Genomic DNA, 144,179 nt, shown 5'->3' with positions numbered 1-144,179 from the left:
TTTGTTTAATTCACTGTTCTTGTATAAAATATTGTAGCTACACAGCCTAGTGTAGACGGACTCTCAATCCCAGTTGCCGTTAACATCTGATCATAAATCTCTGTGAACCTCATGTCACAGATGCAGGGGCGGCTCTAGGAATTTCGCCGCCCCAAGCACGGCGGCACGCTGCGGGGGGCGCTCTGGGGTCGCCGGTCCCACGGCTCCGGTGGACCTCCTGCAGACGTGCCTGCGGAGGGTCCTCTGGTCCCGCAGCTCCGGTGGAGCATCCACAGGCGTGCCTGCGGGAGGTCCACCGGAGCCGCCTGCCGCCCTCCCGGCAACAGGCAGAGCACCCCCCGTGGCATGCCGCCCCAAGCACGCGCTTGGCGCGCTGGGCTCTGGAGCCGGCCCTGCACAGATGCTAGTGATTTCCTGTTGGGTTCTGCCCTAGGTTGTGGCCTTCTGCATCTCCTGGCACTTTCCCTGTTTTGGGTGCCTTCTCTGCTATTCAAACAGCATTGGAGAGGTTTTGTGGGTAGAGGATCCTTTGCATTCTCATTTTCCCCACTGTCAGAAACAAACGCACACTCTTGTGAGATTGGAAGAAAACCCCATACATTTGTCAGCACACATGGACCAGGGAACCCAGAGAATGGCAAGGCTATGAGCAATTGATCAGCAGAAACATTTCACTAGCATGAGACAATGCAGCTAGCGCTCGTGACTGCAGTGGGTACCCGGGAATGCCAGATATTGAAGGTGAACTTTTGTAAGCAGAAGCTTATTTCCTCATTTTATTCACGCTCACCACTGTAACGTGCTGAGCCAATGGCTAGCTTTGCTGTATCGTTGGGCCTGTGCAAGGGAGGGGGCAGGGTTAGCAAAGAGCAGTCTGAGCCCACCAACAATTATTTTTTTTAAGGTTAACAAGATGCCTTAGGGCCTGTCCACACTGTGGGTGCTACAGTGGCACAGCTGCAGCTATGGTGCTGTTATGCGGTAGGGTAGATGCTTCCTAGATCCACAACAGGGGTTTTTCCGTTGTTGTAGGTAACGTATCTCCCTGAGCGGCAGTAGCTAGGTCGATGACAGAAAATGTCTTCCAATCTAGTTGTGTCCAGACAGTGGGTTAGGTTGGCTCATGGGAGTGGATTTTTCACACCCCCTGAGTAACAAAGCTATGTCGAGCTACATATTACGGGTAGAGCAGGGCCCAGTTTCTGGGTTGCTGCAGACAGTTTGGTGTGTCTGGAGTAACTCGGTATGGATTGATGCTACAATCCCCAGATCCCTTCTGTCTTTTGAGTGCCCTTGTAGAAAATTTGGAGAGATGCTCATGTTACTTTTTCAGCCATGTAAGAGCCATTATGTGTCTTGAGGTGCTTCGCCCTGTTAAACAATGAAGTGTTTCTCTGAGCAACTGCTGGTGGCAGAGGTTCAAGAGTTGATGAGGGGGAGGGGCAAGTTTAATTAGTGGGCTATCTTTATTAATAATGGCACCTACAGTATTTACGATGTCCATTAAAAGTCCATAATGGGGACTGAAAAGAGAGAGGTGGAGGGAGGGAAAATTTTCTCATGACATTTTATTAGCGTTTCCATCAAATTACTGTTAACGGACTTGGAATGGATGTAGCCCTTTGACAGTCTTGTAATATTCTCATTAATACTAATGAAAATCAAGCTGGAAGCCTCTGGATGTTGACAGTCTGGGCAGGGTTTGTGTGACCTGAGCTAAACCTCTCAGGGTATGTCTACACCACAGGTAAAACCCCACAGCTGGCCCATGCCAGCTGGCTTGGGCTAAGAGGCTGTTTAATTGTGGTGTAGATGGTTGGGCTGGAGCCTGGACTCAAGGACCTTGCGAAGTGTGAGGGTCCTAGAACTTGGGCTGAAGCCCAGATCTGAATGTCTACATAGCAATTAAACAGCCCCTTAGCCTGAGGCAGTCGGCACAGGCCAGCAGCGGGTGTCTAATTGCAGCGTAGTCCTGCCCTCTGTGAACTGAAGTCCCTGAGAGCTTCTGAACATTGCCTGCTGCAGTCTGATCTCCACTGGAACAGCAGAGTCTCTTGCTGACTTTCTACCCTCTCTCCCCTTTCCCTCGACATCTTACTGCTTCAAGCAGTGGTTGAGTGTGGTGCATCTGTACGGACTCGCGCTCTGAGCCGTCAGCAGGGTTTGGATCTAGGAGCTTTTGTATCCAAACACAGGCCACTTGTGCAAAAGGATTAAGAGACCAATTGGGTGAGGTAACATCTTTTATTGGACCAACTTGTGTTGGTGAGAGAGACAAGCATTTGAGCTACACAGAGGTGAGAAAAATCCACACTCCTGAGTGATGCAGTTAGACCAGCCTAACCCCCAGTGTAGACAGTGCTCTGTCAGCAGGAGAGCTTCTCCCTTCAACATAGCTACTGCGCCTCTCGCAGGTCTTCACTTAAGCGCTGCATCAGTGCAGCCACGCGCATGCAGCGTTTTCGGTGTCGACTTGTCCAGAGTGTCACAGCTAAATATAAGATGGAACAGACAGCTTAGCACATAGTTAGCACATGTTCCAGGGGGCCATTAGAGGTGAAGTGGGCCTTTAACATGTCTGGAGTCATAGGACAAAAAGGAGAGTCGGTGGGTTACAGATTGTTGTAATATACCATAAATCCTGTGTCTTTATTAAGACCATGATTTTTATAGCGTCTAGCAAAGTTATGAATTTAAGCTCTCAGGCTCATCTTGGATAGCTCAGTGGTTTGAGCATTGGCCTGCTAAACCCAGGGTTGTGAGTTCAATCCTTGAGGAAGCTACTTAGGGATCTGGGGCAAAATCAGTACTTGGTCCTGCTAGTGAAGGCAGGGGGCTGGACTCAATGACCTTTCGGGGTCCCTTCCAGTTCTGTGAGATAGGTATGTCTTCATATCTTTTGAAATTGTTGTGCAAGCTTCCTCATCCTCAAAGGACACTGGATTTATGGCATATTACAACAGTCTGTAACCCAGTAACCCTCCTTTTTATCCTAGGACTATGGGGTGTTAACGGGCCACTTCACTTTGAATGGTCCCCTAGAACATGTGCTAACTACTTATGCTAAACAATCTGTTCCATCTTGTATTTAGCTGTGCCGCTCTGAGGCCAGGTCTACATTATAGAGCTACAGTATATCAGTATAACTACATCACTTGGGGTGTGAAAAATCCACACCCCTGTGCAACGTACCTGTACTGATCTAACCCCCCTGTGTAGACAGCTTCGCCTCTTGGGGAGGTGGATTAACTACCCTGATGGGAGAAGCTGTAAAAAACCCACCACCATGAGGGCAATAGCGCCCAGTGCTGTAGCACTATCTACACTGCCACTTTACATCGCTGAAATTGCACCACTCGGGGTGTGTTTTCACACCCCTGAGTGAGGAAAGTTTTGGCGCCGTAGGTGGCAGTTTAGACAAGCCCTAATATCCTGGGACCAACATAGCTACATACAAAAGGATTAAGACCATTGGGCAATAGTGGTAGGTAGCAGGCAGGTATCCTCTATGGATCGGTGTGGGGGGGAGTGCTCATTCGTCGGTGCCATACCTCTTCTAGAATAGTAACGTGGCAACTGATACGCTAGTGTATACAATTGTCCCCATCCTCATAGAAAAGTGATCTAGTCAGACACAGCACGCGAAGTGATTCTGTGCAGAAACGTGCTGGTACACGTTGCTCACCTCTTCCTCGTCTTTATTGGCATAACGTCACTGGGACTCTGTCTGTAAAGCATGTGGGATCTGGCCCCGTGACACTGCGCTCCTCAGCGTGGTGACCGTGTCCGTACCAGGCAACGCAGAGCACGCTGTGTCTGCTCTCCACCAATTAAAAAAACTTGCCTACCCTGAAGGATTATTCATGAACTATGTGCTAAGGACTCAATTGGGTGAATGTAATAGGCAGGATTCAAAATTCAGTCACACGTTATATTAAGGATCCATTTGATAAATACTTCATAAAGGGTTAATAAATGATGAATGGATATTTTAATGAATAATCAACGATTATCGAATCCTATAGGTTGCTTGTAACCATCTACTTATGCTTATAACATCTACTAATCCATTTATTAACCCTTTAAAAACCACTTGTAAATTGAACCTTAGTACAAAGTGTGACCCCAAATTAATTCAGATAAGTGTTGCTGGGGCCGGGAGTGTGGCGTTACTGTATTGTCTCACCTCATCCTTAGCATGGACGCTCTTTGGTGATCCACTGTCCCTTTGTTCCAAACGTGTACAGCACCTTGCACAGTGAGGCCTTGATCCTCCACTGGAGCCTCGAGGGGCTACCGCAATAATTCATACACTATGCGGGAGCAAGGTGGCAGAGTTTATAAATTCAGCAGAAAGTAGGAAGCAAGTTGTCTCCCTCCTGCAGAGGAGGATTTCGGTGCAGTTTTTTCCAGGAAACCTCATCTGCTTGGAGTGTGAATTTTAGTATATGTGTTTCCAGACCCCAGTGTTGTTGCTGAAGCTCCCAGATCTAATTCAACCCCAGCCACCTTGGTGCTGGGACAGATACATAGTGTGAGTCACTTCCCCATCCCCTCCCCTTCCTTGTTAATCTCCTGACTGGGATCTGAGTGGAAATACAGGGAGGGAGTGTTGGATTTCAGGGGCCTCCCTCCTCAGCCACAAGCAGAGAATGTTTGTTTTCGTTCCCTAGCCAGGCAGTAGCTAAAACGGGTTTCCATTCGGAAACCAAGTCCCTGTGTGTGTAATAGGACCCAGCAGGACAATAGGAAAGTGTGTTCCCTTCACACAGACAGGAAATCCTCCGGCGACACCAAGTGGCGGGACCTCTTGCCACCTCTGGAGGGTGAGGAGCCCCGGTGGGCCAGCCTGTACTCCACCTTGGTCCCGAGGCCCGTCGGGGACATTAGTTGGCGGCTTCTCCACGGGGCCGTGAGCACGGGCGTGTACTTGGCGCGGTTTACCCCTATCCCAGACACCTGCCCCTTCTGCGGCGTGAGGGAGACCCTGGCGCACGTTTATGTAGAGTGCGCCAGGCTGCAGCCTCTATACCGGCTCCTCACCAATCTCCTATTGCGTTTCTGGCTGCACTTTCCCCCCCACCTCCTTCTCAATGCACTCCCTATCCGTGGCCCCACGAAGTCGCGGGACCTCCTGGTCAACCTCCTCCTCGCCCTGGCTAAAATGGCCATCTACGTGACCAGGGAGAGGCGGCTGGCCAGTGGAGACTCCTGCGACTGTGGGGCTTGTTTCCGATCCTTAGTCCGTTCACGTCTCCGGGTGGAGTTCCTCTGGGCGGCGTCCGCTGGCTCCCTTGACGCCTTCGAGGAGCAGTGGGCGCTGTCCGGGGTTCTCTGCTCGGTGTCCCCGTCAGGCTCCCTTCTTATGACCCTTTGACCGCACTCCTGTCCCTGTTCTTTTATTAGTTGTCCCCCGCAATTAGTGGGTTTCTGAGGCCCTGTGGAACCTCCCCTTAGGCTGGGGGGGGGGGATCCGTTAGCATGGGGTGGGCTTTGCCCGCCCCGTTTCCCGGAAACCCAATAGATACCATGCAGGAGGGCAGAGACAGTCAAACTCCTCAGAAAAAGTGTCTAAGGGCCGGATCCTGAGAGGTGTGCTGTGCTTAAAACAGGCCCAGCAGGTAGCGGGTTATTCATCAGGGGAGACATAGGTTGAACAAATGTCTGAGTAATTATAAGAGCACATTGCCCTTCTAAGTGTGGCACTAACAGCATCTCCCGTTTGAGTGGGGCTTACTGTCTCTCTCTTGCCTTGAGACACAGCTGTGGATCATAACTGAACTGCCAGCTGTTCAAGCTACTAGGTTTTCATGTATCTCATAAGTCAAAGACCAATCATTAGGCACAAAGTATCTAGCATGGGAGCCACAGGGTGGTTTTGCTTTCTATAATAGAGACAGGCTCTCTGTGTGGTCCTGATTTACAGAACAAGCTCAGTGCAGATCTGCTGGGATTCATCTTGTGTATTCTTGGCTCATTCTGAGCGTGTGCGTGTGTGAGAGAGTATTAAAATATTATCATCCAAAACACTACAGTCTCACTCTTGTAAGCTATATTGTAGGATTCTGTAGTCCTTTTTTTAAGATGCTGCTGGCTGGAAAATACTCCAAGGAATTAGTGGGGCCTTGTTCATGATCTGGGGTCAACATTGTTGCTGACAGGGAAACTTGCTGTTAAGTCTCTGGAGGCGCCAGGTCAGATTTTTCAAGTGCTTGGCACCCACAATTGGAGCCAGATTTTCAAAAGATCTTAGATCAGCTCTTAGGGGCAGATTTTCCCAAAGCGTTACAATGGGCACTGTTGGATGCTGAGCAGTTCTGAAAATCTGACTTCAGTTGTGGGTGAGAAACACTCGAAAATCTGCCCCCTGAGCCTGATGCATTGTTTTTGCCTGGAGAACAAGTTTGACAGGAATATAATGGACCAGGGCTGAGGAACAGACGCCAGACTCTTCATATCATGCATGCTCCAGAACATGACTAGTTCCAGAGCAAGTGTCATCACACCGAACTCACTGATACCATGCTCTGGCTTCCCTGTTGGATCATCTGGTATTGACAGTCTGTAATGTAACCACATACGTTCATTGACTGATCAAAATACTGATCCAAGAAGTAAATACTAATCAAGGTGTAGTTGATGCTAAAGCTGGACGAGCCCAAGTCCATGGGGCCAGATGCGCTGCATCCAAGGGTGCTAAAGCAGTTGGCGGATGCAATTGCAGAGCCACTGGCCATTATCTTTGAAAACTTCATGGTGATCAGGGGAGGTCCCGGATGACTGGAAAAAGGCTAATGTAGTGCCCACCTTTTAAAAAAGGGAAGGAGGAGGATCTGGGGAACTACAGGCCAGTCAGCCTTACCTCAGTCCCTGGAAAAATCATGGAGCAGGTCCTCAAGGAATCAATTCTGAAGCACTTAGAGGAGAGGAAAGTGATCAGGAACAGTCAGCATGGATTCATCAAGAACAAGTCATGCCTGACTAACCTAATTGCCTTCTATGATGAGATAACTGGCTCTGCAGATGAGGGGAAAGCAGTGGACGTGTTATTCCTTGACTTTAGCAAAGCTTTTGATACGGTCTCCCATGGTATTCTTGCCGGCAAGTTAAAGAAGTATGGGCTGGATGAATGGACTATAAGGTGGATAGAAAGCTGGCTAGATCACTGGGCTCAACAAGTGCCGGTATCAAGGGAAGTGACCAAAGGGTCGGTCCTGGGGCCAGTTTTGTTCAATATCTTCATTAATGATCTGGAGGATGGCGTGGACTGCACCCTCAGCAAGTTTGCAATGACACTAAACTGGGAGGAGTGGTTGATACGCTGGAGGGTAGGGATAGGATACAGAGGGACCTAGACAGATTAGAGGATTGGGCTAAAAGAAATCTGATGAGGTTCAACAAGGACAAGTGTAGAGTCCTTCACTTAGGACAGAAGAATCCCATGCACTGCTACAGACTAATGACTGAATGGCTGGGCAGCAGTTATGCAGAATAGGACCTAGGAGTTACAGTGGATGAGAAGCTGGATATGAGTCAACAGTGTGCCCTTGTTGCCAAGAAGGCTAACAGCATTTTGGGCTGTATAAGTAGGGTCATTGCCAGCAGATCGAGGGACGTGATCATTCCCCTCTAGATGAGGCATTGGTGAGGCCTCATCTGGAGTACTGTGTCCAGTTTTGGGCCCCCCACTAAAAAGAATGTTGAAAAATTGGAAAGAGTCCAGGGGAGGGCAACGAAAATGATTAGGGGGCTGGAGCACATGATTTATGAGGAGAGGCTGAGGGAACTGGGATTGTTTAGTCTGCAGAAGAGAAGAACGAGGGTGGGATATGATAGCAGCTTTCAACTACCTGAAAGGGGGTTCCAAAGAGGATGGATCTAGACTGTTCTCAGTCGTACCAGATGACAGAACAAGGAGCAATGGTCTCAAGTTGCAGTGGGGGAGGTTTAGGTTGGATATTAGGAAAAACTTTTTCACTAGTAGGGTGGTGAAGCACTGGGATGAGTTACCTAGAAAGGTGGTGGAATGTCCTTCCTTGGAGGTTTTAAGGCCCGGCTTGACAAAGCCCTGGCTGGGATGATTTAGTTGGGGATTGGTCCTGCTTTGAGCAGGGGGTTGGACTACAGACCTCCTGAGGTCCCTTCCAACCCTGATATTCTATGATTCTAATGCCAGTAATTAAAAACAATGGTTAAAACAGGACTCGTGTGAGTAGTTTTGAAATTCAAGTTGATCAAGCATTTTCTGCCTGGCCTGAATCACTTTATTTTATGTATTGGGTCTGAACCAAAACCTTGGCTCTGAAACCCTTTTCTTCCCTCTACTCACTAAAGTTTGACTCTGGGTCTGAACTTTACATACTGGGGACCCATGTCCAGTTATTTCATACAGTGCCTTAGCATTTCCTGTTCTGATTCAGGCTGGGACCTGAGGCCATTGGGAAAGATACAGGGGAATATTATCAGCTGTTTTGGTTCACGTGAAGTCTTTTCATTTCATGTAGGTCTGAGCTTCTAGGTTCAGTCTCTGGGGCCTGGTTTGAACTTTGAGTTCAAACCAACCAAATTTGGCCTGGATTGGCCTGGAAACTGGCCAGAATCACAGAGCTTTGTCTGCAGCAAGATGTCTAATTCTAGGGCCCTGAAGGAGATGTGGGGAAATGTCTCTTAGATGGCAGTGCCCTCTCCCTGGATCTAAAAGGGAGCAGGGGGGCTCCGGGAAGTAGCATCACAAGTGTGCAGAGCTATAGTGGTGCATCTGGATCAGGAGAAGATAAGACAGCAGTGGGAGTTCATCTCTCCACTGCAACCACTTTGGCCCCCTACACCAAAGACTATCCCAAGAGCAGGGGCCTTATACACCAGCTGCAGAGCAGACCCAACAAGAAGCTGCTAGGAAAGAGGAGACATGGTGAGGTTGTGCTTGTGCCCTGACTATTCTGCAGTAATGCCGTGGCTCTTAGAGAGCTTCCTTCTCCCCTCTGGCAGAACAGTGAGGGTACCCAGTACTGCGAAGGAAAGAACGATACATTACCACCTATCTGGGAGGTGGAATGCAGTTGGTCAGCTGTCTCTCAAAATCTGAGCAGCACTCTGCTTCTGTAGGTACTGGGAATAAGGGTTTCACTATTTCTTTGCATTACTTCTTGTCTATTATCTGTGATATGGTTTTGCAAACCTTTTACAAGGCTAGCACGCACCCTGTAGTAAACTTGTAACTAGTTTATTATCTCGTTTAGACCATTGCATTCCAAAAGTCAGCAAAGCCTTAGAGACCTCCTGCGTCAGCTATAGCTTGGTGCATAGGGTATGTTAGCTAAGCATCAGCAAAATTGTTTGTTCTTCTTTGGAATGTATCTGAACACTGAGATTATATTTTACATTTCGCCTTGGTTAAACAATGTAAAGTAAGTAAAAAGCATTTTGGAGGAGCTTAACTGAGAGTTGTATTTGTTATATAAAACATATGACATTGCCTAACATTCTAACCTTACCTTTCTCTTATCTGGCGCCATACATATTTTGTAAGACCAGAGTTGTATAGTAGCAGAATATCTAAAGATGAGAGAGTTGAATGGATTTCTTCTTCTTCTGTTGTATACAGAGAAAGGGTCATGCAAAGGTTGGAGCCCCTAACTAGTACAGTTTTAGTGTTCTAATCCACTATTCTAAAATATAATTAGGCTTGGAAGGATTCGATTTTTGTCAGTAGAATTTGACTTTAGCATCCACACACAAACTGACAAATTTTCCATCAATAATCGAAATCCGGCAAAGTAAGAAAATGCTGCTTGAGAAGGTGGAGTATGATTTAAAGATATTTACATGTGATGCTGACAATTTGTGTTTTTAATGGTTCAAGCTTTAACTTCTTGAATCTCAACATCTGCTGTCATTAAATCATTGGCTGATACCCCCTGTAATTTCCTAGGATTGGGAAAATTTAAATAAAAATTGAGGATGGAGGTGGCGGGGGAAGAAATGCTTAAAACCCCAAATTATGGGCAGCTGTGAAGATTTTTAAATTGATACAAATAAAAACTGAATTCTGCCAAGCCTAAATACAATGCACTATACTCATTTACTTCCTTATTTTGATAACATAACTTTTTTTAAAATCACACTTATAGCTACATTAACAACCCCCATGCTTTGAGTAATATATCTTGCTTGTGAGCTGAATGCCTCTAGTTCAGCTAGCAAAGCAATTTACCTTACTTGTTAACAATTCTGTCTGTGCGAATTGGTTTCCCAGTATATCTGTTTACAAGAATCAGTTGCACAAACCGTAATCAAGTTTGCTCCTTATCTGGTACAGTATTTAGCAGTGTACAATCCTGAAAGGTGCGTTTTTCTATTTTGCCTTTGGCCTGACCGCAAACACCATGGGGCCTTGGCTTAGTTCAGTCAGCCGCTCAGATCACCAGCCCCAGGAAGGAACTGAAGCAATGATCTGGGGAGATGAACACAGATCGTCCTGCCACCAGCAAGACATTATCAGCACAAAGGAGTGCAAATCGGTCCTAATACAATGGCTCGAGAGGGAAGTAGATGTAATGTACAGGAACCACCTCTCCACCAGATTGGAAGCCCTGACATCTTCAGGGATCTAGGTGAGCACTTGAATCAGGTTGAGACCCTCGAGCTAAAGAGGAACTTCTGACCTATTCAGTGCGGCCGGAGGATAAGAAATATTGAGAGAAAAGCCAGTGCAGCAGAGCTGAGTGCCGGGGAGGAAATCCTGCAGGAGAAGCTGCGATGGCAAAGATCTCTTCACTGACAGAAGCTGCTCTCTCCTTACAAAATGAATTGGTATAAATGTATAGGTCCTGTGACTCGTGGCTTCCTCAGAGGATTTTTCTCAGGTTTGCCCCTCTGGCTTCTTGCTCTTTACCTCACTTTTTGGATCTCAGACCAATAAGTCTTCATTGCTGAACTTTATATACCCAGTGCCTGGCTCCCGCATGGCACCAGTGGCCTCGGAACCGTATTTCCAGTGCCGACAGGGAGGATATTTTGGGTGCCGAGAGGTGAAGATGTGTCAGACAAGGACAGATTTGAAGAAGAGTTTGAAAATGGAACATCCTAGAGCTTTTGCTAGAAGAAGCAGAACCAGTAAAATGATTCCATTTGGGAAACAGGGTCTGGGGGGGTTGTTAGATCGTCCTTGAGTATGAAATGGCACTACATTTTTAAAGAGCCTCTTCTTCATTTCTCTTAAATTTCAAGCCTGATTAACCCATCCATGTATTCAAGACAACAAGAATTTCCCTTGGCTCGTGCTGCCTTGTGCTGAGAGCCTCCTTTGGGCAACACAAGGTCAGAATCTGCATGGGAGCCCCCCAGAGCAGCTGAGTCACTGCCAGAAAGGGGGTTTGGTGACTCAGTAGGAATAGGTGAAGCTCTTCTCTGTCCGTACCAAACCCATACGTCAGCATGGTGACAGCAGGAGCTGTTTGAGGCAGGGCTCTGGCTTTCATCCCAGTCCTTGGGGTGGGGTTTTTAAACCAAGATCCCAGCAATTCGTGGTTCCTAAAGATCCCATTGTGCTTTCTGAGACTGAAACTGTGGTGTCCTGGCTGCATTCCACCATGAATAATTCTACTTTGCCCCCCACAACTCCCCTCGAAGCATCAGTTGAATGAGGTATCCCTCACTTCCTGTGCGAAACTCTTTACACCGTGGTGCACAACTGCTCTGTCCTCCCCTAGAGCTGGGAGAAGTGATCAGTACGCCCCTTACCTACTTCCCGGGTGGGGATCTGAGAGCCCTGGCTCCCAGGGCCTGTGCTCTGACAACTAGATCGTACTTACGCCTCCGAAATCTGCCATGGTTTTTCTTGACTTTCTCCGGGAGTCAAATAGGGTTTTAAAGGATAATCTGATCTCCAGATTACATTGACCTCTAGAGTTTCCCACCCCACTTGTCTGTGTGAGGTTTTGTGGTTGAGATAGAGGGTTGGAGCCAGGACTCCTGGGTTCCATTCCTAGCTCTGCCACAGATTTACTGAGTCACTTTTCTTTCACCACCTGATAAACAAGGACAGTGCTGAGTTAGAGACCTTCTCAGGGGCCGGGTGAGAACTAGAATTCATCACTTGTTTTGTAGAGCGCACAGATCCTGGCAGAAATATTCTTTTCCAGAGCTGTGTTGCCACCTTGTGGCATAAACCCTGTGACTTTGAGCTAAGGATGATTAAACTGCACACAGATGCTCCACTCAACAGCAGCTTTTCTCCAACTGTTGCAGATCTTCTCATTGTTCTGCACCAGTCTGGGATCCGAAAATGAACATGCGTGCGCACACCCCCTAATTTAGGGAAGGAGCATGGGGTGGTGCTGAGCAGTGGACAGGGATGGAGGACTCCTGGGTGTTTTACTCCCAGCTCTTGAAATCCTGTCGCTCTACCTTCCCCCCCTAACCGGGGGATGAGTCTGAACACCCAGCCCTGTGACATCAGGCTTTACGCTCCAGGTTCTAAATTCCACATGGAGCCACGTTCCCCAGCAGCTGAGCAGGGAGCTGATCTGGTAACTACTTATTCCTAATTACACTCCTTTACATTCTCCCCCCCACACACACACACACACCGCTGTAACACATTGGGATACAAATGCAAGCCCACAGTGCCAGGGCCCGTGTAGGGCATGGCTGGCTGGGACTCTGTCTTGGAGCCAACCATTTTATGCTGGCCGAGCCGGGAACCGGGGCCTGACCACCTGGCACATTCGGAGCCGGTATTTGTACCGTCCCACGAGCTCGTGCTGTGGTCATGGCAGGCCATGCTAGGAGAGGGGTGGCTGTTCAAGACCCTCACAACCTTGCCAATAGAAGCACTCCTTGGTTAACCCAATGACCCTCCTCGCTCATGTATTTTTGTTAAACTCAGGAGTGCAGGGGCTGGATCTGCAAAGACTTAGGTGCCTCAATCCAAAATGTAGGTGCTCAAAACCCCTGCTCAGCTGCTGCGTAATGTTGTTAGTACCTAAGTTTCCCCTGGCGGGCGTACTTGAATGCTCGTTGGGGCAGCGAGAGATTGTGAGTGACTGTAGCCCAGTGGTGAAGAAACTCACCCCGGAGACGTGAGTCCTCAGGCAGAACACATGCTCGGTGAGTGTGCTAATGACGGGCAGCCCCACCCCCTTTTTGTGTGGGTGGACGTGGACTGATCTATTTTAGGCACCTAAAGTTAGGCGTTGGGATGCTGAGTCGATCTCCTACATGGGTCTTGCCCCAGAACTCCTTATCCTGTACTGATATTCTCTCTGCTCAGGGTTCTGGTCCCCGTTCTTCTGTGATGTTTGAGACCATAGGAATCGGACTTCTCTTGCTGGTTACATGTGGCTCATGTGAGGATACGGCAGCTGATGACATAGGAGTGCACATGATGGGCCGCATATCTGAGCTCCTTTCCCCGGAGGAATGTCATGAGTTCTACACTCAGATCACCGGCCCTGAGGAGAATATAGAGGAGGAGCTGGAGCGACTCTCCGAAGTGAAGAACCCAATCCTCTCCCGCCACCGGCGAGACATCGTCAGCACAGAACAGTGCAAAGATGTCCTGACCCAGTGGCTCGAGGCAGAAGGAGATGCAGTGTACTGGGACCGTCTCTCCCGAGCCCTCCGCCAGATTGGGCGCCCTGACATCTCCCAGGAGCTGGGCAAGAACTTGAACCAGGACAAGAACCTCGAGTTGAAGAGGAACGTGGAAGAATATCACAAGCGGGTGGAACATCTGACCTCCTCGCTCCTGCTGGAGGAGGATGAGAAATATGGAGAGACGAACCAGCACAGCAGAGCTCGGCGAGCTGGTGGGAAATCCCGCAGGGAGAGTGGATTGATGCAGAAAGGCTGGGATGACATCGACCTCATCATCGAAAGGAAACCACTCCCTCCGTACAACAGGAGCCTCTTTGAATGGATCAATCCGGTGGCTTCTGGCTTCATCGGAGGGTTTTTAATCTCTTTTGTCCTCATGGCTCTTGCTATTTACTCCTTCCTCTGGACCCTGAACCGAGACACCCTGGAGATGTCTCATCATAACCCAGGGCCCCGGCCTGAGCGTGCGGCTCACAACCCCTTGTTCGAGTATGACCTCAACTATGCCTTGATTTTAGATGAAGACTTAAGGGACAGTGTGGATGGGGATGCTTCCGACGACACCAGCTTTGAAGGGGAGCCGTAATTTGAACCTGAAACTTTTCCATCTACAGCCCCATGAGGCGCAGCCAATAAAATGCTCCTGTTTATGGAATCGAGCCCAGGAGTTTGGTTTGGTTTACATCTAAATGTGTGCAAGGGGGTGAGGCTGCAACGTGGCTTTAGCCGCTTCCCCCTGCTATTTTCTGAGACCTTCCAAAGACTTAAATCTTCCTGCTGGAGAGCATGAGCCAGCCACTAGCTAGCTCTGGGGGAGAGCCCAGGAGAAACTTCCCTGGGGGAGAGGGCAGGATATCACACATCTGCCCCTGCAGCATTTCTTGCACCTTCTTCTGAAGCATCTCCTAGTGGCTGCGGTGGGAGATGGACCTCCAGTCTCTGAGTCTGGTCATTCTTGTGTGTGCAGGTCCTGTACTGTGGTGTTACTGTATATTCCAGCACCTGTCACAAGATGTCACTGTGCCCTAAGGAATAGGCACCTAAACGCTCTCTAAAGGCAGCAGCCCAAGCGCTCAGGGTAGGATCAGCTTGCCAGAGCAGTGCCCCACTCTACCACCATCGCTTACCGGCCTCCTTTGCTGCCTGCAGTCCCAGAGCTCTGTCTCTTTCCAGCGCTGGCAGACCAGGAAACTCTGCCCCTCCCCTAAGCCCTGCTGCTGTGCCTCTTTCAGAGGGGAAGGAAGGCATAACTTCGCTCCACCCCAGGTCAATGCTCCAGCCCATGCAGCCTGCTGCACCTGGCCTGCCTCATGTCCTAGCCTGCCATCCCAAACCAGATCCCTGGCCCACCGCCGTCCTGCGGCCAGAAGGAGTTCACACTCCACTTCTAAAGAAGAGTGGGAAGGGGCTGATCTCCCTAACGCACCTGGTTAATGACCCAATGATTTCTCTATTTTTTCTTCTAGTCCTAACTCCGCTGAGTGAAAGCCACTCGCCCTCAGCTGTCTGATAAACCAGCCTGCAGCCAGACCTCTAGCACCATGCTGAAAGCAGGTCCCCTCTGACCCCAGGGCTTTGAGGCACTGTGCCCTGCACTTGTGTTGTCATTGACAGCAGTGAGAAGTGGGACTACAAGGTGATCATTCTGAGCCGCCAGCGTGTCACACTCACCGTGTGCTACTGGAAACAATGGCTGCACAAGGTGCAGCGCAACCAGGAATCTGGCTCCATCAGCCCCGTCCTAATTTGCTCCCAGAGCCCACTGAGCGTGAGCAGCCGAGTGTTCCCTGCACACGGGTCGCTGCGTCCATGTCTCGGTGGCTGTTCTGTAACGAAGTGGACGGAGAGCTGGAAGGGCACAAAGGCAACGTGCCTGCCCACAAGGGCCAAGGTGAGCGGGAGGAGGCGGGCTGGGAAAGCACAAAGCTCATTGGGTGGCTTTCTCACCGTGGACTGGAGTCTAGATCGGAGCTTGACAAGCGTGAGGGGCTTTTAGCACATCTGTAGCTGAGGATCTCAAAGCACTTTACAAACAAGGTATTTTCAGAAACCTTAGCCCGGGGGGAGGGGGAGAAGTAAAGGTGGCTTTGCGCCGCCCGAATCCTGTCTGGTCCAGAGTCCAGTTTGGCTCTGAGCATAAGTTCAAGCAAGCAGCCCCTGGGGGCACTAACATGCAAGCATTTTCTATAGCATCCTATGGGCCGTCCATACCCCAGAACAACTGGAGCACAGAATGCGCCAGTCCCACACGCTGCTGCGCTCCCCTACCCTGGGTGCTGTGAGGCCGGGGCACGGGGACATGAGTTTGTGTGCGCGTGTGTGTAAGGCAGATGCAGGTAGCCATATGCCCGTTGGCCAGGGTTCTGAAAATATCCAACACACCCTATTGGTGTGAAAAATACTGCAACTGTTCACAACCTTACTTATCTCCCAGCTCAAAAGGTAGCGTGGAACGGTTAGCGCCACAGTGGGGCATTGATCCAGAGGGCCAGTTTTCAGTGATGCTCTCAGAGGCAATGCTCTGGAGGGGAGGGGAAAAACCCACAAGGATTCTTACTACTGAATCACCCATACTAATTCCTACCTGTCCCTGGATTTCTTGGGTGTCTCCCAGCACAAGTGACTGTTCTTAGCATGTGGGAACGGGCATGACCCCAGCCTAAGGCTGTTCAGATGCAGAGCAATCCCCCACCACAAACTCCCCTCAGGAGGATTCACCGACAGCTCCGGATCAATACCCAGGGTTGGCTCCAGGATTTTTGCTGCCCCAAGCGTGCGGGTGAGGGAAGAGACCAAGTGGGTGAGGTAACATCTTTTATTGGCCCAACTTGTGTGGAGTTCTGATGGAACAGATTTGTCTCCCCATACAGCGCTCAGAGCCAGTATCTCCCGTACGGTCCATGCTGGAGCTCTTTTTGGATTTGGGACTGCGTCACCACCCATGCTGATCAGAGCTCCACGCTGGGCAAACAGGAAATGATATTCAAAAGTTCGCGGGGCTTTTCCTGTCTACCTGGCCAGTGCATCCGAGTTCAGCTTGCTTTCCAGAGCGGTCACAATGGTGCACTGTGGGATACCGTCCGGAGGCCAATACCGTCGATTTGCGGCCACACTAACCCTAACCCGACATGGCAATACCGATTTCAGCGCTACTCCTCTCGTCGGGGAGGAGTACAGAAAGAGCCCTTTATAGCGATATAAAGGGCCTCATTGTGTGGACGGGTGCAGGGTTAAATCGGTTTAATGCTGCTAAATTCGGTTCAAACGCGTAGTGTAGACCAGGCCCTAGTCTCTCGATGTCTCGTTTCCCTCCTGTCTGTGAAATGGACCCGCTCCTATTAGCCTCCTTCCCATAGGGGCTTCATGACTGTCTGCAAAGAGTTTGGGGATCCTCAGCCTAAACCCTCCTGGCACAAGACGCATCCTTAGTCACCAACCTCGCTGCATGCTGGCCCTTTCGGCTGGCTGCCCTGACACCCCTGACCCAACTCCCTGCCCTTTAGACTTTGGTGATTTAGTATCTGATTCAGGGCTCACTAGAGGCGTCTCTGTGTGTTTGATTCATTGCTGCTTCCCAGAATGCTGACCTCATTGTGTGTTCCCAGAACTGTAATGACTCTGGACTTTAGCACTGATTGATTTGCCTTTCGCAACTCCTGGTTAGCCAGGCACTGGGCAGAGCGATCGTTTGGAGAGTAACATCCAGTCGATACAGCTGCTTTGCCTTGGGAATATCTCTGTCCAGTAGCAAATCACTGTGCCGAGTCTCTGTTTAGACTCCAATCTGCTCAGCAGGAGGAGGAGTGGAGCTGCTCCATGCACACACACGCTTCAGGACCCCGTAGGTTTTGGAGACAGTGGGAGGCAATTAGCTGACTCTCTCTCTGCCTCTTCCCCAAAATCTAGTTTGAGACCCAGATCTGACAGCTGAGAGAGGCTGTTTCAATGGCAGCCCCAAGATTACCACGAGGAGGTGCTGCTGTGCACAGAGTAACATGTTGGATTCCCGGAAGAAGCCAGCCAGTGTAGGGGGCAAGGAGTCCTGCCTAGTTAGAGGGGTTGGGAAGCAGCTTTCCAAGGGATGCCAATTGTCACGGTGTTAGCCTGAGTCTAGTGATACTTGATGTCCTTTCTTAAAGCCCTGGCTCCGAGAGTCAAGTGACCAAATGAGAATTGGAGGGGTGGGTGGGATATGGGATGGGCCAGTAACCTGCAGGCCCAGAAACCAGAATGAAAACACAAAGCACCCTGCATTCATGACTTAAAGTCATATGGTTTTTTTGAGAGCTGACTCAGGATTTTTTGAATGCTGGGGGTTGGCAGTGCCAGTTCCCAAGCAAGTCAGTGCTGTAGGCAACTGAGAACCTTTACTGCAAGCGCCTTCCTCGGGATTCAGAACGGGGCGCGGCAGTCACTATGGCACGGTTCTTTCTGCGCCACCTTTGGAGCCTGCTTTAGCCTCACTTTACCTCTGTGGTTTGTGAGGCCATGTGATGTACTTGTCCTGCTCCACCTGCTGTGATCCTGCTACAGAGGCACCTCCCCTCCTCCCTCCCGCAGGCCTGACAGTGCCTTCAAGGGCGTTCGCTTGCTCAGCCCCTTAGGTGCAGTAACAACATAGGCAGAGTGAAAGGGGCGGGGGGGGGCACTATTTCCTCTCTGGCGATCAGGTAACCTGTGTTCTAAAAATGTGACACTACAGAAAATGCTTCTTGCAGCCCTAGCTAAAGCCAGGCTCTTCTTACGGATGCACCGAGCAGTTCCCAGCGGTGCTGACTCAGGCACTTACGCTGCATTAATGCATCTGCAGTGGAGGTTTTTCTGTGCTGTGAGGCCTCCAAATCATACTTTAAGCTGTCAACTCTACTCCGGCTATAAGGAGAAAAGCAAACCTGGAGCTGCGTGTCCTGAACGCCTGGCTGCAGCCTCTGGTAAGGCAGGCAAAAAGTGGCTCTGTTTTCTCAACCCCCTGAGCTTTCAGCGGTTAGAAGGGCAGGGTTTAACCCTTCCAGGCAGCATGCAAAAGCTGGAGCGCACACTTTACTAATTACATTGTACTGGCGCTGAGGAAGGTGGTTGTTTTTGATCCAAGAACCCCTGCATGGTTAAGATGAAGAATAACAGACCTGAAAGATACAGAAGCTGTTGCAGAGGTGCCTTAACTATTATCTGTAACAATGCAGCAGGCCCAGGCCTGGGTGTTCATATCCTGGCACCAAGCCAGCCAGGACTGGCGCTGTATCTCCTCCTGAGGCACTGGGGAATGTCCCATTTCCTGCCTGCCCACAGCTGCCGGCGGATGGCAGTCTGTAACAGGAGCACATTCCACAACGGTTGTCCTCTAGCTCGAAGGAGGAGTTGGGCGGGTGCCTGTTCGCACTGTGATGTGTATGCAGCAGCTCACTCGCAAAGGCGAGAGCAAGGGAGCACGTGGATCAGCTCTGTGTGCCTGTGCAAGTGTTCGCCGGGGCTCGACCCTCTCCGAGGCGGTGGGGAGCCACACCGCCTCAGTACAGTGCCTAGGACAAGCAGCCGCCAGCTGGCTACTTTATGGTTTAAAAAAACCAACCCTGTGCTGAGTGACAATCCAGCAACATAGGGTTAATTATCCATTGCCCTGAGCGTTATTAAAAGATGCTGGATCTGATTCTCCAATCTGCGCCAGTGGGGTACAGGTCCCTTGGCATAGGGGACTGCGTCTATTGTAGGGACGGGGGGAGCTTGACTTTCATGTTCAGGTCGGGGGGAGCGGGGGGCTGATCATCCTGGCCAGCCTCTTCCAGGGCAAGGTCTCAATGTGCCAAGACTTGTAGCTTTTGGGGTCTGGCAGAGACCTACCTCTGTGCCCCGGGCCCCATGCTCATGGTTGGCGTCAGCCAGCAAGCCACAGCCTGTGGGTTCAAGCATACGCAGGGGGACCCTAGAGTTGCAGTTCACGCTTACCATGAAGCCAGAACCAAATCCCTCCAGCGTTGTTGGGAAGCTGGTCACTGCATAGGAGACCCACCTGAACCGCGCACTGTGAGCCCTCTCCCGGGCTGGCACAGGCACCCGAGCCGGGGGCCCATTTACACTCTTCCCCCAGGGTACAGTGCTCGCTGCAGGCTCTTTTTTTTGTGTTTCCAGTCAGTGAGTCAATAACGTGCTGGCCGCACGCCCAAGGTCACAGCTGGGCCCTTGGGCTGTTTCAGCCAGGGCAGCGCAGCTCCCGAACCAGCTCACGGGGGGTGGGGCTCCCGTAACAAGGTGAAACGGCACAGCTGAATAAGCTGCCCTTGTGGGCCTGCTGCAAGTCCCAGCCAGCGCTTTCCCCGGGCAGGGGCCCTCGGTCACAGCGGGCGCCCCCGTGGGCTGTCAGCAGGACAAGCAAATCCTCCCCTGGACATCTTGTGACACCAGCGAGCTCCTAAGCACTTTGCTCTTGGCTTTCCCCCGGCCCTTCAGCTCAGTAAGGGCAATGAGCACAGGCGGGAGGGCCAGCCCGCTAATGGCGCTCTGCCAGGTCCTACCACCGGAGCATCGGCCCCTTACTGGCCTGACTCTGCAGCCCCTTGAGGCTCAGTAATCTGGGCCTTTGCCAGGCCCGCTGCGTGCCAAGCCGGCTGCTCATTACCAGGCACCCAGCTCGTCCTTTCATCATCCCGTCGCGGGCCAGCCACATACACAAGTGACACTCTGGCCCCATCGCAGGTGATGGGAATTTTGCCATTGACTTCACTAGGGGCAGGAGTTAACCCTTGCATGACCCATGCTGTTTGTCAGCTGCCCACAGCAGCTCCTGCCTGGATGCAGGGCCTAGGCTCCCTGCTCTCAACCCCTGGGTCTCTTCCCCCCCCACCCCGCACAATGCCCCACCCTGACTGTGCTCGCTGGAGCCAAGTTGTTTATATAAACTGCCGCTAGTGGTTGCCTTTCCCATGAGCTCTGCGACTGTCTCCAGCTGTTTCCAGCTTGGCCCAGCTGCGAGGCGGCTGAGCGCCGGGCCCCTCTTTCTGCACCCAGGCCATGTGCTGTATGTAAACAGGACAAAACCAGGGCCAGCCCCTTCCACCTCTCCTAGCCCCCTGTGCTCAAGCAGAGCCCCCGTTACTGGCGCTGCAGCTTAGCACTGACTAGGTGGAGCAGTGACTGGAGTCAGCTTTGCCCACGCTGAGGAGTGGTTCTGTCCAGCTGTGTTCCGGTTCTGAGCTGGAGAGCAGCAACTTTCACTCAGGTCTAGTTACTGTTTTCCAGAATTTAGTCCTCTTTCCACGGCATCTTATGGTCCGTATAACGTTGCACTGGGGAGGCCAGGGACTTTTCTGTACGGAGGGCAAGGTGCCAATGCCTGTACGCTCCCCCTTCCCCGGATTGAAATGAAATAAGCACACTGTTTTACAACAAATGGGTGCGATAACCATCAAAGGCACCTGCATTGCAGGTTGTGTGAAATTACTGGAGCTGGAAGTTTAAAAAAAAAAATCCCTCCTCACTCTGCAAGTTGTAGCAGGAATTGTGTCCTTAAGACCATTTTAAAAAAAATCATAACTAGCCCTTAAATTGTGTTAATCACCAGAAATAGCCCAGAACAAATTTCACATAAAACCACGAGAGAGTGTGAGTGAGTGAGTGTGTGAGAGAGGAGAAAGCGCTTACTGGGGCAAGACATCTTGCATCAGACCTTAAAGGGGGACAAACCAACAGTCCCATCAGTAGCGCATCTAAATCCTTGTAGGGCAAGTGGCCAACATTCATGCTTTGAAGGGGTTGGTGTAGAGGCAACTTGGAATTGTCAGAGTGAGAAACCTTCCAGCCACACACCTAGCTGGCATCATGCATCTACCACCCCACCCCGCGTGCTGCATTATTTTGCACCCTCCCTCTGGCCAAGCCCACATGCTTGACAAGCAGGTTGCAATTCTGGATGTTGCTGTTCACCACCTAATCCCCCTCCGCTGCACCAGATTGAGTGAAATACAGGGATTTCACGGGAGGGGGCTGCAACAATCGAGGCTTTTCTTCCTGAGGGGAACTGCAGTAGCTCAGTGCAGGTTTGAAGGAAAGAGTGATTTATTTTTAAAACCCCGACCCATTGACTGTCATAGTTGAAAGGATCATGCCCATGGTGCTTCATTACAAAGGAAGTTAGGCTCATTAACCCAGCTCAAAGAAGGGGAAACAGAGGCATAGAAGGGGGACGTGACAGACCCAAGGTCCCACAGCAGGAGAGCCAGGCACAGAATCTATCACAGCTGCATCTGACTGCCAGATCTGTCTCGTGGGCCACAGTGCCTGGGTGCTTAAGTAAAGTCCACGGAGCCAGTTTGCATCTGATCCTGCAAGGTGCTCAGTGCCTCCTGCACAGTTTGACTTCAGTGCAAGCGGCGGGGAAACAGGACATTTTGGCAGCTCAGGTAATGGCAGGGGTAGAGCATACTCTCTTTGGCATGGGCCTACAAGCACCGCCTCCTGCAGCCCAGTTTAAGGGACATTCAAGCTTTTCCCGCAGGCGTGTGTGCAGAGGGTCCGTTGGTCCTGCGGCTTTGGTGGACCTCCCGCAGGCACGGGACCAGCGGACCGCCTGTGGGAGGTGCACCGGAGCTGTGGGACAGGCACGCCTGTGGGAGGTCCACCGGAGCCGCCTGCCGCCCTCCCGGCGACCGGCAGAGCGCCCCCCGCGGCATGCCGGGGCCTGGAGCTGCCCTTGTGCAGGGCCATGCCAGCCACTGCTGAAGGGTGACAGAGTGACATGTCATGCAAGAGAAGAGGTTAAAACAAGATGGACATACCTTTTTATTGCAAATTCCAAAGTAAAAAGATGTACAGTACAAAGGAAATCAAAATTCAGACTCTCAGACGTCCAGCGCATGGTGTTGTTACATTCTTTCACCACCCCATCCCCAAAACACCAATTATTTCCGCCTCCTTTCTTCATGTGAAACAGAACAGGGAACAAAATCTAGGGGGGGGGCCGAAAGGGGAAGGCTAATACAGCATGGGGGGGGGGGAATTAACACAGTATCCAGAACAAGTTACGTAAGCAAAGTAAAAGAAAGAAAATCTTTGCCCTGATCGTTGTTGAGAAGCCGGGTTCACTAGAGCAGTGCAGTTTAAAAATGACTCATTTAGCAGCATTTATGGTACCATCTCATTTCCCCCTTAGTCCATGATTCTACTGTGCACATCTAAATAGCACTTGCAGCTGTGAATCTCAAAGCACTTTACAAATGTTAACTAATTGAGCCTCACAACACCCCTGTGAGGTAGGTAATTATACACCCATTTGACAGATGGGTACAACTGAGGCACAGAGAGGTTAAGTGATTTGTCCAAGGTCACACAACATGTCAGCGGTAGAGCTGGAAATAGAACCCAGGAGTCCTGATTCCCAGTCTCCTGCTCTAGCCACTGGACACCACTCCTCACCTCACCTATGCAGAATACACCCGCCATACACACGCGCACACACACACACACACACCTCTCTATAAAATCACAACATGCAACAAACTTGCAAAGGGCAAATTTGGAAGATTTTTCTCCTCCTTTAACTTTTTTGGCAATTTGTTTAGATTCTTTTTTGAAAGTGGCTGGCAATTCCCGGTGCAGTACAGCACAGCCAGGTCTTGTGCAAGCTTCCCACCAAGTTCATGTAGTGCCTCGCAGTCCTGGCTTGCAGTACCCACAGCTAGTCCAGTACCAGACTTTCTTGACCAGAGACTGACCAGTGTTAGGGGATCAGAGTTCTGGGTTGGGTTGGTTCGGTTATTGTTCTTTGCAGTTTGGGTGGGGGGAACCTCTTCCAGGGAGAAGTATTTTAAACCAACACCTACATGATTTGACTTGCAACTATTTTGACTCAAAACCTGGCCTCCAGCGAGCCATAACTAGCACACGAAGCTAACGCACTACCTTGCCCTTCAATTGGAAAGAAAGAAGTGTACAAAGGGAAGCTGAACAAAGAGGCAGCAGTGTGTGAGTACCACTGTGCTCCACTGCATGGATTCAGCAATGGCCAGCTGCCTCAAAGGTTCCCCTATGGCTTACCCTTAATGGAGTTTCTCAAGTGACAGGAGCATCTGGGTTCTCTCCCTTCTGCTGCTGCTGCAGCGACCCTGCATCACCCCTGCTGTCCTGGTTGGGGATGTCAGGTATGCTGGCGGATGCTTGGGAATTTCACGTATTCTATACAATTTGGGCTTCTGTCTTTGGATTGGATTGAGAGTGCTGCAGACTAAAGTTCCCTGCACGTCGCCAGAGCAAGCGTTCCCTACACCCAGGAGCAAGAGGGGACTGCAGCCTTCAATCTTTGGCTTCTGTTGAGCCTACTAGTGAATGGGGGCCAGTTTTGATGGTGTTTTTTGTGATGCATTCACTAAGATATTAACCAAAAGCCACCACTTGGCCTCACAAAGGCCACCAACCTGCTCAGCTGCTATCAACATGCTGCAGTCACTGTGCCCAATCACAGCAGTAACCTCTGATGAAAATGCCAAGGGGGCTGCGGATTGGCACTAAGAGCGACCAGTCTGCTAGATACCAGCAAAGAGCCACTAAAGGCCACAAATCTCTCTCGGTGAATAATAAAAACAGGAACAAAACCACTTCCACTAGCTTCCCCTGCACCACAAGTTAGGTCTTACTTGTGCCACTTTTATACACTTTGAAAAAAATAAGAACCCAGCAAGAATGGGGGTGAGGAGGGGGAAACCAGTGAACTAACTGGACACTAAGACACCCTTACCTTGTTCTTTTGGATTATAGTAATGTAATTTTCAATCATGTTTGGGTTAGAGCAGGATGAGCCACCATGCAATCTCTAATATGCTGATCTTCAGTATTGGTCTGTCACAGCTTTAGCATTTGTTGCAACAGAAAACTCAATACTACAAAAGTTTGGGTGTGATCTCTACGACATCAGCTCGTGGTTTTAGTTTTTTTCTTATTCCTCCACATTAGCATTTGGGTTTTAAGTGAAAATAGAGCAGAAACGTGAGTAAAGCAGCTTGAACTGATCTTTCTTCCCCCCCTCCCCAGCCCTTTTAAGAACAGGGTAATAAATGAACCAAAACAACAGGGAGGATTTTACACATGCTGAGGGGAAGGGAGGGGGAACCACTTGTTACAGCCAAATTCTTTTGGCATTTTAATCCAAATTAAATAGCAGCCTATTGTTTTATTCCCACAACCCTGACTCTGGAATAAAAAATTCCTCACCAAGGACTTTACTACAACCCTACCCCCCCCAATCACTCCCCCCCCACACACACACTGTATCTGCATTTCTATGCAACGATATGGTGTATGAAGCTACCCTGACCGCTTTATTTCAGACCAAAGCTTCCTTTGCAGCCTCAGCCTCACTGTGTGAAGGTTCCCAAAGATGCAGAACAATTCTCTCAGCACCCTGTGAACTGTGGCTGAGGGATATTTGCTACGAAAAAAAGGAAATTTTAAATTGAGCAGGAGGATAGACTCTGCTGTCCCTGAACAGTTGGAGAAATTGTTCATTTTATTTTTCAGCAAGACTGATGGCCTTTGTATTCAATAGAGACTGATAAATAGTTTAACTGTTAAAAATAGAGAGAGAGAGATCACAGGGAAGTCTTACTTAAACTGACTCCAGTAACTCAATGAAGTTGCCAGCATGAGCAGTAAATGTACCACCCTTTACCTACAGATTGATATCCCAACTTAAGAACAATTATGTAATTTAGCCAAATCTTGCATAGAAATGGTCAGAGAACTTATTGCACATTGGAATGACAAAAAATATTTTTGTCATTGTAAAGATAATTTGCACTAAAGCTTTTCTTTTTATCTATTTTGGGGTGTAGGGTTGTTTTTTAGGGGGGTAGGGAATGTACATTGGCTGACAACATCTAAAAATCTAAGGAAAATATTTTAAAAATTAAAAATAAACATGGACAATGGCATAAGCCAGACGCCGTTCTATTTAATTTTTGTATTTACAAAAAGGCATGCCGATAAAATAAACTGATATATTACAGTATTTATAATATTTTCTTAAAAAGTTCAACCACACTTTTCAGCTTTTTTTGTGCTGTTTACAATGTAGCCTGTACATATGTATGTAGTTTTCATCTTTATTATACACCATAGCCTAGTAGTAAGTGGGGTAAATCTAACAGGGTTGAAATGGTCCTTTGTTGTGTTCACCAGTACAGAAGAACTCCTCCACTGACATCATAATGGCTAGACTATGCATTTATACAGCCCAACTTGGCACAGATGTCTGTCAAATAGCATTTGCTTTTTAAGTGACACTTGTCATCTGAGATTATACAAACTAAACTGCCTTCCTGTCATCTAAAAAGTTCTGCTGTCTTATTTTTGCCCTTTTAAAGATACATTTTATTTGGTCTACATTCAGTCATCCTGTTTCTCTTTATTCTATATTACAAATTCAATGCAGTAATGTCATAACCCCCCCTTTCAAAATGTAACATGGCAGCAACTCTTTAACCAGTACACAAGCTGCAGCTGGAAAACTGTCATCTTTCAGTGCATTGCTGCCTTTTCCCATTGGCAAGAGCTATTCCCCAAGGCTTCTTAGAAGAAAATATCACCTAGAGTGGTGACTGACAGCTGGCTTATTGACTGAGGAGGACACTGAAACAGAATATTAAAGGGTCTCATATCCTCACGAAGAAACACAAAAGTTTGAGCTTTCCTGGTGACATTCCCACTGAACGATTTACCACTCAGTGATCAGACTAGTTGAGAGGTAGCTCTAGTGTCTACCCAAATCTGCAGGACCTTTTAGTTACTACAGTACGACAACGTATGAAACAGAAAGAAGGTGAAGGCACATGACATCAGACACCTCATCTTCAGCACTGTGCCCCATGTCACATTGCTATTTTATTGTCAACTCTAATGTGTTCCATTTTGTTTAAAAACCTTGTGGCTACAGAAGCAAGGAAAACCATGGAGCATCAAAGTGCAAGCTGCAAAAAGTAGTAATGATGGAAGAACATAAAGATGACTTCAGAGTTTCACAAATCCACCTGGGTCTCAGCCCCCGCTGCCACCCCAAGAAAGCAACAACTCTGAGGAACATGGGACACAATTAAACTCTGTGAGTTACATGTCCCCTTGCTTTATCCAAGTTCCCAAAATTGCACCTGCAGAGACAATGTGCTATTTCCTACATAGCATTGCTCTCGCTACACGAAAAGTGTCTGCTGCAGTATGGCGGCTGAATAATAATTATTACAGGATACAAATGACCTTGTTGACTGGTATTTAAGCCCTAGATTTTGGTTTTGCAGTGCCATTCTTGAATATTAGATATTCTCCCCTCAGATGGGATCCAGAGCAATATTTAGGTTTTTCTTTCTGTATGATTATTTGTTTAAATGTGCAAAAGATGGCTGTATGGAAACGACAGGTTGTTAAACATACATACACACACACACACACACGCAGACACACAGATTTCATCTGCTTGTTTCATTTTTTTCCTACTGGAGGGTGTATGAAAGAGATTGTTACAAATTGGTAAATATTGGTGAAGGGCATGATTATATTTAAGGTTAACCTCCAAATATAGTGTGTGGTAGTCAGTGGAGTGCCTCGAACTTATGGCTTAACCAACTGTTGTGGAAGAATATTGAGTGTCTTGTGGTTTAATGATTCTTCATGCATGATTCCTGGTCACAGCATGCCATCATGCAAATCATTTCTATGCATTGAACAAGCACAATTTTTTTTTTAAATCAGCCTGAGCAAGTTTCCAGGCTGAAGATACCTGATTACCCCATCTCCCAAACCAAGTAAAGCCCATGTAGAAAGTAGTATGTAAGATAATAAATACCAAATAAACTATGACACTCAAACGGCATGGGCTAAATGGGTGGGTTTTTGTTTCTTTTTTTTGGTCAGTTTTTATTTTGCCTTTTTTTTTCCTTTTTCTTTTTTTTTTCTTTTTTTTGCTGCTTAACTAAATGCAGGAATGCAAATTAGTTTTGCATGAACAAACAAACCCTTTAGCATTGTGACTTCTGGGTTTTCTTTTGATAATCAACAAAATGAGAAAATAATCAATTTTTGGCTGCTTTGGGAGATATATTTATCCAAGCAGCGGGTTTTGTTTTTTAGTGTGTGTGTGTTTTTTATTTTGCTTGTTTGTCCCAAGTTGCATTGATTGATGTGGAACATGCAGTAGCCACCTGCCCAAACAATAGAAAATCCTTTTTTTCCTTTTTAAATGTTCATTTAGAAGGGTCCTTTAAACAGGTGGTAGGTCACTGCTTTTAGATGCAACTTTGTCACACAATAAGCAGACTATGTTTGGTATAAGATCTTCAGGTGTCTCCTTAGCTGTTCCGTATTGATATATTTTGTGAAGTTTGTAAACAATCTTTTTGCTTGCAAATTTTTTAAAATTTGTACATTTTTTGTTTGTCTCAACACTTGGATTCCTTGAAATCTTTTTGTCTTTTTGCTCGTTCTCGTCTTCCTTCCTCCACCCGCAGCTGTTTCTCCTTTTCAGGTTTAGTTACACTGTCATAGGATGGGAGGGATGCAGTGGATGGGGTGCCTTCTTTTTTCTCCCGATTTGTTCCTCCGTTTTCCAGCTTAGTAGAGGCAGACTTCCGGCAAATAAAGCCCCGTTTTGCTAAGCGAACCCTGTAAGCCCGTTGGATAACCACTGCCGAGACATCTTCCTGCTTGCGCCGGAGCGTGGTCGTGATGGGCTCATAAGACACTTTGGAAGGGTTAGATGCCACAAACCTTTCCTCCATCTGCTGCCTCAGGATGTCCAGCTCCCCACTGTCCCCCAGCACACGCTTGGTGAAGGCAAACAGGATGTCCAGACAGTGGATCCTGTCCCCGCTTACCATAGGCAAGTCCATGGCGATGAGTTCGATAGTGTTAGGCTTAGGGACACGGAGTGGGTGCTCCAAAGCATCAGCAAAGTCTGCCAGCTTGCAGTACTCAATGAACTGTGTGGCATCAGGGTCAAACTTCTCCCAGATCTCATAGAAGGTTTCAAAGTCGTCCTCGCTCAGTGGGTCAGCACTCTCCTCCGTGGCCACACTGAAGTTCTCCAGAATAATAGCGATGTACATGTTCACCACAATCAGAAAGGAGATGATGATGTAGCTGACGAAGAAAAAGATTCCCACGGAGGGGTTACCACAATCTCCCTTGAAGCTGCTCCCGGGATGCTCCTTATCTAGGTCGCAGTCCGGCGGCCGATTCAGGATAGGCAACAGCAAGCCATCCCAGCCAGCCGAGGTGGTGACCTGGAACAAACAGATCATGCTGTTGCCGAAGGTCTCAAAGTTGAACATGTCGTCTATGCCAGCCTCGTGCTTCACGTAGGCGAAGTTCGACATGCCAAAGATGGAGAAAATAAACATGACCAGGAACAGCAAGAGGCCGATGTTGAACAAGGCAGGCAAGGACATCATTAAGGCAAAAAGCAGGGTGCGGATCCCCTTGGCCCCTTTGATCAGACGCAGGATGCGGCCAATACGGGCCAGTCGGATGACTCGGAAGAGAGTGGGCGACACAAAATACTTCTCAATGAGATCAGCCAGGAACATCCCTAAAGAAGAGGGCAGAGGGAAGATGTTATAACCCAACTTAAACGCCTGCAGTCTCCATTGTTTACCAGAACTAGGCAAGGGAACACTGGCAGTGCTAGCACAGAAAAGTTTGCTCAAACTTCCACAAGAGACCTCTCGTTCTACATGCCTCAATTTTGGGGGGGGCCACATTTAGGCAGCTAGGACCTGAAACTGGCACCTCTTCTTGGGATTTTAAGGTTCAAGGGCATGAAGGCATTTGGACTTGTGTCTCCTTGGTTGTTCATCCCCTGGATCTGAAGGGGCAATGATTATTAATCGCACTAAATGAGAGATCTGGGGAAGAGGAACTATGTAGAGCCCACATTGTATTTGCCTAAGGGACCACATTCTATTGCAAGGTTAATTTAAAAAACTAAGGCCCAGCGCCTCAAAGGTATTTAGGCTCCTAACTTTCATAGAAATCAATGGAACTGGGCCCAAGAGTCAGAGACAAAACTGGCTCCAATTTGGGGCTGAAGGACAATCTCTATGCTTTGAGTCAGTTTAGTCCAAAGATATGGGGACTTTTTCAGTAGGGTGAACACCATCTTTCAAGTGACTCTGGAGTAATTTATGCATTTGCCATAAAAGAAACACAAATCTGAAAACAAAAAGTGAATTCCAGGAGCCCAGTTTCAGCCATTAATTCCAACCCAAACTGGAATCCAGAAGCTGTAAATCCCTCATTGATTGAGGACTAAAAACAAATACTTTGTCTAGAGGCACTAGAGCATGCCAGTCTCAGAGTGGTTTATAAGCATTAATTAATTAAGCCTCGTAATACCCCTGCGAAGCAGGTTATATTCCTGGTTTATAGTGGGAAAGTGTTTTACCCAGTTCTATGCAGTGAGCGAGTGGCACAGCCAGGAGTCTTGACTCCCAACCTTTTGCTTGAACTACTAGATCAGGCTCTCCTCCCAGAGCTGGAAATAAAACTCAGGAGTCCTGACTCCAGTGTCTTCCTCTAACTACTGGGCCACATTCCATTTCACACCATCCTGCAGACACCTACTTCTAGCGAAGACAGCTTTATCCAACGTGCACATCAGGGAGCACCCCACAAGCTTCCACTAGCTACTCCACTTACCCACAACGGACAGAATCACGACCACGAAGTCAAAAATGTTCCATCCAATGGTGAAATAATAGTGTCGCAAGGCAAATATCTTCAGCACGCACTCACAGGTGAAGAGGATGACAAACACCAGGTTGATCCACCAGAGGATGTCGGACATGTGGCTACTCTGTGTGTCTGTTTCCACCATCATGGTCACCATGTTGAAGCAGATGAGCATCATGATGACTATATCGAATGCTTGCTGAGTGACAAAGTCAAAGACAACTCCTTGGATGCTGTTCTGCATTACAGGAGAGGAGCCACGGATGGGAGCAGGGGGGGGGGGGGGGACACAGAGAAAAGGTTTAGCAAGGATTGCTAACAAACAAATCTATTAGTTAGATAAAGGGACACAATTTGCCATGGATCTACCAAGCCTAGTATCCCTCTTTTGGGAGGCTCTACTCACTATTCCAGTGTCTACCGGAGGGAAGGACCAGAACAGGTAATCATCAAGTGATCCATCCCCCCATCCCCCGTCGCCAATTCCCAGCTTCTGGCAAACAGAGGCTCGGGACACCATCCCTGCCCATCCTGGCTAATAGCCATTGATGGACCTATCCTCTATAAATTTATTTAGTTCTTTTTTGAACACTGTTATAGTCTTGGCCTTCACAACATCCTCTGGCAAGGAGTTCCACAGGTTGACTGTGTGTTGTGTGAAAAAAAATACTTCCTTTTGTTTGTTTTAAACCTGCTGCCTATTAATTTCATTTGGTGACCCCTAGTTCTTGTGTTATGAGGAGTAAATAACACTTCCTTATTGACTTTCTCCACACCAGTCATGATTTTATAGACCTCTGTCAGATCCCCCTTAGTCATCTTTTTTCCAAGCTGAAAAGTCCCAGTCTTATTAATCTCTCCTCATATGGCAGCCATTCCATACCCCTAATCATTTTTGTTGCCCTTTTCTGAACCTTTTCCAATTCCAGTATATCTTTTTTGAGATGAGGTGACCACATCTGCACGCAGTATTCAAGGTGTGGGAGTACCATGGATTTATATAGAGGCAATATGATATTTTCTGTCTCATTATCTATCCCTTTCTTAATGACTCCCAACATTCTCTTTGCTTTTTTGACTACTGCTGCACATTGAGTGGATGATTTCAGGGAACTATCCACAATGACTCCAAGGTCTCTTTCTTGAGTAGTAACAGCTAATTTAGATCCCATCATTTTATATGTAGAGTTGGGATTATGTTTCCCAATGTGCATTACTTCGAATTTATCAACATGAAATTTCATCTGCCATTTTGTTGCCCAGTCACCCAGTTTTGAGAGATCCTTTTGTAGCTCTTCACAGACTGCCTGGGACTTAACTATCTTGAGCGGTTTTGTATCATCTGTAAATTTTGCCACCTCACCTGTTTACCCCTTTTACCAGATCATTTATTAATATGTTGAATAGGACTGGGGTCCCAGTACAGACCCCCAGGGGACACCACTATTTACCTCTCTCCATTTGGAAAACTGACTATTTATTCCTACCTTTTCCTATCTTTTAGCCAGTTACCAATCCATGAGAGGACCTTCCCTCTTACCCCATGACTGCTTACTTTGCTTATGAGCCTTTGGCGAGGGACCTTGTCAAAGGCTTTCTGAAAATCTAAGTACACTATGTCCACTGGATCCCCCTGGTCCACATGCTTGTTGACCCCCCCAAAGAATTCTAGAAGATTGGTGAGGCATGATTTCCCTTTACAAAAAACATGTTGACTCTTCCCCAACAAATTATGTTCATCTATGTGTCTGACAATTTTGTTCTTTACTATAGTTTCAACCATTTTGCCCAGTACAAATTAATTGTAATGAAATGTAATTACCAGTGCTACAGGCTGCCAAAATCTTAGCAGCAGCATATCCAGGCTCTTTGCTGAGAGCCTTGAAGGCTAGTGCTATTATCCCCATTTAGAGACGGGGAGCAGAGGCACCGGGAGACTAACGTGACCTGCCCAAGACCCCACAGGAAGTCCGTGGTAAAACAAGTAACTGAACTCAGGTCTCCTGAATGTTAGGCTAGCATTGTAACCATTGGGCCATCCGTCCTCTCAGATGCTAAACTCTCAGGACTGGCTCTAGCTGGCAAATCAAGACAGACACATAATGGTTTTCTCGGATTATTACACCTGCAGTATAACAAGGCAGTGTGGAGTCTGGAGTGAATCTTCAAAGCAATGGCGACTGGTGTGGGGGGGCTGAGCACTGTTGAAATCGGCCCCCCCGTTATTGTTCCTTTGGCTCCCGTTAAATCACACACTTACCAGAGGCCGGGGAATAGGTTTCTGAGGTTTCTTTGAGCCCAGTTTTTTCATGGCATTGTAGTATTTCTTTTGCTCTTCTGTCATGAAGATATCCTGACCTCCAAAGTAAAAGGGGAGAAGCAAAAAGAAAGCTGGTTATAATCAGTCCATGCACATTAAGGGAAGGGGATCACAGTACAGGCTCAGCTACCAGGCTACATGCTGTGGGGCAAACTGGTGGTAACTATTTTAGATAGAAATAATTTGCATCAGAGCCCAAAATTTTTGAAGTTATTCTGCAAATTACTCTGGCTTGCAGATCATCTGCTAACACAGTTTGGCAGCTGCTTTACCTGTGGAACTCCCTCACTTCAGGCTTGGAGTAAAAGAAGAAAGAGGCAGAGAGAGTGGCCGAGAAAGGGGGAAAGACTTCTGGCATATCCCACTTCCATTCTCTTATGCAATTTCATAGACTCATAGAAATATGGGCTGGAAGGGACCTCAAGACGTCATTATCGTCCATCTCCCACAATGAGGCAGGATTGAGTACATCTAGACCATCCCTGACAGGTATTTGTCTAACCTGTTCTTAAAAACCTCAAAGGACAGGAATTCCACAAGCTCCCTAAGTAGCCTGTTCCAGTGTTTATCCTATAATAAATTTTTCCTAATCTCCCTGCAAACTGAGCTGATTACTTCTTGTTCTATCCTCAGTAGATATGGAGAACAATTGATGACTGTCCTCTTTGTAACAACCTTTTACATATTTGAACATTATGATCCCAGTCAGCTTTCTCTGGACTAAGCATGCCCAATTCTTTCAACCTTTCCTCATAGGTCAGGTTTTCTAACGTCATTTTTGTCACTCTCCTCTAGACTCTCTCAAGTTAGTTCACATCTTTCTTCAAGTGTGGTGCCCAAAACTGGGCACAGTTCTCTAGACCAACCCTCCCCGGTGTTGAATAAACCACACTGTTGACTCAGTCAGTTTGTGATCAATCCACTATAACTATGATTTAGCTGGGGATTGGTCCTGCTTTGAGCAGGGGGTTGGACTAGATACCTCCTGAGGTCCCTTCCAACCCTGATAGTCTGTGATTCTAAGATAACCCCCCACATCCTTTTCTGCAGGACTGTTGCGTAGCCAGTTAGTCTCCATTCTGTATTTGGGCATTTGAGTTTTCTCTCCTAAGTGTAGTACTTTGCACTTGGCTGGAATTGAAGGGCTGAAATAAAGACATGACTAGAAAATAGAGACATGAATGAAAATCAAGGTGTGTTTAGGGGAATCTACAACTTTTCTGAACCTCACTCAAGTTTGGGCAAAAATTAAGTTGGTTCTTGTTTTATTAGAACTTATTTGCTCAGCCCCCTTCCTTAAACAGGCGTTGGAGGCAAGTCGATAAGGGTTGTTAAAAATCACAAACAGTCTGCGATGCTAAGTTCTAAGCGATGAGGTTCAAGACCAGAATCACTGAGTGAAGTTCTATGGTGGCATTATGCAGGAGTGTCCTGACCTTAAAATCCATTAATCTGTTTGTCCTGCAAATAGCCCAGATCTGCCTCTATAACCAATAAAAAAAAAGTGGACCTATCTTTTTCTTTTGTTGATTGAAGTTATCAATGATGACACCAATAAACAAGTTCAGGGTGAAAAAGGAGCCAAAGATGATGAAGATTACAAAGTAGATGTACATGTAGATGTTGTCCTCATACTTGGGTTGCTCTTCTTGCTGAATGCGGGGATGGGGAGAGAAACAGACATTGCAAAGACAGTATAAAGTATTGGTAAAAAGAATTGTTGTCTCAGTTCAAGTGTCTGTGTTAGACTAGGAAGGTGGCATGTGGCTCTTCTGGAACTTTTCTACCTTTCTTTTTTTTTGGTTAATTTTGTGCTGGTGAAATTTGCCTGACTGGCAGCATGTCAGCTCACCGACAGAGCTCCAGTACAAGCTTCCCCATCAGCACAGCGCAGGGGAGCTCTGACGAAGACAGAAGTTTGGTCTCCACCTACATTCAGACCTTTACCCTTCTGGCTGCAATGAGCTGCCAGCTTGGATGGTGGTTTTTATGATGTGATAAGCAGGAACTGGACCCAGTCCCACCCAAAATCTTTTCACATAGGGGGCACCAAATAGCCATCAGATAGGATGAATTTATGATCACAACCAATCTGGGCCAGATTTGAGCTGGTTACCTAGAGGAGAAAGCATCTGTAAATCTTTTACCAATCCTGAGCTATCTCCTTCCCAACACAGGTTCTATAATTAAGCCCTGGAGCCCTCTCTTGCAGATTTCTAACTAGGGCTTTGGAGCAACCAAGAAAATGCCATCAGAGAACCCACCCCTGGTTATACACTGAAGCCAGTGCCTACTGAGACAGGACTTGGTGGAAGGGTTAGTCACAGCTCTGACTCAGTTATGTATTTCACTATGGAGCCTCAGTATCTTTCTTGATTTAAGGAGCTTCCAGTGACCTGGGAGATAACACCGGCCTAAATCCCACTTCAGTGCAACTGGAGAACATTTTGATGGTAATACACGAACTTCTTAAATGAACCTGATTACCAACCTTCGAATCATTAATAAAGTGAAAAAGCCTGATTTTTGGAAGTGTGACACACTCACAGCTCCCATCAACTTCAACTGGAGTTTTGGGTGCACAGCACTTCTGTAAAATCAGGCCCATAAAATATATAGTGATTTGCAAATCAGAGAGGAACCATAAAAGCAGGGCAGGAACACACACTGTAAAGGTTAAAATCTTGCATTTAAAAATAGTAAGAACCTCAGATGAGAACACAGTGAAAACAAAAACTGTTTAAATACTCCCCCCCATCCTCCAATTCATGCTGTTTGCCTTTTTGTCTTTCACTCAAGAATGAAACAGTAAAATCAGAGTAGTCATTTTCTCCTGTTTCTTTTTATAGTGAGTTTTATTTTCTGGTTCTGAGGACAGCACATTTGGAGTTCCATCACTGACTGAAAAAAAGTTTTTTAAATTCCAAATTCCATTTTACTTGACACTAAGAAATAATAAAAAAAATAAAATATTGGTGTTTACTCTACCCTGGCAGCATGCAGATACATCCTTTAATGGATAATGTTACCGAAATATTGGGTCCGTTTAGCTGAGAGCCAATAACAGCCTGACAGGGATAAGGAAAGATTGCTTTATTTTGCAGAAAAAAGGAGAGTTCTGGTACTTATGTACAAAGAACTTTGGTGCACACAAATTTTACAAACATTTTATATATTTTTAGACAAAGACCATGCCGTGTTAACACTTTATTGGTGGTTGCTAGACCCCGTTATTTGGTTAGTGCAAACCGGCTTGGAGCTAGGTTTTTTTTGCTTTAAAGCAGCAAGAGAAAGATAGTTTAAAAGTTTAGGTTACTGTGTGCGTGAGGCTTTTGCCTTTTTTTACTGGCTGTTTGCTAGTTATTAAGGGGGGGCCACCAGTAATTTTTACAGTTCCCCCTTTGGGCCTGGCAAGCCCACATTGTCAGACTCCTTACGCAATTTGCGGTTTAGTTGGAGGGACAGGAACTGAGTTTCTTAGGACAGCAGAGCTTTTGGTTACAGCATTACACAGACATTTATACTTTTGTATTAGATAAGAAGCAACAGCTGCATTTTGTTTATATATAGGTTATGATGATATTTTTTTATTTTTGAGAGATGCTAGTTTATTTATATATTATTTATATAAGGTTAAAACAACTTTTTATATAGGTTTTTTTTGCTTGTTTTATATAATTTTTGTTTTTACAAATTTTGCGTTATTAGGGTTATAGCTAGCCTAACTTTGGCTAACAGAGACTGTTATGCATTAAGATCCTCTACACATTTTTGTTAGGTTTTTTTTGTACTTTTAGTACAACAAATATTTTTAAACCTCTATTTGCTGTAACTGCAGGAAATGCAACCTAATGATCACTACAGCAAATAAATGAAAACAACAAACACAACTTAAGAATAAGAAGTGGAATTTTGGAAGAGGGGTGGTGGGGAACGTGCTTTACCTTTCTGGAATCTACCGCTGCATACATGATATCCATCCAGCCCTTGAAAGTAGCCTAGTGAAGAAAACCACACATTCTTTTAGAGGGAAGTAATTTGAAATGAGCCTGGATAGATTAGATGTGTGGTACAGAACTGCATGAGGAGAGGTCTCACTTAATCTCTTGCTTTCCTTTTATAATGCACTATTTAATTACACCTGTTGCAGATCTGTGATTTTTATGGGTAATTTATTTAAATCTGTCTTTTTCTCATGAAGTGGAGAGCTTCATATACATTTTTAAAGACATTTTATTGTTGCCTCATTAAACCCAGGGTTTGGTGGGGTCTTAAAAATTGCATAATTAAAAAGTTGTGTTTTTTTTAAATAGACTGGATAGAGCTCTCTGGGAATACAGGGTTAGAGGCACTCCAGGCAGGGCCAAATGCGCAACTTATGTCAAAATGAGGCTCAATGGCCTGATCCAATGCACATTCAAGTCAACGGGAGTGTCGAATTGGGGCATAAAAGGGAAAAACCCAGAGATGGAGATGGCCTGTTAAAAGACCTAACATCTACTGAGGGCTGGGAGGTGGGGAAGGCAAAACTTACAATTTGGAGAAGAGCCAGGTATCCTGCCCCAACATTGTCAAAGTTAATTTTCACATTCTTCCATCGGATCTCAGTGGAGTTGGGTGGCATCAGTGCTTCACAATCAGTCCTGTTGTTAACTATCTCTATTTCGAAGCGCTCCTCGGATGTCTCGTTAAAGCAGTAATGGTATTTCCCAGCAAACAGGTTAACCCCCATAATGCTGAAAATCAGCCAGAAGATAAGGCAGACCAACAACACATTCATAATGGAAGGGATAGCGCCAACCAGGGCGTTGACAACCACCTGTGTTGGAAGGGGCGGGAGAAAGTTTTAGTATAAAACAGAAAACAGTAGGCAGCAAGCATCAATACAGCTGTTTTTCGGGGGGAATAGGAGACGAGGCCACTGACAGGTCCGTGGCTTTTAGTCTAGACTAGAGTTTGCAGTGAATTTATTCCAAGTGGCTAAAGGTTCTGTTTAGAAGCCCACTGGATACTGGGCTAGATGGACCATTGGTCTGACCCAGTATGGCTGTTCTTATGTTCATCTGTTGAGATCCTGTTTATTTTTAAAACAGGGCGAGTTCTTTTTGGATCGGCTGACTTTGGCTTTGGTTTTTTTGTGGGTGTGTGCATGTGTACAAGAATTACTTGTAAATAATTTTTATTGCCAAAGGGGAAAAAAATGATGTTACTGAGTGAGGCTGGGCTCAAACTCGTCACAATAACCAATAGACTCTTACCTGACTAATTGCTCAAAGCCAGGTCCAAAGATATCATTGCTCATGGATTTGGAGGAATTTATCAGCCAGTGGCCCTTGTGGCCATTCCCCACTTTAAAACAAGGCTGTGGTGACTTACAGGCCCACTTCCTGCTCCCAGTGAGGTCAGTGGGGAATTCTGAGCCATTGACTTCAATGAGAGCAGGATCGCGCCCTAAAATTGATCTCTTAAGACTAAGCCATGAGTTAGTGTAAACATAAAGATAATATTTGTGACTAAGCAAGGCGACCATGTTGTCTCAGGCAAATAGCTGAGCATGCAGGTTTGCAGGCTCAAGAAGAAAGAAAAGCCATATTCCCTTCTCCAATCGGCAGCAAATAAGACAGGAAGTGGTGTGCTGTTTGGTCACAGCTCGTCTCTTTAACCATTTCCTAATTTGAGTCTTTCAGGAATTTGGAGCAGTGTTTCCCCAAGCCCTCTCCTGATAGACACATGGCAGAATTTAAGCTCTCATAATTTTAATGCAGCCAGGCCAGTGGGGTATTAAATCTTTTATTACAATTCTCCTATTTTAGGTTCCTTTAGTAAATTAAAATTTTAAACTGTTTCATCTCTTCTGTCTAGTGTCAAAAGAGGAACACTAATCAAAGTTCTATGGAAACACACTGGTTTCAGGCATTCTGTAATTCAGGGTATAAACAATAAATATATGATAATTAATAACAATGTGGACTCCTCATAGCACTTTTCAGGCAGGTCTCAAGGTACTTTACAAAGAGTCAGGAAGGCAATTGGGATGGGAGTTGCAGTGACTCTTTGCTGCCTAAGGCATTTTCATTATCATTGAAATGGTGATGGTTGCCTAAGCACAGAACTGGCAATAAGATCTTCTGTTCCTGACTCTGCCACCAACTGGCTGCCTTGACCCTGGTGCAAGTCATTTAGCCCTTCTGGGCCTCAGTTTCCCCACCCAAAATAGAGGTGTCAGAGCCAGGTACAGAACCCAAGTTTCAGCTCTTCCTTAAACCACTAGATCACAGTTGTTCCTCAAAACAAGTCACTGTTAATGAAAACGCCCTAGGTAGTAAATAGTCACTATGCCAGCCCTTAGTCCTCCCCTACAAAAAAGATAAATTAAGCCAGTGATTCACCCTCCTGGGATGCTCTTACTATCACTTAGGGGAATTCAGATATTGAATGATCCCAGTCCCTTCTACCAATTACTTCATGCAAAATGCCAAAGCGTCTCAGCAGTCACAAATGGTGGAACGCTAACCTCCCTGGTGAGACATGTCTAAATCAGACTCTCAAACTGGTCACTTTCTACTTCATTATTTCATGTTTAAAGGCTTTATGTAACAAAATAATTAGTAGTGATTTGGTCGAGTTTCACGCTGACTCAAGTGATTCCATCTGTAACCCAATAGGATTTCCCTATAAATGCTCACTGAAAATTATACTGGTTCTAAAAAAAGAGGGACTGAAACCAGAATCTTGGAGCTGCATCCCAGAAATTTAGACCCAACTCCAAACTTCCTGGCTTGGCCCCATCTCTAGCCCTGAATAACTTAATACAAAATCTAGAGATTATTATGCTGAATTTAAATAATTGACCAGGATGCTATTTTAGCTTTTAGATGTCCCATCAACTTGGCAATGTGGCAGCTAAAGGGTTAAATACACATGTACTTCTACTGAATGAAGTTTTCCCTGCAATGATTAACAGGGGTTGAGACTAATCAGTTTTACACCAGCATAAATCCACTGACTTACATGGGTATGAGATCAGCATCAGGCCCTTTAAATATATGCTAAATACACAATACCTTTCCTTCCAATTACCTACTCCCCTTTCTTCCACTCCATTCTTAAGTGCATACACCATAGTGATCACCTACCATTTTTTAAAACTATTCAGATATTAGCATGCTGATATACCCCCGACTAGTTGTAGAGTAAGTATGCTGACTGGACAAATGCTCTCTCTTCCTGTAATCATTTACCTGAATAAATGGAATCAACTTACACTGTTTAAATTGATCATTATAACCATAACCGACTTTCAAAAAATCTGAGAGAGGGAACATGGCTTTTGTGTGCAGACTGTGCATTGGCAATTGACAAAAGTGCATGCATGTTTCACAGCATTACTGTCATACTTCCTGAATAATTTAAGAGCAGAGCAAGCTCTTTAAAATGCAGATTACTATGGAGTAGAGAAAAGCAAAGAACTACTTGTAATGTTTCCTTTGCAAAGGCATTTCAAATTTCTGTCCTTGGGGTTGGAGGGGTTGTTTTGGTACGCTTATCTCAAAGTCAGAATAAAAAAGAATGGAGAAGGTTACAAAGTAGCACAGTTACAGTTAACCCCTTTGTATCAATTTTGCTGAAGTGAAACAGTTTCCCAATTTTAAGTGCCGGTGAATCTCTTGATTCTACACCAGATACAATTCAAAATCTCCAGGGGGGTGGGAGGATCATTCTCTCCAGCATAATTTACATTTTTTTTAAATGCCATTTATTATCTATGGACTTCATACTAGTTCTTTTTTCTCTCTGATTGTACTAGTCTCTGTGACCATGTTATATAAACCACTTTTTAGCATTAAACTTTAACAACAAAAGAACACGTGTCCTAATGACAAAAAAAATTAACATTGTATTGATGTTGCAGTAGGGGGCAAATTGGTTCTATCTGGATGAAATTCATCTTAGTGCAGAAGGACCCTTCATACCACACAAACTCCACATTTGTCCATTGTGGGAGAAGTGTACACAAAAGCGTGGGGTCCTGGGGACCCGTGGGCTGGAGAAGCAGCTGTGGAGGGGGAGCTCTAGACACCTAACTTTGCCGGACTCCATATGAACAAGGCCTGATCACTCTGGCTTTGCGCCACTGGAACAAATTTCACCCTTTGTGATTGTGCTATGTAGTTTGTAAGCCGCTGTTTAGCATTAAACTAAAAGCCCTAGTGGCAAGGGGGAAAAAACCCTCCACCAAAGCAGATTATTATAGCCCCAGAGAGGAATCAACCCTGTTTGTATTTAGCATATAGGTCACACAAGCCATCTTCGCTCAACCTGGATTTTAAGTCTTAATCATACAATCACACTTTTTTACAAGAATCTCAGCCAGGAATTGAAGTTAAAGGCTATCCTTCTAGAAATACTAAGTCTGTAGCTTTGCGGATATTGATATTTAATTCACACCTTTATTATGACCCAAATGATGTTAACAGTATCAAGTTGTAGACCAAGCTAAGGTGACATTCTGGCCCCACTGAAGTCAATGGGAGTTTTGTCATTAATGTCAATGGGGCCAGGATTTTAGGGTGGAAAGGTTACTCATTTTTCCAATAGTGTCAGTTCAGGTGAATGTCCCATGAGCATCTAAAGGTTAAGATAAAAACACACATGGTCAATACCTGAAATCTGTTTTAGCAGATAAAGGCCATTTCCAGTAATGATACTTCATATTAATACCGTGCACTTGTATAATGCCTTACATCTAAGGATCTCAAAGCACTTTACAAACAGTAATTAAACTTCTCAACACCCTGGTGAAGTATTATTAACCTCTCTGTGCCCTGTACAAAGGGGCTAAGTGACTTGCCCAAGGTCACTCACAAATCAGAGGCAGAATCACAGCTCCCTATATCTAGTTCTAGCAACAAGACACTGCTGCCTCTTCACGCACTTAGGGTAAAATGTGCTCCTGTACCGAATGCAAGCACACAGCTTATGTCCACTAAGCCCTCACATTTGAGAAGAAATGAGATATAAGTAGCCATGGGGTGAATTTAACCATTGAGTTTGCTGTATGTGCCAACACCCATGAACTGCATGAAACAACTATAATTTTTTTGGCATTGGGAAAAGGGACTCTTCAGAATTCCGCTTCAGCTATTTAAATTACTTTAAATCAACACAGATTTTGTTCCACTATAACAAAACTGCAACTGTGGTTCTGAGGGCGGATGAGCAGGACTGGCATTTCAGGGGCTGTATTGTGACTGTGCTATTGAAGAAATTTGCTGAAAGATTTTTACAGGATCAGCCTCGTCAGGATCATTTCTGCACAGTTAAGGCCTCACTATCACTTTCTACACAACTCTGATATGGCCATGTTGTGTAGCTGACTTGAGGTTAGTGTATGTAGCCAACAGCGACTGTACAATCACTACCCTCAGTACAGACGATTGCTTCCACTGGATTCTCTTTATAGATATTGTAGTTTATGTCATGCCCTAGAGATCTATTTGGTAATTCCTTTAACAGATCATTATCTGCCTTAGGCTATTAGTTTGCTCTAAATTACACCAGTGTAAATCCAGAGTAATTCCACTGACACCAACGGAGTTACTCCAGAGTTACTCCTGAAGTAAATTTAGAGATTAGTATGATCTCCCAGCTGTTTTATTCTATTTTTAATATGATATCTTTAACTTTAAGGGTGCATTTTCTTGCTCTTTAGTGCAATAGACCTAAATTAATATTGTTCACAACAGCAACAATGAAAATCCATTGGTCCAACATACCCTTTACCTACAGAAAGGTATGTTTTGTTGGATTTTTTTGCTTTTTTGTACCTCATTATTTCAATACGAAAGGAGGGGGGAAAGCACCAAAATATAAAATCAGTGGCAAAGTAACAAGACACTGCAATCATTTCAAATGGAATCCCCATGACATTGGTACCATCTAACAATTTCAGGAAAGCTTGTTAAGTTCAATGCTTTGCTTGTGCTTTGTTGCTAATATCACAGTGACAGGACCGGGTACCATAAAAGCATGGTAACAGGGAGGGAGTGGAAAGGAAAGCTTCACTATCAGACAAGGCTTCCAGTCACCGCCAGACTGGATTGAGAACAACAAGGTGCAACAAGAGGAATTAAACCAAAAGCTTTTTTGAAACAGCTGAGCTCTCCCTCATTTCCTTCCTGCAGGGATGAAAGGCCTGAGTTATCCAAGAAGGAGAAGCAGCTTTTTACTGACTTGAATACATTAGATTTTTTTATAAACCCTTTAAATTCTCCTTTGATTAAATCCCACCAGCTCCACTGTGGCCAACACCTTGGGGGAGAGAGAGGGAAGATATTTGAGGTGGTTCGAATTCTGCTTCTTTGCACCTGGTGATTCTCCCTAGATAAAAAAAAGTTACAGCTGAGAAGCCCCCTCGGATGCTAGAGGTATAAGCCAGGCCAAATGAGAACAGCCAAGTGTTGAACATGTTCTACGAATGGCATGTGGTTTGGGCCAATAATTCATGTAATGAGGCAGCTAAATGCATCTCCCTTCTTTAAAAGGGGAGTGTGCAGCAGAGGGCAGGGTAAGGGGACATATACAGGGGTGTGTGATCAAGTTAGCAGCTGCATCATGATTCTGTCTGGAATTATCTTTCCACCAGTTTGATCAGTTCTAGCATGCTTAAAAAAACCCGCTCCACAGGCATGCAGAAGGATCAGCTGCTAATGGCATCTTACCCTCATCCCCTCAAATCGGGACAACGCTCTTAAAGGCCTCAAAGCTCTTAGTGTCCTAAGGGACTTTATGGCACCTAGTTCCGAGTAGCCCAGGGCATTAGCTACAAGGCTGACTAAAGAGACCTACACAGAAAACAAAAAGAAAAAGAAAAAAAAAGAAAAAAGGTTCCAAACTGTTAGAATGAATCCCCTAGCACTGATTGCCCAGCCCAGACTGCAGGTCTGGGTCCCCCAAAGATAAATACCGAAGACATGACACCAGCTGCCTACTTCACTTGACTGAAACGACCTGAAAGGAAATAATGCGGTTGAGAGAGGCATAAGAAAAAAACGAAGGGGAAAAAATAAGTGAGAGAGAGGCAGAGACACATAGACGGAAACAGGGTCTGTTGGAAGGAGGAGCCCAAACGGATGACAAGAACCTTACCCTCGCCCTTTTATTGTCTGCAGGGTCCAAGCAGCTCCCATTAAATTAAGCCAGACAAAATTTAAAGGTACCTATGAGAAAGAATACAGATAAATACACACACTGCACAAACTGCCCTGCTTAGCTTATTCAAATAGCAGTCACCTCACTCATTCCTGGTGTTCTTTCTATAGCAGTGACCGTTGAAAAACAGAATAAGGTTTTATTACTTTATATCAAAAGACGACGAATAGTTTGGGGGATGGATTGGTATCATAAAGTATTGAACATCCTTGGCTTTAAAGCACGCAGTTTCAAATTTGTATCACTTTTAAACCTCAGACTTTTTGGTTCTAGTAACACATAGCACTTCTCTAGCACCTCCATACAAAGATTTGCAAAGGATGCAGAGCTTAATTATCACTGAGCATCACAACCTGCTTTGAGAGAGGATTCGTAGAATTACCCCCATTTTACAAATGGGGAAACTGAAGCACAGAATGACGACATGACTTGCTCAGAGTCACACAGTGGGTCTATGATAGAGCTGGGGATAGAATCTAGATGTCCTAAGTCCACTGTACTCTGCCTTAACCCCAAAGCCATCCTTTTTTTGTTAAAGATCATATCTTAGAATATAACTTAGGATCCATTACTGTGAGTTACGGAATGTCCTCAATAGGTGCTGAGGGTAACTAAGCCTCTTGCAGGACTGGGTCCTTATATTGTGAATTTAAAGGGACCTTCTGCCCATAAAGTACCATGTACACTTAGTGGCTCTACTGGCGTGATCCAATTTCCATTTAAGTCATTGGAAAGACTCCTGTTGATGACACCGGGATGTGGATAGGGTCCTGTATAATAACTATCCTTCACCATCAACACATTCATCCACCTCCCGTGAAAGCGCTTGTGATTTAAAATCAACCACTGTCACACTACAGAGACACATAAGGGCAAGTATCTAAACCAGGGGCAGGCAATCTATGGCACGCGTGCCGAAGGCGGCACATGAGCTGATTTTCAGTGGCACTCACATTGCCCGGGTCCTGGCCACCGGTCCGGGGGGCTCTTCGTTTTAATTTAATTTTAAATGAAGCTTCTTAAACATTTTAAAAACCTTATTTACTTTACATACAACAATAGTTTAGTTCTATATTATAGACTTATAGAAAGAGACCTTCTAAAAATGTTAAAATGTATAACTGGCAAGCAAAACCTTATATTAGAGTGAATAAATGAAGACTCGACACACCACTCCTGAAAGGTTCTGACCCCTGATCTAAACCATTTAAAAATGTCAGTTGATCATTATGTAGCGTGAAATAACTGAGCCCTTACACAGCGATTTTCCTTATCAATCATTAGCTAGTTAATCCTCATAACAGGACACAGTTCCTAACAGTGAATTTTTATCCTCCTTTAAAACATGGGGAAACTGAGGCATTGAGCAGTAAATGAACTTCAAGGATGGTGGCAGTTCATTCTAGAAATGGGCTCTAAGAACCAAATTCAGGACCAGATTTCTATTGCACCAATATTCAGGGATGCTTTGGTCTGGGCTATTGATTCAAGTCTCTCTGAGTACATCAACACAGTGAAAAACCACAGCAGTGAGTCTCATCAGTGTTTGGCTACACTTACAAATTTGCAGCGCTGCAGCAGGGTGTGAAAACACACCCTGCTCCAGCGCTGCAAATTGCGGCGCTGCAAAGCGCCAGTGTGGTCAAAGCCCCAGCGCTGGGAGCGTGGCTCCCAGCGCTGTCCGTTATTCCCCACAGGGAGGTGGAGTACGGACAGCGCTGGGAGAGCTTTCTCCCAGCGCTGGCGCTTTGACTACACTTAGCGCTTCAAAGCGCTGCCGCGGCAGCGCTTTGAAGTACAAGTGTAGCCAAAGCCTCAGAGCCTAGGTCAACTGACTTGGGGAGGTGGGAGGGCCTCTCGATGTAAGCCTAAAAATAGCAGGGTAGATGTTCAGGCTAGAACCTGGGCTTTGAAACCCTGGAGGGTTGAGGATCTTGGAAGCCTGGCTCCAGCCCAAGCCTAAAAATCTACACTGCTGTTTTTAGCCCTGCAGCATAAGCCCCACAAGCCGGAGTCAGTTAATCTGGGCTCTGAGACTTGCTGCTGCGGAGAGGTGGGGGTAGGAGAGGGTTGCTGTGTAGATGTAGCCTCTGTCATATTTATGACAGCTGTCTTCTCGCTTGAAAAGCAGTGGCTTGAACCAGGGACCGTCAGAACTGAAACCATGAGTATGTACATCCTGATGTGAAGAGTCAGACTGGGGGCCGTAACAGATCAGGGATAGAGGGGACATACAATACATAGTCACTGTCTATCACAGCTATCCAGAATAGTAACTGTGCCCAGTATGAGACACATTATTTTCCCCTTCCCCCACTATAGTCACATACATTTGAGCTTGAGGGTCAGGTACAGGGAGATGGACACCAGGGCTAAGGGATTTAGGAGTAAAGGAATCTCAGACTAAAACAAGAAAAGAATTTAGCAATCTCAGCCACTGACCACTTTTTTGAGAGAGAGGAGCGCATCAGGATCTTTGGTATCTCGGAAAAAGCAGGTGCAGTTCAGTGTTTCAGATACACCCCGAAATGAGAGTGGTGTGTGGACATACATTTGAACTGATCTGTGGGAGGAGCTGCCTGAGGCGTGTGTAAGCGGACATGGAGGAAAAGGCGGTTACTCACCGTAGTAACTGGTGTTCTTCGAGATGTGTTGCTCCTATCCATTCCATGTAGGTGTGCGCGCCGCGCGTGCACGGTTCTTCGGAACATTTTTACCCTAGCAACTCCGGCGGGCCGGCTGGCGCCCCCTGGATGGCGCCGCTATGGCGGCTGTTATATACCCCAGCCGGCCCGTCCGCTCCTCAGTTCCTTCTTGCCGGCTATTCCGACAGTGGGGAAGGAGGGCGGGTCTGGAATGGATAGGAGCAACACATCTCGAAGAACACCAGTTACTACGGTGAGTAACCGCCTTTTCTTCTTCGAGTGATTGCTCCTATGCATTCCATGTAGGTGATTCCCAAGCCTTACCTAGGCGGTGGGGTCGGAGTGAGACGTGGCCGAGTGTAGGACTGCGGAGCCGAAGGCTGCGTCGTCTCGAGACTGCTGCACCAACGCGTAGTGGGAAGCGAAGGTGTGGACTGAAGACCAGGTGGCCGCTCTACAGATGTCCTGGATGGGAACATGGGCCAGGAAGGCGGCCGACGAGGCGTGCACCCTGGTCAAGTGTGCAGTGAGTCGGCACGGGGGGACGCGAGCAAGCTCGTAGCACGTTCGTATGCAGGCCGTCACCCAGGATGAAATCCGCTGTGAGGAAACCAGCTCGCCTTTCATGCGGTCTGCGATCGCTACAAACAGTTGGGTCGAACGCCGGAAGGGCTTCGTCCGGTCAATGTAGAAAGCGAGGGCCCTGCGGACATCCAGGGTGTGGAGCTGCTGCTCACGAGGTGAGGCGTGTGGCTTCGGGAAGAAGACCGGGAGGAAGATCTCCTGGTTGAGGTGGAAGGCCGACACCACCTTGGGGAGGAAGGCCGGGTGTGGTCGAAGCTGCACTTTGTCCCCGTGGAAGACGGTATACGGGGGACCCGCCGTCAGGGCGCGGAGTTCCGAGACTCGTCTGGCGGATGTGATTGCCACGAGAAAAGCCGTCTTCCAGGTGAGATGGAGCAGAGAGCACGTGGCTAAGGGCTCGAAGGGTGGGCCCATCATCTGGGCGAGAACCAGGTTCAGATCCCAAGTCGGAGCAGGAGGACGCACCTGAGGGTAGAGACGGTCTAACCCTTTAAGGAAGCGGGCTACCATTGGGTTGGAGAAGACGGAGCGGCCTCCTATAGCGGGACGAAAGGCTGACAGAGCTGCCAGGTGCACCCTGAGGGACGAGATCGCGAGACCTTGACCTTTCAGGTACCAGAGGTAATCGAGGACGATCTGGATGGGGGCCGAGAACGGGTTAAGACCTCGCCGGTCGCACCAGAGCGCAAAGCGTTTCCACTTCGCGAGGTAGGTAGAGCGCGTCAAAGGCTTCCTGCTTTCCAGCAGAACTTGTTGCACCGCCGCCGAACAACCCCTCTCTGCGTCGGTCAACCACTCAGGAACCAAGCTGTAAGATGCAGCGACTGCAGGTTCGGGTGACAAAGCCTGCCGAGGTCCTGAGTGATGAGGTCCGGCCATAACGGAAGGGGAATGGGGTCCCGAACCGACAGCTCGAGTAGCATGGTGTACCAGTGCTGTCTCGGCCAGGCCGGAGCGACGAGTATTACGCGGGCCCTGTCCCTCCGGAGCTTGAGTAGCACTCGGTGGACGAGCGGAAACGGAGGGAACGCGTAAAGGAGGGACTCCGTCCATGGCAGGAGAAACGCGTCCGAGAGGGAGCCTGGAGCTTGACCCTGGAAGGAGCAGAACCTGTGGCACTTCCTGTTGGCCCAGGAGGCGAAGAGGTCTACCTGGGGAAATCCCCACCTCTGGAAGATTGCGTAAGCCACATCTGGGCGAAGGGACCACTCATGGGAAGCGAAGGACCTGTTCAGACGGTCGGCCAACGTGTTCTGCACTCCTGGCAGAAAAAACGCTTCGAGGCGAATCGAGTGGGTCACGCAAAGGTCCCAGAGGAGCATCGCCTCCTTGCAAAGCGGGGAGGATCGAGCTCCGCCCTGCTTGTTGACATAGAACATGGCTGTGGTGTTGTCCGTGTACACCGCTACACAGCGGTCCTGAAGGTGGGTCCGAAAGGCGAGACACGCCAGACGGATCGCTCTCAGCTCCCGGACGTTGATATGGAGGGAGAGCTCCTGGGCTGACCAGAGACCCTGGGTGTGCAGGTCTCCTATGTGAGCCCCCCATCCAAGCGCCGACGCGTCTGTGGTCAGGGTGATCGATGGTCGAGGAGGGCGGAACGGAACCCCTGCGCAGACTGTCTCCCGATCCAGCCACCAGGTGAGCATCTGGAGAGTGGGTCTCGGCACCGTCACCACCATATCCATGGGGTCGCGATGAGGGCGGTACACCGATGCCAGCCACATTTGGAACGGGCGAAGTCGCAGCCTTGCGTGCGCGGTCACAAACGTACACGCTGCCATGTGACCTAGGAGACGCAGGCAGGACCGCACCGTTGTTGACGGAAAGGCATGCAATGTCCGTATAAGGGAGGCCAACGTCTCGTGCCGGGTATGAGGGAGGCAGGCTCTGGCCAGATTGGAGTCGAGGACTGCCCCTATGAATTCCAGCCTTTGCGCCGGAACTAAGTGGGATTTTTCGGCGTTGATAAGTAGGCCGAGAGACCGGAACAGATGCAGTATCTCGGACACCTGAGCCGCCACCAGCTCTTGGGTGCGGCCACGAATGAGCCAGTCGTCGAGATATGGGTACACATGAATTCGACGACGACGGAGGGCTGCGGCCACGACCGCCATGCATTTGGTGAATACCCTCGGTGCGGTGGAGAGGCCGAAGGGTAACACCGCAAACTGGTAGTGGGCCTCGTTGACCATGAAGCGCAGGTAGCGTCTGTGGGGGGTGGTAAATTGCCACATGAAAGTAAGCATCCTTCATGTCGAGGGCGGCAAACCAGTCTCCCGGATCCAAGGAAGGGATAATGGTCCCCAAGGTTACCATCCGAAACTTGAGCTTGCAGAGGTACTTGTTGAGCTCCCGGAGGTCTAAGATGGGACGAAGACCTCCTTTCGCCTTGGGGATGAGAAAGTATCTGGAGTAGAATCCCCTGCCCCGCCTGCAGGGAGGCACCTCCTCGATGGCACCCACGCTCAACAGAGACTGGACCTCCTGTAAGAGGACTTGCTCGTGAGAGGGGTCCCTGAAGAGGGACGGGGAAGGTGGGTGGGAGGGAGGGGGCGAAATAAACTGTAGGCGGTAGCCGTGCTGGACGGTGTTGAGCACCCAGCTGTCCGATGTTACAGAATGCCACGCCTGGAGGAAGCGGGAAAGGCGACTTGAAAACAAAAGGGATGGATCCTGGGGGGAGAGTGGTGGGCCGTCCTCGGGCGTCCCATCAAAAGGCCAGCTTTGGACCTTGAGGAGCCTTGGACGAGCCTTGGGTCTGGTTACGACGCCCCCCTGACGGTCTGCGGCGGAAGGGGGCCCTTCGATTATTAAATGGCCGAGACCTGGCCTGCGGGACGGGCCGATAGGGTTGTTGCCGGAACGATCGCCTTTGTGTGGCCGGCGTATGCATTCCCAAAGTACGGATCGCCACTCGCCCGTCCTTTAGGGTCTGAATTCTCGTGTCAGTTTTTTCAGAGAATAGACCCTGCATCTCAAAGGGGAGGTCCTGGAGGGTGTATTGTACCTCCGGCGGCAAAGTGGAAGACTGCAGCCACGCAATGCGCCGCATGGTTACCCCGGACGCCACGGTTCTGGCCCCCGAGTCCGCTGAGTCCACCGCCGCTTTGATTAAGGTCCTGGAGGTCAGCTTGCCCTCTTCCAGGAGCGCCGAGAATTCTCGGCGGGAGTCCTGCGGGGCCAGCTCCGCGAATTTTCCCAGGCATCCCAAGATGTTAAATGTATATCGGGATAGTAGGGCCATTTGATTTGCAATGCGGCGCTGGAGGCCTCCCGCCGAATAAATCTTGCGGCCCAATAAGTCCATGCGCCGGGACTCCTTGGACTTCGGCGCAGCGGCAGGCTGTCCGTTACGTTCCCGGTCGTTCACGGACTGGACTACCAAAGAGTCCGGAGTTGGGTGTACGTAAAGATATTCGTACCCCTTGGGCGGGACAGAATATTTCCTCTCCACTCCGCGTGCCGTGGGAGGGACGGAGGAAGGCGACTGCCAGATGGCGGCATTGTTCCGCTGGATTGTGCGGATGAATGGCAGCGCTACTCTTACGGGGGTGTCTGCTCCCACGACATCCGTGATGGGGTCATCGACCTCTTGGACCTCTTCGATGGGCAGGTTGATGGCTTTTGCTACCCTCCGGAGAAGGTCCTGGTGCGCCTTCAGGTCAATAGGCGGGGGTTCCGATGGTGACGCCCCTGCCACAGCCTCGTTGGGAGAGGAGGACGAGGAGTGACCTGGCAGCACCTCTTCAGGTGCCTGCTCTGCCTCTGGGCGATCAGGTGCCAGTGTCTCATGCCCCAACGGTGTGCCGTGAGCGGCGGTCTGTGGCGTTGGAGACGGGGGTGGCCTGCTGACAGTGGCCACTGGCACCGAACGCGCCGAGCCTGGCTGCCTCGGTGGAAGGGGAGGCCCTTGCTCATGTTGGGCCCAGGGTACCCAAAATCCCCACTGCTGGGGTCCATGGTCCTGCGGAAGCGACCCCGCTCGGAAGTCTACCGCACTGCCCTCAGGGGAAGCAACTGAGGGTTCCCTCGAAGGCCAGGGAGGAGCCGTAGCGGTGCCCGGGCGGACATCCGGTGCCGGAGTAAACAGTCTCTCCGGTGCCGAAGGACGGTGCCGGTCGTCATGCAGTCCAACAGGCGAGCGGGATCTGCGTGCGGCGCGGTGCCGGGAGCTCAACCGGCGGCGCCGGGAGCTCGACCTGCGGCGCCGGGAGCCGGATCTCGAGCATGAGCGGCGGCGCCTTGAGCGGCTGCGTGAGTCTCAGTGTCGCCCGCGATGCCTGGAACCGGACCTGCTGCGGTGCCGGTGACTCGGCGACCGGGATCTGGAGCGTCGCCGGGAGTGCGACCGGTACCGCGATTGGGAGCGGTACCGGGACTGCGACCGGCGACGAGACGGGGAGCGGCGTCTCGACGTTGACCGTCTCATGGATCGGGCCTGGTGCGCTGGTGACCGTTGCCTTGAGCGAGATCGGGATCGAGACCGGATCGTGGTGCCCCGATCACTTCGGCCGGCAGGGGAAGGAGGGCGCATCATCAGCGGCTTCCCAATGGACTTGAGTGTCCGCGCCGGCGGTGCCGGTAGCTGATGGCCCGTATCAGCGGTGAGGTCGCGAACGCCTCGGGCGTGGACGGGAGCCTCAGCTCCTCCTCGGTAGGTACCGGGGAGCTGGGTGGTGCCGGACTCGACGGGCCTTGCGGCGCCGGAGTCGACGGCCCGGTGCACTTCTTGTGCACTTTCTCAGCCTGTCCCGTTTGCGTCGGAGGCGGCTGGGCTAACGGCTTCTGCTTCTGCTTCGCAGAGGCCGTCTTCGGCACCTTGTGCTTCTTCCCCGGGGAGAGGGAGCGGTGCCGGGTCTTCGGTGCCGGGTGCCGAGAGGCGTCGGCACCGGAGCGGCTCGGTGCTGCCGGTGCGCTGCTCATGGAGGCAGGCTTCGGCGCCGATGGAGCTGGCGCCGAAGGTTGGAGAGCCGACTCCATAAGGAGTTGTTTCAGACGAGAGTCTCTCTCTTTTCTCGTACGCGGCTTGAAGGCTACGCAAATCGGGCACTTATCCGATCTGTGCGACTCTCCGAGGCAGCGGAGGCAGGAGTCGTGCGGGTCACTCACCGGCATCGGCCGCTGGCAAGCCACGCAGGGCTTGAATCCCGGTGCTCCGGGCATAAGCCCGCACCGGGGCGGAAGAAGAGGGCTAACCCCTCTAATTCCCTAACTACTATACTATACAACTAACTATACAACTATAACAAGAAACTTTAACAAAATATTAACAACTATATACACTAAATCTACGGAGAACGCTAGGGCTGTGGAGGTAAGGGAGCACTCCACTGTTCCTACTAGCCGTCACGGGCGGAAAGAAGGAACTGAGGAGCGGATGGGCCGGCTGGGGTATATAACAGCCGCCATAGCGGCGCCACTCCAGGGGGCGCCAGCCGGCCCGCCGGAGTTGCTAGGGTAAAAATGTTCCGAAGAACCGTGCACGCGCGGCGCGCACACCTACATGGAATGCATAGGAGCAATCACTCGAAGAAGAAGTGGGATTGCTGACATTTGTGGGATGAAGATTCAGTCTCATTTTACTGCTCATGGGACTCCTGCTTTTGCCATCTTCAGATTTGACCATCACCAGCTGGTTCACAGCAGTGGGCAGGAGGGGACATTTTTAAGTGTTTGTCCATGTGCCGTTAGGTACTCTTATAAGAAGTGCCATGGGACTTTTACTAGCCTCACAGTGGCCTTCTTGGAAAACATTAGATCTACTCCAGAAGGTCGCAGGGCTGCACTGATGCTGGTGGGTATGAACCATGGTTGCAGCAAGTGCAGGTATTTCAGACACGAGACTGAGTCCACTGCCATAGCCTCTGCTCCCATCCTACATTAGAAAGAACTTTCTTGCAAGAGAGAACACACAGGGATTCTTCACTAAGCTCAAAGAAATGTCTTACATAGGAGCTTTAGTTTATATCAGAGAAAAGCAGAAGGGACATAGTTTTAAGCTCAAGCTCTTCTAACCCATCTCAAGCAGTGCTGCACAACAGTGTCATCCCTGGGCATGAGCTCAAGGCAGCCTGGCCTACTGACTAGAAACTTAGCTTCAGAGAAACAGATCTGTGCATAAGGAGAAATCAACTATGTCAATTCTCATGGAAGCTTATTGTGCTGAGCGAGCCGTTGATCTGCAGGTAAATGATCACAGGATGTAGCAAGCTGTGCTGTTAGGAGGGATGCCTACTGTAACCCTGCCTAGTGGGGAGGACGGAACAAGGCTAGAAATAAGAACAGGAGTACTTGTGGCACCTTAGAGACTAACAAAATTATTTGAGCATAAGCTTTCGTGGGCTAAAACCCACTTCATCGGATGCATAGAATGGAACACACAGACAGAAGATATTTATACATACAGAGAACATGAAAAGGTGGAAGTACCCAGACCAACTGTAAGAGGCCAATCAATTGAGATGAGCTATCATCAGCAGGAGAGAGAAGAAAAACACCTTTGAAGTGATAATCAAGATGACCCTTAGAAGGTGTGAGGATATTTTAACATGGGGAAATAGATTCAATTAGTGTAATAACCCAACCATTCCCAGTCTCTGTTCAAACCTAAGTTAATTGTATCTATCTAATTTGCATATTAATTCAAGTTCAGCGGTCTCTCTTTGGAGTCTGTTTTTGAAATTTTTTTTGTTGCAAAATTGCCACCTTCAAGTCTGTCACTGAGTGGTTAGAGAGGTTGAAGTGTTCTCCCACTGCTTTTTGAATGCTACGATTCCTGATGTCAGATTTGTGTCCATTTATTCTTTTGCGCAGAGACTGTCCGGTTTGGCCAATGTATATGGCAGAGGGGCATTGCTGGCACATATGCCCCTCTGCCATATACATTGGCCAAACCGGACAGTCTCTGCGCAAAAGAATAAATGGACACAAATCTGACATCAGGAATCGTAGCATTCAAAAAGCAGTGGGAGAACACTTCAACCTCTCTAACCACTCAGTGACAGACTTGAAGGTGGCAATTTTGCAACAAAAAAAATTTCAAAAACAGACTCCAAAGAGAGACCGCTGAACTTGAATTAATATGCAAATTAGATAGATACAATTAACTTAGGTTTGAACAGAGACTGGGAATGGTTGGGTCATTACACTAACTGAATCTATTTCCCCACGTTAAAATATCCTCACACCTTCTAAGGGTCATCTCGATTATCACTTCAAAGGTGTTTTTTTTCTCTCTCCTGCTGATGATAGCTCATCTCAATTGATTGGCCTCTTACAGTTGGTCTGGGTACTTCCACCTTTTCATGTTCTCTGTATGTATAAATATCTTCTGTCTGTGTGTTCCATTCTATGCATCCGATGAAGTGGGTTTTAGCCCACGAAAGCTCATGCTCAAATAAATTTGTTAGTCTCTAAGGTGCCACAAGTACTCCTGTTCTTTTTGCAGATACAGACTAACACGGCTGCTACTCTGAAGGCTAGAAATGGCTCCAAAGCAGAGCAGCTCTTGTGTGTGCTGCTCATATTTAAAAAAAAAAAAATCTACACCCCTGCTTCATCCCCAAAGACCAAGTGAGGGATTTCAGATCCAAACTTCAGGATATGGGTTGGGGTGTCTGGACCTAGGATCATCTCTAATGTAGAATGCAGAAGTAATTCAAGCATTTCAAGTACAAAACAACCAAGACTCCACTGAGCCCCTCACCCTTAGATTAATGCCCTGGTCTCTACTGTGAATAAGACAAGAAATAGTGAAACTTACAAAAGGATATTTCAACCTTCAATGGCATTTTTCAGTATTATATACTCAATTCACTGGAAACTTCAACAGGTTGTTTAGTGGGCATTGGTACATGCCAAAAGTAATCCTGCTGGACTGAAAAGCAGAAGCCTTAATTATTATTACCCAGAAAAAGACTCTTTCTTCACATGTATACCCAGCAAGCTTTAGGAATCAGATGAGAAGGGTTATTTATCAATGCTACCAAACCTGAAAAATAACATTCAAAAATATTGTTATGATGTAAACGCTTATTCCCTCTTAGTTATTGTTCCCATCACGAGATTCAACTCAAACCCCACTTCTGCCATTTTAGAGGCTTTAAAAGGATCTGGTCTGGCAGAGATGGGATGGGATGTTTAATGAAGATTTTTTTGACCACGTTAGGGTTCAGTACCTTACTTTTTAACACCAACATATTCAAATTCACTCTTCAGATTTTTGCAGACAAAGGTGTCATTTCCCAACTACTATACCAGGTGAAGCCTGAAATCTTCAGTAAAGCACTTTGCAGTCAGAAAACTTAGCTCCCTAATATGTACACTTGCACTGCTCTTGTTCGCTACATACGGTAGAAATTACCTTACCGGTAAATTCAACATCCTCACTCTAGCAGTGATCTGATGCTTTGAAAGAAGTGAACAAATCTGTACTGCGTTTGTCAGTTGTGCAATACTGTACTTCCTGACCCCAGCTGGAATTAGCTCTCACTATGAAGCGTGAGGACAGAGTTACCTTTACAATTTTTCTCCTACCTAGCTTAACTGCAGGCCTTTTCTTATTAAAGTATATCTAAACCATTTAATCTTGCTCAACCATTTTCCTCAATCCAGTTTGGGAGGGGTTAAGGGTCTGGTCTTGGAGTTTTCATTTTAGTTTTGTGTTTCGCTATATAGTAATACAAGAGAAAGTAACAGATTCACTAGACTTTACAGATCAGAAGAGTTACTTAGGATCTGTGTTTAGAGGAGGGGCACCCAAGTGAGCAGAGAGCAAACAGGAAACTTTGAATATCCATTTTACTACAGTAAATATCAGATAATTTGATCCCACTTTTGGCTCCACGTTAGCAGGTCCCCAACACACCAGGGACAAGTCTTCCATCTACTCAGATATTTCTAGAGTTCCCATAACTACTGTACAGCACAAGTAAATCCTATTCAGAAAAAATGGTTACTGACCTTCTCGTAACTGTCGTTCTTCGAGATGTGTTGTTCACGCCCATTCCATTCAGGATGTGCGCGCGCTGCGTGCACAGTCGTCGGAAAGTTTTCCCTTAGCAGCTCCCTCGAGTCAGCTGTGGAGCCCCCTGGAGTGGCACCTTCATGGCGCTCAATATATGACTCTGCTGACCTGACCCCCCTTCAGTTCCTTCTGGCTGGCTACTCCGACAGAGGGGAAAGGAGGGTGGGTAGTGGAATGGATGTGAACAACACATCTCAAAGAACAACAGTTACGAGAAGGTGAGTAACCATTTTTTTCTTCTTCGAGTGCTTGTTCACATCGACTCCAATCAGGTGACTCCCAAGCTCTCCCCCGGAGGCGGGGTCAGTGTTAAGGAATCGCTGACTGGAGCACTGCTCTGCTGAATGCCGCATCATCTCTGGAATGCTGGATGATATGATAATGAGTGGTAAACATATGCACCGATGACCAGGTTGCCGTTCTGCAGATCTCCTGAATGAGGAGATGGGACAGGAAAGCTGCTGACGAGGCTTGTGTCCTTGTGAAGTGTGCTGTAATAGCCGAGGCTGGGACCTTAGCCAGCTCGTAGCATCTGTGGATGCAGTCTCTGATCCAGGAAGAAATGCATTGGGAAGAGACCAGGAGCACTTTCATCCAGTCTGCACCGCAAGGAACAACTGGTTCAATTTCCTGAAAGGCTTAGTGCGCTCGATGTTGATTAGGAAACTACAGACTAAAGAAGAAAACTAAAGGAAGCACTTGCAAGTCAAGTGAACGCAGTTCCAATGGCCATCATGGATGGTAAGAAGGAACTGAAGGGGGGTCGGGTTGACAGGGTTATATACTGAGCGCCATGAAGGCACCACTCCAGGGGGCTCCACAGTCGACCCGATGGGAGTTGCTAAGGGAAAACTTTCCGATGACCGTGCACATGGTGCATGCACACCCTGATTGGAACCGATGTGAACAATCACTCGAAGAAGAATTTTCCATCTCCCAGCAAGAGACTCAGAAAGGCCTTTTCTCAGCTTAATATTCTATCATTCGTCTGGGCTGATTGGTGCAGCTGGTCCTCTGGGCCCTCAGCTAGGACACTGCCTCACAGATGGATGTTTTGAATGCACACAGATACAATTTTCAGAAGCACCTGAGGAACATAGGAGCCTAAAATTCCATTTTCATAAGTGACTCTGGCACTTCGGAGCCTGAGTCATATAGGTGCTTTTGAAAATGTTACTCATCGTGTTTTAAATACTTGTGTTGTTTTCCATTCCATAAATTATCTTGCTCACATTTCCCTTCTCCTCCTCCTCATTTTATCTCTTCCGTATATTCCTTCAACCAGCTCCCTCTACGCGGGTCCCTATGCTAGTGTGTCCATGTTGAAGGTCTGCCCCTTCTATCCTCTTACATCTAGCCTACACCAAGTTGCTGTCCATATCTCCAATGTGAGGATCAGCCCTTTTCTTCTGGGTACTGGATCCTCTTTGGCAAAGAGGAATAAAGACAAACTTTATCTTGCGTGATAAGGTTTTTCTTCACTTGAATTGGAAGTACCTGGAGTTCTACAAAGCTTTGAAAAGACCCATCGGCCCAACACCCAACATCCAGAGTGTGCATGGACATCACCAGGTGGCAGCACTGAAAGATTCCACCTGCTGGACTCTCTCCCATTGGTGTCTCATACAAACTATGGAGACAGAAGATGTTGCTTCAGATGGCCTGGAACCAGGGAAAGGTATGTTCATTTGTAGCACAAATTCTTTAAACTCTACTGAACTCTTCCTATAACTTCCTCGATGTATAGGTCCTTCAGAAAGAGCAACGCTAACACAGCATGAGCCAGAGGATGGAAACCCTTCCTTTGTACATATCTGTTAAGACCTGTGGTGTAGAAATTTCTCAGTCGCATATAACAATCCCCAGTAGTTCTGCTTGTCTAGATGGTTCTGTCCTTTCTCCAGTTTTGTACATATGGGATTGCACCCACTTCCTAGTGAGATACATCATCTACTGGACCCTTTTCATGAGCACAGCATTACACCCCCATCTCCACCCCCCAGGTAAAGTTTATTTTTCCCAGCCAGAGATCAGAAGCAGAAAATACATACAGCCACAATGAGGAAATCCAGCCAGCACCAGGCATTGGTGAAGAACTTGACGAATCCGTAGGCGCACCATTTCAGCAACATCTCCAGAATGAAAATGTAGGTGAAGACCTTGTCTGCGTACTCCAGCATGGTCCGGATGGTCTTTCTCTGTTCTATGTAAATATCCTCAAAGGCCTGGGAAATAATCAAATGCCACTTGTCATGGCATAAGACTTGCCACTGAATATGCAGCAAACCTGCAGCTTATTTAAACTAGGGTAAGCTGCACCAGTGGAAGTCATTTTTTACACCAATGCAGCACATTTGCATTGGTGCAAAGTAATCCAGTGTAGACAAGCCCATGGAGCCAGATTTTCAAAGGAACTCAGCTTCCTTTTAGGCACCTAAGTGAGGGACTGTTTTTCAAAAGTGCTCAGCACCCAGTGCCTCCTATTGTGATGCTTACAGATTTTCAAAACAGCTCAGCTCTCAACATGCATCTAGTGTGCTGAGCTCGTCTGAAAATCCTTCCATTTATTTCGATGCCTAAATGGGAGCCGAGCGCTTAAAAAAAAAAAATCAGGCTCTAGTTCTGGGTGCAGAGACCTTCTAAACATTCTGGCCAAAGGTACTAAAGAGAAGTGGAGAAGTACAGGAATTCTGTTGTACTAGAATTTGCTGCTGAAATGTACTGCATTTTTTCATTCACTGTATAGCACAATCCACTAAATACCCAAGAAGCTGATTCGCATCAAAGATCTGGGAAAAAATTAGATGAGATCTTTCACTGGTAGGAGAACTTCAGCCTCTAGAAACATGGCTGCATCCCAGTTTGCACCCACACAGTGCCTCCGATCTGAAGGTCTCCAGGAGCTGTGCGAATGTTAAAGAAAGTATCGCTATCCCTACAGTGCAATGGGCAAATTAAGGCCCAGAGAGGTGAAGTGGTTTTGCCAACGGTCACTCACTGAGTTGTGGCAAAGCAAAGATTAGAACTCAAGATTTCAACTCCTAGTTTTGCATCTTACTTTAAGTTAGATTGGAAAACCTTCAGGTCAGGGACCACGTCTCGCTAGGTTTTTGTACAGCACCTACTAGCACAAAGGGGCCCATTGCAATACAAATCATTAATAATAAATCACAAGTCTATCCTTCATTCCCCAACTTGTCCAAGGAGAGATGGCTTTTCCCCACCAAAATGCCCAGAAATAGCTCTCAGTGCATTAGGAGAAGAGCCCCAATATAATGTTATTTGGCTTCACAGACTTTCGAAACTCACTTACCAGGGCTCCACTGCTCAGTAGGATCATGAAGATGATGAAAGTCTCAAACCAGTTGTGCTCCACAATCAGAAAGCAGGTCTTCCTCAAGGTCCACCAGGATTTGCCCAGCCCAGCTTCAATACTGACCTGACAGCACTTAAAGCGCTGCACACAATCTGCATGGGGGCAGCACAGAAAGGAGTGAGTGTGAGAGGATGTTTATGGGGGGTGGGAGATGGGGTATTGTAAGAACAGAAGGGTCTTTGCATAAAAGTGACTTTGCTCCTCTAGAGTCTTAAACTGGCTCAATTTCAGTGAAAAGTAAAATGTATCCATCCAATCGATCCACCCATCTTCCAGGTCCTTACACTAATTCCTGACACTGTAGGATCTGAGTATCAGAGGGGTAGCCGTGTTAGTCTGGTTCTGTAAAAGCAGCAAAGAATCCTGTGGCACCTTATAGACTAACAGACGTTTTGCAGCATGAGCTTTCGTGGGTGAATACCGAAAGAAGTGGGTATTCCGAAGAAGTGAGTATTCACCCACGAAAGCTCATGCTGCAAAACGTCTGTTAGTCTATAAGGTGCCACAGGATTCTTTGCTGCTTTTGTAGGATCTGAATGACTCGCTTTACATCAGTCAGTTTAAAATAATTATACTCAGCGAGGGAGCCGCACTTAACCAGAAAGCAACAGAGAAAGAACTCACTGATAAAATCACCTCAAAGCATTTAAAATACCTTTACTATGGGAATTATTCTAACAAAGCAGTGGCCATGTATGACTTCATGATGGCTCTGTCAAACATTGTGGCCATCAGTATCTTCACAGCAGCAGCAATAAAACCCAAATTCTCTTCCTTCAAAATCCCTGGTGCCAGCCACTTTCACTGAAGTAGAACCTTCCTTAGCTCTTAACAATCTAGACCGTGGCAACAACAGCTGGTCTCCAAAGGCCTAAATCCTGCAAATCCTTAGTGTGACTAAAATTTACTCATGCCCGCAGAACTGGGGATCTTTAAGAATCCATAGCTGTGATCCAGCCCCAGACCTAAACCCTAGGCTAAGCCTACACTAGATATAGGTCACAACACTAACTCAGAGGCCCATATCTACATCTGTGCTTAACTCACCTTCTGTGAAGCATGCATCTGGGTCCAGATATTCTTCTGGTGCCTCCACAGGGACTTCCTCTTCTTCTGGCTTTATATCGATAGTGCTGCCCTCAGAAGAGCTGGTATCATCCAGTTTCTTTAAAACAAAAAGAACCCGCAACAACCACCTCAGTCAGGTAAACCCAAAGATGAAATTTCATGGCAACTCTACATGGGACGTAGCTCCTTAGCAGAGGAAACTAACCATTTGCTCACCAAATCTGTCTCAAGAAAATCTATTTCCTGGCGGTTGCCAGGATGGTCTGGGACACCAACTGTGAATTAGGCATTCTGATTAGGATATTTAGTCATCAGTTTTCAAGTTAAAAATCTTGAGGATTGTAGTGCAGATAGGGAATCAAATCTGAACATTTGCCACTTTTTGTGGGGGTGGGAATCACATTTCAGACCCATCTTTACCCCTTAAAATGCAATATTATAGTGACTGAATGGCAGTGCATTAACACATGACAATTATTACAACGATAAACATTTAGGCCATGTGTGATATCTTCCATGTTAGGACCACAAACCACTTTACAGAAGGTAGTTATTGAATCCTTAACCACCATCTATTGTGAACTGATGATATTCTCCCAATTTAATAACAGGGAAACTGAGGTAGAGAAACACTGTTCCTTGCCTAAGATCACAGGGCAATCTATGACCCTGGCAAGAATATAACCCAGATGCCTTGACACCGAGTCCTATGCATCAGCCAGAAAGTGATCTGTCTCCGGTAGCCAAATTTTTCCTTCTTCATTTAATTCACTGCAGGTGACACACCCAATGTTAAACTGACACTGCACTTGATCTTAGCTGCAAGGCCAAGAGAAACACAACACTGATGGGACAATAAAAACATGTTGATAATGGCTGGGTGTTTGACTCTAAGTGCTATCCCTATTCTATAGAGGAGGAGAGTGCAATACAGAGATTAGACTTTAAACTCCTTAAGGCAGGGACTGTCTTCTACTCTGCCCAACTTAATAGAACTTCTATAGACCCCTGTACTATAATGAATAATGAATTATGCCCCCCTTGCCCAAGATTGCACCGGAACAATCTGTGGAAGAGCTGTCTGTCAGCATCTACTTGTTGCCTCACATCTTATACTTGGGGTTGTAAATTCCTTGGGGCAGGGACTGTCTTTTTGTTTTGTGTTTCTATGGGGATTAGCACATTGGGGTCCTGATCTATGACTGGAGCTCCTAGGCATTATCACAGTACAAATTAACAACAAAAGCAGGGAACAGAATTCAGACTCCCCAGCTGCTAAATCCTGTGCCTCAGCCATGAGACCAGCCTTCCTTCCCTTGCAATGCTTCTCTCTCAGCAGAAGTTACCTGTAGCTGTGAAATGGACATGTGGTTAATGCAAATATTGAGCATCCATCCTACCTCCTTGCTACCATTGGGATCTGTATCGCTGCTGAAGTCTTCTGTGTTGAGGTTTTCGAAGTCTGACTCACCCACGGCAATGGGTACCCGAACCGTGAGATTGGGGTTATTGATAAAGGACATGTGGTCTTCATCTATGATGTATTTCTCCACACTGCTCCCAATGCCACTGGTGGTGCCATTACCATTCTTTTGATAATCAATGTCCCTGTTGATATCAGCCCCTGTGTGGTTAGCGATGCAGTTCACCTTCTTTTCATACAACTCGTCCAAGGGTTTGACCTCATCGGCCTCTCTCTGCTTGAAATGCGCTTGCATGAACTCATGTGCTTTCGCCTTGATCCAGGCAATTCCCTTCTTGATGCGAATGACTGCTATTTGCAGGTTGTTCATCTCCCCGTCATCGTCTGTCGCTGCTAAGTTATCTGCACTGAAAGAGCTCAGCAGCAAGGCCAAGAACAGGTTCAACACCTGAAGGAGAAGAGCTCACGTTTGGCAGAGCTTTGACATTATGCCGACACGCTATGGCAAAGCTGCATATGAGCATTTAGCCACCTGAGCCACTGACGCTAATGAGAGCTAAACCGAAAACCAATGCTGGTACCCGATAAATCTGTTGACAAATCCAGAACTTAAAACACCAAGGCCCCAATCCTGCAATAGCTCCGTGCATGGGAGCCCTCGGCAGCACGCACCCCCTTGGAATCAGTGACGCTCGGTGCATGTGCAGGGTAGCCCCGCACGCAGCTCACTGCAGGACTGCCGTTCAAGGTATAAAAGTTAGGGATGGGCCCTGAGCTGCCAAGTTCCAAGAGATTTAGATCTAGCATTGTGGTTCGGTCCCATCTCAAACTCAAAAGGAGGGTATTAAAACTAAGCACTTGATCAGTCACTGCCTTGGCCTAAGTCTCTGCCCGTGTCTGTTTCCAGCCCCTAGAACAAAGCAAAGAAGAGGACTTTCTCTGTCAAGACCCTTTGCTGGCACAAGTCCTTGCAGGGGAAGTCCACGAGGAGTCTCTTGCTGGCATGATGAGTGTTTCCACTGGTCTGTCCTTGGTCTTTCCTCCCGCCCCCATCAACTTTTCCATAGAATTTAAGGCAAGAAGGGATCATCATGGCCATCTAGTCTGACCTCCTGCATAACAGGCCATGCAATTTCACCCCCCGATCTTCATCCAGCCTACATTTTATGACTGAGCTACAGCACAGTTTTTAGAAAGAAAATTCTTAATCTTGATTTAGAGACTTTAAAAAGACTTTGGGGCCCTCCCCTTGCTTTCCCTTCCTTCCCCTCTATCATTTAGTTTTAGCAGGAAAACTGGGTTTTCTTCTTGTCAAATTCCTTTAGCTCATCACACCATGTGTGGGTCAGTCTCCTCTGACTGATAATTTTGTGCCACTGGCTTTTATAACAGAGCAGCTGGATGCTTTTGTGGTGGGCACCTAATGAGGTCTTGATCCTGCAAAGCATTTAAGCATGGAGCTGTCTTATCAAATTCAATAGGATTATTCACATGCTTAAAATTAAGCAAATGCTTAAATGCTTTGCTGGATTGGAACATAAATGGGTTAAAGTAGTAAAATAATACTCTGAGGTCACAGTGCCATCACCAACAATTTAAATATTCACAGAGATTTCAGGATGAACTGACATTTGAGGGCTAATTTATCCTTTTACCTACCTACTTCATAGGGAGTTTAGGAAGTAATTCTGGATACAACCTCATATATTAAACATAGGGCTGTGGTGCAAAATTGTTCAAAAAATTATTTGAAATCTTGTTTTGGGTGATTTTAAAATGGGGTTGAGATCAGGAGGAGTGGGGAGTTGTCTGAAATTTTGTGAAACCGTTTTCACTCTAATATGTGAAAATTCACATTTTTGAATGATTGATGTGAAAACTGATTTTTATCCAAAATTTAAAGTTTTTCTTCTTCCATAAAGCAGGGCCATTTTCACCACAAGTTCTCAAAGCACTTTATAAACATTTAATTAAACCTCACAGCAGCCCTATGAGGCAGACATGTATTTACTATGCCAGTTTTACAAATGGGTAAATGAGGACCAAATTCTCCTCCCACTTACACGGGTTTAAATCCAGACTAATCTGGAGTTACAGCAAGGTAAATGAGAGCAGACTTTGGGGGCAGAGAGGTTAAGGTCCATATTTTCAAAGTGGGCATTAAGGCCCCAGTCATGCAAACGCTTAACCTTGCAGGATCAGGGCTTAACTTTGGGTGCCCAACTTTAGGAACCTACTGCCAGATTTTCAGAAGCTCTAAGCACCCCCAAGTCAACGAGAGCTGCAGCTGCTCAAGACGTCTGAACGTGAGCCACAAGGGTCTCTAAAGCTGGGCATCCAGAATTAGAGGCCTAAATGATTCGTACCCAAGGCCACACAAAGTCCATGGTCGAGCCTGGAATAGAACACGAGTCCCCAGTGGCAGTCCTGTGGTCTCATCACTGCCTCCCCACCCACAAAGCAATCAATAAGACAATAAGCAAATCATTTACTGACCACCAAATTCCCGATGACCATGACCATCATGAAGACAATCAAGCACATGGCCTGTCCTGCCACTTCCATACAATCCCACATAGTCTCAATCCACTCCCCACACAGCACGCGGAAGACAATAAGGAAGGAGTGGAAGAAGTCGTGCATGTGCCAGCGGGGCAGCTCACACTCCACGTTGATCTTGCAGACGCACTCCTTGTAGCTCTTGCCAAAGAGCTGCATGCCCACCACAGCAAAGATGAACACGATGATGGCCAGCACTAAGGTCAGGTTTCCCAAGGCACCCACTGAGTTACCAATGATTTTTATCAGCATGTTCAGAGTGGGCCAGGACTTCGCCAGCTTGAAGACCCTCAGCTACATAAGGAAACCAAAAACAAAGATACAAACAACACTTAATTCATCTGCTTCTAAAACAAAAAGACAAATCCACAGAGAAATCATTATGGTGACGAGTCCTAGATTCTAAGGGATGTGGACCTCAGATCTCTACCACTGAAGTCAATGGGAGTGGACAATGCTCAGCAGCTCTCTGAATTTGGCCTTGTGTGTTTTATATTCAATTCCCCTCACACTCCCAAATTAATTTCATGTTTGAAAAGAAAAAAAAATCAAGTTTCCTTCTTGCTTAGCAAACTCTTGAGTGATGGATGAAATGAACCACATGAAATCAGGTGCCCAAAGGTTAAGATCTTTTTATAAATGCCTTTCAGTCTTCCCTCTGGACAAGAAGGGCCTGATATCCCAGAGTGCTCAGCACTCATAACAGGGGCCAGATTTCCAAAGAGCTCATCTTCCAATTAGGCCTCTGAATAATTGGCCAAACTTTCAAAAGCTGAACTTAAGTGTCACAATGGAAGCTGCTAAGCACTGAATTTTTTTGGAAAATCTGGCCCCATTTGGACATGCTGGACTACAGCCCTTTCAAACATTTGGCCCTACTACTGGGGCTCAGTTTTCCAACGTTCTGAGCATCCCTAACTCTAGATTAAACTTCTGGAGGCTACTGGTGCTCAACACTTCTGACAATCAGGCCCTAACATGCCAATTATCTCACTTTGCTACAGCATAACACCCCCAGCCAGGACAGCCTTTTGGGAGTTTATTTTTAGTCCTCTGGACAACTGAAGACTGCCTCTGAACAAAGTACATGGCCCAGGCTAGAATGGACTTTTTATTTTGTTTGAATGCCAAGCTAAGAACCTTGCACTCAAGTGGACCCTTCAAAAGCTACCCTTCCCCAGCCAACATGCAGCTGAGCTACCTCGTTCTCACACAATACAAGAGCTGGGTGGGTTCAGTACCCTTCCATTCGCAGTCATTTATGCAGAATGATGTGAATGGATTGGGCGGGGGGGTGGGGGGGAAGCAGAAGTCTAAGGCTATGTCTACACAATGCAGCTTTTAATGACACAGCCGTGCCGCTGTTTGTTGTCTCTCCTGCCAACAAAGTGCTGTTCACACCGGTGCTTGTCATCGACAAAACTTTTGTCTTTCGGGGTGTATATATGTGTGTGTTTTTAACACCTCTGAACGATTGCCAGTGTAGACATAGCCTAGGAAACCTGCATCAAAAGACAAGGAAGATGCAGCAAAGGACAATTCACAATTACCAGCCACCACTCCACTGCCCACTAACTGGGGATCTCCCATTGCTTTGACAGGAGGACCATGCACAGACAGCTTACAGAATTGGGCCCTGAAACAGCACTGTTACAATATAAGAGCCCAGTCTCATTCCCAGTGAAGCCAATTAGCAACATTCCCATGGATTTAACTGCACGCAGGATGAGGTCCTAATTCAGGAGAGCTGTATATAACCCTTATGGCCAGAGCTTGTGAGATGACAACTTTCACGGACTTCAGTGGGACCTGCAGGTGCTCAGCACCTTGCACCTTTTTCAGTTTCTTATACCACAAGCTCTTCAGGGCAGAATCTGCTTCACTCTTTATGGATGAATAGCACTGAGTGCATTTACAGACTTCCAGCAACAAACAATAACAAGGGTTCCAGAGTTCAGTTTAAACTTGGAAACAAAGATTGGTAGAATGACACCCATTGTAACTTCAGAAACAAATATTGCAGGGGAGGGAAACACATCCCACACAGTGTTGTTCCAGAAAGACCTTTTACCCATTTTGATATTGGTTCATTTAGCAAGTGAAAAAAGTTCTTAACTTTCTGTTATAGCAAACAGTGCAATGAACCAGCACTAAGAATTTGGTTGATTTGACATTTTAAAGAAACTTTACATCTGGATTTTAGTCAGAGGAAAAAACAAGTTTTAAAGTTCTTGTTTTGGAGTGGAGCAGAATTTACTCATGAAAATTCACTAATCCGTTTTAAAAATGGAAGTTACTTATTGTACCTGGAGGTTCTTCGAGGTGTGGTCCCTACCTGTATTCCATGCATGAGTACGCTTGTGCACCACGCGTCTGACTCTGGAAATTCTAACCAGCAGTGTCCATTGCCCTGCACACACACAGTAGGTCTCCTAGTGCTCCTGACCAAGGGTTTAAGAGGCAGGGTGGGCAAACACCTGTCCAGATCCTCGTTACTGCAAATTCAACAGGATCCAAAGCAGAGGAGGATAATGGAGACCAGACATCTCAAACAACCTCCAGTTACAGTAAGTAACCTCCATTTCTTCTTCAAGTACTGGCCCCTATGTGTTTTCAACATGTGGGTGATTGACAAGCAGCGCTCAGACTGGGAGGCAGATGGGGGGGGGGGGAAAAAGAGGCGAGTGCCAGAAAACCAGCAGCAAAGATGCTTGCAGAACCATAGATCCCACTGCTGCATCCACAGAAGAGGCCTGCACTATTGCGTAATGTCTGGCGAATGTGTGGCTGGAGCTCCAGGTGGCTGCCCTACATATGTCTTGTATTGGGCCCTTCCTGCAGGGATGCTGTAGAGATCTGTGCTCTTGTGGAGTTACCCATGGCACTGCCAGGAGGAGGGATGTGTGCTAACCTGTAGCACTTGATGCACCCTGAAACCCACTTAGAGATTCTCTGAGAGGCTAGAGCTTGACCTCGCAATCTTTCTGCTATGGCAATAAAAAAATCTTGGTGACTTTCTGATAGGTTTGGTTCTTTGCAGGTAGAATGCCAGGGCACGTCAGACATCGGGGTAGTGAAGTCTCTTCTCTTCGGCAGAAGCGTGGGGGGTTGGGAGAAAGACAGGTAACTGAATACTTTGGTTGACATGGATTTCAGAAACAACCTTGGGGAGAAATTTAGGATGTAGGCGAAGGGATACCTTTTCCTTGTGAAAAACTGTATAAGGAGGGTCTACCATGATGGCTTCCAGCTCACTGACCCTCCTGGATGAAGTAATAGCCACTAAAAATGAAATTTTCATGGACAGGTGAGGCATCGAACATGTCACCAAAGGTTCAAAAGGTGGCCTGGTGGGTGTCGACAGGATGAGATTGAGGTCCAACTGAGATGTAGTTTTTCTAGGCATAGTCCCTGACCATGGGGAGTGAGAGCCCCAGCCAGGGAAAACAAGCTATGATACCTAACTCTACCAACAGGCTAAGAAGTATAAAAACTATTTACAAATCTATTTACTGGTTCTATAAAAAGCTGGGGAAATCTGAGGACACAGGATTCCAGCTCAGGCCCAGGAGTGGTAAGAAGGAATTGGAGAAGCGTTGGCCCACACTGTGTCCTACATCCTTGGTCAGGAGCAAGGAGACGACCTATTGTGCATGTGCAGGCCAATGGACACTGCTGGTTAGAATTTCCAGACTGGGGCGTAAGGTGCGCATGTGTATCCATGTGTGGAATACACACAGGGAGCCAGGGGCGGCTCTAGGAATTTGGCCGCCCCAAGCACGGCAGCATGCCGCAGAGGGCGCGCTGCCGGTCGCCGGTCCCATGGCTCCGAGGGACCTCTTGCAGATGTGCCTGCAGAGGGTCCGCTGGTCCCACGGCTCCGGCGGACCCTCCGCAATCATGCCTGTGGGAGGTCCACCGGAGCCGCGGGACCGGGGGACCCTCCGCAATCATGCCTGCGGGAGGTCCACCGGAGCCGCGGGACCAGCAGACCCTCCGCAGTCATGCCTGCGGGAGGTCCACCGGAGCCATGGGACCAGCAGACCCTCCGCAGTCATGCCTGCGGGAGGTCCACCGGAGCCGCGGGACCAGCAGACCCTCCGCAGTCATGCCTGCGGGAGGTCCACCGGAACCACGGGACCAGCAGACCCTCCGCAGTCATGCCTGCGGGAGGTCCACTGGTCCCACGGCTCCGGTGGACCTTCCGCAGGCATGACTGCGGAAGGTCCGCCGGAGCCGCCTGCCGCCCTCCCAGCAAAATGCCGCCCCAAGCGCACGCTTGGCGCGCTGGGGTCTGGAGCTGGCCCTGCAGGGAGCAGCACTCAAAGAAAAAAAAATGTTTTAAAGAGAAACAACCATAGTATCTCCACCAAACAAAACCAATGAATATTTTTAACCAGAATAACTTATGTAAAAGATTTTCCATTAGCTGCAAGACAAGAAACTTCAAAAAGAAATGGGAGAAATATGGAGTACCAATCGGAAAGACCGCAGCACTGAAAGCCCTTCCACGTCCGCTAGACCCAGTTCCATTAAACTGAGGGAGACAATAAATCCGTCAAAAATGTTCCAACCTTCTTGGAAATAATAGTAGGGGTCCATAGCTACAAGCTTCAGGAACATTTCTGCTGTGAAAATTCCAGTGAAAACCTGGAGTGAAAAGGAGACAAAAAGAGAGCACGCACACACGCGCCCACACACAGATACACAAACACACACACACAAAGATTCTCCTTAGTTTGGTTTCAGACAGTCAATCTACATCTCAAAGATAGATTAACAGTGAACTAAGAATGGGGACCCTGTAATGCTCCTTGTACCAATTCAAATGCACTGCCATAGGCTAGTGTACAATGAGTTATTCCCTCCACTGGTGTAGCTGCGCTGGTGCAACCCTTACTGGCTTCCCTGGTAATCAGTCTCATATCAAGACCTTACAGACAGATTTTCAGAAGTGATCGAAACTTCAGGGTCTCCGGCTATGGTCCAGCCTGGTTCCACACCAATGAAGTCAGTATGAGCTTTGCCATCACTTTCAGTGGTCACAGGATCATGCCCTGAGGCAGGCCCAGCCAGATCCTGGTAATGGCCAGGTCGACAGCATAGCTCCGCTGATTTCAGTTATGTTCATCAGGCCCCATAAGTGTGTGAGCTGCAGATGCTCAGCAGACTGCAGTCAGAACAGCAGGTGCACAGAACCCCTGAAAGTCACCTTTGAAAATATCAGCCTCGCAAGTATTTGAGTCTAAGCCGGAGAGATGCCAAGCGCCCACAAACCCTACTGATCTTCGCATGAGCTGCAGAAGGAACTCTGCAACTCCTCCGGATCTGTCCCCTTTTAGAGCAATGAATCACTTAGTACAGTGCAGGAAAAAGTCATAAGACCACTGTGCAAAACCTGAGTAAAGGGTCTTTTGGGCAGGACACTGTGCTCTTCAGAGGGAGGAGAACAGACACCCACCATGCTCCCTGGTTGCTACAGCAGCCTTAAGGCTATGGAGGCCTCTGCAGAGCATGAGCTCCCCACCAGTTTTGGGCATTGGTCAGTTGATCCGCAGAGGAGCCACTGAGCTTCCTTTCTCTTCTTCCTGTCCTCAACCCTCATCCCCTGCACTGACCAGAAAGACTGCTCATTGCACTGCCCATGAGCAGCTGAATCGCTCCATTTGGGGCCCTTTGTGCCCACTGGAGAATGGCAGAGAATTAGTCATTAGCCCTTTGCTCTGACCTTTGACCTACAGCATTACTGGATCCTCCCTGCCTCTCCATCTCCTCCTGAAGCAACCCCCTTCTTACCTTACTGGTATGGGCCCTGCCTGGGAAGTCACTTAACCTGGAAGCCATTTCACCCACCATGTTGGCAGTCCACACTACAGCTGTGACCCTGCTAATGTTTGCTGCCCAGAAGAAACATTTCCCTCATGGAATTCTGGTAGTAAGGCAGTAACTTAAGGTAGTAATTATTCATGGAAAGTCATGGCCCTTCTCTGCTAATTGCAGATACATTGCAGTTTAAGCCATTCCTTGGGCAAGATGGCTAATTATTAGTCAGCAACATGACTGCTCACAACACTGCTGTAGGGAGAGGGGAACTAACAGGAGACAGGGGAAGATGACATTCTGGAGTAAATAAGAGATTTCAGATAGCATCTAACAGCACCATCTCCCAACACCACAAACAAGAAATCTCCGCTCTTCGTGAAACCACACACAAGTGCACGGGGTTAAAAAAACCGGTGGTGTGCTCTGGTCTAATAATAAAAATATCTAACTCTCATGTAGCGCTTTTCATCAGTAGATCTCAAAACACTTTGCAAAGAGGGCAGCATCATTATTCCCATTTTACAGATGGGGAAACCGAGGTACAGAGAACTAACTTTCCCACGGTCACACAGCATGCCAGTGGCAGAGCTGGGAATAGGACCCAGGTCTCCTGAGTCCCAGGCCAGTGCTCTCTCCTCTAAGAGGCACACGGCCTCCTCCTGATGAGTTGAAGTGTGATCATCATGGCAAAGAGACACCTTACCACTCCCCTCCTGGACCTCATGCCTGCTGAGAGGCAGAGATCCTTTGGCAGCAGCACTCTCAGTGATGTAGGGTCAAGTCCCCTGCACTCCCTCTCCATCTCATCTAGTGCTTTGTAGGCCCTATTCTACATCCACTGAAGCCAGTGTGAAATGAAGCCATTGACCTGAGTGAGCACTGGATCAGTCCCCCATCTGCATCTGCACTATAGAGGATCTTGCCACTTATTTCAGGCAGTGCCCAGATATCTGGGAAAACACACAGACCTTCTAAAAGGATATGCAAGGATCTGTGCACAGAAGGGTGACAGGACACTATTGACAGCTAGTTCATTTACCCTTACTGTCATTTATTATTTGAATTATTGTAAAAGTGAATCTGCTTGTCACTGTTAACACAAGGCCTCAGAGTTTAACAAACCCTCTGTACCCCCTACAACATGTTTTTCCAAAACACTCTTACCAGATTTCCTACAGTCAGAACATCTTGAAACTCAGGGGTCATGGGATGGTGTTCCATGGCCATGAACAAAGTGTTCAGCACAATACAGATGGTAATGGCCAGGTCGACAAAGGGATCCATGACAATCATGTTCACTATCTCCTTCAGCTTGATCCAGTGTGGGTGACACTCCCAGATCAGGAAGGTGTTGGCAAATTTGTACCAACATGGGGGACACTTCCTCTGGGACTCTTCCAACTCTGCAGTTACAAAACAAAACAGCAAAGAGTCAGGTCTTGTCCTCCTAGATCTGTCTTAATCTGTTAACATGGCTCCGGTATCATGTCACTGCTCCCCTTGGCTGTGTTGAATCCACCTTGTGTCTTTGCTTATACTTTGTTTTAAGCTCTTTGGTGCAGAGAGTCTCTTTGCTGTATGTTTGTACTGTGCCCAATACTGTGGAGCTGAGGCATCTAGGTGATCCCATAATACAAATTAAAATAAAAAGAATGGATCCCATAACTGTTTTACCCAAGAGCCCAACCTGTGGGTTTCGGATGTGATTCAACAATCACTGCAGTTAACGGGCCTCCACCTACTGGACTTCACACATTGGGCCCTCAGACCTCACCTATATTGAAAGTTGCACCAGTTTAGCTAAAGATGCCATTTAAACCTGTGCAACGCAGTGGTGTGGACACACTTAGTTCAATTTAAAACCTAGCTTATATCAATATCGCTTAACTCAGTAAAAAATCAATTTGGGATAAACTGATACAAGCCTGGCTTAAATCAAATTAAGAGCCTCTGCATAGAGTTTTGAACCAGTTTTTAAACCAGTTTAAATTTTGGTGAAATTTTGAACACAGCTAAGGCCTAACTGAGGTGGTGCATGACACAATGCGGCAAAAGGATTTAATCAGTCAGCAGCTGATTAAAATGAATGTTGTCCATTTCCAGAAAGCCAACATGAATGCAACACCCCTGCCTTAAGTGGGTTTATTTATTTAAGATATTTTTACATTTCTCCTGGAAACTTATGTTACTTTTTGCCCATTCTTTGGCCTCCGGTTAGTCTATCCAAGCTGCACACAACTGTCCAAGGTGGTGGTTGTATTTTTGCTTGGGAAGGGAGGGGTGCTTTGGTGGATTTCTCCAACTCCAGTTCGTCTTTTGGTTGCTAAGAATATGGTTGCCTTGGTTTTCTGAAAGTTTAAAACAAAAAAAGGACCACAGCACTGGAGCTGTAGGAGTTTGTGCAGGAGGGAAGCCACACAGAAACCTTGCTCTATTTTCAAAGTATATATAATTTCATATATATTATTACAGGATCCTCTAAGAATCAGAGAACACCCCCCCACACACACACACATATCTATATGTTGCATTGTTCTAAAGGGGAATGAATACAGCTGTGCAAAATGCTCAGAGCTTTCTAGCTCACAGTTTGGGGTTTGTTACAAAGCCACAACTTGGGGCCCAGTTCACAAGACTGAGCCATGGCTCAACAGAACCTGGAGGAATCTGTGGTTCTGAGTAGAAGCCAGGCAGAATTCCAGTTCCACACATCTCCCACCCAAAACACTGAAGTTTCAGTTGAGGGGAGGTTTGAAACTTATATGAATCCAAACAAGGGGGGGGGGGGGCGGAAGAACCACAACCCCCAAATTGTCACACTGATGCAGAAACAAACACATTGCTGCATGAGTCAAACTGGATGCAGAAACAACAGGGATCAAACCCGCCATCCTTCAATCTCCTTCTAGTTACCAGCAAGAGGTCTTTTAGTTCAGGGGTCCCCAACCCCCGGTCCGCGGCCCGGTACCGGTCCGCGGCCTCTTAGAAACCGGGCCGCGAACCGACCCAGTGGAGCTTCCGCAGGCACGCCTGCGGAGGGTCCGGCAAACGAAACCGGTCCCTGGACCTAAAAAGGTTGGGGACCCCTGTTTTAGTTTCTCCAAGGCAGCCACAAGGGGGCACTAGGCACACACAAACACATAGATACACACTAAATTACATGGCATTGTGCACACCTTCTACAAGGGTATTAGTTACAACAGTCATTATACTGTTGGTTCGATCCTTTCTTCCATACGATGCATTCAGTTGATCCATTGAGACCAAGAGAGACCCGGTAGGTTTCTTTTTAATTTCCACCTCGGTAGTACCCTGCAAAATTCACATGTCTAATTAGAACAGACTTGGGATCCGTCTGAAACGTTGCATACTGTCATGTTAGATAGCTAGCACATGCACCCAAGGGAGAAAATAAGACAGGGTTTTTTTTTCCAATACTGATGTCATTCCTTATTCAAGAGCCTGATGCTTTTATCTTACGTAACACTATGGATGCTGCTTCCTCAGGCTGCAGCAATAGTTTGCACTGCTTAAAAAAAATGTGGTTACTGGAAGCTTAGTATTTCCTATATATTCTTAATGTAGCGTATTTTAATATTGAAGACCAACCAAAAGGAGAGTTTTAAAAAATTGGCAATTTCTGCATAGTCCTTTGCTCTGCAAGAAGCCCAATTTAAATCAATGGGAGGAAGGGTTGGCTTGTTGCTAATGTACTAACTGGGACACAGGAGATCTTGGGTCATCTCTCACCTCTGCCACAGACTCCCTGTCTGACTTAGCTAGTCACTTAAAAATAGTCCTTCCTTTCTACCACCTTTGTCTGCCCCATCTATTTAGACCGTAAACTCTTTGGGACAGAAACTATCTCATTATGTATTTGTGCAGCACCTGACACACTGGGTCCCTGATCTTGATTAATCTAGTCTCCTGCTCCAATCACTCAACTATATACTTTCCACACACCACCCCTTAGAGCTAGAATTGAGACCAGGCGTCCTAGCTCCTTAGTTATATAGAAATTTCGAATGCAGACAATCCTCAAAGAGACAGAGTCAGAGTCAGAGAGAAATGTGGCGGTTTACCTGGGGGCATTGTGACATTAGTTTTTCCTGTATTCATACTGTCCATCTGTTTGCTCTGGCTATTTATTTCACTCCCTTAGTTTCCATAAACAGTGGCTAGACCAGAAATTAAGACTTTTCTTCTGCATGAGCACAAGGATTTGCAGCCTTAAAAAAAAACTATAGACTCTAAGTATTAAAGAGCATTTGCACAGATTTTTCTTTGAATTTCACTGAGGTACAAAGCAGCATAAACTCCACATTTCTGCTAGTGCAAGAGAGAGCTCTGATGTTATTTTGTATATTGTTACATCTACCGAAAACCAAATAAAGAGAAGTCATTTTTTTACTTGAGCAACAAAAAAAAAGGGGGAGGGGGGAAGCATCAGTCATAAAGGGACTGGCCCGTGCTCAAATGCATTTGCAGTCATATGGCTGCATCTTGTGAACACAAGCACAACAAGTGCTCACAAGTCAGGCGACTGTGCAACAATACAGCCTCATTTGGTCCCCAAATGTGGGATTATTTCAGTACCTGTATCTGAAAATTGGGGTCATGACAAGTGGTCAGCCCTCGGCAGCGCATTGAGAACAGGAGAGACCGTCTCACATTCCAGCCCACTGAGAACAATGTGAGCTGCTGGTAATTAAGGATAGGCTACAGTGCGAGGGCCCAGTGCTCTCAACTCCTATTCAAGTCAACAGCCAAAATCTGGATTTTGTTATACAAGACAGATGTAATCATTACTAGGGCTTGGCTACACTTACAGATTTGCAGCGCTGCAGCAGGGTGTGAAAACACACCCTCTACAGTGCTGCAAATTGCGGCGCTGCAAAGCGCCAGTTTAGTCAAAGCCCCAGCGCTGCTCCGTAAAGGACTAATCTTACCCAATGGGAGCAAATCTAGGCCCAGAAATCTTTGTGTGCTACCAAGGGTTTATTGCTTTGCCCTCAATATAGGACTCCGCCATAAGTTGCTTGTGAAAAAAACACGTGTGCCTTAAACATCCGTCTGTCTCCCTTTCTTAAGGAAATGAGATACTTACTCTATGAGTGACTAAAGTATCCTGCATAACCCATGTGATTCCTCAGTGGTCATGATGGTTAATTGGTATTTGCATTGTTTAACTACAGGTATAGCCAGTTATCAAAAAGAACTGCCAAGTAACCAGTGTATCTAGTATCACATAATACAGAAGTCTCTCTTCAGGTGTCTTTCATGCATTCATCATGCTAATTATAGTTTCTAATATTTCCATGCTGTGTTAGAAAAAGAACAAAATATTCAAACTACACATTATATTAACATGCTAACTGGGGAAGAAGGTAAGAACTAAAGTTTAACATAACTAAGGAAGGTCAATAAAGTCAAGGATGAATCAAGGATTAGAGGGTATTAATTTAGGTTGCAAAAAAAATTTTAAAAACTGCTTGGAATTTACAAACACACTAGCTGAATTTTCCCCAAAAGCAATTTTTTTAGACAGCTCACAAATGATCTTGTTACCCTTTATATTTATCGAAGGCCAAACAATTCCTTCTAACTAGCACATAATAGTACAGGCTCTCTCCTGCTTTCTAGACTAATTTGTTTTGTTGACATATTTTTAAATGAATTTTTTGACTGAAGTTCATTCAACCCTTTTGTTTTAAAAGGTCACCGTCAAGAGAAAAAAATCAGATATTAAAAAAAAATACAAAGAAAAATTATTTTCCTCCATTGTGTTAAAAATTTCCCTTGTGGAAAAGTCCTGTAGAATTTGAGGGAGATTAAATCAATATGATTCAATAGATATCACCCTAAACAACTTATAGAATGTAAACACCCTGATTTGCAGCAGCGGCTCCAGGCACCAGCACTTCAAGGGCGTGCCTGGGGCGGCAAGCCGCGGGGGGCGCCCTGCTGGTCCCTGCGAGGGTGGCAGTCAGGCAGCCTTCGGTGGTTTGCCTGCAGGAGGTCTGCTGGTCCCGTGGATTCGGCGGCAAGTACGCCGAAGCCGCGTGACCGGCGGACCTCCCACAGGCAAGCTGCCGAATCCACGGGACCGGGGACCTCCTACAAGCAAGCCGCCAAAGGCCGCCTGCCTGCCGTGCTTGGGGCAGCAAAAAAGCTAGAGCCATCCCTGCTGATTTGGCAACCTAAGCCAAACTGATGTATAGCATGACTGAACAGATCCATATGCATAAATCAGATTGCAGGATTGGGGCCTGCTAATTATATTATGCTCTAGGGTTCCAGAGGCTGGTTTTTAAAATTCGATCACCAGATTTTCTTTGTTAAATGCTATAGGATTTCACACAGAAAGATGAGATGATTAATTTTTAAAATCAATTTAAAAATTTTTTAATTTCCATTGTAAATTAAGTTTACTTTCCAACCATCTAAACTGATGGTTTCATTTTCTGCATTTCATTCAACTTGGGCAGTGAAACTAGACTGGTCAGAGTCTCTGTTCTATTTATAGTCAGTTTCACCTCCTGTTTCTCATGCACTAGTGCCATGCTGGGAAAGTTTAAATCTAAAATGAAACTGTTTTCATTGAAATTATTTTCTTAATTCCATTAAAACATTTTTCTTACTAGGTTCTGTAATATATATTACAAAAAAGAACAAAACCTATATTTTGGACCTAAATTACTTGACAGTGTTCCCTTTTAAGCCTCATATTTCACCTGGATCCCCCTTCTCATAGGTCCCCCTTCCCCAAAGCTGTCACTCATGGTGCCTGATTTGGTTCTTTGTTTGAAATTGCTCTCTCACTCTCTAAGACAATCCTGCAAGATGATCCAGGCAGGGGGGTGGCTCCCAAAAGCTGCTCCACTTACCCACTGAAGTTCATGGACCTCCTTTGGAGTGTACGGACATAAGAGTTTGTTCCGCCTAGAACTGATTGCAGGATCGTGGCCTTCGAACATAAAATTCTCTGCCCTTTTTACATTTGTTTTTAAAATTTATTCCTCCATAAAGGAGTTTTCTTTTAAATTTGGTGGGATTTTAAAATTTTCTCCGCCTTTTATTTCCCTTTAAATTCCCAAATAACATTCCTTAGCTGTGGAGAAACTTTCCAGCAAATGTTGGTCTGTTTCCCCTCCCACGCCTCTTAAAAAAAATTGTTCCGAAGAATTGCCATGACAAATGGCAGGTTTATTATATTCTTAATGAAAATCTCAATTCCAAGCCTTTTTTCCACCCCCCCAGGAAGCCAGCAGGTGGATGTGGGTCAGTAGGTTACTTCAAAAAGAAAGGAAGGGAGTAACTGAAGCATGGCAGTACAGACTATATAGTCTGTGGTTAGACAAACCAATTTTCATTCCATCAGGGTGTCCATTTGGCTTGGAGGGCGGCATACAGGAAAGCAGAAAAGGGCAGACCGCCATGCCTAGACTATCTACTCATTGACTTCCTTACACTGTCATCAGTAGCTGCCTTATCTATTTTCACCTCAGGCAGAAGGCGTCCCATGGGCCTATTGGATGCTGGGCCACCAATAAGGGACACCACGCCATTACAATCCACTGTGCTGTTCCTTTTCACGTTCCGGCGGATGCTGGGAAAGATCCGTGAGGACCGGCTGCCCTGGCTGTAGCCACTGTAGCCGCTGTAGCTGCTTCTCCGTTCCCGGCCACGGAAGGGGATGAAAAGGGAATCTCTCCTGCCTTCGCTCTCCTCCACCGTGCTGTGCTCATCATCAGCAAATTCGTTCTCTGAACCTGGATCACGGAAGCGCCCTCTGAAGCTGAAGATGCTGCTCTTGCTGTTGTGCCGGGAGAGGAAAGGGGAGCCTGGGATGCTGAGAAGGGACTGGGAGGGAGAAGAGAAAGAACAGCGATGGTGTGAATGGTAGAGAGAAAAACAAAGCGATATCACAGCTTGGTATCATCCGCAAACTTTATACGTGGACTCTCTATGCCAGTATCTAAATCATTGATGAAGATATTGAACAGAACCGGACCCAGAACCGATCCCTGAGGGACCCCACTCGTTATGCCCTTCCAGCCTGACTGTGAACCACTGATAACTACTCTCTGGGAATGATTTTCCAACCAGTTATGCACCCACCTTATAGTAGCTCCATTTAGATTCCCTAGTTTGTTTATGAGAAGGTCATGCAAGACAGTATCAAAAGCCTTACTAAAGTCAAGATATACCACATCTATCACTTCTCCCCTATCCACAAGGCTTGTTACCCTATCAAAGAAAGCTATCAGGGTTGGTTTGACACAATTTGTTCTTGACAAATCCATGCTGTCTGTTACTTATGACCTCATTATCTTCTAGGTGTTTGCAAATTGATGGTTTACTTATGTGCTCCATTGTCTTTCCGGGTACAAAAGTTAAGCTGACTGGTCTGTAATTCCTAGGTTGTCCTTATTTCCCTTTTTATAGATGGGCACTAGATTTGCCCTTTTCCAGTCTCCCATCTTCCATGACTTTTCAAAGATAATCGCTAATGATGGGGTCTTGACCCTGATCCAGGCCAACAGGTGCTGTTGTAATACAGATACAAATTCACAGCTAGATCCTTGGCAGCAGGCTCAGCAGAGAGGCCAAGGAATGAACAGGCCATGGAGACTCCTGCACTCCCCTAAAGGGGAGTGCTGAAACCAAGGCTGAACCATATAGGGGTGGCAGGGTGGGAGCGAGCATCCCCAGCTGATGCCTTTGTGCTGGACTCTAGGGGAAGACTTCACTCCTTTTGGCCCTCAGTCCAGCACATTTAATATACAAAGAAAAATTTAGGAAAAGTGATAGAACTCAAGCACGTCAGGTAAATTTTTCAAAAGCACCTAAGTGACCTAGGAGCCTTAGTTCCATTTTCAAAAGTGACCTGGCACTTATCCGCAAACATCTAATTGAAAGTCACCTGTGTATCTGTCCTGACTTTGGAGTTACTCCTGATTTCCACTGGGCTTACAGGGACACTCAGGACTTGCTGTGTAATCAGGTACTACAGGATTGGGCCCTAAGTTTCCTCCTGATCCAGCATCAATTAAAAGGACTGGAAAGATTCCCTTGGATTGCAAAGGGCACCGGCTGAGGCCCCAGGACAGAAAAGTATGACAGAAAATGTGACTCTTAATAATGGAAAGGAATGTTACCTGGTTCATGATGGAAAATTTCCTTCCCAGCCTGTTGTCTGGCAGCCTAAAAGCCTTTCTCCTCATTCCATCCTCCGATTCAGACTTGAACACCTTCTCGTTGTCACCTTTCTCCTCTCCTTCCAACAGCTCCTTTTGCTTCCGTTTCTTCCTCCTGTTCCGCCGCTCCTTGTCACTCTTAGAACTGAGTTTGGAAATCTCAGAAGAGCTCTGAGACACCCTCCCCCTGCCATCATCCTCCACAGCATCTTCTGAGACTGTCCCTGCTGAAGTGACCATGGCAGCAGCCTGAGGGGAAGGGACAAAATTAATTTGTTCCTTATTTAGTGGGCAGGGAAAGGGAGTGGGTAAGACAGAAAAATGACAGACATCCCTCACAGGCAGAGACAGTGGGGTGGAATGGTTACAGCATGGGGGCTGAGCCAGGAATCATCATCTCTCTTTCCTGCTCTGGGAAGTTGTGTGTTCTAATGCTTAGTGCACAGGATCAGGACACCTGACTCCTAAATTCTGCTTCCTCCTCAAAATGGGGATTTTGTGCAAATGGTTAGAGCACAGGACTGGGATCCAGAACTTGTGGGTTCTGCTGCAGACTCCTCTTGGTTCAAGTAACTTCACCTCTTTGTCCCTCAGTTTAGTCCTCTCTCTGATGGGTAAAAATAATACTTATCTGTCTTGCATGGGTATAGCAAGGCTTAGCTAGAACCGAGAGCTGATCTGACATTCTCTGGTGAAAGATGCTTTAACCAGTGTAATGCAAATAACAGAATGAATCTGTGGCTTTCTAAGAACTTCACAGTTACCACTGTGCTATACACCTGGACTGTCACAGAGGTAGCAGAGACAGAACCCAGGTCTTCTTGCTACAAAAAGCAGGTCCCTGCCAGTTTAGCTAAAGGAGAAACTCCATAAAAAAATGTTAGCAATATGTTGGGCATAGGAACACAGGATGAGCAACTCTAATTCCATCCAACAGAGCGCAGTGAGGCCCAGACACACCACTCTGTTCGTTACGGTATTTTCATAATTATATGACTCTGGTTTGTAATTAATGGTCCAGAAAAAAATTATAACAACCTAAAAAAAGTATTAATCAAAACTGTAACCTGCGCGTCTTCCTGCTGCCTTTTCAGCTGTTCCAACATGGCCTTGAATTCTGCTTCCTTTTGCTCCGCTTCCTCCAGTGTGGCCTGGTTCTGCTCTTCATAAGCCATGGCTACCACAGCCAAGATCAGATTGACCAGATAGAATGACCCCACAAAGATAACCAGGACAAAGAATATCATGTAAGTTTTTCCTGCTGCTCGCAATGTCTGAAAAAGAGACAGCAATTTCCCTATCACTTTGATTCAGAAGAGACTGTCTACAATACAGATCTGAGCAGCCAATCACAGTTCTCCTGATGGAGGATTCTAAAGAAAAATACATCGGTACCACACATATAAAGTGTTATCTAATTTCTTGGCAGGATCCATTCCAAAGAATTAGGATACACAGCACACCCAACAAACTCTGGGCCCCAAGCAGTGAAATGACTTCTCCTTCCTTTAAGAACAAGCCTGATGCTATGTCAGGCAGGAATAAAGGTTGTAAATCTGACCAAAGCATGGACGTTTTAAGGGATTCAGAAATACAGTATGAAACTCAATGCCAAGCACAGAGATTCTTTTGAAACAATGCTGGTTCAGCATGATGCCAACCTGATAGAGAAGTCTGAATTGTTCTTAGACAACATGGATACACTTTGCCCTTCAAAGCACCTGGATGCCCTGTGTTATGCTACAAGAGTATCAGCAAAGCTGAGGTGCGCAGCATATGCACAACATACAGTATGACAATTTTGCAGCATTCACCACAGAATCTTAGAAGATTTAGCAAAACAGAAAAGTCTCCAGGCTGAAAACAGTCAAGAATGCTATATGCACTCTCCCTGGTGCCATTCTTCCCCTCCTTCAAAACACAATTCCTCCAAAGTCACACAGGCATACACTTGTGGGTGGCTCCCTCAGACCCTTAAAAAACTCCCCATCCTCCCACAAATGTGTATGAAATTAGAGGCAATAAAACATTGGAAGCAAAAGAGAAGCAATGCATCTACTTACTAACTGATACAAGTTTTCCCAAAAATCCTGAGTCATAAGGCGAAATAAGGCTAGGAAAGCCCAGCTGAAAGTGTCAAAGCTTGTGTAGCCATAGTTTGGATTCCTTCCTGCTTTCATGCATGTGTAACCCTCTGGACATTTGCTGCAGAAAAGATGAAAGCAGTTTCAGGGTATCAATACTGTAAGAGCCATAAGGACAGATTAACAGGAGGCTTGTTGCCAAAGGCTGTGATGACTTTCACAGCAGCAAAGTGCAACATTTTATCTGGGCTTTATTTTCATGTGGACAAAGTGGTTGGCAAAAACCAGGGCAGTTGACAACCCTGGAGACAGAAGCCCTTATCCACAGAATGCAGCAGTACGAGGTTATTCATATTGCCTGACCAAACCTGAGCTGGACGGGCTAGCTACAGGGGTAAGAGCCTACAGTACTACAATCTTCATACCCACTGGTGGCCTGAACAAAAGCCCCCTTGAGCCAATGGGCATTTTTTCATATTCTTCAGTGGGCTTTGGATCAGCCCTCAATCCTTCACCGTGCTGCAGGCCAGCCAGTGCCAACTGTGGTGATGGTAGGTGATGTGACATGGACCTACCATTGGTATCTAGATTGAGAACCACCAACTTATTGACCAGCGAACAGCCATCAGAAAGTGAGAACAGTTACTACTGACCAAGACTGGATTGGAACCAGCAACCTAGAAGTGAAAAGCTCTAGATCTCATTCCCAGCCATCCTGAGCCTTTCAGGCTCCTGAATAATCTAAGTGACTTGAGGTTGAAATTCAGGGACCCCATAAATTCATTTTCTTGTTCTCTTGCTTTTATGCTAATCAAGTTTTCTACTGTGACCCAAATTAACCAGCAACTGTAAGTTTTTGACTAAACAGAATTCATGTACAAATGCTATTGGAAATACTATTATCTGTATTTACATACATGCATGCATTACATAGATTTTAAATCAGTTACACTTCAGGTAATTAAATGTGAATACTAAAGTTTTCAAAGAGCTATGGGCAGCTGGGCACCCAGGACTGGATTTGAAGTATCCAAAGGCCAGATTTTTAGAAGTAGTTAGGTGCCCAAAGCCCTAAATGATTTAGGAGGACAATTCTCATTGAGAAACAACAAGAACAGTGCTTCTAATTTCCCAACTCTCCTTTGAAAATCCCATCCTAGTACGGCTACGATCCATTTGCTAGTGAGCTGGGAGAATGTAGCCTGCAACATTTCATACACATCAGTTGCTTAATTTTAAGTGATGCAAAATGAACCACAAATAATGAGTGTCTTTTTAAAACAGATGTTATATTTTTATTTACATATGACCCCGCAGTCCAGCAAGTCTACACAAATACCCTGTGTCAGGCATGATACATGCAGAGTACAGAGACCGATACTAATGGGGTGCATTCAATGAAAGGAGATCAGGCTACATAGAACCACCTCTAAGCCTTTGCCACCACTAAGCTCTATGAAAGCCATTGGAGATGAAAGACATTCTTTACTTTTAATGAAGTCCAACACTTACCCTGCATCTGAGCTGTTACCACAGAGCAAAGGATCAAGGGCCCCAGGGATTGTGTAAAAGTTTGCTGAAAAAAAAAAAGTTAAAAAACATATGTATGCACACAGCACACTTAATGGACTCAGCATATTACAAAACTATAGAAGTCTTAACAGAGCAGTCATCTAGATTCTTCCTGGAAGTTAATACAGCTGTTTGAGTGCAAATACAAATGAATCGCTGGCACACTGGAGCAAGTTAATTCAAGAGAGTCAGTAGGCAAGGAAGGAGCTGCAAAGAGCTGGATCTTGATTCCCCACTACCTTGTACTTTGTGTTGTCACTTACACCTGTGTAAACCCTACTAGCATGGTAGCATGTTCACCTGCTTTGCACAAGTACAAAAGGAGTTACTAGTCACTTCAATTGGAAATATGGCGAATAAGAACCAAGTGAAACCAAATAAGGAGCTCGAGAGTCAAGTCAATGCTTTCATCTGCAGAGCTGACAGCATTCACAGACATTTCCTAGCTGTTCCCTTTCACAATCTTTACAGCTTATTTTATTCTGGGACAAGGTTTTGCTCTTGTTAATGTTTGGGGAATAGACTGTTCTTTGAACTAGCACCTGTATCTACATGGCATTTGGGCACAACCACGATTATTTAGGATTCATTATCCCCATCAGGGCCGGCTTTAGGAAGTGCGGGGCCCAATTCAAATATTTCCATTTTATAAAAGTCAACCAGTCAGGATGAAGAACAGATATCAGGTAATAAAGGTAGCCGGTTGCACACCATGAATAGAGAATAATCAAATGCCTCATAGGCTGCAATTAATTTGCATGAACTGTTAGAATTATTGCAAATAAGTAAGTAGGAAAGGAAAGGAAAACAGGCCTAGTTTTCCAACTAAACTATTAGTTACAAATGGTTCAACATGCTCTGTAGGTATCTTTGCACATATCCTTTCCAAATGCATGGACTTTTTCTAAATCAATGCTGACTGACACACAAAGATAAGACTTTGGAGACAGAAGGCCAGGATGCAAGAATGGCAGTTGGAAGAGGATGCTGGACATAGATACAATGGGAAAGTGGGGGTCAGGTCAAGGCTTAATATAAAGAACGCATGTACATCTCAGTGGAGGTTTGAGAGAAGCTTATTGTGCCCCACGCCATGATGCTGGGAGCCTCCCTGCTATAGAAACAGGATTTAAGAATCAAATACATGAGCCACTTTCTCAATCCCTAAAGCCCTCTCTCCAGAGTTGTATGCAATCTTGGCTGACCACTCATGATCGACACTTGATAAGACACAGCAAGAGAGAAGGAATCCCTGAGGCAAGGAAGTAGCTTTTACAAACTCTACATTTAAAACTAAACAGACTGGGCTGTAAAAAGCTTTGTTTGTGAGCTTGGAGGCACAGAACTCACTCTGGGTTGGACAAACAGGTTGCAAACCTGGGCTTAGTATCAAGTGAGCCCTGAACCATGGGCCACAGTGTAGGGTTTGTCCTTGAAATCAGGTGATGATGTGATAATTGGGGCTTAGTAGGCCTACTCCACTTGTAAGCCTAACTGTGGGAAAGGAGATAAAAGTTTATCAGGTGTGACAATCTATAACGATAAATATTGATGGGAAAAAGTGCAAAAGGTAGAGACAGACTGAATTAGTCTAAACAAAAAGGCCAGCTGATATAATTCAAGGACTGTGTTAAGATCATGCCCATAAACTAGAAAAGTGAGGGACTGGAAATCAATGAACCAAAGGTGGATTGTCAGAAATTAGACCTAATCTATAGACAAAATAATGAGAGGATGGGTTATTCTTCTCATCATTCCCTTTTTGGGTCCTCAAAAGACAAGACTTTTGCAGGGCAAGGAGGCAAAAGTGAACACAATTGCTGACTAAAAGAAGTGAGCTTCACCATCATGGCTGCCACCTGCAACATTTCCTGGAACCCCCAGCTTCACTGGGACACCATTGGGTCTTTGACATCCTGATCCTCAAAGATGTACTGAAATTTAATGATGTGTTTGCCATGGTACTAAGCAGACTGAGGTCTCTGTATACCAGTAGTCCCCAACCTTTTCGTCTGGCAGGCGCCAGACAAAGGACCGCGGCGGCAGTCGAGCATCCGCCGAAATGCCACCGAATTTCTGCGGCATTTCGGCGGTGACGCCTCTTGATGACATCGCTTGTCGGCGGCAAGTGGCGTCATCGAGAGGCATCGCCGTCGAAATGCTGCAGAAATTCGGCAGCATTTTGGTGGATGCTTGACCGCCGGCAAGGACGCAGGCGCATTTAGATGCCCCGGCGGTGCCATGGCGCCCGTGGGCACCGTGTTGGGGACCCCTGCTGTATACCAATAAAACTACTTAACACTGGACCATGGCAGGGCCATGTTAACACCTTTAAATCTTTGGAACTATTTATTCCATTGAAATTAATACAACAGTGAAATTTGGTGATTTCAACTAATTTTTTCTTTGGAGTTTTTGGTTCCACTTTTTCTGGAAAAGAACCAACACTATGGAACGCTAACACAACCATCCTCTGATGTAGTTAAAACATGGTTGGTGCTCACAGCACACTCCAGGGTCAAGGACAACACACTCTCCAGTGCCATCTACACTCTAGGCAGAATTGTGTTTTAGCTACTTTGAGGAGGTGGAAAAGACCACCATTCTGGGGATTTTGAATCTCAAAGCAAAAGTCACATTGATCTAAACAAAAAAAAATTAGATTGAGCACAAATCTACAGAGCTTTGCACAGGCCTCTCCAGATCTGCAACCTTATAATAAGGACAGGTTTATACTGGCCAGTCCAGTGGACAATGGTTATTTTAGGAACAGCACTCACCATGTTGAAATGAACAAAGCCATGATTTTCCAAAGTGAATCTGGATACCCAATTTGAGACACTTTAAAGAGACCCAATTTCCAAAAAGTGCTGAGAAACCAGGGCCTTTAAGGTGCCTGAAGCTGGGCACCCAAAATCTCAAGTCATTTTGAAAATCTTGGCCAACAACATTTAGTCATGTAAAAAGGAAACAGACTTTAGAGAGCATTACTGTAGAAATACCTACAGACATTGTTGGTGTATTCTTGCCAGTCAAACCCCCTGGTGCCATTCTCTAGGAAGCTCTCATTGAGGTTAATTGGCCATATTACACACTTGTTCCTCAAATTGCCCATAAACAGCTGCAGGCCGATTAAAGCAAAGACACTGAGGCAAAACACTGTCAAAATCATTACGTCTGACAGTTTCTTCACAGACTGAATTAGGGCACCCACAATGGTCTTCAAGCCTGCAGAGAGAAAATAGGGCTAGAAATCACTTTCATATAATCATCACACAGACAATACATTGCACATTACATCTATAACACAGAGGCAAAAGGTCATTGCTTAAGGACAGCCAGGTCCATGGGAAATTGAAGCTGCACTGGAGCAGTGAATCTATTCAGGATTTGCCCGACCGTACGTTGATTACAGCAAAGTATAATGGGCAGGAGGAGGGAAGCTGAGCCCAATGCATCCTGGGTGTAACTCCACTGACTTCAGTGAAGGACCAGGAATAAATGTGTCCCAGTGACTTAAGACAAATTAAAATATTAAAAGGTCACAATTCAAAATCTGTTTTCTAGCGACAGTGCATATTTAAGAGCCTCTGAGATGAACATTAGGACTTGTCTGCACACAGACGTTACATAAAGTTAAATTGGTGCAAAATCTAATTTAGTTAAACTGATGCAAACCCCTATGTGGACAGTCTTATCTGGGTTTAAACCAGGTTCATATGGTGCAAGCTACACAGATGTATACTCTTTCAATCTGGCATAAGAGGATTCCACTAAAAAGTGTTAGGATTTTCTCCAGTATAAACTGTCTCTTTAGCACTCTATAAACTTCGGCCCAAAGCTGCACAGACAGTTAAGAACATAGGAAAGGTCATACTGAGTCAGACCAAAGGTCCATCTAGCTAGCCCAGTATACTGTCTTCCAACAGTGGCTAATGCCAGGTGCCCCAGTGATCCATCCAGTCACCCATTCCCAACTTCTGGCAAACAGAGGCTAGAGATACCATCCCTGTCCATCCTGGCTAATAGCCATTGATGGACATATACTCAATGAACTTATCTAGTTCTTTTTTAAACCCTGTATAGTCTTGGCCTTCACAACATCCTCTGGCAAGGAGTTCCACAGGTTGATTATGCGTTGTATGAAAAAATACTTCCTTTTGTTTGTTTTAAACCTGCTGCCTATTAATTTCATTTGGTGACCCCTACTTTTTGGGTTATGAGAGAGTAAATGCCACTTCCTTATTTACTTTCTCCACACCAGTCGTGATTTTATAGACCTCTATCATATTTCTCCCCTTAGTTAATCTCTTTTCAAAGCTGACAAGTCCCAGTCTTATTTATCTCTCCTCATATGGCTGCTGTTCTATACCCCTAATAGTTTTTGTTGCCCTTTTCTGAACCTTTTCCAATACATCTTTTTTGAGATGGGCAACAACATCTGTACGCAGTATTCAAGATGTGGGCTTACCATGGATTTATATAGAGGCAACATGATATTTTCGGTCTTATTATCTATCCCTTTCTTAATGATTCTCAACATTCTGTTTGCTTTTTTGACTGCCGCTGCACATTGAGTGGATGTTGTCAGAGAACTAGCCACAATGACTCCACAATCTCTTTCCTGAGTGGTAACAGCTAATTTAGATCCCATCATTTTATATGTATAGTTGGGATTATTTTTTCCAGTGTGCATTACTTTGCATTTCTCAGCACTGACTGAATTTCATCTGCCATTTTGTTGCCCAGTCACCCAATTTTGAGAGATCCTTTTGTAGCTCTTTGCAGTCTGCGTTAGACTTAACTATCTTGAGTAGTTTTGTATCATCTGCAAATTTTCCCACCTCACCGTTTAACTCCTTTTTCTAGAGCAGTTATTAATATGTTGAATAGGACTGGTCCCAGTACTGACCCCTGGGGGACACCAATATTTACCTCTCTCCATTTGGAAAACTGACCATTTATTCCTACCCTTTGTTTCCTATTAACCAGTTACCAATCCATGAGAGGACCTCTCCTCTTACCCCATGACAGCTTACTTTGCTTAAGAGCCTTTGGTGAGGCTTTCTGAAAATCTAAGTACACTATATCCACTGGATCCCCCCTGTCCACATGCTTGTGAACCCTCTCAAAGAATTCTAGTAGATTGGTGAGACATGATTTCCCTTTACAAAAAACATGTTGAATTTTACTCAACAAATTACATTCATCTATGTGTCTGACAATTTTGTTCTTTACTATAGTTTGCCCAGTACTGAAATCAGGCTTATCAGCCGGTAATTGCCGGGATCACCTCTGGAGCCCTTTTTAAAAATTGGCATCACATTAGCTATCCTCCAGTCATTTAGTACAGAAACTGATTTAAATGATAGGTTATATAGACTACAGTTAGTAGTTCTGCAATTTCACGTTTGAGAGCCTTCAGAACACTTGAGTGAATACCGTCTGGTCCTGGTGACTTATTACTGTTTAGTTTATCAATTTATTCCAAAACCTCCTCCAATGACACCTCAATCTGAGACAGTTCTTCAGATTTGTCACCTAAACAGAATGGCTCAAGTGTGGGAATCTCCCTCACATCCTCAGCCATGAAGACCGATGCAAAGAATTAATTTAATTTCTCTGCAATGGCCTTATCGTCCATGAACAGTCCTTTAGCATTTCGATCATCCAGTGGCCCCACTGGTTTTTTAGCAGGCTTCCTGCTTCTGACGTACTGAAATTTTTTTTTGCTATTACTTTTTAAGTCTTTGGCTAGTTGTTCTTCAAATTCAGTTGATGTATGTGGTTTAATATTAAAGACAGTACATGTCTTAGGCAAGAAATAAAAGTTCTAAAAAGGGATCTTCCAAGCTCAGTCTGATCTGCACAGGTACCATCCTTCAACTCAATGGACAATTTGCATGAGCAAGAAATGCAAGATAACACCTTCAAGTCAGACCTGTATGAAAGGTGTGCAGAACACAGTCAGAAGTCAACAGGAATTTGGAGTGCAGAAGAAAAACAAGGGTAGACTCTTAAAAACAAACAACTCTAACGTCCAGCGGGATTGTCCTGCATTTATAACATGAAGGGAATAAAAGCAGACAAGAGCCTTGCTGCACATGGATTTCAGATAGAATTTCTAAGGGTGGTCATAAGTGACTCTGAAAATAATCCTGGGATGTTCCCTCCCATGGCAACTCCCAACTCAACCCTGCTCCATTTACAAAGGCCAAAACAGTTTTCCCCAAAAAACTGCCAGGCCCTACAAACTCAAGCAGTGCTTCAGTAAATTAAAATAAAAAGCCACTTTCATCCTGCTTACTTACCGACTAAGAAAGAGAAGTAACATTTTCACCATGACAAAACCAGTTAGATGAGCTCAAGGCAAAATCCTTGGAGCTCTAAGCCCCATGTCCACGAGACACAGCAGAGATCATCAAATGTTTCTGCCAGATCTCACTTTCAGCTAGAAATTCTTGCTTAGCCCTCCACCTACTTATTCCCATTGTAAACTGTACTGATAACTTTTAAAAGCATCCATGAATGCTAAGTTACTCCCTTTGTCTGGTCTGCCTCACTTCTTCTACATAGGCCAATCAGACCCTTTCACACCTTGCAAAATTCTACTCACACAGCAACTAATTTTTGGTCTTTGACAAGCAAATAAAATATTGTTAGTTTCTCATCACCATCTGGTAATAGTTGGTCAAGCAGGGTGTGTGTGCAGGCTGGTAAGTTTTCCCATAAGAATTTAGCAAAGATGCCCCTACACCCTTTCCAGAGGAGATGTGTCACAAAATATTTGCCATACCAGATCATGCCACAGGTGGATTTAGTCTGGTGTCCCATCACTAGCAGTGGCCTTGACTGCACAGTATTCCATAGGAAAGTTATCTAGGCCCCTAGTGCTACTGCACACTCCTGAACCATCTCATAACTTCATCCTCCAAAATATTTTCCAAGATCAGAAATGTAGTTTACCTTTCTTCATGCTCTGCCCGGAGAATTGGCTTGTATGCAACTTCTGAAAAGAAATCCCTACCTAACCTTTTAGAGATCTGGTAAGAGAGACTCCTACAAGACTGGCATCCTTCCTTTTAACATATTTACTAAAGTGTTTTTTCTATTAGCCACAAAGATAAAACTTACCCCTTTAATTCATACTCAAAAAGAGGCATTTAATGAGTCATTAAATGCTGTGCTTTATGAATCTCTTACTCCCTTAATCTACTGCTAGCTGTGAGCACTTTTGATACACTTTATTATTCCCAGACCATGCATGGATTTCCATCCCTTGCCTCCCAAACCTCACCACATCCATCAGTGATTCCATACAATTGTAATTGATATTAACTTCCCCCTCATCGCTGCTTTAGCTACCTCCCAAGAGGGCTTTAGGTTTAAAAACTCCAGAAATGTTAGCCTTGTTAAGCCCAAGCATTCATCCCAGGCCTGAGATGCTTCCTCAGACCACCACCAGCCTTCTATAACAACCTCTTGGGCAAGCAGCCGTTTAAGGTTGTCTACAGGCACTAGTTCTGAAGTAGAGAGAGAATGTGCAACAGTCCCAGCAGTAGATATTTCAGCTAGGACTGGATCAGACCCAAAGCTCTGGCTCAGATCACCACACCAGCCTTCAGTTGTCAGCGATCAGACCCTCCTAGGTTACCAGCAACTTCAGCCAAAGCCCATGGAAGTCAATTAAAAGATTCCGATTGATTCTAATGGACTTTGCATCAGGGCCCAGATCAGAAGTCTTTGCACCCAGTCACTGTTCTCTGCCTAAAGATTATATGCAATTATTTATATATTTTCATGCATTCTTTGTTTTCACAGAATTAGCTGGTTGCTTCCGATCCATCTTTATTGAATGATCGATGTGCTGCAGAATGCTCAGATCTAGAATACATGGCTAAATTGGTCTTTGATGTGATGGTTCTAGAGACCACATTGTAAGTCTGGAGTAATTCATTTCCACAATGAGATCAGAAGGAGCTGAAGTTCGTTTGCATCTTCAACCAAGTGGTCAGCATTGTAAAAGGCAGGAGTGACCAAGCAAGGGGTTAAGGTCACAATCTCCCCTAAATGCCTGGTTTCAAATCCCACTCCTAGTATTATGACTGTGTTGACTGGGGTGAAGTTCTTATGGCCTGTGTTATGCATGAAGTCAGACTACATTATCATAATGGCCCCTTCATGGCCTTAAAATCTGAATAAATGGAACTAATTTTTAGAGCAATACAATGCAGACTTCTGGACCTGCCCCAAAATTCAGCAATCAGCAAAAACTTGTGAAGCAAGATTAGATGTGGAGATTTTTATTTTTAAATTTCTGGGCAAAATGAAGCCAGCTCGTAATGCAACCTCATTGGAGCTCACAGTAATTGGATGGGAGACTTCTATAGAAAATCAGATTGCTATGGGAAGTATTGATGATTCGGTGGGAGTTCTTCCCAACTGCATCACTACTTAACTGATGACTGGGGCTGGTGCTACTGAAGGTGCTGCTTTTTGGATGAAGTATAATATTGAGGCCTCTCACTACTTTTGGTTGCTAAAGATCGCATGGCATTTTTATCCTCCAATGGCTGCTTAACAACCCTCTTCAGTGAAATAGGATTGGTGAGTTTCGTTGGTGAGCATCACAACTGGTATCCTTGCTGGATGTCTCAGCAGGGAGCTGAAAGATTAAATGAGCTGTGAAGAATCGGTCCTCCAGGACAGGGATTATGCACATTGGTCCAAAACCTCATGGGGAAACCAGCACTGATCATGCTGCTTCTGTTCTGTGGACACAGTGCTTCGGTTGCCAGGGCCAACTTGTTCCAGTCACCAGCTGGAAGTTCACACGAAAAATGTAAGCATTAAAACCTCTCGATCCAGAAATGCTTGTTCATCACCTCTAGCAGGAAAAAGCCTCAAACTGCAGCTTGCTCCTCTGAGCTCCTGCTCCCTCTAGGCAACGAGGATGTTTCCACCTCAACTTATAATCAACTTGCCTCAAATGTTTTTATACCATTAAACATTAAAGTTGGCTGGAGCTGAGTCATGAGATCCTCTCCTTTCTGCAGGACTTTTTTAGACCACATATATTTGCATGGCCCTTCTGCAGATCTCAGTGTTAAATAATGCAACAAAGCTGAAAGATTTATGAAGCCATGCACGTTTGTGTCCACCTACAGGGAAAGCAAAATGCAGTTGCTTCTGTGCATGGTACATGCCAGAGCAGAAAAATGCTCTAGAGGGGCAATTTTCCAGTGACAAAAATGTTTCTTTGGCAATCTATAGTTTATATCCATTTGTCTTCCTTTAGAATGTGCTGTGAGGACAATCTGCTCAATGGCCAGATTCTAGGAGACAGTTTACTGTATCTCAAAATGATGGACCAGTTACTGTGTGTGTTACTAGTAGTGGCATCTAGAGGCCCCAGCTGAGATTTTGGAGCCCCATTAGGGTAGATGCTGGGTCTAGGCAAAGTAAGAGGCAACCCCTGCCTTGGAGAGTTGATCTAAATGGACAAGACAAATGAAGACTGAAGATGCTCATCTGGGAAATGAGATTAAACAACTTGCCTAGGTTACACAAGGAGTCTGTGGCAACGTGGGGAACTGAATGTAGATCTCCTGAATCGCAGCCCAGTGCCTTAACTGCAAATTTGCCCTTCCTGATTGACTGGCTGGCATCAGTGACAACTCTCAGCACCGTCCATCACCCCGCATCTGTAACTTGCAACTACACTTGGAGCTACATTCCAGATGCAACTATGTTTTTGTAACTAGTTCATCACACTCATTTGACACACTTGCAACAAGCCCGGCTGAGCTGTGTCCACACAGCAGAGCCCTTTCCACCATTTTGTGCATCTCCACCATTCATTCCACCTGCTGTAACCATGGTTGATGTCACAGCATACTGGAAAAATATGAGCAGTTATCCCATAGTGTCTCAGCAGGCAAAGCCCATAAAACAGCACGGGTAGTACCACAGGGCAATCAATTCTGGGGTGTCTTGCACAACATAGAGGTAGGAGCCAGAATGGCCAACCTGGTTACCCAGACAAGTTTATGGCATCCTGTTTATATTGCAGAAAAACATGCAGGATGAGAATCAGATGTTAAGGAGACTGGAAGGGGTACTCTCACCACACCCTTAGCATAGATCATATCATTTGTCAAAAAACTTTACCTTTCATCAAAAACAAACAAAAAAACCTGAGATTTTGGCCATAAAAATTTGTTAGCTGAAAACTGGAAAAGCTTTGTTTTTTCAGAAACCTCCTCAAAAAAAGTTGGATTTTTTTTTAAATCATCAACATTTTTCATAGAGGGGACACCAAAAAAACCCACCAAAACACTTTCCTGACCAGTTGCACTGGCTACAAACTTAGAAGTTTTGTACTGGGATGTTTTTATCTTGATTCAGAACTGAAACGGAATTTTTGTAGGTTTCTGAGAGCTGGATTGATTTCCCAACCCTTCTCCATCTTGGAATTAAAAAAACAACATGAAGTTTACAAGAGAAAATCATGTAAATTATGCATTTTCATGAATTATCAGATCCATTGACACTTAACATCCTCTCAAATCCTTTTTACTATTTCAGTTATATAAGTGCCAGCATGTGACATGACAATGGAGTCTTAACCATGTTTGCAAAGCTCACTTTCTTTGATGTCTTTCTAAAAAGTGAGTTCACAAATAGGGAAACTGGGGAGGAAAACAAATGGTAAAAACATTGACCAAAACACATTTGAACCATCCATAATTTATCACACAAACAAAAATGTGAAGCAAGTTGAATTACATAACCAGGAACCAAGAATAAACTGGGATATTACATCATGCAATATAACTGCAAGGCTCAGCAGAGCAGATTTAGTTTCTGATTTTCAAGCTCTGTGACATTCAAGAGGGCTTCTCCTTAGATTGATCCTTGCAATTATCAGATAAATTTTAAAGTTTAACTCTACTTTGCACCTTGCCACGGTTCATGCCATGCCTTAGACCGTGAATGGACCATGCAACTAAAGAACAGTCTGAATCAGTGGTAATTCATCTGTAGGGAAATGCTAAAATGAAGGCATTTCATTAGCAAGCCTGTGTTATTTAGTACACACCAGTTATCTATCTAAATTAAGCACTTTAAGTAACTAAACAAAAATCTAGGCTTGAATATAAATATCAGACCAAAAATGCAAAAGAGAGGAGCCAGTGCTCTTTTGGAAACCTGTGCTGGATTCTAATTTATTCTAAGGCCTCTTCACTCTGTTCCATTAGTATAAAAGCATCTTACCCACTCTAAGCACCCCTTACATTGCCAGGCTGATGTAGAATGGCCTTAAGGTAGCAGGCCCATGAAACTGTAAACTAAAACAAATAAGGGAAGTTCCAGGTAGGAATACTTTTTTTTTTTTTGTTAAACTCAGAGCTTTTAATCAATGCCAAAGTTCTTGTCAATTTCCAAGTAGCTTTATTGCTACTCATTTTTCCAAACACAACTGGAAATTTTTACACCCTGTTCCCTTCAGCCCTCTAAGCTCATTTGCTAATCTTCAGTGCCTCTAGGGTCCCATTCTCTATTGTCCTGACAGCATGCAGTCATTACACCTGCTGTGCACTGGTGTAAAAAACTGTATGAGATGCCATGGAGAATTAGGCTCTTAAAAACATTAATAATTGTTTCACTGAAAGATTTGGTCACCTGGGGGCTTGGAATATAATTCCGATTCCTCACTGTTGCTTTGCTTTACCAATTCATAGTTAAAAGGAATGGCCCTCTTCAGATACCAATGGGTTGCAATTGTCTTGGGAACTAAGTTTTCAAGGTGAGGTGGGCTTAGTTTCCATTTGCGATGGACTCAACATGTGTTTCTTCACACAATTTGTCTAGCTAGATAATGTGACCCTTGTTCTATAGAACAGTATGCAGAGCAAGTTCTATGCTTAATTCACCAACTATTAAAAGTTGCCTGTGAGACGTTCAGCTGTCTGTCTTCCCAGTCTAAAGCAGAACCACTGATGAGACACACTATCGATACCAGGGATATTTTCGAACTGGTTAGAATAGTACTGTAGATCTGGTTTTAGGTGATCTGACCCATTTTTACTGAGCTGCTTTCAAGACTGCTCCATTTCATTAAAAAAAGGACTTGCCTTCCTTAAGTCAGCTCTGCAGATTAGCTTTTAAATTTCCCCGGTATAGATAGGCCCCAGGAGACAACTTGCAGCACCACTACTTTACTCTTTCAGAATGTAAGAGATTCAGCTTCCACTGTCACTTGCCCCTCCGTCTGTGCGCCACATGTACCTGCCTATCAGTGAAAGGTGGCAGATTGACAGCCCTGCGAAAGAGTCCTTTGTCTAGTCACAGGACAATATATGCACACCATGCAAGACATCTAGCCTGCATGTCTGTAGAAATCACCTCTAGATGTGAAGAATTAAGCTCACTCCCCTAGGACTATTTGGTGTTTGGCCTCTTTGCTGAGGTTTCCAATGCCTGGGGCCACTTGGCACCTGCTGTGTCGTTTGCATGTATGATGCGCACTCTTCCCCAGCAGAAACTGCACTAAGACCAACGTACTCATTTAGCATAGATCACCAAACCATCTTATGATTAAGGTGACCGGATGTCCCATTTTTAAAGGGAGAGTCCCCTTTTTCGGGACTTTTTCTTATATAGGCACCTATTATGCCCCACCTCCTGTCCCGTTTTTTCACAGTTGCTATCTGGTAACCCTACTTATGATAGTCATATTTGGGAACTACTGCTAGCATAGACTTGGGTGACCAGACAGCAAGTGTGAAAAATCGAGACAGAGGGTGAGGGGTAATAGGAGCATATATAAGGAAAAGTCCCAAGTATCAGCACTGTTCCTATAAAATCGGGACATCTGGTCACCCTACATAAACTAGAACTGAGCTGGTGAAGTAGAGGTGAATGTCTCTATATCCTGTGACTGATTCACTAAGCCATGCAAATTCTCCACCCTACATGAAATTTTATCCAGCAGAATGTCTCCAGTCCCGCATACTTTTCATTTATATCTCATCTAAATGCCCACTGCTCATCTGAAGAGGCCAATTCTAATTATTTACAAAAGGTTTATTTAACATCTGTCATAATAATAAAATGGTTTTCTTTTTAGGTCATTGTGATATTAGAATTCCCATCCCACTGCATGCACTGAAGAAACAAGAGAAAACATTTAGATTTTAACATATTCAAATATATTACCCTGAGAAAAGTACACTTCTACCCTATTTGTATAGTAAGCCATCAAGTAAAACACTAGCTCTCTGCCCCACAACTAGTGCTTCCAAGCTTACCCTAATGACAACCAACCAGTAGGTTAATTACCTAAATTCACAATTCTTGCTAGTGATGGGACCAGACGGCAGGGATTATGTTTTGCAAAGCCTCTAACGGGCCCAAGCACTGCACAATCAGGGGAGATCCTGATCTAGGTTCTAATTTAAGTCAGTGACCAAAGCTCCGCCCATTTCCACACGCTAACTAGGCAGTTGATTACCCCATTTCACTCTGCTATACTGATGAATGTGAAGCACATCCTAAAGCAGTTTCAGCATACTTTTTCTTTAACCAAGGCAGTTTAAGAACTGCAGTGCACTGACAGCATCACAACTGCTCTTCAAGCAGTGCATCATCATCAGCGATAATCAGATAGTTCTTCCTCCTTAGATGTGTATCTTGAGCTCTGCTGCAAACCATCCAACAAGGCTAAGTAAGAGCATTCTAATTAAGGAGCAATTCTCTATCATTCAGTGCAAGAAAAGCAGGTGGTATTTAAGAGCATCATGCAGCAGGTAGGGTTTATAAATATGGTAGGCTTGGCAGTCTGGAGGGAGGGAAAAGGCACCTGCCTCCGAGAACACTAGTTTGTTTTTTTGCAAACATACATGCAATAGCACACTGAGAAAATAGCAGGATGTTGCTGGACATCGTTTACTTAACAAGTAAAGATGGCGCTATCACTCATTCCAGAGCAGAGCTACGTTTTGGAGAGCTGGAGAAAGAGGTAGGCTGGGCTTGACATCATTAAAACACACAACCCGAGGTAACAATTTTACATCACTTCTCCCTGGAATAGACCAACTCATGCTCCAAGGCAATCTGTATTTTCAGTGCATTTAATGCCTTCAGAAATATTCCCTCAGTACATTGTCAGAAAAAAAAGATATAAAAAACACTCCGCACTTTCCATCCCCAAAGCACTATACAAACTATCAACTTGCTAAACCTAATATCCGGGAGGCAAGTAAGCAAATCTCACTCCCATTTGCCAGATCAGAAGACAAAACAAAGGAGGTTTAAGATCAAAACTCTCCCAAGTGGCTTCTGATTTTGGGTGCCCAACTTCAGATGTGCTGAGCACCCAAAACTCTAACAAGAAGTCCCTAGAAGATGTAGTTGCTCAGCAACCTGAAAATCAGGCTCTACTTAGGTGTCTAACGTTGGGTGTCCAAAAATTCACACACTCAAAAATAGAGGCTACACATATGAGCACAGGGGCGGCTCTAGACATTTCGCCGCCCCAAGCACGGCAGCATGCCGCAGGGAGGGCTCTGCCGGTCGCCGGTCCCGCGGCTCCAGTGGACCTCCCACAGGTGTCAGCTTCGGTGGAGCCGTGGGACCAGCGGACCCTCCGCAGGCACGCCTGCGGGAGGTCCACTGGAGCCCTGCCTGCCGCCCTCCCGGTGACCGGCAGAGCGCCCCCCGCGGCATGCCGCCCCAAGCACGCGCTTGGCGTGCTGGGGCCTGGAGCCGCCCCTGTATGAGCAGCATGATGAGCAAAGCCCAAGAACTTCCGGTGCCTCATCACATGCTTCATCCACCAAGCCAGGAAGCCACAGTGAAGGAAGCGCTATTATTTGGCACTTTAAAAACCAGACTGGACAATGTGCTGGACGTAGTATTGCCGAAGGCTTCCCTGCACTGGCTGCAGGGCGTAGTGGATGGGCAAGTGTAGCCATACCGTAGGTGATCCAATGATTGGATAAAAGCGAAAGCACTGTATGCCCTGACACAGTAGGGATCATAACCCCCCCTCCCTCACAGAATGACAGGTTCTTTATTTTAAAAAAATCCCCATTAGTGTAACTCCAAAAGTTCCTGAAGTGAACTGGATGACTCCTGGAGCAAGGCACTACTCAGCCTGAGAAAGAGTGGCAGTAGCTGGCCCTTTATTTGTTCTGAATTATACTTCAGGGTTTTCACAGAGGCTTGATATTGATAGACATGCACTCAAGAGGATGGTACACAATTATCAGTATTCATCCAACGGTCTTGCATTATTTTTTTAAATCACTGTTGATTCATACAGACTGCAAAGCCCATCAAAAATGTCCCAGTGCCATTTTTGAAAGGTAAGTGGTGGGAGAAGTGGGGAGGAAAGAGAGAAACATACACAAGATAAGCATTAATGCTTAAAAGATTTCTCACCTGGAATAACAGAGATAGTTTTCAAAGCTCGGAGAACTCTGAAAGTTCTCAGTGCTGACACATTCCCAAGGTCCACAAACTCTGTGACATATCTGTAATGAGGGAGGTCACACACAAAAAACACAATGACAAAACACACACCAAAAAACTACAGACAAAGCAATACATCACTCACAGGGGCCTGTACCCAACAGCTAACACCAACCGGAGGCCGCCTTACCTGGAATTACAGAAATAGTTTTCAAAGCTCTCAGAACCCTGAAAGTGCGCAGAGCTGAAACATTGCCTAGGTTTACAAACTCTGTTATATACCTGCAGAATTAAACCAGAGTTAATGGCACCATTGGGGTCACCTTCCTTTTAATATAATCGTTTGTAGGAAACAGACTGTAATTTAAAATGCTTTAGAACTGGCATTGAGAGAGACAGAGAAAGATACAACGCCAAAACCAGTTTAAAAATGTCTCAAGAACATAGGCCAATTAGCCCAGCTGCATGGTTTGTTCTTTGAGCTTCCCCAATTTGGAGTCTAATGTTTTAATACTGTATGGACCTGTGCAAAGCAATTTAAAAAAGTTACTTGGCAAAAGAAACCAGGTATGTTTGGAGAGACTGTTTCCTCAATTCAGTGGGGCGTGTTGTCAATCAGAGCTATTTCACTTTCCTCCCTGTTTTTAATCGTCATCAACATTTGCAGTTATGCAGCATCTAAGTGCCTCACAGACATTAATTCAGTAAACTTCGCCACCTCTCTGTGAGGCACAGTTAAGTATTATCACCATTTTACAGATGGCCAGACTTGGGGCACAGAGAAGCTAAATGAATCAGTATCAAGCCAGGAATAGAATCCAAGAGTCCTGGCTCCCAGGACCCCTACTGTAACCACTAAACAAACTGCCTCTGAAAATACCGTAATTCTGCTGTTTTGGGAAAGTCTGGCATTTCGTAGCTTTCCAGGCACTCCGGGTCAAACTGACCAGTGTGCAGAAGAACTAGCTAGACATCACCTAAGCCTCGTGAGTGGGATTTAAATGATCTAAGCGCCTTGGTGAATTGGGGAGAAATCCTCCTGATATGACAGCAGTACAACCCCACTGATGGTAAGGTGATTGTATGGCTATAACATGAGTGAGCCCACAATGCTTGGTACTGATGCTTCTGAGAGCCTGACAGTCTTTTCGATGTTGACATTGCCTTGCTTGTTAACTTACCATCCAGCTGCACAACAAATGATATTGGATGAGATTTTCAAAAGGAGTTAGAGGCGTTAGTTGCAATTGATTGTGAATTGGGAACCTAACTCCTTTAGGTGCCTATGAAAATCTCAGGCATTGACTAGTTGAATTTAAGGCCTCATTTGCATTTCTTGAACAATGCATAGAAAGGACAACTAGTGAAAGTGCTGGCACCCAAAAAACCCAGTGCCCCAAGCATCTGCAGTCAGCCAACACTGGGGCCTGATATTTCAGAAAAGCAGAGCACCCACAACTCCAGCAAAATGCAAGTCCCCGGACCCTTGAAAATCAGAGCCCCACGCCTTCATCAATGATCTCTCTGATTTCAGTAGCCAGTGTTGGCCCTGGACAGGTGTAAAATGTATCAAAGCAAATATGGAAGGGAAAAAATTATTCTTCTCCCAGGCGTTGGTCAGATTGTCAATGACATATTTCCACTGACGATAGCTGGAGTTGTAAGAGTGCGTTAGAACAGGCCAAGAGGTGAAACACATTTTTATAAGCTACAGAGTGCCAAACGTTTAGAATTCATCTCTAATTGGGAAAATGAATTTAGTGGTCTACCTGCTGTAAGACACCTGGGCACCTCACTGCTTATTAGACTTGGAAGATAAGTTGATTCAGCAAAAGGAAAAAAAGAATGAGCTAGACAAAATAAAATACTGTATTGTAAACTTCCTTTTTGGGATTCTGAATCTTTAGCCGCAAAAGGTTAATATCTGTCTATTAACCCACAAGTATCCAAAATGCTGCCCAAGAAATCCTAACATGCAAACCAAAGCCATGGAGGGAGTCAGTGGTGGAGCAGGGATTTAGAAATTCCTAGTTCCCATCCCCGTGCTCAGCTCACCAGAACATGCCAACTCTCTGGTGTAGGGATAAAGCTAGAATGCTGGGCACTAATTACAAAACCCTACCTCACCATAGGGCCCAAACTGCGGGGTGCGCCCCCCAGGGGGCTTGCAGAGGGTCCCTGGGCCAAGGGAGGGAGCATCACCCAGCCTTGCTCTCTCCCTAGCCGCAGCTCCGCTCCACTCCACCCCAGCTCTGCCCTCATTCCTTCTCCACCCTCAGGCCAACTCCAGTCCTAGCCCCAGCTCCTCCCCCATCCCCAGTTCTGCCCCCGAGCTCTGCCTTCAGCCCAAGCATCTCTGCTCAGGAAGCCTTGGCTGTGCACAAATGGAGTGCGGGCACAAACAGATTCCATTACTGGTGGGGGGAGGAGGGGAACACAACAGGAAAAGTTGGGGCACCGCTGCCATAGGTGCATATTCAGAAAGTGGTGATTTGCTCCAAACATGTCCAAGTCAAAGCTGTTGTAAGCAGACGCAGCTCCACTAATTTTAGTGGAATTGCATTTAGCTCTCTCTTTATCTCAGGACTGCACTGAAAATAAAAGCCAGAGTCTAGACTTTGATCTTTTTGGTGACCACTTTAAGATTTCCTTGGCTTTTCTTTTTTTCCTATGCGCCTGTCTCACACGAAGATTCAACCCCCTTCCACATTTCATGTACAGATGGAATTGGTAACAGGAATAACCTGAAAATGCAACTTACGCCATCATGATGACACTGAAATCTAGCCAGTTCCATGGATCACGAAGGAAAGTAAAACCATCTATGCAGAAACCTCTTGCAATAATTTTCACAAGTGATTCAAATGTATAAATACCAGTGAATGTGTACCTGTTAAAAGGGAAGTCAAAAACAGAACTCTGCTAAGAACAATGTGGTAAAAATATAATTTCAGTCATGAAAAAATCTTTTCAAATATATTAACTTAACAAATCAAGGGGTTATAAAACCCCTATCGTACTCCCACTGACTTAAATGGGAGCAAGAGCAGGCTTATTGAATAAATTAAACAAAATTCTGCAAGAATTTAAGGAAAAAACTTTGAAGTATTTAAAAAGAGGAAAATACAAAAAAATGCTACTTACTCCACATTCTTCGACCATTCAGGTGGGTTACTAAAAGTCATGAATACACAGTTGGTCAAAATAGTGCACATAATGATCATGCTAAATAATGTAGGGTGAAGTCAAGGAACAAAGGGACACGCTAAATTGGCTATTTACATCTTTGTAAAATTCACTCCAATATAGAGACAATTCTAATTAGAATAATTTCCAGCCAGTGATCTATTCACTATCAGCGAGATAGGACAAGAGCCAAGACAACATCCAGCAGTCACAGGAGATGGAGAAAAGTCATTTTTGCATATAATTTTTTTCCATTTAACGATCTCATTGGTTTCCCCACAATTCTCTGATCTGGACACTATGGGGCTGATTCTCCACTGCATTCTGATTTGGTAGCAATTTATATCCAGTTTACACTTGTGCAAACAACTACACGAGGGACAGAGCGACAGTGAACGGAGAAATATCACTCTCCAAAGGGCATTGCACACACACACAGGAGCACAGAATTGTCACATTAGTTAATATTTATGGCAAGTTAACACAGTTCTGTCCTGCCTCAAGGCATTGAACAGAGGAAAGTGCACACGTGCTTCCTACTCATGTTCTGCAAACAAACAAGGAAAACAAAAATACTGTCTCATCTCTTTAACATCAGACATTTTACAGCTTAGAACCAATCATGAAGGCTGTAAAATTGTAATGTACATTGAAAAAAAAAATCAGGTGCATGAATAGACTCAGACTAAGGTCAGCAGAGACCATCATGATCATCTAGTTCAGGGGTGGCCAACCTGTGGCTCCAAAGCCACATGCAGCTCTTCAGAAGTTAAATGTGGCTCCTTGCAACTCCGGGACTGGAGCTACAGGCGCCAACTTTCCCATGTGCCAGGGGGTGCTCACTGCTCAACCCCCAGTTCTGCCCCAGGCCCCAGCCCCACTCCACCCCTTCCTGCACCCTCTCCTGAGCCTGCTGTGCCCTCACTCTACCCCCTCCTGCATGCCACGAAACAGCTGATCAGGAGGTGCGGTGGGGGAGCGGGAGGCGCTGATCGGCAGGGCTGGGAGGGGTTGAGTCTCTGGGAGTGGAAGGGGGTGCTGATGGGGGGGGCTGCTGATGTATTTCTGTGACTCTTTGGCAATGTACATTGGTAAATTCTGGCTCCTTCTCAGGCTCAGGTTGGCCACCCCTGATCTAGTTGGACCTCCTGCACATTGCAGGCCAGAGAAACTCACCCACACGCTCCTGTAAATAAAACAGAGTCCCTGCCTCCTACTTCATAACAATTTACATTCATCCTTTAAGTGAAACATCCCCCCAGACAATTTCATCTACATCCAGGAATAGCAACTCAATCTGCTGGTAAATGAAATGAATGAGCAGCATCGTATTACATCACTTGTTAGTCAGAAACCTGGCTAGGATTTCAGTTTGGGGTTTTTTCCAACTGCATGAAACATGGGGGGCATTTGATATGATATGCATAACTGAAAAGTGAATCCTATGGGACAGGTAGAGTCTAGCATCTTAGGAGACAAATTTTCATTTCCCCCCCCCCCCGATTTTGTGCATTCAGCTGAAGGAGGCAGGTGCGTCCACCTTGCACCAGTTGCTGCCATCAAGTGACCAACTGTCCAATCCATTGGTTTGAGTCCCCTGATATGATTGCTCACTCTTGCAGGGGCGATCACTTGCATGAGCAAAAAGTGAACAAGTCTCAAATGTGTTACTCAAAAAATGAAAGGTGTTTTTTTCATAGGCAGCACATGGTTTTCATAGAACAAGAAATGGAGGGGGGGATCCCTATGGCTCTTAAACTAAAAGACCATGAGATTGCCCCTTTCAAACCCCATCTTGTATAATCTGGTTCAGACAACTTGCAACCCACTCTTTTAACATCCACTGAAATGACCAATTGCCAAAAGTAACATGAACTCCTTATACACGCAGGCTGGGATTTTCAGAAATGGGCAGCATTAACTTAATTCTGCTTCCACTGAAGTCAACAGTAAAACTCCCATTGTCTTCAGAGGGGACAGAGTTATGCCTTGATTTCAAATTCTGATGCATTTTTGAGAATCCTACCCTGTAATAATTTTACCAGGACCCTTCTAGGATTTACAGCCTACTGGACAGAATCTAAAAATAACCACAAGAATTCCATTTGCAATGTCAATATGTCAAGGCCTTGTATTTTCTAAAGATTCCTTCGTACATAATTTCTTCTTAAAAGTAAAGGGCTACTTGGTGCTAGATGCATGTGTTATATTCAAGGGAACTGAAATCAAGATGAAGCATAGCTTATTGTTACAATTATGATTACAGCTTCATCAAACTGAAACGTAACTTTTCTCTCTCTGTTTCCAAACTGCCAGTCCTAGATAGATAGATAGGAATATTTTAGACACAAACTTAAATTTGATAATTTCTTTTGTAATATGTTTTATTATTTATAACGTCACAGGATTTTTGTTTGATTCCTCCCAGATGTGAACATACTTTTATATTTATATGTAAATGCATTTTGTATATTTTTAAAATGCAGATACCATCAAAAGTAAATGTGTAAACAAACAGACACCTTCTTACTAATAGTCTGATCCTTTTTTGTATTCAGAGTCATATATGGAGGGTCTGAAGACAAAAAGAAGCATTTATTAATTACTCTTTACTGTTAAGAGTGATTCAGGAGCAACACAGCTGCAGCAGATGGAGATAGATTCTGTTTTGACTCAGGCATCAACAGAATTGTTAACCAAGAGCCAGATCCAAAGCCACTGGGAAGTGTTTTCATCAGCTTCAGATCAGGCTTCAGTTTCACCTGCAAAATCTTTGCTTCAAAATGGTCAGATGCATACCCCTCAATTGCACCTTAGCCCATCTGTGAGAGCTACATTTACAAGCAACAAGACATAACCTAGAAAGAACACAGTTCAACTCGCAGATCAAGTTTCCAGCACTAGCAGCTGGAAAACACACATTTTATCTGTAAGCCAAGCCAATTTGATATGGAAGCTTTTGAGATACCACAGACCTGGGACTCCACAAGGTCTATTTTACAGTCACTTTGCAGAGTAGAAAACTATGATTTGCCAGACTGGATAGACCCATCTCATCCAGTAACTTCTCTCTTACAACACAAGCATCAGATGCTTCAGAGAAAGTGGATCATTTTGGAATAAACCTGCCCATAGAGGAAGGTTTGAGAGACACCAACAGACTTATAATTATGTTCCTATTCATCTCTAAGTAAAGCACCATTGGCTGCATCTCTGGCTCATAGTTTGTTTAATGGTTTCACCAGCTACATAAACCTTTACTTCTCTTGTGGAGCATAGCCGTAGACTATTTCTGTTCCCGTATTTACTGGTTCTTGGGTACTGGAAGAATGGATGTGCATATACACACAGTGTAGTGTGGATCTTTGTAAATGAAATGTTACTGGATATGCCAGGCCTATAGGAACTATAATTACTTATTCATAAACAAAATAATTACTAATGTATAAACTTGGAGCCCAGTCCATTGAGATCCCCTTCACTGACCTTGCCGAGTGTTGACTGTGTACTACACAAATAAGTTTTGAACCAAGTAGTAAGACAAGTTATTGATTTTTTCGAGCAGTAAAACAGCAGCAGCACAACAGTCAATTATTAATAAAAAAGGATATGAATGTATCAAAATTTTAATAGCTATTCTCCTAAGCAGATTAAAAGGAGTTAAAATGTACAAGGCAGGTGTGGCACTAAATCGGAAGAGTGTTTTCCCTCTGTTTAGTACTACAAAGGTCTGCAGAGAAAGAGAGAGAGAGAGAGAGTTAATGCATGAAATATCAAAGTATGAAACATATGTACAGGAAAAAACAGGACAACTTTCAGGGCAAGAATTTAAAAGTCACACAAGAATTACATTTTCTGGTGTTTGTAAGAAGATTAGTGTTTAAGAAGTCCCCCACTCATGCCAGAGTATCATTATTGTTGGTTTTATGGTACCATCTAGAAGCTGAACAAAGATCAGAGCCCCTTGTGCCAAGCACTGTATAAACAGGAGAGAGAGTCCCTGGCCCCAATAGTTTACAAATCGAAACAGCCAAGACAGACAGAGTGGGAGAAAAGAAATATTACTATCCCCACCTTACGAAGGGGGGGGGGGGACCAAGGCCCAGAGATGTTAAGTGACTTGCCCAAGGTCATACGGGAAGTCAGTAGCAGAGCCAGAGCTGAACCCAGACCTCAAGTCCTAGTTCAGCACCTTAACCTAAGACTATCCTTCATCTCAAACATGGCAGACACAGGGCTTCATAGATCTGTGACTCTCTCCCAATTCTGCTAATTACATTGCCACCCTGCATCAGTTTGTGGCAAGAGCACACTTCATCATCTGCAAAGGAGGAGGAAAAAGTGGCATAAGCAGAAAAAAAATATCCTGAAGCTCAACCCTGGCTGAACTGAGCAGAGCCAGGTGTCCAGCACAGACGTGCATGCTGCTCCCCGAGAGCGCTGAGCATACTGCATAATGCTGCACACACCTGAGCCATGACCGTGTCTTTCCATTACCACCTCCTCCCCAAATGTATAGGGAAGTGCCAGGCAGGGTTTCTCTCCTTGCTCTTATACAAGCTGGGTAATAAACTAGGTAAGTAAATATCCACTGGGCAAAACAGGTTTTTCCTACTCAGACCTCACCTCCCAAAATATAAATCACCCATTTCCTCAACCTATGAGAGCCTTTGTGACCTCCCTCATCAGACAGACCCTGCATCCCACCAGAGAGAGAGAACCTGCACCACCTCCCTAGTCAAACCGATCCTTCCCCCCGCCCATGCCCACACCAGAGAGTACACGTGGCCGCCCTCATCAGACAGACACTCCCCTGTCCCTCCCTTGTCAGACTGACACGACCCCCCTCGTCCCACCTGGAGTTGTGAATACCTTATTCCCCAAGCTCTGCTCCCTTGAACAAAGCCCAACAGTTGACTTGACAATTACAGAAGCTATAAAAAATTACAGTCCAGGCACATCCAAGTATATAAAGCATGCCCCTCCCCTGTAAAGGGGAAAAAAATCTCTCATGACAACTACTGAAGATGCACTGCCCATCAGTCCAGTGAATGTGGGTGAGAACATTCAGGAGCTACATTGCTGGCCCCTTTCATCACAACAGTGGACAGAGCAAGAGTGACACGTTAAAAGCCAGCAATGTGATTACAGCCAGCACCAAGCAAGAACTGTCAGGACTCAGGGACCCTTGTTTTACTCAATTCAAAATTAGCTATTGGCCACTCAAGAAAGCCTCTCTTGCACAATCAGCTAGGAAGGAACCAACTCCACAGCTAAAAGGCTTACAGAACGAGCAGTATATATAGAAGGGGGAATTTCTGATTAAATAAACACAAGGGAGGGGGGGTCACCTGTTTTAATGAGTTATGATAAACAGGTAAACCCCAACTGCCCCTCTTGTTAACACCTCAGCAGAGAAGCCAAGGAAACAGGGCTATGAGAAGATGGTGGTTCTGCTGGGCCTAAGTTCCCGCATGCTGGCCACGCGGTAGAGAACCTTTTAGTGCCACTGCCCATGCTATCGCTCTTCTGTGCATGGAGGATTCCCATCACCAGAGCTCTCCGTGCAGCACAAAAGCCATACAATTCCCCACCACCACCACGATAAAAAAAAAAGGCTGAACTGTTTGAGCTGTCCAACCTGCAGGAAGCCTTCATGCCTGCTGTTTACCGGCTTCATATCTAGACAAGGTTGCTTTACAAAGGTATCTGCAATGTAACATTCACATGGGATACACTGTATCAGAGGGGTAGCCGTGTTAGTCTGGTTCTGTAGAAGCAGCAAAGAATCCTGTGGCACCTTATAGACTAACAGACGTTTTGCAGCATGAGCTTTCGTGGGTGAATACCCACTTCTTCAGATGCAACTGAACACAACAGCCCCGTTCCCCAGAGGGCCCGTTAACGAGCCCAATTACAGAAAAGCCAGTGGACTCAACAGGATCCATGTTGAGTCTCCACATAGCAGTGTAGTGCCTGCTTTCTCCCTCCACAGATGTGCTGAGTACTCACTGGCTATTGCTGTAGATCTGGGCCTAGATCGGGGTGGGCAAACGACGGCCCACGAGCCATTTTAAGCTGGCCCTCGAGCTCCCGCTGGGGAGCGGGGTATGGGGCCACTCCACACGGCTCCCAGAAGCAGCGGCATGGCCCCACTGCAACGCCTACGTATAGGGGCTGCCTGGGGCTCCGCTCTGGATGCTGTCCCCACCCCAAGTGCCGCCTCCACAGCTCCCATTGGCTGGGAACCGCGGCCAATGGGAACCGCAGGGGCAGCGCCTGCAGACCAGGCAGTGCGCAGAGCCACCTGGCCATGGCTCCGCGTAGGAGCCATAGCGGGGATATGGCAGCTGCTTCTGGTAGCTGCTTGAGGTAAGCGCCACCTGGAGCCTGCACCCCTGAGCTTCTCTCCGCGCCCCAACCCAGATCCCCTTCTTTCCCTCCAAACCCCTCGACCCTCCTGCACCCCAAACCCCTCATCCCCAGCCCCACTCCAGAGCCCGCATCCCCAGGCGGAGCCCTAACCCCCGCCCCAGCCTGGAACCCCCTCCCGCACACTGAACTCCTCATTTCTGGCCCCACCCTGGAGCCCGCACCCCCAACCAGAGCCCTCACCCCCTACGGCACCCCAACCCCAATTTTGTGAGCATTCATGGCCCACCATACAATTTCTATTCCCAGATGGGGCCCTTAAGTTTGTTCACCCCGGCCTAGATTTTTTTTTTTTAAATGTTCAGTCTGAGTAATCTAAGGAGCAATATGGATTTCTCTCTCTCACACACACACACACACACACTTTAACCAGACAACATCCCCTTTAGAGGCGGGTCAGCAAAGTGAAGAAGAAACCACTACACGTTATCTGCAAATGGAAGGCTACAGTTTGGCCTGAAAGCTCACAGAAGAGAGAGACTATGGAGCATCATTGGCCATTGGGTGCCTTTTTTGAAGGGATATTTTATTTTCTCCACCTTATTAAAATACTCCTTCTTTCCCTTTGAGGGAAAAGAATTATTATCAATTTTACAGATGGGGAAAAAAGGAGAAGCACAGAGAGGTAAAGTTACTGCCCAAAGCTATACCACAAGTCCATTGCAGATCCAGGATTAGAACTTCAGAATTCCTAACTCCCAATGCTTTGCTCATTATTCCAGACGTACTATATCTCAATGCGTTATTGGGTTTGTAATGAGTTTCTGTATTGTCTGAGTAGTGGCATCTGCTCACTATAAAAGTGGCTGGCACATAGGTCCTCGGGGCTTCTCCAGTGCTATGAGGCGGTGGGTGACTTCCAGCCCAAATGACCCTGAAGAGGTGAAGCTCAGAAAGGTGAACAGACAGGTCAATTCTGGAGTGACTGGTGCACTTTAAGACAGCAGTGGAAGGATTACTTGCACTGGATCAGTTAAATTGGAAGTAGGAAGTATTCAAACTGCCACTAACCTACTTTAACTCCAGATGATTCAGAGGTGCTGCAGTTATGAATTGCATTGAGTTCAAAGTCCAGAGAGCCATCAATGAAGGAGTGTGTGCACACATGTGGCAACCACTAAAATAAGAGAGTTAAACCAGTCCAACTTCTGTATGTTGACGACAAGATTATCATTGGCTTCAGCAGGAGTTGGGTAAGGCCCAGCATACGTGAACAATTTTACTCTGATACACTAGCACAAAGACCCTCCCCCCAAATACAACAAAAACTCTCCGGTCTAAACAGACTTGTTCACACCTACATTGGGAATCTGTGTGGGCAGTGACAATTATGAGCTGCCAAGATGTTGGAGAGGTTCTTCCCCATTGTCCTGGAGCAGGTGAGGCAGCAGTTCAGACTATTCACAGTTGACAAGGCTCCAGGCCTAGGGGAATTGTATACTCAAATCCTGCAGGAAGTAGGACAGAGGAAAGCCATAAGGGTAAGATTTACACAGAAAACTAGAAAGCTCCAATAATTAACAACGAAGAAAGGAAGGATCTTGCCAACTTCAAAAAAGAAGCTGCTAGTCTGACCTCAGTTGTGGGGGGAAGATATTGGAAGCACTGTTTGGGAACAAGATTACAACACATTCAGAAATGTATAATTAAGTGAGGAGCAGTCCACAGGGACTCGCCAAGCAGAGGATCACACGCCACATCCTTCCTAATATTCTTTTAAGATGTTATTGCCTTGGTAGATAAGTGGAAGTGCAGGGAGGGGAGAAAAAAAGCAAGTGGATCATAATTTATTTGGATTTCAATGTCATTTGAGGCCACAGTGTGAGTGATTGAGTCACAAAGTCAGACTCCAGAAAGTATGGTGCAGTAGTGAAAGGAGACAAAATTATTGAAACAGATGAACAACAGACTGAAGGAAAGGACATTAAGGATGTTTGTGCATGGATACAACTCCAGTGAGAGAGAGAAAACGTAAGGTCTACAATGGATCAGTATGACTAACATAGGAATCACCGTATCAGATCAGACCAAAAACCCATCTAATCCAGTATTTCATCTCTGACAGTGACCGATACTAAATGCTAAATTTACCTTAGATGCACACACTCCTGACTGAAGGAGATTATTTCCAAACCATTTAAATTTCCTTCTGTCTCATAATTAAGCTGGGTGGCAGAAGATGAAGAATAGAGAGAAAAACAACGTAAAGGCACTTGGGTTTAGCATTATTGGTTAATAGGCTGTGCTGTTCACTGTACCAACAGTGAGTTGTACTCGACGGTGCAAGCCAAATACAAGCTAGAAATTACAGCCTAGAAGGAAGCACAGTACAATCCTGGGGAAGAAAGAAGAGGGAAATGTTTCCAGGAGATTGTTAATCAAGCAACATGTGGGGACCACATAAAACAGGGTTGTACAATTTAACTCAAGCTCAGCCTTAGCCAAATCTGGATCTACGATCCCGCAGCATGCATCACTTACCAGATTGTTCTTCCAGCTCAGAAAAGTAACAATGCACCAGTTTACACTGTCTCTGTCACATGAAGGGACAGTTTGTTTGTTTCATTTAAACCTGCCTAAAGCAAAGTTAAGATTCTTCAGCAATCCCCCCAAGATTCTTGGATTAAGTAGATTTCTCTCCCAGATGAACCACATGGCCCCTGCCCCTTGGCCTCAGACCACCTTGCAATGCACCCAGGAAAGTACAGCTATCGTTCCTTGTCAAGTGTCCTTGGAGCCAGGTTAAACAGATGAACATTTTTAACCACTGGCAAGGAGCCCAAGCTGCAGAATTCGGATGTTCAGGTCCATGGTGGTTTTGTTCTGGCCTCTCCTTTAAGAGTGTTTATTGTCAGTCATGATTCAAATGTACACAGCATTCTAACGGGGAACAATCTAGGATAACCCATCACCTGAAAAGCGGACAATGCAACACAAAGAATGTAAAATATATCTATGGGCTGCAGACCACATTCTCACAGAGATGGTTTGTCTCACGTGTGTACAACTGGAGAGGTGAGTCTAGAACACTGGTCCTTCAATAGCAAAACACACTGGCCCCTCCCACTCAAGTGAAAGGAAGGGAACAGCCTGTATGCACTGAAAAGTTTAAATTCTAATGCACCATATCCTCTTACAGCATCAGGAAAGATTTCTTATGGTATATTACAGACCAAATGCAGCAGAACCCATGCATTAGAATGGCCAGCACAAGGCCTATAAACTGTGTAAAACCCCCGAAACACTCTCTTCAGTATTTAACCCACTCTTTGGCCCAGCCCTTAGCCTCACGGAGCCCAACACAACAGAATCCACAAGAGCCCTCTGCCAAGACAGATGATGTTTCCCAGCAAGAATTTCTCTTAAGGAATTATTAATGATCTGGATGATGGGATGAATTGCACCCTCAGCAAGTTCACAGATGACATTAAACTGTGGGGAGAGGTAGATACTCTGGAGGGTAGGGATAGGATCCAGAGTGACCTAGACAAACTGGAGGATTGGGCCAGAAGAAATCTGATGAGGTTCAACAAGGACAAGTGCAGAGTCCTGCACTTAGGAAGGAAGAATCCCATGCACCACTACAGGCTGGGGACCAACTGGCTAAGCAGCAGTTCTGCAGAAAAGGACTTGGGGATTACAGTGGACGAGAAGCTGGATATGAGTCAGCAGTGTGCCCTTGTTGCCAAGAAGGCCAATGGCATATTGGGCTGTATTAGTAGGAGCATTGCCAGCAGATTGAGGGAAGTGATTATTCTCCTCTATTCGGCACTGGTGAGGCCACACCTGGAGTATTATGTCCAGTTTTGGTCCCCCCACTACAGAAGGGATGTTGAGAGAGTCCAGCGAAGGGCAACAAAAATGATTAGGGGGCTGTGGTACATGACTTACAAGGAGAGGCTGAGGGAACTGGGCTTATTTAGTCTGCAGAAGAGAAGAGTGAGGGGGGATTTGATAGCAGCCTTCAACTACCTGAAGGGAGGTTCCAAAGAGGATGAAGCTCGGCTGTTCTCAGTGGTGGCAGATGACAGAACAAGAAGCAATGGTCTCAAGTTGCAGTGGGGGAGGTCTAGGTTGGATGTTAGGAAACACTATTTCACTAGGAGGGTGGTGAAGCACTGGAATGGGTTACCTAGGGAGGTGGTGGAATCTCCATCCTTAGAGGTTTTTAAGGCCCGGCTTGACAAAGCCCTGGCTGGGATGATTTAGTTGGTGTTGGTCCTGCTTTGAGCAGGGGATTGGACTAGATACCTCCTGAGGTCTCTTCCAACCCTAATATTATATAATTCTATTATTCTAATTCGCCATTTCACTAGTGCAACAAAATATTTTAGCTCCTTTGGCTAAATTAGACCATGGAGCAGCAAACTAGTTAAAAGGGAAAAACAAAATTGGATTGTGGTTTAGTCCCCAGGTCGTGGTCTTGGTCTTCCTACTTGTCCTCCCTACCACACACATGCTCCTCTAACTCTTGCTGGGTAACCATGTAACTCGATTCCCCCCCCCCATCAATAACGTGCCAACACAATGGAGTAATTTGGGTGTAAATGTACATTTTCTTTTCAATAGGATTGATCCAGCCAGGGTTGATTTGTATCTGCTAACCTGGGGTGGGTATTTTTAGCAGGAGGCAAGTGAGTTTCTTAGTTTTGTTTTTGCACTTGTATTTCTTTTGTGAACCCCTCAACTACAAAACCTGGATTGAAAAATGGAAAAAAGCCACAAAGGTGGGGGGGGCAGTATTATGGGTTTCACTACTCATCGCTGGCACACCTCTTTGCGGCTCACCTGAGGATTAGCTCACCACTCCTCTGGCACCCCCTCCTTCAGTCACTTGTCCTGTTGTTTGTCTCTCTCTTCCGAGACTCAGGGTGCTCCCTCTTCATGTCTTGGGCTTACATCCTGGTCACTATAGTCATCCCCTTCCAGGGTATCGAAATCCCATTGGATGACTGTCCCAGCAGTCTTCTACTCCACTGCCCAGTCTGTACTACTTCCCCAGTGGCTGGTAGGGGAACTCAGGCCTGCCCACTGCTCTAGGTTCCAGCCCAGGGACCCTACAACCAGTAGCCAAGGTCTGCTCTGTCTCAACCTTTGCTGCTACGTCCCTGAGCTGCTTCCGACTTTGCCTCTACAAGGCTCCTTCTATATCTTTCTGTGGGCAAGCCATTCCCTCAGGACCAGGCTCCAGGCGCTGGGTTTTCTCCTTTCCCTCGCTAAGCCCAGAGAATAACTGCAAACCTTACCACCACACCACCCCTTACCACCAACTTTGCCCCTTACCACAACTCTCTTTGTGCCTCCCCCAGCTGGCTTCATCAGCCCTGACCCTCCTCCAGGTGCCAACTGTCACCCTTGGCCCTTTGCACTAGACAGGCCTTATGAGGGGCAGACACCCCAGCACAGGCAATTTCTATTTTTGATCATAAATAAACAAACCAACCCTATTTTCACACACAAAATGAAAAACCTCAAATATATGAGATTCTAGTTTTTTTTAAAAGAATTTTCCCACACCTCCTTTAATATAACCTTTGCAGCTTGATGCAGGGAGTGGAGAAAATGATGCAGGAGGTGGCGTAAATGACACAAAGGACCAGGCCAATAGGTATCAAACGCAGTATTGGCAAGGGAGGACACGATGACTAGGGCCCTGGACTGGGAGTTGAGAGATCTTGGTTCTATCCCTACCTGGGCAATGACCTGCTCTGTGACCTTGGAGAAGTCACATTCCCTCTTTTTCCCTTCCATTTGTCTATTTAGATTGTAAACCCTCCAAGCCAGGGACTCTGCTTTATTGTGCGCCTGCACAGTGCCCAGCACAATGGGACCTCCAGGTACACCAATGATACAAATAATTAATAAATAAATCAATAATAAACCCTGGTCACTGGGGAGTCTACACTTATGATTCCAGGTGACCTACTGTAATTTACTAGCTCTAACATGGTCCCTGGTGAACTCTTAGGTAAGTCTCCAAATGGTGCAGTGAGTAGGGTGAAGGAAAGAAAAGCCAAAACGTGTTTGGTAATTTAAAAACTAGTCTGAAATTTTTTTTAATAGTGCTGACTTCTTAGAACTTATCAATTTCAAAATGGCTCCATGTACTTAAAGTTGTTTCTGGTTCCATTCCAAGAAACATCTTTAGGCCTTTTAAGCCATAATATTCATTGCCTCAAGACCTGCAGAGGCGAAGCTCAGAGGCAAGAATCATCTGGAGAAAGGCATTGTGCACAGAGGTACCTTATGGAAGAATTGACTGCCCAATTAGAGCTACAAAAATCTCAGCTGTTCATTTTTTGAGGTTTAAAAGGAACCATTCATTTTAATTATTTTATGTTTGGGATGGAAACTATATTATATGGGAAAAAATTGGACATTTCTGATTTAAAAGGAATGGTACCATAGGAACAGCTTTCGTTAGGAAACATTGTTTTAAAATAACTTATTTAGCAATTTGCAGTACAGCCCATGATAGGTGTTATATTACAGTGCACAGATAAGATTAATAAAATGGTAAAAAATAATTCCAGTTACATGCAGGTTTAAATTACTTTAGTCTTATGTAGATTTTAAACTAAGCACTCCTAGGATGGACTACAAAAGCAGGACAAGTGTAGGCAGACAGGATTTAGGGGAGAAAGAAAGGTTTAATGAAGAGTGTGGAGAACTCATGGAACTGCATTCCCATGGGTAACAACAGAGCGGTTGGCCTTAATGTCAAGTTTTACCAAGAGTGAGTGATAAGGGCTGTCCTTCAGGTGGCAAAGCTTGTATTTCTACCACATCTGTATTCAAAAAAGTCTATCAAGAAATGTGCACTAAGAGGAATTTTGACACCTACAGGCTAGGGAAGGATATAGTAAGTGAAAAGAAAATGCAAGAGTCTTTTGAGGCTTTTGACACAGTCCTACATGGCATTCTCATGAGCAAACTAAGAGAATATGATCCAGATGAAGTTACTATAAGATGAGTGCATAATTGGTTGAAAGACTATACTCAGGCAGTAGTTATCAATGGCTTGCTATCAGCTTGGGAGGATGTATCTAGTGAGATTCAGCAAAGGTCTGTCCTACGTCTGGTACTATTCAACATTTTCATTAACAACCTGGATAATGGAGTGAAGAGTATACTTATAAAATCTGCACATGACACCACCCTGGGAGATTTAGGTTAGATATTAGGAAAAACTTTCTAACTCTAAGGATAATTAAGCACTAGAATAGGCTTCCAAGGGAGGCTGTGGAATCCCTATCACTGGAGGTTTTTAAGAACAGGCTGGACAAACAACTGTCAGGGATGGTCTAGGTTTACTTGGTCCTGCCTCTTGAAGTCCTTTCCAGCCCTACATTTCTACAAAGAGTTCTTCCAAAGACTTTCTTGGCTCCAAATGATGTGGTTCCTGTATACATCAGACAGCTCATTTTCCAGGCACAGCATTTGTCCCTTTGTTCCTCAGTAGCACGTTGTTTGGCACGGAAAGGGTTAAGGACAAATCTTCTGCCACATTTTGTGCTTCTTCTAAACTTATTTAGAGCACAGGGCTGGGGGGAGCTGGAGAGGAGGAGGAGCTGAGATGAGGGGGAGAAACTCATGGAATTTTTAGAATTATTTTCCCTTTCAAAGAAATGCTTCTCTAGAGAGATTTTAAGAAAATAAAAGCAACATTGAGTAACAGCAGCCCAGGAGACCTGGGTTCAATTCCCTGCTCTGCCACAGATGCCTTGTGTAACCCTGCATACGGTACTTCATCTGTCTGGAGCTCAATTCCCACATCTGTAAAACATGGATCAACCCTTCCTTTGTCCCACCCGCCAAACACTGCAGATATGATCTCATCTCTCATCAGGCCCATTCCCACAGCAGGCTGGGAAGAAGCGATCAGCCTAGGTTAACTGGGCACCAGTCTCCCTCCCTCTGCTGTGATTATGAGAAGATAGTGACAAATGGTCCAGGACCTGGATTCTGCTTCCCAAATTAAAGTGGGTCAGACAGAGAGACCCAGGGGAAACACATTAAACACAACAGCTCTGGGAAGGGATGTTTCTTTGGAAACTCAGGGGACCAGCCCAAACCTTATGTTTCATACATCTCCCCATCTGAATGTTTCACTGCATCCCCCGCAAGGCATGGAGAGCCCAGCAGTAGCACCTGAAGTCTTTTCTGCCTTCACCAGCATGAGAGACATTACTTAGGAATTCAAAGAGATCATGGGAGGAGGGTCCTTGAAGCACATGCTGCAGGTGGACAGGCCTCCCTGACTCATCTCACATATCCCTTCACTACCTCCCAGTTTCATACACTCACTTATGGTGGATTTTGGGCAGGATGACTTCATTCCAACAGGGCATGTGAATTGATGCAGATGCAAATCACTTGAGTGGTCCATGCACACTATCAGGATCCTCAGGTGCACACCTACAAGTCACAGGTGACCTTGGCTGGGCTTCACAGTTGCTGAGCACTCACAACTCCTGCCAATATCAATCTACATAGGTTCATATATGGTCTCCCCATCCTGATAGTACGGAAGTATTTAAAAATAGAAAGGACATTACCAGGGTCTGTATTTCTTTTCTTCATTCCCAGCCAGTGACCTACAAGGTCCCTTAGAGCCAAGCCACGATCATCACGCTCAGTTTTAAAAAACCACCCGTGGAATGTGCGAATACAGTGGACATCATGGCCTCCAAAAGAGCCATCGTCTGATAAGAACTCTCCAGCCAAACTTGATGGACAAAGATTGCATAAGTAAAACACAACCAACCATTCATTCAAGTGACAGCTAAATGCCTCCAAAGTTTGCATTGGAGAAGGGACATGTGAGAGGGGCAAATTAAAAAAAAAAAAAAGAGAGAGACTCACAGACCCTGTTAACAGGATAAGTTTTCCAGAGTCTGAACTCATTTCCATTATCCACTGAAAGGTCTTAGACCTGGGCTCAACTCAGACTCTGAGGTTTTGCAACTTAAGCCCCTTTTCAGCAAGATACTTCAGCCAGGGGCGGCTCTACAAATTTGGCCGCCCCAAGCAGTCATGCCCGGGAGGCGCCCCCGAACCCCGGGAGCAGCGGACCTCCCGCGGGCATGACTGCGGAGGGTCCGCTGGTCGCGCGGCTCGGCTGGACCTCCCGCAGCTGCAGGCGGTTCGCTGGTCCGGCGGCTCCGGTTGAGCTACCGCAGGCATGTCTGCGGGAGGTCCGCTGCTCCCGGGGCTCCGGTGGACCTCTCGCAGGCATTGCGGCAGGTCCGCCGGCCCAGCCTGCCGCCCCCCCGGGAAAGGGCCGCCCCAGGCGGGTGCTTGCCCCGCTGGGCTCTGGAGCCGGCCCTGACTTCAGCACGTGCTTAACGTTAACCCTCTGAGTGGACTTGAACAGGGCCAGGACTTCATCCACTGACTTCAGTGAGACTACTCAGTTCACAAGCCAGCTTCCTCTGGGCCTGGGGGTGTTCAACCCGCCACTCTGCCCCAGGCCCCGCCCCCACCCAACCCATTTTCCCAAGCCCCCACCCCTGCCCCGCCTCTTTCTGTCCCCGCTCTACCTCCCGCCTCGCCTCTTCCCAGGGAAGCTGATCGTGGCAGGCAGGAGGCTCTGGGAGGGAGGGTGTTGATTGGCAGGGCCACTGGTGGGTGGCACTAGGAAGGAGGGGGAGGTGGACTGGCTGCCAATGGGTGCTAAGTACCCAATAAATTTTTTTCTGTGGGTGCACCAGCCCTGGAGCACGCACAGAGTTGGTGCCTATGACTCAGTTACTTAGGCATGTACTGAAGTACCTTGCTGAACTGGGACCTTGAAAAGCAACTGTGAGTTCACAAAATCTCACCCCTCATAATTTTAAGCCATGTTTTCCCACACACCCTCCCCAGGGTGGCATTTTTCTAGCTTAAAGGGAAGCCCAAGCTATGTATTAGGTAGGGCCACCCAGAGAAGCTCAGAAGACACAAAGTGGGCCTATCCATAGCAGGTAGACCATTTTTTCCTTTACAATCTTTCTATCTCCCTTTTCTGATTCTCTGCCTCCTCCCCTGCAGTGCTTCTGGGTATGTTCCATGTTGCCCACGTTCTGCTCCATTCTAAAGGCAATATCCACCTTGTCTCTCTAATATCCTGGGGCCAACATGACTACAATGATACATACATGATACATACTGTCATGTGGAGAAGCTTTCAGTTTCTCCTCATTCATTTCAGCTGTTGACATCATTTATATAGAGGTAGAGTTTGGTGTCTCAAAAGCATGGATGGGAAAGGGAAAGTAAAGGGTATTTTCAAGACAGTTTTAGGTAAGGAATATTTCCCCTCTTGTGACTAAAATCCAGTAGATGATGGAGAAGAAAGGGCACCAGGGACAATGCAACTTCATGACCTGGTGCCTCCTCTCACGGTAGAGATAACCATGTGCATTATTATAGCATCTCTCTTCCAATGATCTTCAAATTCTTCACAAAGAGAGTCATTACTTCTCACTCCCATCCCTGTGGGTGGAAGTGATAAAGTTGGCCAAGCAATGGGGAAAACACATTTGCAACTTCTGATTAACCATTCAGATTGATCATACTACTGCCCTTTTTAAACTTATTTTCTCTTAAAAATTGGTTTGTGTTCATCCTTGTGACTGTCTGGAAATATGATGTTACCTACCTGCATCCCTGTATGCACACACGAACAAAAGTATTCTGTTTAAAACATCCACTCAGAAAATGGAGATTTCATATTCCTCCACAGTGGCCAATCACACACAACTCACAGTTCTCAGTTTATGGAGAGTCCCAGAAACTGCAATTTGTTCAGACAAAATCTTTACTGGTTTTTGCATGAGTGGGAAAAAGGGACTAATTGGTCCAATAAATTATTGTTGTGAGTAAATAATTCACCCAGTTCTAGTAAGAATGATCATCCCCATTTTACAATGGAAAATCTGGGGCACAGAAAGGTGAAGTGATTTGGCCAAGGAATGCTACTGACAGATCTAGAAATAGAACCTAGGAGCTCTGACTCCCAGTGCCTCGTCTATAACTATTAGCCAACTGGTTAATGAGAAGTTAAGATTCTCAGTTGAATGATGACAGTAACCAAGATTACCACTAGCTACAGATGTTCCTAACACAAGGGAAAAGCAACCATCCACTGTGGTGTCTATGTATGCTGTGTACCTAGAATGAAAAGAAAAAATCCATGTTCCAAAACTGTTTGGCAAATGCTGGGGAGTGGGGGGGAATGTAATCTGGGCAAATTTCCCACTATTCAAACAGATCTACAATTTCTGATGATTGAGAGGGCTTTTTTTAAAATGGACTTAAAAAAACTGTCTGTGGGACACTCTAGAGTCTTCGGCTATTTGAAGAAACGATACACGTCTAAATCTTATACATGCTGAAGTGGATCCAAACCAGAAGAGCCAAAAAATAGACTGTTCTAGTATTTATGGGAAGAGAGAATGGTTCTTTGTACAGAGCAATAAGCATGAGGTCAGCTGGCCTGTAAAAGCTTGTCACTGATATCTAGAACCTTCCCCTCCAACATCGGCAGCTGTTCCCATTGCAAAGAGTTCACATTTTCTGCACGGCATGTATGCTGGGTTTGCAGAAACTCTGCATGTGACTATGCACAGAAATCCCAGCTCCTTTTTGGGGATATGACAGAACATCTCCAGATTTACTTCCAGACAAAAAGTTATTTCATTTAAAAAAATTAATATTTCTCACCTTAAAAGATTATTAAAACATGTTTTCTTTGTGGTGATCATCTGCAATTCCTTCCTCTGGGGAAGTACTTGGACAGCTTGCAAGGTTTTTCCCAAAGCTCTGAAGGGTGGAAGTCCACATCACATTTTCACTCACTACTCCACAATTCCAATGCATCCCTTTCCCACCTCTATCTCACTTGAAGACCTAGAATCAGTTCTCTGTTGGCCTGCACACTGTGCAGTCATTCACGCCAGTGAAAAGTTGGTACAAAATGCTCCCATTCTTCAGGTTTTTAGTAGCATTTTTACCCACTTTGCCCAGATTAAATGACTGCACTAGGACCAGAGTATAACTAACAGAGCCCCTAAAATGCATGCTTCCATATCTCCATACCAAACCTATTGGACAGAAGCCTCTCTTCACTCCACCACTTGGGAGGAAAACCTGGATTATGTATTTTAAGGATTCTTCCCACACCACAAAATGAGGTTACACTGTGTATTTGGAATATAAAAATCCAATCAACTGGAAATATTTCCCAAGGATTATGAACATCTTACTTACCTGCTGGAGCAGAACCCTCAGGAAGATTTTGTAAGGGCTGCATCTACACTTACAAATTTAGGGCTGGCTCTCAGAACCACTGCAGCTACATCAGTACTAGCACTGATGCAAGCACTAGTGGAGAGGACCTAGATATTCCCAGTACCATATTCTGCTCTGCACTAGTGCTTGTATTGTTATTAGCAACTGAGGCACAGAAGCAAGCATTAAACTTGCTATTGTAGATTCAAGACAAATTATGAGCTATATCAAATTTTTAAGGGCCAAATCCAGTTGACCGTTCTCATGTGAGTAGTGTGCTAATGTTCACAGGACCACTCACATGAGTCAGGTAAGAAAGATCTGACACTAAGACAAAAGCTATAAATATTTATTAAGTAGCTCATAATAAGTTATTGATTTTACATGACCGTCAATTGATCACCCCAAACTCGTGTAAAATCACTGACCAATATTTCTCTCTAGCAGTTGTGATATAAAAAGTCAAACTTCCATCTTCCCAAGTGAAACCAGAATCCCATCCTGCATCTTTCCAGTAGATTTCCCCAGTTTATCCAAGCTCTGACCTCATGTAAGAAAGTCACAGAAATCAGAGCTAAAAAAGATGTTTTGTATTATAATTATCTAGTCCCCCATGCAAGCCAATGCTCCCCTTCACTGAACGGGATAGTTCACTGCTGCAGGGATGCTGGAATAATTTATATAGTGGGGGTGCTGAAAGCCACTGAACCAAACTGTAAACCCTGCATATGATGCAAACCACATCAAGCCAGGGGTGTGTGGCAGCATTCCTACTGCCAGCACCTATGCTCTGCTGTACAGTTACTAATGTACTGCCCAGTTATCAACCACTTCCCTTTGGAGACTAATCCATTTCCTAATAGAGTTCACCATCAGGAAGCACCTCCTGATTTATAACCCTCATTTTTCCCATTCTTACTTTCATTCCTATGACTTTTTTTTTTTAAATCAACCTAAAGAATTCCTCCTCCTCCTCTTCTTGGGTGTCACAATTCTGCCCCATCATTCCATTCAAATCAAAGGTTGACTATATCCCATACAAATAACTAAACCTAGCCCCAAGGGAAAAAAAAGTCTCATCCACCACCGTTTGCAGACCCATCTTTAATCGAGACAACAGAGCTTTCTGCATGAATTCTACTGTCCTGTGTTAGGGTAGCAGCTGCCATTGGATTAACTGCAACAACAACTCACATTGCTTTGAAATGTGTAAGGTACCAACATCATCCCAAGTGTGAGTTTTCAGAGCCACTTGAGAAGCAGATCACTCACCAAATATTATATCCATATATTTTAAAGGGCAGAAAGGACAATTAGGACCAGCTAGTCTGACTTCCTGCATAACACAGGCCACAGAGTTTCATCTAGTAATTCGTGCATCAAGCCTATGTCACGTAACTGATCTAAAGCATATATTTTAGAGAAAACATTAATCTTGATTTAAAGACTTGAAGTGATGGAAAGTCCACCAGATCCCTAGATAATTTGTTCCAATGGTTAATTATCCTCACTGTTAAAAAGCTGCACTTTATTTCCAGCCTGAATTCATCTAGCTTCATTGGATCTCGTTCTGCTTTGTCTGCTAGATTAAAGAGCCCTCTGTCAGAAACCTCCCCATATAGGTACTTACAGACTGTGATCAAGTCACCTCTTAACCTTCTCTTTGATCAGATGGATAAACTGTTCTGAAGCTTCATGAAGGACAAAAGCAATGTTGGTTAAACACAAGGACAAAACAGTACGTTTAAAAAACCCACAAGCCTGGCATAAACATTCCATTCCCCCTCACCCCCATTACCCAGCACTGTTGGGAACACAAGGTGGCTCCCATCATCCAAACCTGCAATTCCCTAAGAAAAAGGTGATTTTAGTAACATCTCTCCTGCAGACTCACTTTCTGGGTCAAATAATAAGGGTCAAAGTCCTCCAGTGGTACAGCAACCAGACCTTTCGGGATGTCCCCATAGATGAAAGGCAAATTTTTCCCTGCCTCCAGGTCACTGTTCGGTTTTGGTTTGCTGTCGTCATCGTCATCCCGATGGCTGCTGTCTTGCTTTGGACGCTTCTTCTTCTTTTCCTCTGCAATACGTTTCTCAATGTTAGCCAGAGATTCTGGGGTGAAAGGTTTAAAACTATCAGGGCCTGGTGGTGCGAGCAGCTGCGCTGCCATCTTTTCATCCTGCAGCAGCTTCTTTAGTTATGTTGCACCCACGACAGGTCAACTCTGCATGGGATAAAACAGCACAGACACAACAAATAGTAAGTCACTGCACTAGAGATGGACAAGTACATTTCATGGGGAACCAATGACGATTCATTTTGGCCTTGATCCTGAAAGCCCTTGCACAGCAGGATGTACAAGGCTGAGGCACTCCCATGCAAGTGAAAGCTACAAGGAGGAGCAAATCAGGTCAGGCACTCTGTCTCAGCCTGCAGCATGTCAGACCGCTCATTCACAAGGAGCAGAAAATGGTGGTGGGAAACTGGACAGGTGGGTTTAAGCATGTTCCTCATCATGCTCACAAGGCACGTAGCTAAGTGCACCCTTCTATATCCTCACTCACGAGTCTAAGCAGGAGTAAATTGGGGCCAGTTTTTCAAAAGCTCAGCTTGTTAGGTGCACGTTGGGTGCTCAGCTCTTTGGAAAGCCTGGCCCTCAGGCCCAATTTGATACCACTGAAATTAATTAAAAGTTTCCCTAGTGATTTCAGTGGGCCCTGGATTAGGCCCTTAGGGAGTACTCAGCAATGCTCATTAACACAGGATTGAGTTCTCCTACACTCCTCAACATGCTCATTACTTCTTATTGTGTATTTATTTTTGCAACACTCCACACCTCTGCTGTGCAAGATCAAATCTTATTAACCCTTTAATTACACACACTCAATTAATGGGCTTTGGGGGGAAATATTGTCATGAATGCCCCCCAAATTAAGTTTTTCACTTTTAAAAAAAGGACTTTACAAAATATAATAGTAATTTTAAAAAAACATGCAGCTGTTTAGACAAAACCATCCCCACTGCCCCATTTTCAGCCCAAACATCGCAGCTTTTTGCCAGCGCGTGAGAACAAGAAAAGTGAAGCAGATTAAGTACAGAAGCACCACTGACTAGGGCCCCCAAGCCCTCAAGCTGCTATGGTGGGCAGCAAACCCTTTGCACCCACACAGAGCCCCAGCAGAGCTGCTCACAGCAGCTTGCTGGATCAGGGTCTAATCAAGTTCCCCTGTGCAAAGCCAAATGAGTTGTGGAAAAAAACAAAAATCAGCACCAATGGTTTTTTTTAAAAGTATTTAGGATGACTATTAAATTTAATTTGTGAAAGAACTACAAAAATATACCACAAGGGCATAGGTGAAGTTTGTCAGATGGATTTGCCTTGAGATACAGTTCTGTATTCAGTAGGTTTAGCACTGTCCCCACAAAGAGAGCGCCTATAAGGTATTAAGTGCACGCAAATTTAAAAGCAAACAAATAAAAGGGGTAGCTAGAAAATCATTTTGTCTGGATCCAGCACTCCTGGAAAACCCCTGAAGTTTTACACCTTTTGTCAATCCTTTGCTTGAGGTTGAGCAATAAGAATGTGTTGCAATTCTAAGATAAGAGGAGGATGTCACTGATTCCAGCTTTTCACACTTGGGAAGAAGAGGACAGAGGAATTCTAGAAACCTTGCACTGATGCAACAGCACTGCAGCATTGCAGGCTGGAATACAACAGAGCATAGACACTGCTTGGTACTTAAGGGCGGAAACCTGAATACTGAAGGGGCATAGAGTTTCAGGAGGAAAGACAAAATTGTCACTTGATGTCAGACACAGATTTCCATATGAAAGTCGTGCACACTATGGTTTGTACATTTAAAGACAACGGATTGCCCAGGTAAAGACAGAGACCTTGTTACCCAAAGACGCGTGCACACAGAGGTTTTTATTTATTTTTTTTTTACAGTAGATATTTAATGCCAGGGACCTCTGAATAAAGAATGACTTTCATGTTCCTTGAAATCAATGATTGCTCTAGGGCCGAATCATTATGATTCAGCTATTCCAGCATGAAGTCAGTCACAGACAGCCTGCGCAGTTCTCGGCTTTGAAGATGTACCTGGAATAACTTCATCCTGGCAAGATTCCCTCAAGTCTAATGAGGTCATCAAGATGGTGTAACGTACTTATTCATAAAGGGCAGGCTGGAGCATTTTGTGTCCAGCCCTGAGCAAGGTCCATTCTCATAATGCCCCCTCAGAGGTGTCTACCAGGGAAAGTGAGTGTCCTAGGGGTGAGAGATGCAGGGGGGTGGAGAAGAAGGGGAATGGTATACTCAGATAAAGCCCTTTTTAGGGTGGAACATAATCCTGGCTGGTGAGACATGGCTCCAGGTAGTTCCCACCCCTCCCTGGCAGGAGCATATGCCACACAGTCCATGTGCTCCCCCAGCAGTTGGATGCAGGTAACTAGGCCAGGAGGGGATGGGAAATCCTTAACACCCCACACCCTCCTCTCACACATGCTGCCCTGCACAGCCACGCAATGTTGATACTCTAATATTTAACTCAGTTTCCTACTTTGATAGTGTTGTCACTTACAGAAACAAACCAACCTAGAATGTATACAACCAGTTATGGGTTCTCTGATCAGTGATTCTACCAACTAGTTACAGCTGGAGGTAACAACATTTCCTGAGTAAATTACAACATCTGATTCTCTGGCAGCTCCTGATTTTTACCTAAAAATATAATTTTATTTGTATGACTGAAGTTGCCAGCTCTTGTGTTATTTGGTGTATACCTTAAAGCTCCAGCTCCTGAAGTCCTGTGATTACATGAGAATCTCAGTTTTCATCTAAAAAAAGTTAGTTTCTAGCCCTCTGGCTGTGGAAAAAAGCTTGAAAATGTGAAATGTGAAGGCTCAAAAAACAGAAGGCAAATAAAGAACCCTGTATGTATTAATTTTGAAAATCTCATGAAGTTAAGCCAATCTCATGATTCTAATACGCTTGAGGCTGGAAAAATCAAGTCAAGTAAAAAGTGAGAGGCCAGATATGAGCCTTCATATGTTCTTAAAACCTCTGTTACAATCCCAAACCCACCCTGCCTCCCACCATACTCAGCAACACCAGTTTTTGACTCCCTCGTCGCAAACGTAATGGGAACAAAAACTAACTTGGCTGTCTTGCTTAATGCAATGGTTTTCTTTTGCACAATGGGCTTTAGCGCAGTGCTTCTCAAAGTCGGGCTGCCGCTTGTTCAGGGAAAGCCCCTGGCGGTCCGGGCTGGTTTGTTTACCTGCCGCTTCCGCAGGTTCGGCCGATCGCAGCTCCCAGTGGCCGCGGTTCACTGCTCCAGGCTAATGGGGGCTGCGGGAAGGGCGGACAGCACATCCCTCGGCCTGCGCCGCTTCCCGCAGCCCCCATTGGTCTGGGACAGTGAACCGCGGCCAGTGGAAGCCACGATCTGCCGAGCCTGTGGACGTGGCAGGTAAACAAACCGGCCCGGACTGCCAGGGGCTTTCCCTGAACAAGCGGTGGACCGGCTTTGAGAAGCACTGGTCTACAGGACTTGCTCACTGCCTGACCCCCTCCTCCCGAAGGGATTTGATTGTGCTAGGAACATTTCTTTTTTGGAAACAACTCAGCCACCCATAATTTTCACATAGGCAACTGATATCTAGGAGATAACAAGGCCTCTTAGGCACTGTCTGCCTGGCCTAAATCCAAACCAATTTCATTACAAACTCCCTGGACCCTTCCATTCTTCCCAATGGGCTTGCTTGTATTCTATAATTCCCTTCCCCAGCACAGGATACATTCTTTGCCATCAGCTAGACACTCATGTTAAAATGCCTCTTGTGCTTTTTTGTAGGAGATGGGGCATTGAGATTGGTGTCCAGCATGGGTCATTCCATTCCACCTTCCTAAGTTCCCCTACCTACAATGGTAGCTGGCCCTGGGCAGCCTTCACCTCCTGGCAGCTGTTAAGAGAAGGACAGTGGGCAAAGTGAATGCACATTACCCAGCCCAACTCTAATAATGGGGCAGTTCTGCAAAGCCACTGCTCGATCCTCCCAAAACTCAGCTCTACTGAGATACCTAGGATGGCTTGGCAGGTGTTCTGCTGCAACTGGAGCTTATTATGGGAAGTGCACTCATCTCATTGTTACCATGGTTTGTTGTTGGTACCATCTGTGTGTTGTATTCACTTCATCCATCATATTATGCTTGAATTTCAAGCTATTTGGAGCAGGCGGTTATGTGTATGTACAGCACCTCGCCAGCGGGGCCTCTCGGCACTACCACAAGTAAATAACACATCACTTACAATCTGGCCTAGGATCATGACTTTCTATGGGTTTCAGTTAAAAGTATCTTCATAATTAAATGCAGCTTACAAATATAGAGAGTTATCCCTGGTAAAATACATATGCAGGTCCAACCCCAGCTGCATAATGCCTCTCCAACTCACCTTTGACTGCATTCCCCTCTACTTACTTCTGCCCCTTAGTCCTTCCTACACTCTGAAACCAGTACCTGAATATGTAAATGTCAAACCATCTCCCCATAAGGAAATTAACTGAACATATCTCCCAACCCCACCTCAGTTTTCAGCTGCAGATCCAAAATCTGAAGTTGAAATATTCTGCCTCATGTTATTTCAGAGACCACCAGACTCAGGGCCTGACCCCGCATTGCCCTGCACCTCAGGTAGTCATCCGCACCAATGCAAGTTGAGTATAAAATGCTACCACTTTAATTTGGTAGTGTTTTGCACCCAACTTGCACTGCTGTGTCTGCACAAGATGCAGGGTGATGAAAAATCAGGCATCCATCTTTAAAAAAAAAAAAAGATTTGAGAGAGTCCCCTGGAATGCAGCCCACAGAGAGCAGCACAGAGTTGTATCAAATCATAAAAGTCAAAAGGTATCAGGTCTTCCAGTTATCTTCCTGCCAGCACAGGACTGGTTCCTATGGTACCAACTTGTCCAAGACTACTTTCAAGCAGTGGTGTTCCCATTGCTTCCCTTAGAAGAATTTTCCTCCAGATCTAATTAACAGGGATTTTTTTCCTTTATATTCAACCTACTATTTTCCTTTTCTTAATTTCACCCCATTACTCTTTGTGACAACCGCCTTCACAACGTTACACAATCCCCCTCCCCTACACCATGCAAGTATTTGTACACTCCCTGTACATCCCCCAGCTCTTTAGTCACACAGTGTCTAGATATGTACATAGCTTCCCAATCACCTTAGCATCTGAGCCCTTCCCAGATGGGCCAGATCTTCAAGTGTAAATCACCACAGCTCCATTGATTTCAACAGTTATTGAGGAAGTATGTTCCTGCGCCTAAGGAGAAGGATCTGAGACATAGACTTCCTATGTAACTCTGGGCAAGTCACTTACCACCTCCATAAAATGAAGATAAAATACTTCCCTTTCCTTACCCTTATGACTAAGCTCTTCAGGGCAAGAACTGTCTCTTGTCTATGTGTATATATGGTGTCCAGAACAATGAGTCTTCAATCTCAGTTGGAGACTATAAGAACGATCATAATATAAATAAAAGCAGCAAAGACACAGCTACCCCTTTGATACATAATATAAATAATAATTATACCATGATCCTAAAAAAATATAGAGGCTGAGTTTCACTACAGTCATACCAAACTATCAATACTGATATTGCTATACTTTTTCTAAAACTGATATTTCAAGGTGATCTGTGAAGGAGGTAGGGAAGAGGAGGACGGGGGTTGTGATCTTTTTTTGCTTCTTTAAATAGAGGGTCTGAGAAGTTTCTTTCCCCATTTAAAAACAGAAAAAGTTACTTAGGTGTGTTTTTATTTGTTTGTTTATTTTTCAAACACAATGGAAATTCTAAAAGTCATGTCTATCCTTTTTGTCTAGAAGATTTTTTGGGAGACTGGAGAACCAGGAAGTTTATAACATCAGCGATGCCAAGCAACTGAAAGCAGCAATGATTTTTGTTCAGACTGTTTAAAACTTGGGGGTAGGAGAGGCAGGGAGAAGGTTGCTGTTTTTCTTTTTTTGTGTAAACAGCTCTTTTGCTCAAATGCATGAAAAACATGCTGGACAAAAAGACATTTTTATAAACAGATTCAAATACCCACATCCATTCAACTGAGCACTGAGAAATCTCATAGTCCACATCAGAGACCTCCAAGTAGCTTTCCAACCAAACTGGACTCTACATTTCTAGTATTTATCAGGTAAATAAAAAAAAGACTCCTTTAAAAAAAGAGAGCGCCTCTTTATATATCATAAAGAAGCAAAAAAGTGCAAACCCAGTATTTTAGCCTTTTCCAAGCCTCCTTTATAGAACCACACAAGCATTCTCATGTTTTAAAAACAAAAGTTCCTCTAATGTACTTGACAGTGTAACATTTGTATGCACTTCATTACTAACTTCCCTAAATACCATGAAACTGTACAGCAGCAGAGAGGATCTGGTCTACTTCAGTGCAAGATAAATATACAAACCCTGATTTAAAAATAAACAAACAAACAAACAAACCAGGGTAACCCAGGTCTCAGCCAAAAAAAAATTACAACAACATAATATACAGAGATGCATGCCTGATTTGCTACACAATTACCCCAATGGCAGCTGGAAGTAACCAGCTAATCTGATAAATGGCCATTTTAAAGCAAAAATTCACTATTTGTATGTAAGCAGAGTCAGGATGAGCTCTACCCTGACATCTGGTAGTGAATTGTGTCGAGTTGTGGAAAAGAACTTCAGGGCTGATCTTGTTTGCATAGGCACACCCACCCCACCTAGCATGGGCCCAAATGGTCACTTTGGCTGCTGTGGGATCCCCAGTTTCTCTGTTATTGGGGCAGGAAGAATAAAGTGTTGTTACCCTGATTATGTGAATCAAGGACAATTAAACTGTTTTATGACAGAGGGACTCACCATCAACGAAGTAGCACTTGCTAGAAGAGGGACATGGGTTCCAAAACCCAGTGAATTGAGAGAGGCTTTGGACAAATATTTGTACCAGATGGTATGGGCCCCTTTTGAGGGCCTGAACTACTGATTGCACCACTTTCTCTCTCTGCTGTGGAATATCGGCGCTAATTTTAATTCCATTAGGAGTCTAGTTACAGGCTGCTGAGATGAATTCACTTTGGGCCAATGGTGCACCAGCACTGAGGCTCCCCTACTACAAGCTGCAATCACCAAAGAGCTAAAATGACTAAGAGCTGATGGGGGGGCCTGAAGGTATGTTGCTGAGCAGCTGGCGGAGCAGCTCGTGGGAGCGGCTGGCTGAGCAAAGCAGTTCGCAGAACGGCTGGAGCGGCTTACGGGACGGCTGGTGGAGTGGCTCATGGTGAAGGCTGCAGCAGAGCCCCATGGAGCAATGGGGCAGTCGATCTCGGACCATGTAAGGTACCCCTTAACACCGCTATGTCCCCTCTCCTGCAGGCTGGGAGGTAAAACTCTGCAGATAAACTTTTGAATTCTGGGGCTGCACTGACCAGGGACAGAGACTTTTGGGGTGTTGGACTTTTGGGACTTTGGGTGATTTTTTGGGTTGCTGGACTTAAGACCCTGAGGGGAAAAGGATACTGCCAAACTTAGTTGGGGGGATGGGTCTTTTGCTCATGGTTTGTGTTATGAATCCTGTTTGTGGTGTTTCCTCAACATAATGCCACATTGTTTCCCTCCTTTATTAAAAGGATTTTGCTACACTCAGACTCCATGCTTGAGAGAGGGGAAGTATTGCCTCTTAGAGGCACCCAGGGGGTGGTATGTAATTATCCCAGGTCACTGGGTGGGAGCTCGAGACGGTTTTGCATTGTGTTATTGAAACAGAACCCCTAGATTCTGAACCCGGCCCTTGTTGCTGCCAACTCAGATGGGCAGAGGGGTTACATGTACATAAAAATAAGGTGCAAAATTGCACACAGCTCTGGACTCCCTATAATCAGACTCAGGTTGACAGATAACTATTGGCTCTACCATCCCCTAGGTCCCTCAACCTTCTTGGGGCAAATTCAGGTAGAAACAGATATACCTGCAAAGTGTCTGCCCTAAATCCTTGGCTTGTGGGCAAGCAGCATTCAGTGCTAGTCGTTATGGCCTGGTCTACGGGGGGGTGGGGGGGGAGGGAATTGACCTAAGATACACAACTTCAGCTACGAGAATAGCATAGCTGAAGTCGACATATCTTAGTTTGACTTACCTCGCGTCCTCATGGCGCAGGGTCAATTGCCACGGCTCCCCCGTCGACTTTGCTTCCGCCTCTCGGCAAGCTGGAGTTCAGCAGTTGACGAGAGAGCAATTGGGGATCGATTTATCGTGTCTACACTACATTTGATAAATAGATCCCTGATAGATCAATCGCTACCCGCCGATCCAGTGGGTAGTGTAGATGTACCCTATGATACCACCATTTTCATCCCTTCCTCTGTTCATAGGTCAGAGCTTACTGAATTGGATAGAACCATGCTCACTTCTGGTGAAAGTCACTCCGAGGCTGAGAGTCAGCACAGTGCCTACACACCGCTCACTTTACTTAGATTGTCAGCTCTCTGGGGCAGGGACTGTCTTTTGGTTATGTTTGTACAGAGCCTAGTACAATGGGACTGTGGTCCATAACTGGGCTCCTAAGCGCTACAATAATACAAATAGTAAACACTCAAGTCTCATTTAAGTCATCAAGGATTACAGGATCCAGGGATCCACTGAAGAATAGGCCTCCACCTTCACAACTGTTGGCTGTAAAGTTAGGGTCCTAAAATCCATATTTAGGCTACTAAATAAGTGGCCTGATTTTTAAAGGTGCTAAGCACTGACATGCCTATTAGGTTTCCACAGGTGTAGTGGGTACTCAACATCTCTGAAAAAAATCAAGACACTTATTTTAGGTACCTAATTATGGATTTTAGGAGACTAACACGAGGCCTCCACATCTGAACATTTTAGCCTACATCTGAGCCAGATCCACAGCCGGTGTAAATCAGCATCTCTGGTGCTGCACCAGTTTGCACAAGCTAAGGATCTGGCCACAATTTTTCATTTTAAACTGTTTGTGATATGTTTTATTTTTTAAAATGTTCTTCTTTCCTGTTTTCCGAACGCCTTTCCTCAAGGTCCTATGTCAAAGCCACTTTTCCTTTGGCCAAACAAAACCAAATGTTGCCAGAACTGCCTCAACTAGCTAGAGGAGTTATTTTACTATAGAGAACCACCATCTTGAAGGACTGAATTTGGTAGAAACAATGAGGAGTCCTTGTGGCATCTTAGAGACTAACAAATTTATTTGGGCATAAGCTTTCGTGGGATATAACCCACTTCATCAGATGCACCCTGCTTACTGGATTTTCCACTCCATGCATCTGATGAAGTGGGCTATATCCCACAAAAGCTTATGCCCAAATAAATTTGTTAGTCTCTAAGGTGCCACAAGGACTCCTTGTTGTTTTTACAGGAGACTAACACTAACACACACACACACACACACACACACGTTTTAAAATGTATTTTATTTAAAGTTTTATCCTACCTTAAAATTTATATAGAATGATAGTTGAATTGACAGGTATAAATGAACTGTGGGTAAGCTTCAATGAAAGAAATTCAGTTTTGATTTCAAATGCCTTAACAACTTATACTTTATGAGAGATCTGATGGAAGGCTTTTAAAATTATAAACAGATATTGAAAGAGGACTCAAGCACCCTAAATTAAGCTCTTTTCATGCCACAACACTAGGAAACCTCAAAGCCATGATCCAACACACACACTTGCAGAAATGCAGAGCTAAAGATGAGGGGACTCCAGGTGCTCAGTACTTATGAAATCAGGTTCATTTATACAGAGATACTTGTAGATACTGAGGCCTGTGAAAAATTTCACACCCTGTGAGAGATAGCTAAGCTGACCTAAGCCCCAGCGTACACTTCTGTTGACGCAGCTACCGCTTCTCAGAGAGGTGAATATACTCCCTCGGTTGCTGTAGTAAGCTTCCACATTAGAGGCCTGTCTGGTAGCACACCACAGCTAACACAAAAGCAATAGGAGAAACATGGAGCTGAGCCTTTCAGTTCTCAGTTTGTGAAGATCTTTACATGATGAAACACTGAAATGGCTATTGTCAGAATATGCAGAAATGCAGAAGTGTCAAGGAAGCATTTTGCTCCACATATTCCTAAGGAATAAACCAATCACTCTATGTCCATTATGTCCAAGGCAGAGGCTGTCTCTTATCTGCGTTTACACAGAAAAGGGCCCAACTGCTAATTGAGGCCTATGGGCACTAATTAACTATACATGTTTATTCATAAATGATGATACATTTTAAATTGTACAAAACTTCTCTACAGCTTCCATTCTAAAAAATACTCAGCATGCAGTAAGTAAAGTCAGATGGAATGTCTTAACATGATGGCTACTATTTGCACCTTTTTTCAGCAAACTCCACTGTGCACCTAATTTATCATGCTACTCTTCAGTGTGCTAATCCCAAAGTATCACAGCCAGCAAATTACAAAAATGAAGCAGTTTAATCAAACAAACTCTTTGGGGGATATCTTTTGCCTTGAGACTTTCATTGTGTCTATTGGGAAAGAGCAGATTTCAAAAGAGCTCAGAACCCAACAGGTCCCATTTAGGCACTGAAATAAATGGCCATATTTTCAATGGATATCAGCTCCTGGCAGCCACCATTGTTCTCAATGGTGGGGGGGGGTGTTTTTGTGAAATGGGGGATTTTCCATTGTTCTCAATGCGGAGCTGCTGGAAGCTAAGAACTTTTGAAAAACTGGCCAAACTGTCTTTTAACCTCTCCACAAAATGGTCAGCAATGGTCTTAGAATAAAGGCACAATTCTTCCTTGTTAAGCTTTTTTTAAAAATGTTAATTTCATGCTTTTTAAAGGTACCAGATTGATGGCACAGGCACCCCAACCCACAGCAGGATACAAGTACCTCCCACTGAAATGAGGAGACTGATGTTCTATTTCTCAAAGAAAAAGAGCATGAGCAGCGGTAGATCAGACTACCCCATGCAGCTTTGCCAAGCACCTCAACCCTGTGCTGCAGGAAACACGTTTAGGCATGGAGGGGGAAGTTAATCCCAATGGCCTCTCTTCTGAGATTTCCAAAAGGGGACACAGTTGGTGCCAATTTTCCTGGAGGTTTTCTCACTAGGGACTGAACTGTGATCACAAGTTCATTCCAACAGGCCAAGCAGCAATCAGATTGGAAAAGTTTTCAATCAACTCTGTACCAGGCTGCATTCAAACCAGTAGCCTAGGAGTTACAGACTATGGTTCCACAAAAATGAGGATGTTAGTTAAACAGAAATTAAAAGATACGGTGCCAAAGGTGAAATCCCTGCAAGCTGCATGGAGACTTTTTAAAGACACCATAATAAAGGCTCAACTTAAATGTAGACTCCAAATTAAAAAACAGAGAACCAAAAAAGTGTCACCATGGGTAAACAAAGTAAAAGAAGCGGTGAGAGGTAAGAAGGAATCCTTTAAAAAGTGGAAGTTAAATACTAGTAAGGAAAACAGAACGGAGCATAAACTCTGGCAAGTGAAGTGTAAAAATATAATTAGGAAGGCCAAAAATAATTTGAAGAACAGCTAGCCAGAGACTCAAAAAGTAATATCAACAACAAAATTTAAGTACATCAGAAGCAGGAACTTCTGCTGCTAAACAATCAGTGGGGCCACTGGATGATTGAGATGCTAAAGGAGCACACAAGGACGATAAGGCTATTACGGAGAAACTAAATGAATTCTTTGCATTGGTCTTCACAGCTGAGAATGTGAGGGAGATTCCCAAACCTGAGCCATTCTTTTTAGGTGACACATCTGAGGAACTGTTCCAGATTGAGGTGTAATTAGAAGAGGTTTTGGAACAAATTGATAAACTAAACAGTAATAAGTCACCAGGACCAGATGGTACTCACCCAAGAGTTCTGAAGGAACTCAATGTGAAATTGCAGAACTACTAACTATAGTTTGTAACCTATCATTTAAATCAGCTTCTGTACCAAATGAATGGAGGATAGCTAATGTGATGCCAATTTTTAAAAAGGGCTCCAGAAGTGATCCCAGCAATTACAGACTGGTAAACCTGACTTCAATATTGGGCAAACTGGTTGAAACTATAGTAAAGAACAGAATTGTCAAACACATAGATGAACATAATTTGTTGGGGAAGTCAACACAATTTTTGTAAAGGGAAATCATTCCTCACCAATCTACTAGAATTCTTTGTGGGGATCAACGTGCATGTGGACAAGGGGGATCCAGTGGATATAGTGTACTTAGATTTTCAGAAAAAGGGGTAAACAGTGAGGTGGCAAAATTTGCAGGTGACACAAAACTACTCAAGATAGTTAAGTTCAAAGCAGACTGAGAAGAGCTACAAAAGGATCTCTCAAAACTGGGTGACTGGGCAACAAAATGGCAGATGAAATTCAACGTTGATAAATGCAAAGTAATGCACATTGGAAAACATAATCCCAACTATACATATAAAATGATGGGGTCTAAATTAGCTGTTACCACTCAAGAAAGAGGTCTTGGTGCCATTGGGATAGTTCTCTGAAAACATTCACTCAATGTGCAGCAGCAGTCAAAAAAATCTAAGAGAATGTTGGGAATCATTAAGAAAGGGATAGATAATGAAACAGAAAATATCATATTGCCTCTATATAAATCCATGGTACTCCCACATCTTGAATACTGCGTGCAGATGTGGTCACCCCATCTCAAAAACGATCTATTGGAATTGGAAAAGGTTGACAAAAGGGAAACAAAAATTATTAGGGACATGGAACAGCTTCTATACGAAGAGAGATTAATAAGATTGGGACTTTTCATCTTGGAAAAAAGACAACTAAGGGGAGATATTATAGAGGACTATAAAATAATGACTGGTGTGCAGAACATAAATAAGGAAGTGATATTTACTCCTTCTCATAACACAAGAACTAGGGGCCATCAAATGAAATTAATAGGCAGCAGTTTTAAAAAAAACAAAAGGAAGTATTTCGTCACACAATACAAAGTCAACCTGTGGAACTCTTTGCCAGAGGATGTTGTGAAGGCCAAGACTATAACAGGGTTCAAAAAAGAACTAAATAAATTCATGGAGGATAGGTCCATCAATGGCTAGTATCCAGGATGGGCAGGAATGGTGTCCCTAGCCTCTTGTTTGCCAGAAGCTGGGAATGGGCAACAGGGGATGGATCACTCCATGATTACCTGCTCTGCTCATTCCCACTGGGGCACCTGGCATTGGCCACTGTTGGAAGACAGGATACTGGGCTAGATGGACCTTTGGTCTGACCCAGTATGGCCGTTCTTATGTTCCTAATACCAGTCACCTGAGCCCTCCAGTCCAGTCTACTGTATGTTTTCTATAACCATCTGCATGTGAATTCCCACTTGCAAAGAACCTGACTTTCATTTTAAATGCTTTTGTTTTGATTTCACCTTGTATTCTTTAACCCAGATCATTTCTTTGAACAAGTCAATAGGTTCATCGATTCCAGTGTATTTGCTTATTTCAATGACCATTGCAACCTCCTCAGCAGAAAGGCAATCAATAATGAATGGGAGCCACATGCCAGCATGGGCAATGTATGCTCTAGGATTTACATACAACCTTCAGTGCTGATGACATCTTAAGCCATTGAAGAATAGTATGCATCGGTTTATATTCACAGAAGAGTCACATCAGTTCATATTTAAAAACCACATAAAAAGTCAAACAACTCAATTTCAAACAAAGCAACTAAGAATATGGAGGAGGGATTTTCTGTTTTCAGAATTTTGATCACAGACTACTTTTTTACTCGATTTTTTTTTATTTTAACTGAGAATGAAATGAGGATGCATGTTTCTCATTTCTAAACACACCCAATCACTCTTCCTGCTACTGTTTATCAGGCATAGGTTTCTTTGTTGGGAAGTCCCCACATGGTTACCCCAGCACCTCTAAGCAACACTAGATCAATACTGTAGGAAAATTACAACTTCATCTGTATCGTGATCTGGTTATCGGCCACAGATAGAAGTTTAGACAACAGGTTAAGTTACTTGTGATGGGACTAGTCTTTTCACCAAATACTAACCAGACTACAGGTGTTGCAACTTAAACACAAAGATCAAGTGTACAAATCTTTTAATTATAACTAACAATCCTATCTGAACACCCTGAAGGATGTTTGACTGAAATTATTGATATCCAAGGTTCATCTGAGATGCCTGGCATTTTACTTATAGCTACACATAATATGATCTTCTAAAGACCTGTATAAATATTATCATGCTATTCATTACATTAGCAACCCCAGGGCTGTAAGTCAACATTATTGAAATGCATTAAGATCAGAAAAACATTAAGATCATTTTAAGCAGCTTTCTACTACTCAGTACACTAGAAAGGAACAACTCTGGCAACTCAAGTGTAAAAGTATAATTAGACAGGCCAAAAAAGAATTTGAAGAGCAACTAGCAAAAGATGCAAAAAACAACAGCAATTTTGTTTTTTACTATATCAGAAGCAGGAACCCTGCCAAACAATCATTGGGGCCAATGGACAATCAAGGTACTAAAGGAGCACTCAAGGAAGACAAGGTCATTGCAGAGAAGTTAAACAATTCTTTGTATTGGTCTTCACTGCAGAGGATGAGCGGGAGATATCCACACCTGAGCCATTCTTTTTAGGTGGCAAATCTGAGGAATTGTCCCAGATTGAGATGTCAATAGAGGTGGTTTTGGAACAAACTGAGACATTAAAAAGTAATAAGTCACCAAAACCAGATGGTATTCACACAAGAGTTCTGAAAGAACTCAAATATGAGATTGCAGAACTACGGGATGTAACCTAATGCTTAAATCATCCTCTGTACCAGTTAACAAGAGGATACCTAATGTAATGCTGTTGTTTTTTTTAAATAGCCCCAGAGGTGATCCTGGCAATTACAGGTCAGTAAGCCTAACTTCAGTACCAGGCAAACTGGTAGAAACTATAGTAAAGAACAGAAGAATCACACACATAGATGAACACAATATGTTGGGGAAGAGTCAACACAGCTTTTGAAAAGGGAAAATGTGTCTCAGTAGTCTATTAGAATTCTTTTAGGGGGTCAAACATGTGGACAAGGGTGATCCAGTGGATATAATGTACTTGGACTTTCAGAAAGCCTTTGATAAAGTCTCTCAACAAAGGCTCTTAAGCAAAGTAGGCACTCATGGGATAAGAAAGGTAGGTCTTCTCATGGATTAGTAATTTATTAACAGACAAGAAACAAAGGGTAGGAATAAATGGCCAGTTTTCATAGTGGAGAGAGGTAGATAATGGGGCTGCCCAAAGATCTGTATTGGGATCAGTTCTGTTCAACATATGCATAAAAGATCTACAAAAAGAGGTACACAGTGAGGTGGCAAAGTTTGCAAAGGATTCAAAATTACTCAAGATAGGTAAGTCCAAAGCTGACTGCAACAAGTTACAAAGGGATCTCACAAAACTGGATGACTGGGCAACAAAATTCCTTGTTGATAAATGCAAAGTAATTCACATTGGAAAACATAATCCCAGTTATACATATGAAATGATGGGTTCTGAATAGCTGTTACCACTGAAGAGAGAGAGCTTAGAGTCATTATGGATAGTTCTCTGAAAATACCTGCTCAACGTGCAGCAGCAGTCAAAAAAGCTAACAAACTGTTGGAAACCACTAGGAAAGGGATAGATAATTAGGCAGAAAATATGATTTCATGATATAAAATCATTGTATGCCCACATCTTGAATACTGTGTGCAGTTCTGGTTGCCCCATCTCAAAAAAGATATATTAGAATTGGGAAAAGTACAGAGAAGGGCAACAAAAATGATTAGGGGAATGGAGCAACTTCCACCTGAGGGGAGATTAAAAAGACTGGGACTGTTCATCTTAAAAAAAGAAACTATTAAGGGTAGATATGATAGAGGTCTATAAAATCATGAATAATGTGGAGAAAGTGAATAAGGAAGTGTTATTTACCTCTTCACATAACACATGAAAGAGGGGTTACCCAATGAAATTAATAGCCAGCAGATTTAAAACAAACAATACTTCTTCACACAATGCACTCATTGACAGGGGACATAATGAGGCCACAGATATAACTGGATTCAAAAAATTAGTAGATAAGTTCAAGGAGGAAAGGTCCATCAATGGCTATTAACGAAAATAGTCAGGGACACAGCCCATGCTCAGGGAGACCCTAAATCTCTGACTGACAGAAGCTAACAGTAGAAGACAGGAATGGATCACTCCATCATTGCCCTATTCTGTTCACTCCCGCTTAAGCATCTGGTCCTGACCACTGTCAAAAGACAGGATTCTGGGCTAGATGGATCATTAGTCTGACCCAGTCTGGCCATTCTTACATTCTAGATAAGAATTTCTGGTAACATAATGTCACTGTGAGCAGCTTCCACTAGCCTCAGAAAAGGAGAAAAACCTAAAATGGTATGAATTTGTGACCAATAATTGGGCCCGGGTATGAACCCAGCTCACACAAACACACTGTCGGGAGCAATGCAGCTGGGAAGATGAAGAGATTCACTAGCCCTTTTCTGGTTCCAGGGAACTGTCCATTTCAGCACCACACACCTGAAGCCCACAACAAACTCAAAAAGCATAAGGGACCATCCCCTGTCCCAGTGCCACAGAAAACCAGAAGTTGGGGCAAGAAGGAAGTTAAATAAGCTTTAAGGATATTTTATACATATATAACCAGTCACTAACAAAGGGGAAATCAAACCCCTAAAAACAGTTACCAAGAAAGGAAATAAAATAAGACTATAATTATTATTTGTTGCTTAGCATTACACACACACACACACACACACACAGGTTACACATGTCCTGTACCTTGATTTGTTTTTACAAGAGCTTCCATCCCATAGCACAGAACATACATACATCACTATGTTACACCGCCTTCCTCCACCCCAATACACACATACTATTTATATACGATCAGATCTTAAAGGGTGTGTGGGGAATACACAGAAAACTTTTAATACTTTCTCCCCTTTCCCTCCAAGGATACTACTGGTATCTGGGCAGAGGGGCCTGGCTCCTCCTCTCCCCAACCAAATCCTTTTTCCAGTGTAAAGTGCAGGACCTATGGGTCTCGCGTTCCCAGCTGCAGCATTACAAGGATTAGGTTAGGAGTCAGCGTGCCATGGAAATATGCTCCTCACCACCCCCACACCCCCAAACAATGACCCCACCGGAAAACTACTCCTAAGCAATGTCATGCCAGGTATTTGCAGCACACACAGAGCATATGGAGAGGAAGCAGTGATTAAACCTACCACGCCCGCAGTCTCTTCCCAAAATTCCTGGAGTTAGCCACTTGAGAGAAGTGTTGCAAAGTGTCCCCCATATCGCCTTTTCAGACTTTACCTCTGATCATCGGCTGCTCTCGCTGTGGAGTGCACCTTCCAGCGGCCCCACCCCCACATCAGGTGGGTGTAATTTGCACCAGGAAGGAAGGAAGGGAGGGGACTGACGCCCTGTCTTTTAGACTTGCAAACATGCACAACACAAACCCATCCCACTTAAAAACCCTGCACCCCCCTCCCAAAACCTTAGTGCAATAGGGGGCCCAAAGGCAGAAACTGGGGTACCAAGACCTATATCAGGTTAAAACCTCCGGCCCACCCCTGGCGTCTCTCCCCCTCTCCCACTTCGCCCCCGGCTGGAGTCCGGCTGCTGAGGTTTGAAGGGGAGTGCAGAAGGGACGAACCAGCTCCGCAGCTAGAGAGGGGTTGGAAAGAACCGAGACTGAGTGGGGAGCCCGGGCTGGGGGTGGGCTATGGGCAGGCTCCCCAGATTAGGGGGGTTGGCATGGAGAAGGGGCCTAGCTGGAGCCCAGGCCGCTGGTAGGATTGCGGGTGGGCGGACTGGGTGGGGGAATGCACCAGCTCCCCGGCAGCTGGGGCGGGGGCTGTCGCAGCTGCAGGAGAGGTACCCCGGCCCAGGGGCTGGCTGGCAGGCAGCCCTCGCCCTCCCCCAGGGCAGACGGGAGAGCCAAGCTGCAGCTGGGACTGGGGGAAGGAGGCCCGGCTTCCCCCAGCTGGGGAAGGGAAAGGCGCTAACCCGCACCCCAGGCGCCCCAGTGCCGGCTGGGATCCCAGGCTGCTGGGACAAGGGGATGGAGGCTGGGGACACACTCAGCAGCTGGCCAGAAGCCCTAGCCCAGAGGGATGCATCGCACCCAGGCGGGGGGTGGGGAAAGACCCACACGAGCAGCTGGCAAGCGGACCTGTGCTCCCCAATGCAGTCGAGGGGCTGGTTCTGTTCGGACAGACAGATTCGGGGAGAGGGGAGCCCCTGGCGCCCCAGCTAGGTAGGCGGGAGAGGAACCGGCCCCAAAGGCAAGCAAGGAGCTGCCGGTGCTGGAAAATCGCTCTGCGGCAAAACCCCCGCCTGGAGCGGGGAGAGACGGGGTGGCAAAAAAATCAAATGGGGACAGGGGTTTGCGAGACCCTCCGCGCCACCCGCGCGCCTCGCCGGGGTCCCGGGCTGGGGATGCAACTTACTGTGGCTACTGCACTAGCGTGACTCCCGCAAGGCGTTGCTGGACTGCAGAGGTGGGGAAGCTGCAGGAGAAACTGCGGTTGTCGCCATCTTAGTGCGCTGCCTTCCCCCCAGTGCAGCGTGCAGTTCCCTTGCATAATTGATGACTCTCAGCAGAATGGTTAGGGAGCGTGTCAAAAATCTCTGCCCTCGCCTCTATCCCCACACCCTCCGCCCTTGGTAGCCCAGGGATCATGCATCCAGCAACTCAGAACTTGGACGGGAGGGAGGGCCAGGGACTCCAAGGGTAAGGGGAACCCCCTCTCTTCAGGTAAAATTCCCCACCAAGCGTTCCCTGCTATGACAATAGGGGTGGTTCCCTGGGTGTGCACAGTATTGGGTCCTGGGTAGCTGGAGATGGAGATAAATACCTGGATAGATGTAGGGGGATAGAGGGCATCAGCCAACAGAGGAATAGAGGACACTGAAGCCACAGATGAGGAGAGGCCCTGGTGGGATGGGAGTGTCTCTCAGAGTCTACAGAATGGAAAAAAGTTTGAGGACCCCATCTATGAAACAAGCTATAACAATAACGCACCTGCTCTCTCCCCTGGCCACCAGCCCATAAACTCAGTTCACAGGTTCTAAAAACATTCATTGACTCCTGAACTGGGGACATACCGTAGCACCCTCAGCCAAGCTAGGGCAGCACTGGGCAGAATTAAGTTAGTCTGATTTCAGAAGGGGTTCATCTGACCCCTTTCAATTCACTGGCCCAAATGGAGAGTGACATCTAATTGAGTATAACTTACAGTTACTGATTTAGCTTCTCTGTAACTCACTGAACTAAGCCAAATTGATCTGAGCCAGTTGTAACCCAATTTAAGTGTGTTTGCACCAGTTCAACTAAATCAATTTAAAAACTGATTTTGGTTAAACCAGTGCAACTTGGGTGTGCAAAAACAAGGCCTTAGTCCACATCAGTAAGTGTCTATAAATTGGCCTAAAGGTGTCCAAGTATAAGGCCTGGTTGACACAACTGGAGGATTGGGCCAAAAGAAATCTGATGAGGTTCAACAAGGACAAGTGCAGAGTCCTGCACTTAGGAAGGAAAAATCCCATGCACTGCTACAGGCTGGGGACTGACTAGCTAAGTGGCAGTTCTGCAGAAAAGGATCTGGGGATTACAGTGGATGAGAAGCTGGATATGAGTCAACAGTGTGCCCTTGTTGCCAAGAAGGCTAACGGCATATTGGGTTGCATTAGTAGGGGCATTGCCAGCAGATCAAGGGAAGTGATTATTCCCCTCTACTCAGCACTGCTGAGGCCACATCTGGAGTACTGCATCCAGTTTTGGGCCCTGCCCCCACTACAGTAAGGATGTGGACAAATTGGAGAGAGTCCAATGGAGGGCAACAAAAATTATTAGGGGGCTGGGGCACACGATTTATGAGGAGAGGCTGAGGGAACTGGGCTTATTTAGTCTGCAGAAGAGAAGAGTGAGGGGGAATTTGATAGCAGCCTTCAACTACCTGAAGGGAGGTTCCAAAGAGGATGGAACTAAGCTGTTCTCAGTGGTGGCAGATGATAGAACAAGGAGCAGTGGTCTCAAGTTGCAGTGGGGGAGGTCTAGGTTGGATATTAGGAAAAACTATTTCACTGGGAGGGTGGTGAAGCACTGGAATGGGTTACCTAGAGAGGTGGTGGATCTCCATCCTTAGATGTTTTTAAGGCCTGGCTTGACAAAGCACTGGCTGGGATGATTTAGTTGGGGTTGGTCCTGCTTTGAGCAGGGGGTTGGACTAGATGACCTCCTGAGGTCTCTTCCAACCCTAATCTATGATTCTATTTCAGTTTCAGATGTGATTTTTTTTTACCAAAATAATTATACCAGTGCAACCCCTAGTGTGAATACAGTTGCAGAGGCATAAAGATGCTTTATGCTGGTATAGCTTATTCCCAAACCCATACAGAAATAGCTACACTGGTATAAAAGCATCTATATTTTGATACAACTGCAGCCACACCCAGGGATTATGCTACTTTGCCACCTCACTGTGTACCCCTTTTCCCAGATCATTTATGTACATATTGAACAGGACTAATCCTAGTAAAGATCCCTGCATGACCCCACTATTTATATCTCTCCACAGTGAAATTCCTACCTGTTGTTTACTATCCTCAAACCAGTTACTGATCCATGAGAGGACCTTTCTTTTTGTCCCAAGAGTGCTAACTTTGCTGAAGAGCCTTTGGTGAGGAACCTTGTCAAAGGTTTTCTGAAAGTCCAAGTAACTTTGTCCACATGTTTGTTGAGCCCCTAAAAGAATTCTAATAGATTAGTGAGGCATGATTTCCTTTTACAATAGCCATGTTGACTCTTCCCCAACATATTATGTTCATCTATGTGTCAGATCATTCTGTCCTTTACTATAGTTTCAACCAATTTACGTGGTCCTGAAGTTAGGCTTACTGGTCTGTAATTGCCAGGATCACCTCTAGAGCCTTATTAAAAATGGCATTCTATTAAGTATCCTCCAGTCAACTAGTACAGAGGATGATTTAAGCATTAGGTTACATCCCCCAGTTAGTAGTTCTGCAATTTCATATTTGATTTTTTTCAGAACTCTTGTGTGAATACCATCTAGTCCTGGTGACTTATTACTGTTTAATGTATCCATTTTTTCCCCAAACCTCCTCTATTGACAATTCCTCAGATTTGCCACCTAAAAAGAATGGCTCAGGTGTGGGAATCTCCCTCACATCCTCTGTAGTGAAGACCAATGCACAGAATATGTTTAGCTTCTCTGCAATGACCTTGTCTTCCTTGTGTAATTATTTAGCACCTTGATCATCCATTGGCCCCACTGATTGTTTGGCAGGCTTCCTGTTTCTGATATACTTAAAAGAAATTTGCTGTTAGTTTTTGTGTCTTTTGCTAGTTGCTCTTCAAATTCTTTTTTGACCTGCAATATTTATACTTTTGCACTTGATTTGCCAGAGTTTGTGTTCCTTTCTGTTTTCCTCAGTAGGATTTGACTTCCAATTTTTAAAAGA

The 144,179-nt window shown here is 45.5% G+C and overlaps 2 protein-coding genes across 4 annotated transcripts in view; one reads left to right on the top strand and one right to left on the bottom strand.

Moving 5' to 3' along the window:
* The window catches only part of TMDD1 (transmembrane and death domain 1), a 15,526-nt gene extending 1,292 nt beyond the window's left edge, over positions 1-14,234 (top strand). The window contains exons 1-3 of one of the 3 annotated variants that reach the window (XM_044994815.1): positions 12,515-12,530; positions 12,890-13,110; positions 13,274-14,234. In XM_044994815.1, coding sequence (XP_044850750.1) covers positions 13,298-14,185 — 888 coding nt within the window. In that variant the 5' untranslated portion in view covers positions 12,515-12,530; positions 12,890-13,110; positions 13,274-13,297 and the 3' untranslated portion in view covers positions 14,186-14,234. Of the gene's footprint in view, positions 1-1,827; positions 1,832-12,328; positions 12,531-12,889; positions 13,111-13,270 lie in introns of those variants that run through there. The other 2 variants (XM_044994816.1, XM_044994814.1) reach the window with 2 other exon arrangements.
* A 10,663-nt stretch (positions 14,235-24,897) lies between these two features.
* Positions 24,898-141,252, bottom strand: SCN8A (sodium voltage-gated channel alpha subunit 8). The gene is made up of 27 exons (XM_044994834.1): positions 141,146-141,252; positions 122,457-122,786; positions 105,469-105,587; positions 101,816-101,905; positions 101,433-101,561; positions 98,642-98,733; positions 86,201-86,422; positions 83,135-83,198; positions 81,602-81,743; positions 80,606-80,812; positions 79,500-79,787; positions 77,842-78,201; positions 73,515-73,650; positions 71,503-71,741; positions 68,992-69,165; positions 64,453-64,809; positions 61,934-62,404; positions 60,513-60,630; positions 59,403-59,557; positions 58,141-58,314; positions 43,342-43,464; positions 37,155-37,439; positions 36,565-36,618; positions 34,135-34,272; positions 32,561-32,665; positions 30,268-30,538; positions 24,898-29,158 (listed from the first exon to the last, which is right to left on the bottom strand). Exons 2-27 carry the CDS (start codon positions 122,730-122,732, stop codon positions 28,011-28,013), a joined length of 5,937 nt encoding a protein of 1,978 aa, XP_044850769.1. The 5' UTR covers positions 122,733-122,786; positions 141,146-141,252; the 3' UTR covers positions 24,898-28,010.
* Positions 141,253-144,179: the final 2,927 nt, after the last annotated feature.

Source organism: Mauremys mutica, chromosome 20, assembly GCF_020497125.1.
Source record: "Mauremys mutica isolate MM-2020 ecotype Southern chromosome 20, ASM2049712v1, whole genome shotgun sequence".
Lineage (NCBI taxonomy): Eukaryota > Metazoa > Chordata > Testudines > Geoemydidae > Mauremys > Mauremys mutica.
This window is presented reverse-complemented; position numbering and strand designations above follow the sequence as displayed.

What these genes read in the sequence shown, in the direction of transcription:
- SCN8A (XM_044994834.1), bottom strand. Translation starts at nt 122,732, where the DNA reads ATGGCAGCGCAGCTGCTCGCACCACCAGGCCCTGATAGTTTTAAACCT. An exon ending in CTTATTATTTGACCCAGAAA is followed by an intron (nt 105,588 to 122,456) that starts GTGAGTCTGCAG and finishes CTTTCTCTGCAG; the next exon opens with ACCTTTGTAGTACTAAACAG. An exon ending in TTCTGACTGTAGGAAATCTG is followed by an intron (nt 69,166 to 71,502) that starts GTAAGAGTGTTT and finishes TTTTCACTCCAG; the next exon opens with GTTTTCACTGGAATTTTCAC.